General features: G+C 45.5%; 1 protein-coding gene across 1 annotated transcript; it reads right to left on the bottom strand.

Moving 5' to 3' along the window:
• Window positions 1–26,971: 26,971 nt before the first annotated feature.
• On the bottom strand, window positions 26,972–79,280 carry OXT (oxytocin/neurophysin I prepropeptide). The gene is made up of 3 exons (XM_085643351.1): window positions 79,120–79,280; window positions 35,780–35,984; window positions 26,972–27,171 (listed from the first exon to the last, which is right to left on the bottom strand). The coding sequence occupies exons 1-3, from the start codon at window positions 79,240–79,242 to the stop codon at window positions 27,122–27,124; spliced, it is 378 nt and encodes a 125-aa protein (XP_085499477.1). The 5' UTR covers window positions 79,243–79,280; the 3' UTR covers window positions 26,972–27,121.
• Between the last annotated feature and the right edge of the window lie 64,899 nt (window positions 79,281–144,179).

A 144,179-nucleotide genomic window follows, 5' to 3' on the forward strand; every position in this document is an offset into this window, starting at 1 on the left:
GGTGGTGAAATTGGTGGTGGTATTGGCAGTGGTGGTGGCATTGGTGGTATTGGAGGTGGTGGTGGTATTGGTGGTGGCAGTGGTATTGGTATTGGTGGTGGTATTGGTGGTGGTGGTGGTATTGGTGGTGTTGGTGGTGTTGGTTGTGGTGGTATTGGTGATGGTGGTGGAACTGGTATTGGTGGTGGTATTGGTGGTGTGGTGGTATTGGTGGTGGTAGTGTTATTGGTAGTAGTGGTACTGGTGGGGGTGTTTGTGGTGTTGGTATTGGTGGAGGTGGAGGTGGTGGTGGTATTGGTGGTGGTGCTATTGGTGGCATTGGTGGTGGTGGTGGTGGTAGTGGTATTGGTGGTGGTATTGGCAGTAGTATTGGTTGTGGTATCAGTGGTGGTGATATTGGTGGAGGTGCTGGTATTAGTGGTGGTGGTATAGGTGGTGGTATTGGTAATTGTACTGGTGGTGGAATTGGTGGTGGTATTGGTGGTGGTGGTATTGGTGGTTTTGGTATTGGTGATGATTTTGGTGGTGGTGGTATTGGTGGTGGTGGTGGTATTGGTAGTGGTGGTGTTGGTGGTGGTGGTAGTATTGGTGGTGGTGGTATAGGTGGTGGTGGTATTGGAGGTGGTATTGTGGTGGTGGAGGTGGTGGTATTGATGGTGGTGGTAGTATTAGTGGTGGTGGTATTGGTATTGGCGGTGGTGGTATTGGCAGTGGTGGTGGTATTGGTGGTAGTGGTTATATTGGTGGTGGTAGTATTGGTGGTGGTGGTATTGGTGGTGGTATTGGTGGTGGTGGTATTGGTGATGGAGGTATTGGTGGTGGTGACGGTGTTGGTGGTGATGGTGATATTGGTGGTGGCATTGGTGGTAGTATTGATTGTGGTGGTGGTATTGGTAGTGGTATTGGTGGTGGTGGTATTGGTGGGGGTGGTGGTATTGGTGGTGGTAGTGATATTGGCAGTGGTATTGGTGGTGTTGATGGTGGTGGTGTTGGTGGTGTTGGTGGTGGTGATGGTATTGGTGGTGGTATTGGCAGTGGTATTGGTGGTGGTGGTATTGGTGGTGGTGGTATTGATAGTAGTAGTGGTGGTATTGGTATTGGTGGTGGTATTGATGGTGTTGGTGGTATTGGTAGTGGTGGTATTGGTGGTGGTATTGTGGTGGTGGAGGTGGTGGTATTGATGGTGGTGGTGGCAGTGATATTGGTGGTGGTATTGGTGGTGTTGTTGGTGGTGGTGGCATTTGTGGTGGTATCGGTGATGGTGATATTGGTGGAGGTGGTGGTATTGTCAGTGGTGGTGGTATTAGTGGTGGTATTGGCAGTGGTATTGGTGGTGGTGGTATTGGTGGTGGTGGTATTGATAGTAGTAGTGGTGGTATTGGTATTGGTGGTGGTATTGATGGTGTTGGTGGTATTGGTAGTGGTGGTATTGGTGGTGGTATTGTTGTGGTGGAGGTGGTGGTATTGATGGTGGTGGTGGCAGTGATATTGGTGGTGATATTGGTGGTGTTGGTGGTGGTGATGGCATTTGTGGTGGTATCGGTGATGGTGATATTGGTGGAGGTGGTGGTATTGTCAGTGGTGGTGGTATTGGCAGTGGTGGTGGTATTGGCAGTGGCGGTGGTATTGGTGGTGGTATTGGCGGTGGTATTGGCGGTGGTGGTGGTATTGGTGGTGATATCGGTGGTGGTGATAATGGTGGTAGTATTGGTAGTGGTGGTATTGGTGGTGGTGGTATTGGTGGTGGTGGTATTGATGGTATTGGTATTGGTGGTGGTGTTGGTGGTGGTGGTATTGGTAGTGGTGGTATTGGTGGTGTTATTGGTGGTGGTGGTGGTATTTGTGGTAATGTTATTGGTGGTGGTGGAGGTGGAGGTGGTGGTGATATTGGTGGTGGTGGTATTGGTGGCATTGGTGGTGGTGGTATTGGTGGTGGTATTGGTACTGGTGGTGGTAGTATTGGTGGTGGTGGTATTGGTGGTGGTAGTATTGGTGATGGTGGTATTGGTGGTGTTGATGGTGTTGGTGGTGGCATTGGTGGTACTGATTGTGGTGGTGGTATTGGTGATGGTGGTGGTATTGGTGGCGGAGGTATTGGTAGTGGAATTGGTGGTGATGGTATTGGTGATGGTGGTATTGGTGGTGGTATTGGTGGTGATGGTATAGGTGGTGGTATTGGTGGTGGTATTGGTGGTGGTATTGGCAGTGGTGGTTGTATTGGTGGTGGTGGTCTTGGTGGTGGTGATGGTATTGATGGTGGTGGTATTGGTGGTGGTATTAGAGGTGGTGGTGGTATTGGTGGTGAGATTGGTATTGGCGGAGGTATTGGTGGTGGTGGTGGGCTTGGTGGTGGTGGGATTGGTGGTGGTGGGATTGGTGGTGGTATTTGTGGTATTGGCGGTGGTATTGGTGGTGGTGGTGGTATTGTACGTGGTGGTATTGGTGGTGGTGGTGGTACTGGTGTGGTGGTGATATTGGTGGTGGTGATATTGGTGGTGGTGATATTGGTGGTGGTGTTATTGGTGGTGATAGTATTGGTGGTGGTATTGGTGGTGGTGGAGGTAGTGGTATTGATTGTGGTGGTGGTGGTATTGGTTGTAGTGGTATTGGTGGTGGTGTTATTGGTGGTGGGTTATTGGTGGTCGTGGTGCTATTGGTGGTGCTATTGGTGGTGGTGGTGGTATTGGTAGTGATATTGGTGGTGGTGGTGGTGTTGGTGGTGGTGGTATTGGTGATGGTGGTATTGATGCTGGTGGGATTAGTGGTGGTGATATTGGTGGTGGTATTGGCAGTGGTGGTGGCATTGGTGGTGGTGGTGGTATTGGTGGTGGTAGTGGTATTTTTATTGGTGGTGGCATTGGTGGTGTTGGTGGTGTTGGTTGTGGTGGTATTGGTGATGGTGGTGGAACTGGTATTGGTGGGGTATTGCTGGTGGTATTGGTGGTGTGGTGGTATTGGTGGTGGTAGTGGTATTGGTGGTGGTGTTGGTGGTGTTGGTTGTGGTGGTATTGGTGATGGTGGTGGAATTGGTATTGGCGGTGGTATTGGTGGTGGTGATGGTATTTGTGGTAATGGTATTGGTGGTGCTGGAGGTGGTGGTGGTATTGGTGGTGTTGGTATTGGTGGCATTGGTGGTGGTGGTATTGGTGGTGGTAGTGGTATTGGTGGTGGTATTGGCGGTAGTATTGGTTGTGGTATCAGTGTTGGTAATATTGGTGGAGGTGGTGGTATTAGTGGTGGTGGTATTTGTGGTGGTATTGGTATTTCTACTGGTGGTGGTGGAATTGGTGGTGGTATTGGTGGTGGTGGTTGTATTGGTGGTGGTGATATTGGTGGTTTTGGTATTGGTGGTGATATTGGTGGTGGTGGTATTGGTGGTGATGGTGGTATTGGTGGTGGTGGTGGTAGTGGTAGTATTGGTGGTGGTATTGGTGGTGGTGGTATTGGAGATGGTATTGGTGGTGGTGGTGGTATTGGTGGTGGTATTGGTGGTGGTGGTATTGGTGATGGAGGTATTGGTGGTGGTGATGGTGGTATTGGTGGTGGCATTGGTGGTAGTATTGATTGTGGTGGTGGTATTGTTAGTGGTATTGGGGGTGGTGGTAGTGGTGGTAGTGATATTGGTGGTGGTATTGGCGGTGGTGATATTGGTGGAGGTGGTTGTATTGGCAGTGGTGGTGCTATTAGTGGTGGTATTGGCGGTGGTATTGATGGTGGTGGTATTGGTGGTGGTGGTATTGATAGTAGTAGTGGTGGTATTGGTATTGGTGGTGGTATTGGTGGTGGTATTGGTGGTGTTGGTGGTCGTGATGGCATTAGTGTTGGTATTGGTGGTGGTCTCGGAGGTGGTGGTATTGGTGGTGGTGATATTGGTGGAGGTGGTGGTATTGACAGTGGTGGTGGTATTGGCAGTAGTGGTGGTATTGGCGGTGGTATTGGCGGTGGTGGTGGTATTGGTGGTGGTATCTGTGGTGGTGATAATGGTGGTAGTATTGGTAGTGATGGTATTTTTGGTGGTGGTATTGGTGGTAGTGGTGGTGGTATTGATGGTGGTATTGGTGGTGTTGGTGGTATTGGTAGTGGTATCAGTGGTTGTGATATTGGTGGAGGTGGTGGTATAATTGGTGGTGGTATAGGTGGTGGTATTGGTATTTGTACTGGTGGTGGTGGAATTGGTGGTGGTATTGGTGGTGGTGGTTGTATTGGTGGTGGTATTGATGGTTTTGGTATTGATGGTGATATTAGTGGTGGTGGTATTGGTGCTGGTGGTGGTATTGGTGGTGGTGGTATTGGTGGTGGTGGTATTAGAGGTGGTATTGTGGTGGTGGAGGTGGTGGTATTGATGGTGGTGGTAGTATTAGTGGTGGTGGTATTGGTGGTGGTGGTATTGGTGGTGGTGGTATTGGCGGTTGTTGTGGTATTGGTGGTGGTGGTTATATTGGTAGTGGTATTGGTGGTGGTGGTGGTGGTGGTGGCATTGGTGGTGGTTGTGGTATTGATGGTGGTAGTATTGGTGGTGGTGGTATTGGTGGTGGTGATGGTGGTATTGGTGATGGTGTTGGTTGTGGCATTGGTGGTAGTATTGATTGTGGTGGTGGTTTTGGTAGTGGTATTGGTGGTGGTGGTATTAGTGGGGTGGTGGTATTGGTGGTGGTAGTGATATTGGTGGTGGTATTGGTGGTGTTGGTGGTGGTCTTGGTGGTGGTGATGGTATTGGTGGTGGTGGTGGTGATATTGGCGGAGGTGGTGGTATTGGCAGTGGTGGTGGTATTAGTGTTGGTATTGGCAGTGGTATTGGTGGTGGTATTGGTGGTGGTGGTGGTATTGATAGTAGTAGTGGTGGTGGTATTGGTATTGGTGGTGGTATTGGTGGTGGTGGTATTGGTAGTGGTGGTATTGGTGGTGGTATTGTGGTGGTGGAGGTGGTGGTATTGATGGTGGTGTGGCAGTGATTTTGGTGGTGGTATTGGTGGTGGTGATGGCATTGGTGGTGGTATTGGTGATGGTATCGGTGGCGGTGGTATTGGTGGTGGTGATATTGGTGGAGGTGCTGGTATTGTCAGTGGTGGTGGTATTGGCAGTGGTGGTGGTATTGGCAGTGGTGGTGGTATTGGTGGTGGTATTGGCTGTGGTATTGGTGGTGGTGGTGGTATTGATGGTGGTATCGGTGGTGGTGATAATGGTGGTAGTATTGGTAGTGGTGGTATTGGTGGTGGTGGTATTGGTGGTGGTGGTGGTGGTATTGGTGGTGGTATTGGTGGTGTTGGTGGTGGTGGTATTGGTAGTGGTGGTATTGGTGGTGTTATTGGTGGTGGTATTTGTGGTAATGGTATTGGTGGTCGTGGAGGTGATGTTGGTATTGGTGGTGGTGGTATTGGTGGCATTGGTGGTGGTGGTATTGGTGATGGTGGTGGTGGTATTGGTGGTGGTATTGGTACTGGTGGTGGTAGTATTGGTGGTGGTAGTATTGGTAATGGTGGTATTGGTGGTGTTGATGGTGTTGGTGGTGGCATTGGTGGTACTGATTGTGGTGGTGGTATTGGTGGTGGTATTGGTGGTGGTATTGGTGATGGTGGTATTGGTGGTGGTGATCTTAGTGGTATTGGTGGTGGTATTGATGGTGGTGGTATTAGTGGTGATGGTATTGGTGGTGGTATTGGTGGTGGTGGTGGTATTGGCAGTGGTATTGGCAGTGGTGGTTGTATTGGTGGTGGTGGTATTAGTGGAGGTGGTGGTATTGATGGTGGTGGTATTGGTTATGGTGGTGGTCTTGGTGGTGGTGATGGTATTGATGGTGGTGGTATTGGTGGTGGTATTAGTGGTGGTGGTGGTATTGGTGGTGGGATTGGTATTGGCGGAGGTATTGGTGGTGGTTGTGGGATTGGTGGTGGTATTTGTGGTATTGGCAGTGGTATTGGTGGTGGTGGTATTGTTCGTGATGGTATTTGTGGTGGTATTGGTGGTGGTGGTATTGGTGGTGGTGGTACTGGTGTGGTGGTGGTATTGGTGGTGTGATATTGTTGGTGGTATTGGTGGTGGTGTTATTGGTGGTGATAGTATTGGTGGTGGTATTGGTGGTGGTGGAGGTAGTGGTATTGATTGTGGTGGTTGTGGTATTGGTGGTAGTGGTATTGGTGGTAGTTTTATTTGTGGTGGTGTAATTGGTGGTGGGGGTATTGGTGGTCGTGGTGCTATTGGTGGTGCTGGTGTTGCTATTGGTGGTGGTGGTGCTATTGGTGGTGGTGGTGGTGGTATTGGTAGTGATATTGGTGGTGGTGGTATTGGTGATGGTGGTATTGATGCTGGTGGTATTAGTGGTGGTGGTATTGGCAGAGGTGGTGATATTGGTGGTGGTATTGGCAGTGGTGGTGGTATTGGTGGTGGTGGTGGTAGTGGTATTGGTGGTGGTGTTGGTGGTATTGGTGGTGTTGGTGGTGTTGGTTGTGGTGGTATTGGTGATGGTGGTGGAACTGGTATTGGTGGTGGTATTGGTGGTGGCAGTGGTATTGGTAGTAGTGGTATTGGTGGTGTTGTTGGTGGTGTTGGTTGTGGTGGTATTGGTGATGGTAGTGATATTGGTGGTGGTATTGGTAGTGTTGATGGTGGTGTTGGTGGTGGTGATGGTATTGGTTGTGGTATTGGTGGTTGTATTGGTGGTGGTGATATTGGTGGAGGTGGTGGTATTGGCAGTGGTGGTGGTATTAGTGGTGGTATTGGCGGTGGTATCGGTGGTGGTGGTATCGATAGTACTAGTGGTGGTATTGGTATTGGTGGTGGTATTGGTGGTGGTATTGTGGTGGTGGAGGTGGTGGTATTTATGGTGGTGGTGGCAGTGATATTGGTGGTGGTATTAGTGGTGTTGGTGGTGGGGATGGCATTGGTGGTGGATTTGGTGGTGGTATCGGTGGTGGTGATATTGGTGGAGGTGGTGGTATTGGCAGTGGTGGTGGTATTGGTGGTGGTATTGGCGGTGGTGGTGGTATTCGTGGTGGTATCGGTGGTGGTGATAATGGTGGTAGTATTGGTAGTGGTGGTATTGGTGGTGGTGGAATTGGTGGTGGTGGTGGTATTGATGGTATTGGTGGTGGTATTGGTGGTGTTGGTGGTGGTGGTATTGGTAGTGGTGGTATTGGTGGTAGTGGTATTGGTGGCATTGGTGGTGGTGGTATTGGTGATGGTGGTATTGGTGGTGGTGGTATTGGTGGTGGTAGTATTGGTGATGGTGGTATTGGTGGTATTGATGGTGTTGGTGGTGACATTGATGGTACTGATTGTGGTTGTGGTATTTGTGATGGTGGTGGTATTGGTGGTGGTATTGGTGGTGGAGGTATGAGTAGTGGAATTGGTGGTGGTGGTATTGGTGATGTGGTATTGGTGGTGGTGGTGTTAGTGGTATTGGTGGTGGTATTGATGGTGGTGGTGGTGGTATTGGTGGTGATGGTATTGGTGGTGGTATTGGTGGTGGTGGTGGTAGTGGTGGTGGTATTGGCAGTGGTGGTTGTATTGGTGGTGGTGGCATTGGTGGAGGTGGTGGTATTGATGGTGGTGGTCTTGGTGATGGTGATGGTATTGAAGGTGGAGGTATTGGTGGTGGTATTAGTGTTGGTGGTGGGATTGGTATTGGCGGAGGTATTGGTGTGGTGGTGGGATTGGTGGTGGGATTTGTGGTATTGGCGGTGGTATTGGTGGTGGTGGTGGTATTGGTATTGGTGGTGGTGGTATTGATAGTGGTGGTATTGGTGTGGTGGTGGTATTGGTGGTGGTGATATTGGTGGTGCTATTGGTGGTATTGGTTGTGGTGGTATTGGTGGTTGTGGAGGTAGTGGTATTGATATTGGTGGTGGTATTGGTGGTGTTGATGGTGGTGGTGTTGGTGGTGGTGTTGGTGGTGGTGATGGTATTGGTGGTGGTATTGGTGGTGGTATTGGTCATGGTGATATTGGTGGAGGTGGTGGTATTGGCAGTGGTGGTGGTATTAGTGGTGGTATTGGCGGTGGTATTGGGGGTGGTGGTATTGGTGGTGGTGGTATTGATAGTAGTAGTATTGGTATTGGTGGTGGTGGTATTGGTAGTCGTAGTATTGGTGGTGGTATTGTAGTGGTGGAGGTGGTGGTATTGATGGTGGTGGTGGTAGTGATATTGGTGGTGGTATTGGTGGTCTTGGTGGCGTTGGTGGTGGTGATGGAATTGGTGGTGGTATCGGTGGTGGTGGTATTGGTGGTATTGGCAGTGGTGATGGTATTGACAGTGGTGGTGGTATAGGCAGTGGTGGTGGTATTGGTGGTGGTGATAATGGTGGTAGTATTGGTTGTGGTGGTATTGGTGATGGTGGTATTGGTGGTGGTGGTGGTATTGATGGTGGTGGTGGTATTGGTGGTGTTGGTGGTATTGGTAGTGGTGGTATTGTGGTGGTGGAGGTGGTGGTATTGATGGTGGTGGTGGTATTGGTGGTGGTGGTATTGGTGGTGGTGGTGGTGCTATTGGTATTGGTGGTATTGGTGATGGTATTGATGGTGGTTGTGGTATTGGTGGTGGTATTGGTGGGGGTGGTGGTGGTATTGGTATTGGTGGTGGTGGTATTGGTGGTAGTATTGGTGGTGGAGGTGGTATTAGTGGTGGTATTGGTATTAGTGGTGGTATTGGTGGTGGTATTGGTGAAGGTGGTGGTATTGGTGGTGGTGTTGGTGGTGTTAATAAAACAGGCTTTTGAAAACAACCCAGCAGGGGGCTTTAATACAGATGACATGTAACACAGATGTGCTGTTGTCAGCTTCAGCCCATTAGCACACAATTATGTGCTACCTGGAATTCACATGACTTAATTCCCTAATCACTTCTAAATCCATTTTACGTGGGGTTTGGAACAGACACAAGACAATGCCCGGTTAAAGTGATGGTATTGGTGGTGGTATTGGCGGTGGAGGCGGTATTGGTGGTGGTGTCAGTGGTGGTGATATTGGTGGAGGTAGTGGTATTGGTGGTGGTGGTGGTATTGGTGGTATTGGTAGTGGTGGTGGTATTGATGGTGGTATTGGTGGTGATATTGGTATTTGTACTGGTGGTGGTGGTATTGGTAGTGGTGGTTTTGGTGGTAGTGTTAGTATTGTGGTGGTAGTATTGGTGGTGTTGGTATTGGTGGTGGTGGTAGTGGTATTGGTGGTGGTATTGGTGGAGGTGGAATTGGTGGTGGTGGTATTGGTGGTGGTTGTGGTATTGGTGGTGGTATTGGTGTTGGTATTGGTATTTGTACTGGTGGTGGTGGTATTGATAGTGTTGGTATTGGTGGTAGTGTTAGTATTGGTGGTGTTAGTATTAGTGGTGGTAGTATTGGTGGTGTTGGTATTGGTGGTGGTGGTATTGATGGTAGTGGTATTGATGGTAGTGGTGGTGGTATTGGTATTGGTGGTGGTATTGGTGGCAGTATTGTGGTGGTGGAGGTGGTGGTATTGATGGTGGTATTGGTGGTGGTGGTGGTATTGTTATGTTATGTTATGTTATGTTATGTTAACAGGGTATTTGTAGAGCGCACAGCTACTCGGAAGAGTGTCCCGGCACTAGGTGGGTGTGACAGATCAGGCTAACTAAAACGATGCAGAGGTTATTGCTGGAACAACCAAGTCTTTAAGGACTTCCTAAAAGAGTGAAGGTCATGCGTTTGTCTTAGAGTTAGCGGTATACGGTTCCAGAGTTTGGCAACCTGCACCTGAAAAGATTGCCCTCCGATTCTAGAGCGGAGGGACACAGGAGTGTGTGCCAGAGACATCGCCGAGGAGCGTAGTGTGTGCCGAGGATGGTAAAACTGGACTCTTTTCCTAAGAGAAGGGGCTCCGATGTCATGGAGGGCCTTAAAGGCCTAGACAAGAGCCTTAAAGTGGATCCTCTTGTGAATCGGGAGCCAGTGGAGGGATTTCAGATGCGGCGACATCCGCGTCCTTGGGCCGAGAGAAAGTATGGCCCTGGCTGCACCATTTTGGACCACTTGCAAACGGGTGAGTAAGTATTCTGGTAGACCCAGGGACAGGATATTAACGTAATCCAGTCTGGAGCCTATCAGGGCCTGAACCACATTTTTCCTTTGGTCAGAAGAAAGGGTCAGAAGAAAGGGTAGAATCTGTTTCAACATTTTTAGAAGGCCAAAACATTGACCAGCTACTGCTTGGATCTGTGGCTTCATATTTAGGGTGTCATCCATTTTCACCCCCGGATTTTTGACTAGGCTAACCGAGGTGGAAGGGGATGCATGCCCTGTGGCCACCAGTTGCGCCACAAGTTATTGGGGGGCAAGCCGAAAAATATAATTTCAGATTTTTTGGAGTTGCATTTCAATTGATTTAACTGGAGCTAGGCAAACACCTCCGTTACGAATGAGTTGATCGCATCGCCTCTGAAGTCGTATCCCTATCACAGGTAAAAAGCAGCTGAGTGTCGTCAGCATACGACACTATTTTTGCTCCATGAGTGCCAGCCAGGTTCGCTAAGGGAGACATATAGATATTAAACAGTGTAGGGCTGAGAATAGAACCCAGACTGTTTGTTGGCGGTCTTACGAGAAAGAAGAAAACCACTTCAATACCGTCTCCCCAAAGCCGGATTCCTGGAGCCTTGCCAGGAGCCGGTCGTGAGGGACAGTATCAAGGGCCGTCGATAAATCCAGTAAAATCAAAACAGCTTTACCGCCCCTGTCAAGGATGTCCTTGATGGACTCCGAGATTTCTAGGAGCGCAGTTTCAGTGCTGAAATTAGGCCTGAAACCGGATTGACTCTGATGCAATATGTGGTTAGGTTCCACAAAAGAGGAAGTGACCGAGTGAACACATTTTTCCAATGTTTCGGAGAAAAATGGCAGAAGAGATATAGGTCTATAATTTGATGCTATCTCAGGGTAGTGGTATTCGTGGTATTGGTGGTGGTATTGGTGGTAGTGGTATTGGTGGTGGTGGTGCTATTGGTGGTGGTGGTATTGATGATATTGATGGTGGTGGTGGTGGTATTTGTGGTGGTGGTGGTGTTGGTGGTGGTGGTGGTATTGGTGGTGGTATCGGCTGTGGTGGTGGTATTGTTGGTTGTGGTGGAGGTGGTGGTGGTGGTATTAGTGGTGGTAGTAGTGGTATTGGTGGTGGTGGTATTGGTGGAGGTGGTGGTATTGGTGGTGGTGTTAATAAAACAGGCTTTTGAAAACAACCCATCAGGTGGCTTTAATACAGATGACAAGTAACACAGATGTGCTGTTGTTAGCTTCAGCCCATTAGCACACGATTATATGCTACCTAGAATTCACATGACTTAATTTCCTAATCATTTCTAAATTCATTTTACTTGGGGGGTTGAAACAGACACAAGATAATGTCCGGTTAAAGTGATTGAAAGCAGGTGCCCGTGTTATGTGAGCGCCCGTGCCGCTTAAAGAAACACAAGCGGTTTCAGCTGAAGCAGCGCTTGTCCAGCCTGCAGTAAGAGAAACTCACTAAAGTAAATATTGCTTACAGACTAAATAACAGGTCCCGTGTAACAACTGAAGTAGAAGGGCTAGTCGCAATGGGGGGGTACTAATGAATGCAACACACACAAAATGAGAGGAGAGGGTCCAAGGGAAATAGTTTAAAGAACAGCAAGGATAATATCCCCTTTAGAATACAATTATAACAAAAAAATCCTCGGGTCTGTGCTAGCACAATGAAGCCTGCGAAATGACGTGCTGGTGTCTCACACAATCTCCACGGACGGACGGTACCGACAGACAGAGCGGGCCTCCTTCCCTGAGCTGTGCCAGGTTGAGGTGTGGCCGCATATCCAACACCTTTGGGTACATCCAGTAAATTCCGAAAAAGAAAGAATAGGATTACTGGTTTGGTATCACTATCATGTGTTCACTTCTTTTTAGCAGCAGAATTACCTTCTTTCTGGTTCCGACGAAACCTAGATACTTCTTTAGATCAACCAAGCTGAAACATGTAGACCGTCTTTTGATACTAAGCAGTTTAAATCCATACTGCTTTCTGCACTGCTTTGTAACCCTACCAGTGCGAGCAAGTTAATAAATAGTTTTGTTTTGCTCCAACTAGGTAGTTTTAACTTGACCACTTCTCTTGTCACTTTTTTATTTTGCGCTCCGTCCTCACCACACCATGATCCATCTGTGGGATTTAGCATCCTTGATAGTGTAGTAACATCTTAAAAACATCCCTGAGCCCTCAGTGGGACTAGGTTTTCCCACTAAGAAGAGTTAACCATATGATGAAGCATGCCACCTATGGTGGGTGAGGGTATTCGTCCTAAAAGGGATTTCTCCCAAATGGAGATTGTGTGAGACACCAGCACATCATTTCACTTCGCAGGCTTCATTGTGGCAGCACAGATCCAAGGATTTTTTTGTGTTATAAGGGTAAAATGAAGACAAGGCCGTACTAAGGAAGGACTGACAAGCCTATTAACGAATCCGAAGGAAGCATTTACGAAAGACAATGACACAAACCAATGAAAATATGGGAGGAGAGTGGGCGCGGCTGCTCTCCCATACTCTACTATAGCAGTCTCGCAGAGCGAGTAGGGCATGCACGCTGCCGCTAGGCTCGACCTAAAAGGTGGCCATCCAGATTTCAAGGGAAAAACATACCTCCTTAATGGAGAAGCAGCCTTGTTTGGAGTATTCAGCTTATACAGCATAACACCATTCCTAGCATTATGGGATGGGTAGGCTTTTGACATGACTGTCTAAACCTGAGTCTAGGGGGCATCCCTGGCTGTGGCAATATTCTCCACACCCAAGACAGCATTACTGCAGCCTCCTACAACTATTATGCTTCCCTTTACAAAGAGCCGGGGAGTGGCATGCAGGAGGAGGTAGCACATTTGGAGGGAATAGCCAAGAATTGAACTGGTAAGGATGAACGAAATGAAACAACCCATTGCCATCCCAGAAATTAGAAGTGTCTACTTTATTTGGCAGCTGAGAAAGACCCAGGTTTGGATGGACTCCTGCAGGATTTCTACAGGAAATTCTTTGACAAACTGGCTTCTTTATCAGAGGTGCTGTATGCCAATTGCCCCACATGATGAATGAGACACTGATAGTGTCCTTGTTATAACCAGGGAGAGATTGATTTGACATAATGTCTCTCGACAGTCCCAATGGGGTGGACGGGGCGGGGGAATTAAATAAATAAATAAAACCTCTTACCTTGCACTCGCCGCCCCGCCCTACCGTTCTTACCTGCACCGACTGTCTCTCGATCTTAAACTTTAATTACAAACTTTTAGGGAAAATCCTGGCTGCAGACTGCTACCACACATATAGACACTCATTAATCCAGACAAGAATGGGTTCATACCGAGTTGTAATAAATCACAAAATGTGGGGAGGCTTTTTAAAGTAATAGCTTATTCTGTATTATTGGGTTTAGATGTAGACAAAGCTTTTGACTCCTTGAGTTGGCAATATCTCTTTTAGTTCCTTAAGAAATTTGTCTTTGACTATGATTAAATGGATTACCCTAAACTATTCTAATCCAGTGGCAAGAGTCAAAACTGGAGCTATGATACTGGCTCACTACTAAATAGAATACGGGACCAGGATGCCCAAGTTTGCCTCTATTGTTTGTCCCCGCAATAGAACCTTTTGCCACCAAGATGAGCCCAAAAGGATGTGACTGGTATATTCCATTGAGTCACTAGTCAAATAATCTCTTTGTATGTCAATTACCTTTTAATGGCTATAAAACATATTAGGGCAGATTCAAATCCTACAGAGGATGCCCTACAAGAATTTGGGAAGATCTTGGGTCTCCATAAGAACTGGGGCAAATCTTGTTTTTACCCTGTACAACTGGACTTCTTGGGTTGCTTGGTGGGAGATGGGGGAGAGAAGATTAAGAGAGAACCTATTGCTTTATAATATTTCAGGATAAATATTTACCATTCTGATCTGCTGGAGGGAAACCTATGGTGCGATGAGTGTGTTGCACTCCCAGGTGACCTTTTAAAGAACGTTGCCATCGTCTGTCGCTGGGCGTGTAGCGTTGTCTACAATGATGATGCTCATGGTGGAGCAGATTATTATATGCATTGTAATTTGACTAACTGTATGTTAACTCCTGTGCTAAGGTTGTGTTTAAAATGATGTATTGAAGCTGCTCTTTGTATTACTGATTATAGTCATTGATTTCACAAATTATTCCCCTTTAACAAAATGTATTATCTTAAATTTTTCCTGAGTAAGGTAGAGCTTAGTGATTTTCCATGCTAAACTAAATGTTCCTCGCAATTTGTTTTTATGTTTTCCTTTTTGTTCCAGGACCAAGATAACATGTATGAGTTAGAAGTGTAGATCATTGTTTGTCTTTAGTGAAGGTCACAGTAGGCATGTTAATTAGGATGAGCTGGGATTCACATAATGCATGGGTATGAGAAGGAGCCTCCTGTACCATGATGTCCTGATTGATAATACATCCAAAGTCATGCAGCTGTGTGCGCCTTTGTCCAAACATGGGAACAAAGGAAGTTTACCACCTTTGGATCTGGTGAGAAGGGGTTTTGGGCAAAATTATGTTTTTTTATTGTGTGTTCTTAGAGTAGTGTGTGCCAAATGCAGATCTTCTTACCTTTCATGTTCATGATATTAGACCTATGCTTTTTTTTTTACCTTGAGTGAACCTTCATTCGGTTCAGCTTTAAAGATTACTTGACTGACACCTTCTGCAAGAATTTGCTTTAGTTAATTGGCATATTAGTTTAGTAATAGGAGGATCAATTTAAGGAAATGAAACTGTTTCTAATTTGCATTTTGACTGCTCAAAGGATTCATGTCTGCATTTGCACATTTATATTCTGTTTGGATTGATTAATTTTACTGAATTTTGAAGCTTATCTGACAAATGATTGACTGATCGAATACATTTGCAATCTCCCTAATCTGTTAATAAACCTTTATGATTTGATAATATTACTCTCTGTCGTTTCTGTAGAGCCTAATGGACTTCCCTTTAAGTTGAATTTATTTGATTGGTGTTAACTCCCAGTTTATACACCTCAGCTGAAAACGAATTGTAGGAAAGTAGGATCTGCTTCTTATGGTTACCCCCACTTTTTGCTGGCTGTAATGCTGTTTTTGACCAGTCTGACTGGGATCCTGCTAATCAGGCTCCCATCTATCTGCTTTCTCCTTAAACTGTTATATTTTGTACCTAGGTACACCCCAGGTTGGATATTGGGGTACCCTTGTCAGTCCCTAGTATATGGTACCCATGTACCCAGGGCATAGGTACCCCCGAGGTCTCCTGTGGCTGCAGCATGTATTATGCCACCCATGAGAGACCATTCAAAATGGAACTACAGGCCTGCCATTGCAGCCTATGTAAGTTGGTGCATGCACCACTTAATTAAGATATAGGTTTACTTTATCTAAGGGTCACTGCACTTAAAACCTATGTCACCCCTATAGCAGGCCGTTACAATCCTGAGGGCAGGGTGCTTGGTTCTATGTGAGAGGGTGCCCCTGCATGAGCAGGACACCCCTGCAGCCTACGGAGTCCATTCTACCGGGTTGTCAGTGAAGCAGCCATATACTAGTATAGAAGGGCATTACGCGACCGCGTGATAACCATCTTGAAAACAGCGGCATTAAACCCTATTGTGTTTGGTGTCAAACATGTTGGAATCATAGCCCCACACAGGTAACCGATTCCAACCCCCAGGAAGGCCCTTTGTGGGGTCCTCTGTGTTCCTCGTACCAGCCTTCTCGCTCCAGACAGCACAAAATGGTTGCTGCCGACCAGAGACACATTTCTACCCTCCTGCTGCTGATCCAAGCTTGAGCAGGGGAAGGCAGAACAATAGGCATCCTGTCACAGGGAGATGTGATCACCTTCCAGACAGGATTTAGTGTATTAGGGCTGGGTGGGTGCGCTTGCCAGTGCCTGAAAACCTGCAGCAGGGGCACATTTGATGTCCCTGTGCATAGTCGAGTTCAAACCAGTCCTGGGAGCCGTTGGCTCCCGCTCAGGTGCGAAACAGGACAAAGGACATAGGAGTAACCTCCCCCTGTCCAGACCCTTCCCTGGGAGGGTCCCCTGAATATTTCTAACCCTCTCCCATGGGTACTTAAGGGCTTAGCTGATTGCAGAACCTTAGATTCGTTGTTTAAAAGATTCAGAATTGAAACCACTGAACTTCTACCATCTGGGCACTCCGGACTTTGCTGGACTCCAGGAACTTTCCAAGGCCTGTGAAGCATCAAGGACAACCAAAGTAATCTCCCTTGGAGTGAAGGAGTCGCTCCCCTGCATTCAAAGGTACCGCAACAAAGACGAACAGTCTGCAGATCACAAGCTCCTCTGGACTCCGTGGGCTCTGCAACTCAGGTGGTGAGTTTCCTCAGCCCCGAGGCTTGTTCTCTCTTCTGAGCAAGTTTGAGGCCAGCAGCTTGAGGGGGGGTTGCAATAACTGAACCACTGGGTACTGTGTCACCTTTGCAGTTGCAAAGGCTTGTTGACATCTTTGCCAGAAGATCTCCGGGCTCCAAGTAGCCCCAGCCCAAGCACCTTCTGTGACCAGAATCTTTGGCCACACCACATCGTTTTGTTGAGCTGCTCGAGGTCCTCTCGTTACTCCTGTGCCGTTGGCCTGTGGGTCAATTTGAGGGTCACCTTTTATTTTGGTAGGTTCCCTTAATTGCTTGGGGCCAGCCCTGCTTGTGGCGAGTCTCCCGGACCTTGCTGGTCCGAACCGTAGACTTTCTGTGTTGGTTGCTGTTGCCAAGGCTTGTTGATGCTCCCGCCGGACACCAACCCCTCAGCTCTCGACATCCTTTGTGGGACAGGTCGTATCTGGCTCCTGGTTGTCCTCAGCTTTGCTTGGGCCCTACAGCTGCAGAGTCAAGGTCATCGATATCTATCCTGAAGCACCCGACATCGGTGGGCACTTGTCTAGCGAGCCCCTGGTCACTCCCAAGTGACACAGACTCTGTCCCCTCTGCTTTCAGGTACTCTCCATTAATAATCCTCGTTTGGATTCCTCTGGAACCTTTCTCCTCTTCCAGCAGCGACACTTTCCTTAAGTCCTCCATTGGGTTTGACGGCGGTTTCCGACGCCACTTCACAACTATGCACCCGGCTTCCCTGGGATAGGTAACTTGTGTACCACAGTATGCATGGGTGGGTTGGCTCTCCAACCTTCTGTCTTCCACAGGGTTTCTTCAGGGTCCACTGGGAAGGGTCCTAAATCTTTAAAATTCCAACCGCGACATGCACATAGACTTTTACAGAGCATGCGGTTGTGTTCACACATTGCACACGCACCCCGTGGGCACCCTGTCTACTCACATTGAGTAGTTCCTTGGGGTCCCAGCAATTCTACATCCTCTCGACATTGTCCTGACTCGAGTCGTGGTTCTTATACCACTTTGTTAGTATATGGTTTGGTTCCCCCCTGGGGCGCGCTGTGTATTAGTGCTATTTACTGTGATTTCTTTGCTAAAGTATTGTGTGCTTTGTGTCTATTTCTGTGTAGGAGATACAGTAACGTACCAGATAGTGTTATATAATAAACGTATATTTTTATAACTACTGTGTGGTTCTATTTTCATTTAATCTATACTATAAGATTGCATTCTGGTAAAACAAGCTGCTTTACACTCTTTCAAGACGAAGCCTGAGGCTGCTCTCCACAGCTACCACTTGTATAGCTTTCTAAGGTTGTCTGAGATCTCTTAAATCACCATAAGGGTTATCTGGGCTGGTGCAAGGTGCCTACTTACATTGGTGGACATCATATACCAGGTCAGCCTCTCACACTAACGATCCATTTGACCAGTAACGCAACTGATGTTTGAGATTGCACCTGAGACTTTTAGGTGCAGAATTTGTGCTCTATCACTCACAAGACTAGTGGATTGCTTATCGGCCAGACGGTTGTAATCTATTAGACATGAGTAAGGAACTCATGGCCAATGACTGAGCATTGTTACATGGACTGTTCCTATACACCGCAACACTCCAACAAAACCCGCTAAGATTGATAAGGGCTGCACAGCACTGTCACAATAGAGCTTTACAGAAGATACATACCATAATACCATATGTCCTAATGATCCCATTATGGAGTTGCTGGGAAACACAAGAATCCAATCCAGCAGCCAACAGCATTTCTGTGAAGAGTTGGGAATAGTGGCGATAGGCGATCAGTCCCACAATGTATGTTAAGCTCTTTGGAACCAGTAATGGAAGAATGTGGGTTGCCATAAGAATAGTTTCTTAAACACAGGATACTGGTTGCAGGAAGACCTAGGACTTTGAAATCTACTGCTTCGGAGCCTCAGGAAGCACCTTATATAGACGTTCTAATCAATTGTCCAGGAAAACGGTCACCCATGCACTCGTCAGCAGGAGACTGGACTACAGCAACGCATTCTACGCCGGTACCACCAAAAAACTCCTTAAGAAACTGCAAAACATCCAGAATGCCTCTGCCGGACTCATCCTGAACACTCCCGTCACTGCCACATCACCGGTCACCTGAGAGACCTTCACTGGCTACCTATCAACAAAAGAATCACCTTTAAGCTCATCACGCACTCCTACAAAGTCTTCCACAATGCCGGACCTGCGTACCTCAACCGTTGCCTCTGCTTTCACACACCCACCAGACATCTCCGATCCACCATTCCACGGATCCATAAGACTAAGTCTGGAGGAAGATCCTTCTCCTACCTCACTGTGAAGACCTGGAACTCTCTGCATCTACATCTCAGGCAGTTACCGTATCTGCCAAAATTCAGGAAGGACCTCAAGACCTGGCTCTTTGACTGAACCACAGATCCACCTCCCCTACCAGCACCTTGAGACCCTAACGGGTGAGTAGTCGCACTTTACAAGAAGCCTGATTGATTGATTGATTGATTGATTGATTGATTGATTGTAGGTGGCAGAAGGGAGGTTACCTGGTTATAAAGAGCTGTGTCGGGGTTAGCGGTGCTATCTTTCAGACACCTAAGGGATACATGGGATTCTGACCTGAGGACGGTTCTATATGGCACATGTCAGAATGCCCCTCTTCAAGTATCAAAACATACCAGAATGAAATGTATTCAATGTAACCACTTTCATAGGGCATATATTAATCACTATCACGAGAAAATCAGGGATTCGCCCTACTGTGGCACAATGGGTTGGAGCAGTCACTCATCGGGCTAATTGAGAAATCCGGGCCCTGCATAGAGAATAGCTCCACGGCCTCATAAAACATCCCACAGCACACATATGAGTGGAATTGTTGTCATCCTTCACACAGGCCATCAAGAATGACAATAGTCCTCCTTGATAGGTTTATTTCAGTAACTAAATCCTGCCTTGTGTACTTCACGTTTGTATATATGTAATGAAAACATACTGGGTCAGCAACCTTAGAACGTTGACTCCATTGCTTAATTTGTAAAATATTAAGTGCCAGGGCCCTTCTCAGGACGCTTCTGCAGTCTACCCCCTCCCCCCCCCCATTGCCCCTGCATGTGCTACCAATGACAGTACCAGCACAATTACTACCCATCGCACTGCTACAATGGTGACAATGCAGTCTATTTCAGTACACCTAAAGCTATAAGAATGGCATGGAACAGTTTGAATTGTAATTTTTTATGTATATTGAATTATTAAACACTGTTGTGTGCTCATCTCAAAATTTGACAGGCTGCACCTCCATGTGGTGGACTGTAGTTTGTGCCGGTGTTGAGAATTAAATGCTCTTGCCAAGCACGGGGAAACCATTGGCTAAAGTAAGCTCTGATTGACTGGCCATCTTTACCCCTGCCCCCCACCATCGACATTTACATGTGAGGCAGTTTGCAACATCCTTAGGTTGTTCCAAGTAGTTTAATGCTGTGTTGGGGAAGACCCCCTACACAACACATCCCTTTCCCCTTGACACCCCCCACCCCGCCATCTCACCACCATAGCGGTAAACACTGAGGGGAAGATTTACCAGATTATGCGAAGCTTTGCCTTACTTTCGAGTTATTTTCCAGCGTAATACTAGTTTTATGCTGGATAGTAAATAGGTGATTTTTTTTCTTTTGTGTGACAAACAAGGAATAAATCTTAGGGGGATAATCTCAAGAGCGTGTGAAAATCATTGCAAAATTAGCTTAACGCAACTCTTCACATCGCAGTCTATTGCGGGAAAATAACTCTGTGTTAACGTAGTATTCTCAACCCGGCGGTAGTCCCACAACGTGTCAAATGACCGCGTTAAAATCAACGCGATGCTGCAAAAATGCGAAACACGACCACGAGAAAAGTTGCGACGAGGCCAAGCGCGACACAAAGAAATCAGCGATAACCAACGACAGGCCTGCAATTCCCACGCGTCATGCGGGAAAATGCACTATAAAAGCAGAACAAGAAAAGCACACCAAAAACAAAATCAACTGCGTAGCAACATGGATGCACCCGGACCGAGTGCCCAGGTCAACGCGAACCGCACAAGCCCCACAGACCGCCAGCAAGGAACCCTGGGGTCAGGGAAGGCCAAGGAGAAGAGGAAGAGGAAGACGGGTTCAGTCCACAGGAAAACTGGATCGTCGTCACGGAGCTGGCAGAACGCTAACAACAACTGTCCGTCAACTCCACCGTGTCACTGGCAACACAGAGGGAAAAATGGCATTCCATCGTGATTGCAGTCAGAGTGTCAAGGAGGCCAAGACGCGCTGGCATGATGTGAAAAGCCAAACCAAGCACAAACCCCCTGCCAACTGGAAGGCAGCAACGGCGACAGGAGGTGGGAGTCCTGCGCCACAGGCGGAGCTGGAGGAAATGGAGGCCACAGTCATCAGTGTGGAGACGGCGCAAGGAGGTGGGAGTCTGGACACAGCTTGATAGGACCTGACACAACATCAACAGGGTGAGTAAAAAACAGGGACTGGAGGCGTGGGGGGAGATGGGCACAATGGCACACATGCACAATGATGTGTAGTACACTGCACACCCACAATGACCCTGGATCATGTCACTGCCTGAGCTTTCCACAGCACACAACACAATCAGACATGGACCATGAGCTGTGGTGCACTGAGTTAGTGGCACCTGAAGAGCTGAGCAGGGTATCAGGCAGATGATGGCATCCACGACAGGTGTGAGCAACTCTGTTAGTCTGCCAGTACGACTGTTTCGACGCTGGCAGTTGTCGTTTGGAGGTGGTCCTGGTGGCAATGGCGTGTGCCCCCTGTGGCGATGCAACATCCGGGCCGGTCAGGACTGGATTTGATGTGTGAGCCCTGGTGGACCGCATTTGAGGCCGGGGGCAGCGGACAGCAAAGGGCCACAGACACATGGCGTGGATGACCCCAAGGCCATCGACCCAAAGGCCATCCAATATCCTTTCAGACAGGGTCCCTGACTTTAGCTGCACAGAGCTAGTGGCTCCGGATGCACTGCGGAACGCACAGGCACACCGCCACGGGATGGAGACTTGCGCTGCACTGAGTTAGGGCCACGTGAACTGAGCGGGTCCTCGTCGATATCAAAGGTAAATGTAGCGGAGGGTTGCGGGGGACAGTGGAAGGTCTCCTCCAGCGCATGATGCAGAGTGCAGAAGCCGTCCGAAAGCGGCAAATTGAGGAGTTGAATGCTACAGCCTCGATTTTACCACCAAGTCGGTATCAGATAGATGAGAATGAAGACAACCCCAAGTCCATAGACTCAGATGCCACCAAAGTTCTACCAGAGAGTGTCCATGACTGTCGGGAAACAGACTTAGTGCCACCGGGGCTGGGAGGGGATGCAGTCTGCGATGAGGCCAGTACAATGATATAAACTCCGCCATGAATAAATCAAGACTCAGTCCCAAATGTGTGACTTACTTGTCTGCAGTGTAGGCCGGAGGCAGCAGTCAGCAGGGGCCCACAAGCACGTGTCGTCGGCTTACGATGCACAGAGTTAGTGACACCAGGGCAGTTGTTGGTAGTGTTCGATCACCTCCGTAACAATTATCCTTTTTTCCTCCTCACTGAGACACGTTTTCCTCTTACACCTCACCTTGCGTGCAATGATATGAACTCATCCATGAAGAAATCAGGACTCAGTTCCAAATGTGTGACCCACTCGAGCGCAGTGTGGGCCGAGGGTAGTAGTCCTCGAGGGCCCACAGACACTTATGGTTGGAATACTATACACAGAGTCGGTGGCACCTCATCAAAGGGAGTATAGTGACTTAAATCAGCCATCAATATGTACTCTGCCATTGTGTAATCAAGACTCAGTTCCAAGTGTGTGACCTACTTGTCCGCTGTGTATGCCGGTGAAGTAAGTCAACGAGAAAGGAGAACTGCGCGCCTTTCTTGAGGAGGCCGTGATGGTCTGAGCAGGCTGCCAAGGTCACGGGCCTCGGGCTTGGAGCTTGCGCCGGCACGTGTTGGGCCCTCTTTGACACACGCCAGTGTTGGCAGGTGAGCAGTGAGGCCTGGGTGCGCAGGGGCGGCCAAGACGGGTTTGGGCCCTGCAGCCCGGGGTACGGCAGGCGCACAGGATCGCAGGCAACTCCGCTCACGACAATGGCGTCAGCCTCGTGGCGGGGTGAGAGGCGCTGCTCTGGCAGAGACGTTGGGCATTCTGGAAGAGGACCACGCCCAGAGCTACGTGCTTTTTATTCACACTCCTACGCTGGTCTGGCGTACACTGGGCCAGCCCACTCCGCTCACGCTTCCAGGGGGGACGTCACAAGCCACATTTCCGTGAACTTCCCCACTGGCTGGGGTGATATGGTTGTGTCCACTGTCCACTACACTCCATACACCAGCGGTGTATGTCGACAATGTTATGTGTGTGATCTGCATACTGCAGTCTGGCCATCACATCCACGCCACACTTGGCATTGTGTACATACTCATTCATGGGTCACTTGCCTCTTTCGCACATGCCTGGTTCCCACCTATCCCCACAATCCGCTATTGTATGGCTGACGTGCCATGCCGTTGATGGCTTATGTACATGGCTGGCCCAGGTTGCCACGGTAAGTTGTGCTGTCGTGTCTGGTGGGTGGGCATGTTGTATGTGTGTTTGTAACGTGTGCATTCCCAGTGTTGTGAGTTGCATGATTGTGGAGTTGAGGTGTGTCGTGTGTTAATTTGGTACTTGCCAACGAGCAGTGCATTTCCATAGGTGCCATCCTGGTAGCGCTGGTTGATGATGGACTGCCGGTAGAAGTAGGAATCATGCACACTACCTGGGTAGTTGGCGACGACGCTGGTGGCAATTCCCAGGTGGTCCACTGTTGCCTTTAGAAATTTTCTCCCTGACAAAGGGCAAGACCATTGCCCGAAATGCATTGGGGTTTTTCATTCGAATGATGTATCTTAGAACAATCAATAACCCTTCTAACGGATGTATTCCAAAGGAATCCATATATCTCATGAATACAATGAGGATATGATATACACACAAGAATTATTTGAAAAAATCGGATTTTGAATTCATCTAAACTTTATTGGTTATTTTCAAAACTTTCTTGAACAATTGCACTATTGGCAGTGCGCATGGAGAGACATCTCCCGAGAAGGGATATGCTACCTTACTGATTCTTAGACGCCTTAGTTTAGAGGATGCCACCTTCCCGCACGCCCACCGAAATTAATACATTGGGAATTTTGTATTGAACTGTGTAAATTGGAGTGTGTGATTCAATACTACAGTCTTAATTTGGTACTTGCTAACGAGCAGTGCATTTCCATAGGTGCCATCCTGGTAGCGCTGGTTGATGATGGACTGCCGGTAGAAGTAGGAATCATGCACACTGCCTGGGTAGTTGGCGACGACGCTGGTGGCAATTCCCAGGTGGTCCACTGTTGCCTTTAGAAATTTTCTCCCTGACAAAGGGCAAGACCATTGCCCGAAATGCATTGGGGTTTTTCATTCGAATGATGTATCTTAGAACAATCAATAACCCTTCTAACGGATGTATTCCAAAGGAATCCATATATCTCATGAATACAATGAGGATATGATATACACACAAGAATTATTTGAAAAAATCGGATTTTGAATTCATCTAAACTTTATTGGTTATTTTCAAAACTTTCTTGAACAATTGCACTATTGGCAGTGCGCATGGAGAGACATCTCCCGAGAAGGGATATGCTACCTTACTGATTCTTAGACGCCTTAGTTTAGAGGATGCCACCTTCCCGCACGCCCACCGAAATTAATACATTGGGAATTTTGTATTGAACTGTGTAAATTGGAGTGTGTGATTCAATACTACAGTCTTAATTTGGTACTTGCTAACGAGCAGTGCATTTCCATAGGTGCCATCCTGGTAGCGCTGGTTGATGATGGACTGCCGGTAGAAGTAGGAATCATGCACACTGCCTGGGTAGTTGGCGACGACGTTGGTGGCAATTCCCAGGTGGTCCACTGTTGCCTCCGCATTGATGGAATGCGTTTGCTTTCTGTTGAGGTAATTGTGAGCAGTGTCACCAGGGGACACAAGTAGGACATGTGTGCAGTCAATTGCCCCCTAACTGGTGCGGGAAGCCAGCTATGGTGTAGACGCCTTGCTTGGTCTCCAGCTGTTCCTGCGCAGTTTGGGGGGAGTATAGGTACTGGGGTACCAAGCTGATGATGGCATCCAAGACAGTTGTGAGGAACTTTGATAGGGCTGGCTGTGAGTCTCCTCCGACTCTGGTGGTTGTTGGTTGGAATGTCCCAGAGGCCAACATGTGCAGCACAGCCAGCAGCTTTGTCTGCGGAGGGATGTTGATTGTCCGCTGTGTTGGTACTGTCAGCCTGTGGGCAATGACATTCTCTGGTGTTGGGTCTGTGAGGTTGGTGCGTTTTCTGAAGGTCTGCCCTGCCTCTGTGGTGGTCTAGGGGCGGGGGCGGGAGGAGTCCGGGGGGGTGGCGGTCCTGGGTATGGTGGCGGTGGGTGTTGTGGGGCTCCGAGCTGCATGATCAGTGGCTCCATGGCATCTGTTGATCTTCAGGTGTGGCTCTGGGCTGTGCTCCCTTGTCTGGTGCCAGTTGTCGTCTGACTTTACACCAGGTAGGAGCAGGTGTTAAAATCCTGCAGCTAACGTACCTTATCGCATGTTTTGGGATCTTATCGCCGATCTGGCTGGTCGTTGAGAATGTTGCGAAGTGATGTGTTCGCTGCTTTTTGCACGGGAACGCCTACTCTGCATATTATTAGCGTTAGTTGCCGGTGTAATCTGTGGCGATGGTTTTTGCGGCTGCTATCGCAGGTAAACTGGTTTTATGGGCTGTTAACACTGGCTTGTGAATGGGGTGATAAATTTATCGCCAATTTGGCTGTGATAAAGTGCCGATAACTCTGCAATACGTCCTTGAGAATATGCCCCTAAGTAAACAGACTAACAGTCCTCTGATGCAATGAAAATCATACATACACTTAGAATGCTCAGTTAGGCCCGCCCACTGGTTTTAATGCATAAAAAGTGTGTTGTGTTGGGTAGATCTTAGAGATGTGCATTTGACTTGATATGCATGTTTAATATGTACTTAATATGGAAACAGTACTTTCCGTTTCCCTTCCACCCCTTTGTGACTGAGTCGGGTTCACCCAGCAATAGCTATACAGGGCCATATTCACAGAACTAACTTACGACAAAATCCTAAACTTACTACCATTTTGGTATTAACAGAAGGCACTTACTCATTTCGTTATTCACAGTATTTAGGACTTCTAACTTTAGGACTCCTAAATGCCTTCTGTGAATACAGAATGTCTTAAAGTTAGGATTTTTCTCAGTTTAGGAGTAGTAAAGTTTGGACTTCTAACTTTAGGACTCCTAAATGCCTTCTGTAAATACCGAAAGTCTTAAATTTAAGATTTTTCTAAGTTTAGGAGTAGTAAAGTTATGACTGCTAACTTTAGGACTCCTAAATGCCTTCTGTGAATACCGAAAGTCTTAAAGTTAGGGTTTTTCTCAGTTTAGGAGTAGTAAAGTTAGGAGTCCTCACTTAATGACGCCTAAACTGAGAATAATCCTGGGTATTAGACTTTCAGTATTCACAGTAGGCATTTAGGAGTCCTAAAGTTAGGACTCCTAACTTCTGTGAATACCGAAATGAGTAAGTGCCTTCTGTGAATACCAAAATGAGTAAGTGCCTTCTGTGAATACCAAAATGAGTAAGTGCCTTCTGTGAATACCAAAATGAGTAAGTGCCTGCTGTGAATGGTTGTAAGTTTAGGATTTAGTCTTGAGTTAGTTCTGTGACTCGGGCCCACAGATAGCAGTGTGTAGCTGAGGATGTGTTTGTAGTCAACAGGCGGAGTCAAATTGGAAATACTATGAAAAGTTAATAATACAGACGAAGTCTGTTAGAATACATATATATTATATATAATTTTGGTTGTTATAGTGAAAGTAAATACCAATAAAAAGGTTTTATAATAAATAACTTCTCATCGCATTCCGACATTACTTTTGACTGAGTTCCTACAACCCCATTAACCATAGTTTAAAAATGCAAAAATGGACATATTGTTTCAAAAAATGCTTCTGGTTGTGAATTTGTTCAGGTCAGGCGTACAAAATATTTTAGCGCTGTGTCACCTAATGATGAGAAACTGGTATCCACACATGGAATTCATAAATCCTGATTCACGTGGAAGAGCTGTTATAGGGTCAGAAATGTAGAGAACTTAAAAAATATATGTTTTTTGCCTTTTTCTAATTTCTATGAAAAATGTTTTTATTTCTGGTACCCTGAGTTGAGACAAGGATTTTTTGCTGCACTTTCCTCCCCTTTCACCACCACATACAGCTGGGTTGTCCGCAGCGCTGCATTCAGTATCTTGCCTCCTTTGTCAACGCTTGCTCGACAGCCTCACCTCCGTGCTACTACTTTGGTGCCCACCAGAGGGCGCCAGTGGCTCTAAAAAGTAATCTCGCATTATCTTGCTTGATTGAAATGTCAAAGTACAAAATTCACTGAGAGAGCCTAGCTTGTTACAAGATGTTTTTATTGGTTTTACATGTTTAGGCATACTGCCTGGAAAGTATACAACTGCAAATCAATGTAAATGCAATCCAGATTTTCACATGGGTTGGCTTCGGCGACATCGTGAAATATCCCTTATTTTTTATTTCTTTAAAAAAAAAGAAACTGTGGCAATCGGTCTAGGAAAACGTGGATTCCTGGTCGCATGCTTGGTCCATCGTGCAGCTCTCTAAACAAAAACATACATAAATAAAAATATTATGTCATAGGTTTGCACTTAAAAATGCATGTTAATAAGCAATAGTGCATGACATATTTCTTTTCAGTTGCACATTGGCATGATTAAAATTGTCCCCAAAATTGTGCTGCGAGCCAATGGTTCTGATTTTAAAAGAACGTGTCTGTACTCATCTTTAGTAAAGTATATGATGAGGGGAGTATGCCATGCGTTATGCCCAATCCGAAAGGCCACTATTTCTACTCTAAAGGTGGCAGCAACTGGTAATTACCGCCAGTGGTAAACACGCAGGGGCAGATTTACTTCCCTTCCAGTACAAAACCTATGCTTCAGATGCTTGTACCATGGCGCAAGGGTGTGTGCGTTGGCGTGTGCCTGCCACAAGTGCCTGCCACAAGTGCACCAGCGCCGGGACGCTCTTTGGAGCAGCTGAGCGCTCTACAAAACAAACAGTAACATAACATAACATAACACCAGCGCACAGGCAGAGAACCAATGCACCCTATCTTAAGAGATAGGGTGCATTTGTTCTGTCGTCCTTTGATGCAAGACAGCGCGGGAGCTTCAGTGCAGCGTCGCCGTGCGTGAAACAATAGTGAACTTGGGTCTCAATCTCTCACACCTCACTCACCTGTCAATGTCTCTCACTCACTTTCACACACACCCATGCTCACATTTACACGTTCTCTTATCTCACATAAACCCACTCTCACCCGCAAGCGCACAAGCAACATAGACTTGGAAACATTTCTACTTACCACAGCTGCCATTGCAGATGAGTGTTCTTCATTATTTTATTACACTCGTAGTGAACAATCTGATATTATTCACTATTAGTATAAAGAAATATGTGCTGAAAATAGGGAATGCGAAGCAGCCCCTGTGTTCTTGGCACTGATCTTGCCACCTCTGAAGCCAGTTGCCGCAAAGGCAGTGCCAGGGGTCGCAAGGAGCATGCCAGGGTTCGCAATTACGACCCCTAGTGACCTCTAAATGATTTCCATGGCTGCCACATGAACATGGTGGTCTTCTGCTTGCAATCTTAATGTTACATTAAGAAAATAAATAACCATGGCATGTAATTTAAATAGATCAGTATGGGTACTTCCTAGCAGGCAGGTGTACTAAGAACAGGTATTGTTGTTTCAGGCACATTAAATGAGTCTTAATGGTGCAAAGAAATGGTACTATTGGCTTTGAATGATTATAACCTGAAGATACACTTTAAGCTACAGGGATGATAAAAAAAGAATAAAGTATACAAAGAAAAAGAATTCTCATAGCCAAGTATTAGCCCACCCGCCCTGGCACAAGAGTGTACTTCTTTTCAGGCACGTGTGATCAGGAAACACGCTGTCACTCGCAGTGCGAGACAGCCAATGGCTGAAGCGGGCTGGCCCATCGCTTAAAGCTGTGCACTTTGGATGGAGGGAGCAAAATGCAACTGACTGTACGGGAAGAGAGTGGACCTGAAGACCCTCTGTGTCTGTTTTATTTGAGTATGTTTTATGTTACATATGTTGGGTTACATGACGCTCGGCTACAGGACAATGTGTGTTTATGCCAGACCTAAAAAGGGACCCCACTCTCCTAACTGAGTAGTAAAAGACAGCCAGAATGTGAGTAAAGTTGGCCCTTCCCACCCCCACCCCTGCACATTACTGGCATCAATGCCACTATTCACTGTCATCGGTGGTAATGACCTACCATTCACAATCTCCATTACAGCAGAAAATATTGCCCCAAAATTTTGAAATTTACTGCCGAAAATAATCAAGTAGCTGAGATCTCAGATGTTATCAGTGATGCAGCAGGTGCAGTAAAGCCCTGGGGCCAAGGCCGTGTTGGGGCCATTGCATTCAGACTCAGACATTCTTTTTCTACCCAACTTTAGGACCAAGTGGGCCCAATTTCCTAGCTTGTATTAGTGCTCACAAGGTCATTCCTGTGCCCCTGAGGTTTTATGTCTTGCAATGATCTATCAGTCTACCTGAGGTTCAAATGGATTCTGCATAGCAAGTGCTTAATTTGTGCCAGTAGTTGCTTGTGATGGGTTTGGCCACAGCACTGTTTAGAACAGAAATGTATTTTTCTTCATCAGACTTTGACCCAGAAGAAGAGTAATAAAGGTAGAAAAGGGCAAAATAATGAGGAAGAGGAAGAGGAAGACAGGTAAAAAAGCAAAACATTGACAAATGGAGAAAGCAGGGATGAGAAAGAAGCAGACCTTATAGGATAAAGAGACAGCAAGTGTAGGGTGGTGGAAGAAGGAGGCATGAGGTGTAATCAGGATTAGGGAGTTTGGTATTTATCAACATCAGTGGTAGGCTCCCAGCAGTTATGTTATATTAATTTTTTTATAAATAAATCACTGTGCGTGTCTCCCATTCGTTACCTTTACCACTTCATAGCACAGAGTTCAGAAGCTCCTAGAGGGTCGTGTGTGCACTTCATTCAGCGGCCTGGCGGTGATATCTGGGATGAATCATTTGTTCTTGCTGTGCGGTCTTGTGTGCGGTAGCAAAATGTAACTCCCAAAAGTATTTGATTATTTGCTAAATACAAAGAGGTATGTGATTCTCTGACTGCATCTTTACCTCCGATGTAAATTAACCATATTGTATTTAGTAGTAAGACATTCCCACACTGCCAGACGTAAATCCTGGCAGAGCGCTAACTTGGCAGAGCGGTAATTTACATCTGGGTGTCATTTTTAGGTGTCGCCTACCAGGCAGTGCAGGCTGACTGGTAGCGAAAAGAGCTATTATCAGCTTACAGTGGGCTGAGCCCACCCATTGCTTACCATTGGTTGACTTATTGTCACTCATTTGCATGTTTTTTAATTCACTAGCTTGTGTTGTCGTTCCTTCCTCTTCTTATGTTTGCCTCCTCCCGTGGAGCATGGCCTCATTATTTGTGTCCTTCCACTGTTTACTTTTCAGGTACTATTTTTTTCTTGGTTAAGCGCTCTCTGAGAGTGCATTTGTTTTCCAGTTCTCTCCGTGTACTTCACTTCCCCCCTCTGCCGCACAGCTTGTTACTCTCTCTAACACAGGTGCCTCTCCCACGACCCGCTCTGTTTTGAGCTTGCCCTTGTGTGCCTCCCCCCCTTGCCCACCAGGTTGCTTTCTTGCTTGTGTGCTTCTCCCTCAAGTGCTGTTCCCCTCGTCCCACCAGCCCTATCCCTGTTGCTGCTCCCCATTGTATCTGTAGGTGTTGATCTGTGCATGTTCGTAATTATGTTTCCTCTGTGTGTCTACATAAACTGTTCTTCTTTGCGCTTAACCTATACAAAACCCAAGTGTAGGAAAGTGCCCCTTTTGACATGGTTACCCCCCTTTTTGCCTGGTATCTGGTGCAACTTTGACTGAAAGTCTGCTGGGTTCCTACTAACCAGGGCTCCAACACCAGTGTTCTTTCCCTAAACTGTATGGTTGTTCCACAATTGGCACCCCTATAGGATCCCTGTAAGTCCCTAGTAAGTGGTACCCCTGGTATCTAGGGCCTTGGAACTAAAGAGGGCCCCTAGGGGCTGCAGCACAAATTGTGCCACCCTAAGGGACCCCTCACACCAAGCTCATGCAAACTGCCATGGCAGCCTGCATATCTTGGTGCAGAGAAAAACAAAGGGTCTACATGGCACATATCCCTGTGTGCAATGCCTGCCAGCACTACATGTGTATAGGTAAGTCATCCCTAAGGCAGGGTGCACTATACACATGTAAGGGCATATCTTCGAGAGTGGATATGTTTCGGTGATATCTAAGTTCACCCCTAGATGCTGCCAGTGCACAAGGAAGCCATAACGGGTACATGGGCTGGCCACTCGTCATGATGAGTTCCCCAGCTACATGATGGCTTTACTGTACCCCAAGGTGTTTGATACTAAAGACCTCATCTTCATAAACCCACACAGGTGCCAGTGTGGGATTTATTAATAAATACATGCAGAGGGCACCTTAGAGGTGGCCCCTGAAAACCTACCGACTACTAGTGTGTTGACTGACTGGTCTCGACCTGACAACCACCAGAGACAGATGTCTGGCATCCTGAGATGAGGGCCGTCGCTCTCTGAGGTCAGGAACAACGCCTGCTCTGAGTGGAGGTGTTCCCACCTCTTTCAAGCAGGATGAACATTCGAGGGAGGGAGGCTTCAACTGCCCTGCCACTCTTGTTATGCGATCCTGTGCCTCTCCAGACAGTGGAGGTGCCCACCGTCCTGTCCTGACCACACTCTTTGGTGGCAAGAACAGTGGGAAAATCAGTAAGATTAGGAGGTGTGCCCATATTTATCCAGCACCCCCTCCTAGGGCGGGCTAGCTGATGTGGACCCCACTTTCCAGATTCCTCCATGTTGTTTTGGATGGAATTAGCCTTCTAGGGGCAGGGTTATGCCCACTTCCCACATGAAGTGGTAATATAGAGGATTTAGACACACTAAAGGAGGGCAGCCTATTGGTTACTACCTCTCACTCCCCATAACGCCCCTGCCTCTGTGAGCACAACAAATGCTTAGCACTACCCTCTGATAAGCCACTACTGAATATCTACTTTAGCATCTGTTAACCAATTGGGGACCCACTGGACTCGGCAGTTCGTTTTAGTAAACTATACAGGGAGCCAGCTTCCTACACCAAGCCAATTGACTTTGTCAATGCTTTTATTGTAAAGGAACCCGAGAAAAAGATGAGATTGATTATTTATGTCTGTCAGGTCAAACAGTGAAAGCCGCAGGTTGTGATGCTGAAGCCAGGCTACAAACGAGTTTAAATAAATAAAGATCCTTTTATTTTATCAGCCGCACCAAGGAAACCATAACAAGTCACAGAAGCAAAAGGGCGAGGGATAAACGCCCATTCCTGCCATATACCTGCGTGCCACTGTTGTTGCCGCAATCACAACGTCTACAGGTCAGAGTTACACCCCCTGTTCCTATATCTCCAGGCGAGTACCAGCATTCATTCATTCACACATCCGAGCCTAAGAAAGCACAGACGCAAAGCACGGCCCACTGACGCTGATGACTTGACCTTTAACACAGGGTTATTACTTAGGTGATGAAGTTCCCTTTCAGCACTCTGATTGGCTGGCAGAGTTCTACAATTGCCAGATGAAAAACTGCAATTAAGACAAAAACTGTAAACCCTTCAGCTCAGATTTTTTTTTTAATTGCCCTGTCATTTACCCTCTGCTCTTCCTTGCTTTGTTGTCATTCGGTTGATGACGTATGCGTGTTTTACTGCTCTCATGTGTCTGCAGTTGTTGACGACCCTCTGCCAAATACACATTACAGCTTGCAATTTTTATGAGGGAATTGACCTCTCGGCAGCTGTTCATCATTATTGACCAGTTTATTAAAGTTTAATCATTTTGTTTCCATTGTTGTGGATTGGTGCATCGAGAAACTGACAAACCAGGCATAGCAAGGTATGATGCAGGCATACTAGCCATTAAGACTTACATTTTATGAGCGTTCACCTTTAAGTCTCATTGGAACATTATTTATTTAAAATCAGCAGTTTTTCAGCCTGGCCTTTAATTAGTTGCACGTCACGTCTTACACTATCATATGAGGTTCAAGATAAGGTGACATCGCGTTAAACTATGTAGAAACAAGACTCACATGGTTTGTTCATGAACGGAAAAATGGCGGCAAAAAAGATGGGAAAAAAACATCCATTGTGAGTGTAACTGTATACCCCATTTCTGATTTGTGATTAAGGAATGGCTCAGTTTTATCCCCATAAATAAGATTTGTGTACATGGAATTCGGTCAGCACGATGAAATGAACTTGTTTGTGAAACTGGTAGCAGGGGCGAGTCTATGGGAGCTAGTGGGCGTGGCATCTATCAACAATTTGCATATAGCCTCCAGCCTGGCACGCGCTTGCAGTTTTACGTCTGTCTATGCACCAAGGAGCGTAAACGCCTTTGTGAATTGCGCCCAGGGTCGCTCCACCAAAAAGGAACCATTTTAAAAACGGTATTATGCTGAAGCGGTTTGTAAAGTTCACAAAGGTTTCTTTGTGTGTTTGACAGTCATGTAAATGGCTAGATTTACCAATGCAAACCCACGTTCTGTAGTCACAAATTATGAATTTACACTTGTAAATAAAGTTAGTCAGACTTATTATTCCAGGAAGGTGTAATACTGAATTGGAGTAAATCAGCTCCCATGGGAGGGAAGTGGATCTTCGATGGCAGGGAAAGCTTATGCACACCCCGAGCGAAGACCCACGTCAAAAATTCTGCAAAAGGTGCGCTTTCCTCACTAAAACACCTCAAGAAAATTAAACCTTTATTCCCCAGGATGATCTCAAGACAATAGTACGATCCCTACTCCATTACAAACTGGACTATGGGAACGCCATCCTAACAAGGACCCCAAAAGCTCACCTAGCCCCACTAAGGTCAGTCCTTAACATGGCCGCTCGACTCATAACTGGTGTAGAAAAATTCCAACACATCACACCAACCCTCAACCAGGGCCGGACTGGCCATAGCGGACACCGGGCAATCCCCCGGTGCGCCGCACGGGTGGGGGCCGGTTTTGGGCCCCTGGGGGCCGTTTTTGTTACAGGGCCGTTTTTGCAGCATAGCTGCAAAATCGACCCTGTAACAAAATCGGCTGAAAACCAGCCCTGGCAAAGAGCTCGGCGGCACCCCCAAGCCCCGTGGGGACCGGCCGAGCACTTTGCCTGGGCCGGTTTTGATTCCCAGTCCGGCCCTGCCCTCAACGTCCTAAACTGGCTTCCCATGGAAGAGAGATGTATTTACAAACTGGCCTGCATCACACACAAAACCCTTCACTCACCTTCCCCCAACTACCTAAACAGCAAACTGGTTAAAGCAGGAAAATCCAGAACTCTGAGAAGCTCCAACTCACTTCTTCTCATCCCTCCGAAAATGAAAAAAAAAACCACTCAGTGCCGATCCTTCTCTGGTAACGTACCCAGAATGTGGAACGCACTCCCTAGAGACCTGAGATGCAACCCCTCCTCCTGCTTCAAAAGGGAAATGAAACTCCATCTCCTCCACAAATACTTTACCGACCAATGTCATCTAACCTAGACTTCAATATCCTAGCGGACTCCCCTCTCACTTGACCATTAAGGATAGGTTTTACTTATATCTTCTCTGCTTCCTTAGGTCCTGCTATGTAATGCTTTTCTTTTTTTTTTCCTGTGTGTATGTAAAGCGCTCTGATACCCACTGGTCAAGCTAGCGCTATATAAAACTTTTAAAATAAATAAACGTGTGCGTTTGTGAGCATTCCCAGATCTTATCTTGGCCCGTATGACCCTAGAAATGGATGAAGACCCAACCCGTTTCAAGGGTGGGAATGGGTTGGGAACAACACCAAAACTAGCGGGGGCACAGGGAAAGGGCTTTTCCTACTGGGACTGCTAAGTTGCCCTCTACCATTACATGTGTAACTGCTGATGATTGTGAGTACTCCTGGCCAGGCGCCCCCTGCAATCTCAGTGGGGGGCCATTAGTCGCTCCCCGTGCTGAAGCCAAGGCAGAGGAGTCCCTCGTTCATTTCTCCTCAAAGGAGGGTCGCCTGTGACATCATCAGGTGACACCTAGAACTGCAGCATATAAGGCATCACTACCCCGGGATGCCTCGAGTTGAACATTTTGGGGGGTTTGCCTGGTGACAGGTACCCTGGGAGGGCCAGCGCGCTATGCAGTGCCCTGGAGCAGGTGTTGCTAAGGAATTGCGGGTATACCCACCCCTCTGAGTGATGAAGGGGATGTTGCCCCTAAGGTATGCCCTGGATGCTCTTGGTTGAGGGTGTGGGCAATGGATAAGGAACGGGACCTGCTGGTACTTTCACATTCTGAAGAGTTGCACTGTGATGGGAGGTGGAGACAAATGTATTGCTTGCACAATCTTTGGGCTGTGTTTGCCGATTTTATGTACTGTCTTCTCAAAACAATAATAATTACGTCTTTCGCTGCTTATGTCCTGTATTCTCATACCAATGATGTCTGCCTAGCTATGGTTATTATTTCACCGATATCACGTGAAGCTCTGAATGAAAGGCTACGTCCTTGGTTATACCACACTAATCACAGTAGTCTATCTTCTTGAGAGTTGTTTCAGTGGGGAGCAGTGAATTGCGCGTTGTGTGAGCACTACGCAAAGTTACAACTATCACAGGGGCATATTATCAAGCACGGCGTTAAAATTAACGCTGCTTTAGCGGCAGAAATCTGCTGCTAAAGCGGCGATAATGGGCTTGATAATATACCGCAGAGAATTCCAATAGAAGCCCATGTTCACACCAGAACATGGGCTTCTATGGGAATTCTCACGGGCATATTATCAAGCCCATTATCGGCGCTTTAGCGGCGAACATTTTAACACAGTTTCTTGACAATATGCCCCACAGTTTTCTATTAGTAATAGTGGAACGGAATTCCCATTCCAAAGTTTAGTAGTTCTAGTTTAAACATATGAGTAAACCAATTGGTGTAGACTCCCAAATTTTAACGTGAATTGCCTCAAAGCTTTTACATTTCGCTAGGTTCAGCGATAAGAAACATGGCTACTAAATAGATGCCGGAGTGTATCGAACGGGTTGGCGCTCACCGTTGTTGCAGCAGATGCCGGAGGCGGCGCAGCTCCCGCCATTGCTTCCACAAGATTTTCTTCCAGACTCACAAGGCGAGGGCAGGTAGTTTTCTTCTTGGCACCTCATTGTTTCTGATGTTCCAAAGTAGCACCCCAGTTCGTCACCGCAACAAATGTTGGGCCCAAAGCAGTGGCCTTTGTTCCTGGGTCCACAGGGGATGCACTGGGAAGACAGAATGTTGGGGGGAAATGTGAGCGGGATGGAAAGCAAAGCAGGGTAGAACATGCCCTGACATGACTTTGAGCATGCGTATCAATGTTTATGGCATTGCCCAAGAAGCACGCATTGCCCTAGTTTTCTAATGTGGAAGATAATCACAGGTTCAACATTTTGATACAGTGGAAAATAAAGTGAAAATTCTGATGCTTTTTAAAAGTGAGACTTCTGTCCTTGAGACATAGGCCCATATTCTCAAAGGTTTAGCGTCAGGTTAGCGTTAATTTTTCAACGCAAACCCGATGCTAAAACCAAGGCTAATTGGTATTACCATTGGTATGTCTTTAAAAGTAAAACAAAGCAGCGCGAAACACTGCTGTGCATTACTTTGCGTCGAGGGGATTTTACAGCGGTGGTACACGGGCATTCCCATGCAACCAGCCATGCTTTTTGACGCTAAACCCTATTCACTAACATTGATAGTGCCAAAAATAAACACCACTGAAAAGCAGGTGTGAAACGGAGAAATGTTTTCGTTTCTCCGTGCTTTTCACACTTTGCATGCGTGCTGCACTGTACAGCACACATACAAAGCAAGCCCAGCTTTTAAACTTGTCTAGGCATAGTATTTTGTACACAAAGGGCACCCTTCCTGTACAAAACCTATGGTATACTCAGGCAGGCACCCTAGCAGTATTGCACTAATGTGTGTGCGTGGCACATGGCAGCTGAAATCAGCCCCAGCGCTAGTGAGAGGAGAGAGCCACATCTCTGTGGATATGGCGTTCTCCTGCTCTCTCCCTGTCATGCAACGCAGCGCAGCATCTTTGGGTGCTGCGCTTCATTGCCTGAAACCTTACAGAATCTGGGCAATAGTGTTACTGGTAATAGTTTCACCATATAGTTGTAGACTACAAATAAAAACATCACTTGGGATTCTTTCCCTATTATTCTTTGTACCAGTTTCGTTTGAGCTGAAGCCGCACGACCTGAATCCACTCTCAATGTATCAATGCCACGAAGATATCGGTCACTTTGAAAACCCTTTCTATTGTGTGATAAATGGGCCAGAGATGAAGTGCCAGAAATGTCCAGAGTGGAGCTGCTAGAGTGTGGGAGTGCCAGATACAGGGTGGAAGTGTGAGAGAGTCGTGCACTGGCAACTCGAGGGGAGCAAAGGCTGGATTGAGAGAGGAGACAGATAGTGGCCTTGTTTGTTTCTGACAGTGGGAGTGATGTGTCCATGCATGTGTTTTTGTTCTAAATTGTGATGATGTAATGATAATATAAAATATAATACTTCATATCTCAGGCAAATTAGCCTTTTGCATTTCACTATTCAACACTACAATGTGCATCAGCCAAGAATGGGGCTCAAACTAGCAAATAGACTACACGTCACCCCATCACTGAAAACCCTACACTAAATATTAGAGAATGAATGAACCCAATTCAAGATGCTGACAGTATGCATGTCCAAAAGTCTCTTTGATGAATCTTGAGAATACATAAAAACACTATCACCAGTACATGTCCCTTCAAAGCCACTTGCGATAAGCCACGCGAACATAAAAAGCATTGGAGGTAGTTCAACGTAACTCTTGCACCTTTGAAATTATTCTCAAATAGCGATTAGCAAATTGCGATTCGCTATTTGAAAATTACTTCCCATTCATTACTATGGGTCTCCTGGCCCATAGAAATGAATGGGCAGGTATTCCTTAATTGCGATTTCGCAATTTGCTAATCGCAATTAAGGAATTTTAAGAAATCGCAAAAAGTTTGCAATTTTTTAAATACATCCCGTTTTGCAATTCTCAAATAGCGATTCTTTAAAAATCGCTATTTGAGAATCGCAAATGGTGATGTTGATACATATGCCCCCTAGTGACTAAAGAGGCATGAGTACTTAACACGTAGAGAGCCTGTCCACATTCAAGCACCGGCAGGCCCGAATAATGACTTGGGGACGCTCCAGAGGATTATCGCATTTTAAAAAAAGAGCCCTGTGTCCTTGTCAGCTCCTATCTAAGTTGCTGGACTTTGGGCTCTTGTGCACGCCCTGCTGTTTCTACTGCCGGGAGGTAATCACCGAGCCCCGGTTGCCGCCGCCATACCCTAGTGGGACTCGCAGTCCCAGGGTACATCACTGCGCCCTAATCCACAACTGCTGCCGCTGGGGGGAGGCGTGGTCATCGCGCTATAAAGCGCTGCCTCAACCCCCGCGGCGCAAAGCCCGGGCCAAGGGCGGGCCAGTCTGAGCCCATCCGAGACTGGTAGAGGCTGGGCTGGGCCATCCTATGAACATTTGCTTTTTTTGTACATTTTGTGTTTTGGTAAGGGTTCTTTGCAATCTCATTAGACCCAGGGTCATGCCTCCTGTGGGGAAAGGTCACTCTTGTAAGCGCAAGTTAAGGGTGGGAGGGAAGGTTGGGGGAACGCTTGATGCTTTCTTGACTAGGGCGGAATCCGCATTGATCCACGAGATTCAATTGACTGAACGTAGGCTATCCTTAGAACACTCATTGCCACCCCAAATGTTGGGGCGATTCCACACAATGAGCTAACACACCTAGATACCCCTCCTACCTCTTCTTTAACGGTCCTAAGCCAGCATACCTTGGGCTCAAATATTTAATCTAACTCTATAGCTTCCCCTGATACCAATCCATGTCCACCAATGGTTATAACCATGGGTAAGAAAGCAACGCAGGCTGGTAAAGGAGAGCCCCCCCCTGAAGAAATGGAAAGGTCGGGGCCCATCTAAGGCTATTTTCCAACCTACAGCTGGGGTTAAATGGAAGGCAGCACATAGGGGGCACGAAGGTTGTAGCCAGTCTATTTCGGCTAGTGCTGCAGTTATTAGTCCCCCCATATCGACTGAGGAATCCCTTTACACATGGATAATGCAGGGAATCTCTAACCTCCTTGACCCCCTGATCCATAAACTGAGCCTGATAGAGGGCAGACTAAACAAACTAGAACAGGTTCTAACACATTCCACCTCGACTCCGGCCACAGCCCAGATGGTCGGTGGGTGCTGTGCTTCACATGGGGGTGGTGGAGATCAGGTAGTAAAAGGGGTTGTTTCCAACATATCAAACTCTACTGAACCAGCTCCCGATGCTAGTCATTCAACTTTCACGTCACAGGAGGGCCTTACCTCATTGGGTTTGCAACCTGCTTTGGGAGTAATTCGGACATGTTCTCCCAATAGACCATGCCCGGCAGGTGCCCAGAATGGTCCTACTTTTTTACACCTTCCCCCGGAAGCTATCCCCTACATTATAGTCTAAGGCAATGTCCCTAGGTTAGCTCCGCAGGTATATGAGGATTGGCCAACACTGAGAAATAAGGCTTTACACTTATTGAGTCTAAGGACGGGGATTAAAAACCAATTGTTCAATGAATTCAAAATGGTACGTAGAGTATCATGGATAGGGAAGTCCCACAAGTCTCTTAGGGGTGATTGTGTGGTTGTAAGTTTTGGATCACCTGGTTTGGTTCAGCAAATCCTGGAGAGGGTGGGGGATCTTGCTGCTAGAGACAACATCTCTGTCCTTCCTCTGGGGTATTTTTATTGCCCTACGGCCACACCTAGTTATGCTGGAAGGAGATGGCCTCTTCAAACATACGGCTAACTTAACCACCCTGTCCCCCTTAATAATCGATTTAATGCCCTGACCTCACTTGAAGATATCGACTGACTCACAGCCTCTGATCGTATTGTCTCCTCTGGGTTTAGTATTCTTGGGGTCCCAGAGGTTTATGGTAACGTTTTCCCCTCTTGTATTACATCTGACCTCCTCAATAGAACCAGAGTGATTTCCACAGAGGGGAACGTATCATGTAACAAACCTGGTCACCTTGGGGGAGCTTACCCTATTCAAGTGAGACAGCGAAGGGAGGTGCAGAAAGATATGGCCAATGTACACCTACTGGGCCCTATTACACATCACTGCCCTCAGGGTCTTGACAGGCAGGGGGAGGAGATAGCCCCCCCTTGCTCTCCTCCAGGAAGCGTACCGCAAGGTGATCATAAGTCTGTCATGACAGTAGGTTCTTGGAACATCGCGGGTCTTTTACCCAAAATTGCTTCTGGTGACTGGGCAGTGTTTGTTAAACTTTTTGATCTCTTGGCATTCCAGGAGACCTGGTCTATTGATCAGGTCTACCATTCTGGGTTTTTTAACTTTTTTAAACCAGCACTAGGGGGGCGGAAAGGCAGACCCTCTGGCGGTCTCACTTGTTGGGTGAGACAGCAAATTGGTTTAAGGGTTGAGGAGGTCTTCATTGACAGCCCAGATATCATGGTATTACGGCTTCGGGCGAACCACGCCCCCGATACCTTGGTAATTATTGTTTATGCCAGAGGACAACCGGGCGGGAGGCGATCTGAGACTGTTGACCTCCTTGACAGTTTTTTAGACAACCAGAGGGATGGGTGCAATTTGCTAATCATGGGGTACTTCAACTGCACCTTTGAACCGTTGGACTCAGAGGTCGGTAACTTAAGTGCAGATGAGGATATGCAGTGGAACATTCCGACCCTAGATTTGTGCCCAATCAAAAAATGGACAGAAGCTGCCTTGCAACTCAAGGGGTTGTGTTTGGGAAGGGGTGTGCAAGCAGTGAATGGGAGGTCCCTCTAGGATAGGAAGGGTGTGCATAATTTTACCAATGGCATTCGCAGTGGCCGTATTGATTTTCTTCTTCTTAATGTTGAATCATGGCATTCCCTAATTGATATGAGGGTCCAGGAACGCATGGAAAGTGATCATGACCCGTTGATTTTGACAATTAAGGCCCTGACTTCACAGAATCATTCTAAAAAGGTGGTAGGTGAACCCCCTCCTGTAGTATTACTTTAAAACGACATGAGGAGAGTAAGATGGCCCAGGCTTATCGAGGATGAAGGGGATCTAGGTGCAATGAAGGCCCTGGTTACCCACTCAATATCCTGCCTTCAAAGCTGCGCCACACAGGCGGTTATTGATCTAATAGCCCCACAGGTCCACCGAGATCTGTTTTCTAATCTTAAAACCTTTATTATGAAGACTGTGTGCCAGCGGACTTATTTGCCCATGACAAGGCCAACTGGGTGGCTTATATCACCTATCTGGCCAATTCCATTGCCAGCGGTGCGTGTATCCCTGACACGTGGTCTGGTGCAGTCATTATACCGGTTTATAAAAAGGGGGATCGAGCACTACCTGGCAACTACAGGCCTATTAGCCTCATAGATTCTATTCAGAAAATAGTTGCCAGGTTAGTTCTAAGTCGAATACAACTGTGGACAGAGGATTATAAGATTTTAACACCCCTGCAGGCAGGTTTCCGCCCCCACACCAGCACAATTGACCAGGTGCTTAGGTTTGTGATGATTTACTGGAGGGTTGTTATCGTAGGTGGGGGCACGTTATATGCTGCTTTTATTGAATTAAAGTCTGCTTTTGACTTGGTTCCCCGAAACAAAATGTGGAGAGCTTTCTTAGAAGTGGGGATGCCTTTGGAGCTGCTAGCAATGTTAGTTAAACTGCATGACTCCAATCACGCTCAGGTTAGATGGGGTACACATGGAGAGGTCACAGATAAATTTCCGGTGACAAAGGGCGTGCGCCAAGGATGCGTTCTCGCGCCTACCTTGTTTTCCTTATTCATCGACAGGGTAGTTCAATATTATTCCACATGTCCCACTGATGCACCAACTCTTGGGGGCCTGAAATTTCCCCTACTCATGTTTGCGGATGACACCTTGATTTTATCTAAGACTCAATCCGGGCTACAGGTGGCTCTGTCCCGTTTCGAGGAGTTTTGCCATGATCATTAGTTGGCGGTCAATGTGGACAAGACAAAATTTAAGGTTCTCCACAAATCTAAAGTTACTAAGGGCAAAGTCTATATGAATGATGTTGTTTTAGAGCAGACTGACGTGTTCACCTACCTGGGGATAACCCTAAACAGGAAGCTGCATTGGAAGCCACAGATCGGCATGCTTGTTTTGAAGCATGTGCAGCTGGCTGGGGCCCTCCTAAAAGAAAATTGACTTTCACTCACCAAACCTATAGCCCCTGCCCTTAAAATATATAACAACAAAGTTGTAAGCGCTATTTTATATGGTGCGGAATTATGGGGCCACGAGGACACCACACCCCTGGTTACTGCCCAAAATAAATTTATGAGGGCTTTAATAGGTTTGCCGCAATCTACTCCACTGGTGCCCTTATTTTTGGATCTGGGATGTCATCATATTGAGGACCTAGTTCGATTTAGGCCTATAGCTCTTTGGAGACGGCTATGGGCCACCCCTGAACTTTTACTGTATGCTAAAGCCCTTTTGGATTTCAGGGGGGTTGGGACCCTAAGTAAGATCAGATGGCTTCAGTATATAAAAGAAACTTTGATAGAAATGGGGATGGGTAACTTGTGGGAGAATCCTGAATCGATCCCTTTCCCCTAAAAAAAAAAGCTTAAGACCGTCTATATGGATTTGGTGAAGATGAAGCGTTTCTCTTCCATTACAGGGCCTACCTTGACCAGGGACTTCCTATTGATAAAGCACAAGCCAGGGTTTGACCCCTACTGGGACTTCATTTCAAAAGCAATGGACAGGAAGCTCTATCACCAGTTTAGGGTAGGCTCTTTGCCGATTAGAGCTTTCACCAGTAGATGGCATAAGCCCACGACAGAACTGTGCCCCTCGTGCTTGGTACAGTCAGAATCCATCCCCCATATATTATTTGTTTGCCCGGCCTACAGTTCACCAAGGAGGAAATGGCTCAAACCCATCTGTACTAATCTTGGCACTAGAGTTGCCATCGAAGCCTTGAGGATTTTACAGACATGTACCCATGAATCTATTGTTATTGCTACTGCTAAATTCCTGAGTTGGGTATGGATGATTCAGGCTAATAAACTTAGGGCACACTGACCTGTCTTGTCTAATTGTATGTGGATGTGGGGTAGCCTGATTCCGTCATATTTTTGTATAATGGGGTAGATGCCGTACGGCTTATCCTATCTTAAATTTTAATTTTCTTCTTATAATAATTGTTTCATAATATAAAAGTCGCTGAATTGTGGTTTAATACTTATTTTAACTGTATTATCGCGTCTGTTACATTAACGCCATGACTCAATTATTCTTAGCAAAGTAACTTTTAACTAGTAACTTTTAATTGATTGTAGTGTCTATTATGGTTTCATAATCGAAATAAAGACTCTATGATGATGATGATGATAATGTGTGGGAATCGGTTTTCAGAGAAATTGCACATTACCAAGTAACTTGTCTTAATTTGTTTTGACCTAATAAAATCTTTGTTTCCATCTCACTTTAGAATTACAATAACATGTGCTTTATTTGTGCTTTCCTGAATGCTGATGTATTTTGAAACATTTGTAGAGTTATTTTACAGGTACGTGACTGTTGTGTGTTAGTATAAACAACTGACATCTCACAGCCTTTCTTTTCACACTCCCTGCACCCCAGCAAGATTGTCAGATGGGTCACTTTTGAAAATTCTCTAACTTTACAGTCAGAGAAAGAAAATTAAACATACATCTCCATGGATTAGAAATGGGGGTCTCTAGTTGGCAGTGGTTTTTACCCTGTCCAAGTAGGGACCCTTCCTTCTAGTCGGGATAAGGGCGAACCACACTTAGATAACCCCTTCTCACTCCGTTGATAGCTTGGCATGAGCAGACAGGCTTATCCAGGCAGCAATATTTGCACAAAACACATACAGTAATAAAGGGAAAACACTATAAATGGACAATACACCAGTTTAGAAAAAAAGAAAATCTATATCTGACCAAACAAGACCAAAATGACAAAAATCCAACATACACAATTAAAAATATGATTTTTAAAAGGTTTCAAGCAATTCTGTCCACAGGGAGCGTGATTTTTACACAAAGTACCTCAAATACGTTGAAATTCACGAGGCAAAACTCCTCAGAGGAGGGAAGCATCAGAAAACACAGCGATGCGCCAGTTCCTGAGTCCTTGGGGAAGTGATGAGACAGTTCTGATGCACACAGGAGAAGTAATGCGTGCTGATGAAGTCGGCGATGGTTTCGCTGAATTGTGTGCGTGGGCCCGGAGGTCTGTAGATGAGTGTTCCTCTAAGGGTGGTTTTGGGGTGAATCTGGAAGTGTAGGTGTTCTGCAGCGGAGAGTGTGTCTTCGGCGTTGGTTGTGACGTTGATGGTGTTCCTGTAGATGATGGCGATTCCTCCTCCCGTTTGGTTGATGCGGTCTTTCCGGGTGATTTTGTAGCCATCCGGGATGGCTATGGCGATGTCGGGGGCCGAGGAAGCATTCATCCAGGTTTCAGTGAGGAAGGCGACGTCTGGTGCTGTTGTGTCGAGGAGGTCCCAGAATTCAATGGCGTGCTTGTGGATGGAGCGTATGTTAAGGAGGATGCACTTGAGGTGGTTGTTGTTGCTCGGTTTGGCGTGCGAGGGGCAGGTTCGGAGGCAGGTGAATTTGCAGGCTTGACAGGTGAAGGGTCCGTGGGTGCGCTTCGGGGTGGCTCGGTAGCAGGCAGGCAGTCGTCCGGTGTTGAGTGCGTTGAGGGCGGCGGAGTCGTACTTCAGACGGGTGGCCTGGCTACGGCGGGGGCCAGGGGTTCTGGCGCTGGGCGCGGTACAGGCGCGGACGGGCACAGACGAGCTTGCCTTTGGCGCGCCAGCGGTGCGCCCGCTGCACGCGCCCGCTGTGCGGCCTCCATATGAGGGGTTGTGGGAGGGCGGAGCAGCTGGGAGGCGGGAGCGGGGTGGCGAATAGGAACAGGGGGGGGGGGGGGGGGGCGGGGCCGCAGGGACGCAGCGGCACAAGGGGATACAGAAGGGAAGAGCAGGGAGCGGGAAAAAAGGACACAATTTTAATACGGGGGGAAAAGAGGCACAGAAGGGTACAAAATTAGTCACAGGGGTACAAAAGAAAAGATAAATACAGTGACAAAATGCAGGCCACAAGCGGATGGAAAGTATTCACAAGGGAGCAAAAGAAACAATACGACAACAAAAGCAGGCAATAGGCGGTAGCACAACCTGACAGCGGCAGAGCAGGCGGCAAGAGCGGGGGCAGCGACACAAGGAGGACCGTGTGGCAGTTGGGGGGGGCGACCTACCTGGTTACAGGGTCAAGGGTCGCTCCCTTGTAAAATGTTACAAGGCATCTCCAATGATAGCCTATAGGAGAGCTTGTCCTTGTAATAATGGAACACAAAATAGACAGTATTTCACTTTCAGGACATGTAAAACACACCAGGACATGTCCTACTTTTCACGCACACAGCACCCTGCCTATGGGGGTTCCTTGGGCCTACCCTAGGGGTGCCTTACATGTAAGGAAAGGAAAGATTAAGGCCTGGCAAGTGGGTGCACTTGCCAAGTCGACATGGCAGTTTAAAACTGCACGCGCAGTCACTGCAGTATCAGGTCTGAGACACATTTGAAAGGCTGCTCATGTGGGTGGCACAATCAGTGCTGCAGGCCCACTAGTAGCATTTGATTTACAGGCCCTGGACACTCAGAGCACTTTACTAGGGACCTACCAGGAAATCAAAATTGCCAATCATGGAGAACCTGTCATATTCACAATTTACACAGAGAGCATATGCACTTTAGCACTGATCGGAAGTGGTAAAGTGCTCACAGTCCTAAAGTCAACAAAAACAGGTCAGTAAAAATTGGAGGAAGAAAGCAAAAAGTTTGGAGATAACCTTGAAGAAAGGGCCAGGTCCAACACCATGTTAAACGAATTTGCAGCAATTTGTAAAAAGACATAGGCTGACAATTGACCTCTGTCTTCAAATTTAAAGGCATCTTTACTGCTCATTTACTTTCTGAACTCCAGCATGGTTATTTTGGGGATGCTGCAGAGCCCCCTCCCCTCACACTTCAACTTCCAGGGCCTATGTGGTGAAAGGTTGTTCTGTGGTGTGTTAGGTGGAGAGAGTTGTGCATAGGCCTCGTCCCAGAGTTAGAGGAGGGAGGGTGCATGGCTGCCGTTCAGTTCTGTGTGCCTACTTGAAATGCGTCTTTGAATATGACAGTTTTCAGGTCTTCCCTGAATCTGTGATAGAGAGTTTGTGGGATCTTGTTCAAGGCTGTGTTCTTCTAGAAACAGGAGCAGAGGCTGATGATGGTTTTTCCTCATATCACTCACAGATGATCTTGCAAAGAAAAACGAATGTGGCCTTTTTCAATCTCAGGTTATTTGGTGTAACCTGGCATGATCTGGTATGGAGCCAAATTTTAAAACATACAAGGGCACTGTAGCTTAATTAAAGTGGTTTATTAAGCATAGGAGTAACAACCCCTGGCCTGTCTGTTCTCCTCAGCAAGTGCCTACAAGGTCCAGCTCTCAGAACTCCACAACCCGGATTCTGGAAGTAGAAGCCACAGTTGCCATGAGACAGAATCAGCACCAGGGAGGTTCAGAATATAACAGCAGTGAGGTTTCAAATGTCCTGGACAGGAAGACCAGGTTTTTTAAATGAATCTGTTGCTGTACTGGAAGCTAGAGGAGAGAGCAGGCAGGGCACATGTGGCTGAACCTGTAAGATTTCAGCCACATTTTTGCTACCTGCTTCCTGGTCCTTTGTAGTTTCTGTGTTTGGTCATTGGTCAGACTGGTGTTCACATATCTGCACTGATCAAACCTGGAGAGGATTAGCTGCCATATTAGTTCCATCTACTGGTCGGTCCTGAGTTGCTGGAAACTTTCCTTAGCATGTAAAGTGGATTCTTGACACTTTGACCACTGTGTCTAACAGGAACTTACAGAGCACCTCTGCAACCAAATTCAGTTCCCAGGCTTAAATGACAGAAGAGCTGTTTCCAGTTAATTGGATTTGATCCATCAATAATGGCTCCCCTTGGCCGTCAGTTGATATAACTCCCACCCTTACCCCACACCCGAGTCCAAACCCTTGCCGCCACATATACGACTACTCGCAATCCTTAACACTAATCCTTCCATGGGCCCACTTCCTCTTGAAACTCATGCTATTGTTCATATCGCTGAATCATTCCAGGCCACATTCTTGACACAGTGCCCAAGTCCTCCTCTGTGCCTGGTAACTTCCTTTCTTGGTTCATGCATGCCTACAATGGATGTTGGGACAGAAAAGTCCCCTGCATGGTAAAGGATCTGCATTTCTGGCATGTGTGCCCAACTGTACTTATGTCTGTGTCCATAATGGTGATGTCTTTTGTCATCGGCAAACACGGATCGCGTGTTGGTGGCAGCATACCATGTAGTGAACAGCTGACTGAAGATGTCCTTTTTAACCTGTGTCACTAAAGGCTCACTCATTGTAAAGGTCCACTGCTGTGCTTAACTCACCCTTGGCCTACATCAGTTTGTTGTGAAAAGCCGCTTTGGTCTGAAGTGGTGTACTGGTGAATGGTACAATACATGAAGGATGTAGTGCTGACCAACGTGTGCACAGTGAATGCATGTGCTGGGTATATGTCTGCCTGTGAGTGGTACAATACACAAAGGATACAGTGCTGGCCAATGCATGTATGTTAAATGTATGCGCTGGGTGTAGGTGTGCCTATGAGGGGTACAATACATAAATTATACAGTACTTTGCAGTGTGTGTATGCTGTATACATGCAATGGAGGTATGCATGCCTGTGAATGGTGCAATGCATGAAGAACCCTGGGTTCCCTTTTGGGAGACACAGGCCTGCATGGTGGAACATTGAAAGGAGGTAGAGCAGGTAGAGAGATCCCCCAGACAGATTTGTGCATTGCTACATTCCTTTAAGCTGGGCGGCACACACTGGAGAGGGGGGTGGCAGGCTTCCCCTGCACACTTCAAAGGGTGCTCTTTGATTCAGTGAGAGGTCACAAGGAAGGGGCCAGGACACATCTCAGGAAGGAGATGAGGCTGATAAGAGAATCATGAAGAGTAGTGCTGGGGCCTGGGCTAACCTATTGATACACATTGACTGACATCTAGATGTGAACTCCAGTCACTCCACTTTGTGAGACTAGCAGCTTTCAATAAATCCTGTTGTGACAGGCTGGATTTCAAGAGGAAGAGAGAGCAGAGGAAATGGACTATATGAAAAAGTTTGAGACCCCCAAAATTATTGTCTTCAGTCTGCTATGATTTCACTGTGCCGATTGGGCTGGAGCCTGTGTACTGTGAGATATGGTGACCCCGTATGCCAGAGGAGGTTACCGGGAGCATCAAGAACTGCAACCTGATGGGAGGGTGTGGCTAGCGCCCAAGGAAGATGGCGGCGCTCCCATGACTCGGCTGGTGACAGCAGGAGGACAAAAGGAATTCCTCACACATTTCGCGGACTGAAATGGTTATTACACAGCGAATGGATGTCGGAACCCCTCCTCCATAAGGTGAAGCAAATTTCAACTCTTTTCGTTGACTTTAAATTCCCTAATATCTGCATAACCGGTCCAGCGGCTGCCATCTTAACGCTGATCGCAACCTGAGCGTAATTGCTTTCACCACGCGCTCGCCTCAGAGCCCGTTTCAAGTTTTACTTTTGAAACGCAAAGCAAACCTTGCTAATTTCTAACAATTTCAAGACACGCACTTGTCTTGTACTTTATGACTCTTATGTGAATGATTTTATGGCTGCTATTCTATTGCTACAAGCGACCTGAGGGAAACGGATTACATAACGCAGCCCGCTTCAGAATGCACCTTAAACCTTCTCTCCACAACACATGTTAATCCTCAACCTTTCTCTTCATTTTAAGTCATGACACAGCACGTCTTTTTAGGTCTCGCCTGAGCCAGCGCTTGCGGTGCTCTGGTGAGACTTTTAGTAAATGGGCTTCAAAAAGCCGACCACAGCTCTTTGTGTGTCCTAGAGCGTGCGGTTACGCGCACAGTTATGAGCACAGGCACTATCTGGCTTTCCTGTCTCGTCATGGCTCATTAAGTGCATTGCTCATGGGCACCCTTACAGCCCGTGTCACTTTCACGGCCGCGCGGCCAATGCTTGTTTTTATTTCCTTTTAGCATGCACGCGCCTCCTTGCTCGCACCTCTTCCCATCATTGCTTCCGTCCTTCCAGCGCCTGTCACTCCGTCTGAGCACACTCGCTGAGAGTAATGGGCATCCGCTTTTAAGCAATGCTTGTTTTATTTGCCGATTGCTTTGGTGTTAAAATAAAAAAAGAACATTGTCATTGTATATGTGGCAACATGCTCCATAATTTGTGTTTTCTTGTCCCATAATTTTGCCATTCTTGCCACACAATATGTTTTTTAAATGCCGCAAACTTTGTGTGGGGCCCTTATCACACTTTTGGGCACACTCAAAAGGGGGATGTTATGGAGACAAGTTACTATCCCCAAACTAATTTCTGGACGAGGTCGCCTATCGCAACCTGCAGGCCAAAACTATAATTTGTGTGCTGTAATCATATGTAATCACCACAAGAAAGATCTGAATGGCGTCTGTTGATAGGGTTGAACGTGTGATTTTAAGGAGTTCTGCCCACAAAAGGTATTCCCTGTTCTTGTTTCCAAACATCCTCTCTTCATTCTTCCCTGGTTTATGTCACCCTTCCATGCTCCATTCCTTCGTTCCTTCTTACATGTTCGCTCCCTCGCTTTCTAACACTCTTCTCTGTCGCCACTGAGTTTCTTAATTTCCAGCCTGTCGTTCCCCTTTCTCATTTTCTATCCTGCTCTCTCAGTCACCATCTCTCTTCCCCCTTAGACCTACCATCCTACCTTCTCTGTTTCATCTCTTTCTTTATCGGGGTATCTGTTCTTTTTCTGTGATGCTCTCCCGAACTATTTTCTGTCCCTGTTGACCCAATCTACCGCTCTTTCACACACTCGCATGAAGCGCCTTTTCTCACCCTCTGAGCTTACGAATCCCACCTCTCTTTCATCTCTCTTCACACCTCGCCATGACACTTCTCTTCCACCTACTCAATCTTCAATGGCGTCACTTCATTTCAAGAACCTTTGATGTTCCTAAACACACCTTGCCCTCAGCCCTCTCCCTCACCCAACCCCCTCACTCTCTACACACTCTTACTTCACTTCCTGTCACTCTCTCCCTCCTGCTCCTTCTCGCCTTCCTCTGACTCTCCATCTGTCTTGTTCTCTGCCTGCCCCGCCCTCTCTAGCCTCTCTTCAACAGTCAAAGCCTTCTCTTTCTCCCCCCTCTCTCGCTCTTGAACCCCCACCCACCCAGCCCTTCTCACTCACACAGATATGTAAGCCTTAGAAATCCATTTCTGGGGAACCTTGGTAAATTGTAATTCCATTTATATAACACTTACTACCCCTGATGAGGTGCTGAAGCGCTTTACCCTGGGCAGCATGTTGCTACCGAACCCAAGGTTAGTGGCTAGTCATGTTATTGGTTATTGGGGTTAGTTTAGTGACTCAAGCAACTATTCCATGCATTCACTAGAATTTCCTTGGGGTAGATGAAATAAATAGCAGTTGGGTGTTAACATTAGTGGGGTGGGGGAGTGGTTGAGGTATGTGAGTTGATGCAGATGTTTATTGGGATTCTTCATGTTGATGTTTGGTGGGATTAATAAAATACAGATGAATGCAGATATTCTGAACCCTTTCCATGTTACAAGCAATAAGCAGTTCTCGGGCACGGCCTCCTTGTCCTAGCCTCACCGCAGCCCTGGGCCCTTTGTGCAGCAAACCACTCACTGGTGTTGTTTGAAGACCTAAACCTTTCCATCAAATAGAAAACAAGCATTGGCATAGCCAACAGGTCTCGCCTTTGGGACCTTATAAGTGTTTAGCCATACAACAGTTGATGTTGTTGCACCAAGGATATTGTGCTGCATAACTAAATACTTATAAGTTCCCAAAAGCGAGACCTATTGGCTATGCCAATGCTTGTTTGATTCTTTATGACTGGTTTGGTGATTGCTCTCTCATTATCCTTCGGGACCTGAGGAAAACTGTAGCTATATCTGACTCAATCCTATATTGTTATTCTGTTGTTTTATCTTATGACACGAGAAGATGCTATTTTTAAGTATACCGTATGTTATTCATTCTTTGATATTTGATATTTCTAGCACAATAGCGTTGCTCATTCTAGCAGCATAGTATTACCTTATGTGTCATTTTAAATGTTTAAATTGCTCTATATGGTGATTTCTCATTTTGCTAGTACGCCTCTGTTTTAATACTAAAGGAATGATTGAATGAGACTCTTTCTCTGTTCTTGATAGTTCTATGACTTTGTGATTATCAATTACATATTTGGTGTCATAGTATTTTAGTGCTAAGTGTCTCAGATATATTTTACTTCATTCTTCATATTGTCACTGACTTTTCATTCTCATATGGGCAGACTGAAAAAAGCCTTTTCCTTACAGGCTACTTCAAAGCGTACGCTCCTTATGCACTCAAAAGATCGAGCTCGCTTTGCCCAGATGGAAATTCCTTCGAATTCACCACCCAAGATGGCATCTTCATCTCTTACTACCGCTTCCTTGGCAGGTACCAAAGTAACAACCAAGCAGCTGAATCAAAACCCACCGTCTCCACCGAAGCAGTCCTCGTCGGTGTCTCTGGATCTTCTTTTGGAGGAGATTCACGCATTGAGACCATTTGTTGAAGAGACAAATTCCAAAATCCAACTTCTTTCAGATGGTTGGGAAGTACTAGAGGAGAGAGTTACAAAAGTCGAACATAGCGTTGAGACTCTAAACTCATCTCTTGCTAAATCTGAAGCTCTTCATTCTCGAGTTGCAACCCTACAAAAGCAGGTTGAAAATCTCGAAAACAGAAACAGGAGAAATAACCTTCGAATTTATGGTCTAGCAGAAGGATCAGAGGGGCCTGACCCCCTTTCTTTCAGAAGTCCCTTCCAACAGTGCTCAACTTGCCTGAAGGTGCTACTCTTAATATTCAGCGCGCTCATCGACTGGGCCCGATGCACTCAGTATCCTCAAGCACAAGGAAACCGAGAGGTTTCATATTGTACTTTCTGGAATATCCGTATCTCCTCAAAGTCTTACAAGCAGCCAGACGTATGAAACGGATTTCATTCTCAGGCAACCAACTTTTTTTCTCACAGGACTATGCTAAACCAACGGCGGATCGTAGCAGAGAATTCCTTACCACGTTCCATTGGAGCTAGGTTCGGTTTACTTTATCCTTGTTTGTTCAAGGTTACCTTCAACAACAATACCACGGCTTACGAGGACCCAACAAAGCTAAGAAGTTTCCTACACGCTCAATGCCCAGATCAGATGGACACTTCCAATACTCGCTTTAAATGAACTTATTTATGTTTTCCAATGCAACTTATTGTATTATCTCCTTTAGAGTCATAATGGTTCAATTTTGATTTTTACACAAAGTACCTCAAATACGTTGAAATTCACGAAGCAAAACTCCTCAGAGGAGGGAAGCATCAGAAAACACAGCGATGCGTCAGTTCCTGAGTCCTTGGGGAAGTGATGAGACAGTTCTGATGCACACAGGAGAAGTGATGCGTTGAATCTAGACTGTCTGGGGAAGTGATGCGTCGATTGCAGGATGGTTCTGGTGTGCGGGTGCTGCATCAGAGATGGTGGGGCACAGGCGCGATGCTTGGAATTCCAGCTGCACAGGCGCTGCATCGATTTCTTCAGCCGCAGTCCCACGATGCATTGTTTCTTTTAGCCACACAGCAGGGCCTGCGTCGGAGTCAGGGCGGTGGTCTCAGATTTCAGAGACCTGTGCGCGGGACTCGGGGTGTGGCGATTCTTAAAGCTACTGGCAGGCGCTGCGCAGATTTCTTCAACGTGTGGGGTTGTGTGTTGGGAATTTCTCCTGCATTGCAGAGCTGCATCTGAAAATTTGGCCGCAAGAAGGGCAAAGCGTCGATTTTGCAGGTTTGTTTGCAGTAGGAACAACCTCCAAGGGCCCAGAAGTGGGTTTTGCACCACAAGGCAGGTCAGAACTCCCAGCAGTGGAGTTCAATTAAGCTACAGGTGAAGTCTTTGTGTCCCTGAGACTTCTTAACAGGAGGCAAGCTCTACATCAACCCCTTGGAGATCTTATTTAAGCAGGATACCACAGCAGGGCAAAAGTTCAGTCCTTTCTACTGCCCACAGACAGAAGCAGCACCTGCAGGTCCACTTAGCAAAGCAACACACAGAGAAGGGAGGCAGCACACCTCCTGGCAGCTCTTCCACTCTTCTTCTTGGTAGGGTCCTCTTAGTGAAGAAGCAATCTAAAGTTCTGGGGATTTAGGTCTAACACTTATACCCCTTTTTCCCTTTGAAGTCTTTGTTCAGAGAGTATCTCTTGCTCAGCAAAACCAGTTTGTCCTCCCTGGTCCAGCCACACTAAAGGGGGTGGAGATAGCATTGTGCAGGTCAGCCACAGCCTATTCAGGTGCTAGTGACAACTCCTCGAACCACTCTAGCCCAGGATGGCTCATCAGCATATGCAGGGCACACCTCAACTCCATTTGTGTGAGTGTCTTGAGTGAATGCCTCTGTCAATCTAAAAACCAGGCATTGATTCCACAGGCAGTCAGAGGCATAGGGTGGTCAAACAAGAAAATGCAGACTTTGTAAAAGTCGTTTTTTCACACACACAATTTCAAAACCAAATTTACTAAAAGATACGTTATTAAATCCTGAACTCAGAGAGCCCAAACTCCAAATGTCTATCTGTTCCCAATTGAAAGTTACACTTGTAAAATGTTACAATTGTAATAATGGAACACGAAATAGACAGTATTTCACTTTCAGGACATGTAAAACACACCAGGACATGTCCTACTTTTCACACCCACAGCACCCTGCCCATGGGGGTTCCTTGGGCCTACGCAAGGGGTGCCTTACATGTAAGAAAAGGGACGATTAAGGCCTGGCAAGTGGGTGCACTTGCCAAGTCGACATGGCAGTTTAAAACTGCATGCGCAGTCACTGCAGTATCAGGTCTGAGACACATTTGAAAGGCTGCTCGTGTGGGTGGCACAGTCAGTGCTGCAGGCCCACTAGTAGCATTTGATTTACAGGCCCTGGACACTCAGAGCACTTTACTAGGGACCTACCAGGAAATCAAATATGCCAATCATGGAGAACCTATCATATTCACAATTTACACAGAGAGCATATACACTTTAGCACTGATCAGAAGTGGTAACGTTCCCACAGTCCTAAAGTCAACAAAAACAGGTCAGTAAAAATTGGAGGAAGAAAGCAAAAAGTTTGGAGATAACCTTGAAGAAAGGGCCAGGTCCAACACCATGTTAAACGAATTTGCAGCAATTTGTAAAAAGACATAGGCTGACAATTGACCTCTGTCTTCAAATTTAAAGGCATCTTTACTGCTCATTTACTTTCTGAACTCCAGCATGGTTATTTTGGGGATGCTGCAGAGCCCCCTCCCCTCACACTTCAACTTCCAGGGCCTATGTGGTGAAAGGTTGTTCTGTGGTGTGTTAGGTGGAGAGAGTTGTGCATAGGCCTCGTCCCAGAGTTAGAGGAGGGAGGGTGCATGGCTGCCGTTCAGTTCTGTGTGCCTACTTGAAATGCGTCTTTGAATATGACAGTTTTCAGGTCTTCCCTGAATCTGTGATAGAGAGTTTGTGGGATCTTGTTCAAGGCTGTGTTCTTCTAGAAACAGGAGCAGAGGCTGATGATGGTTTTTCCTCATATCACTCACAGATGATCTTGCAAAGAAAAACGAATGTGGCCTTTTTCAATCTCAGGTTATTTGGTGTAACCTGGCATGATCTGGTATGGAGCCAAATTTTAAAACATACAAGGGCACGGTAGCTTAATTAAAGTGGTTTATTAAGCATAGGAGTAACAACCCCTGGCCTGTCTGTTCTCCTCAGCAAGTGCCTACAAGGTCCAGCTCTCAGAACTCCACAACCCGGATTCTGGAAGTAGAAGCCACAGTTGCCATGAGACAGAATCAGCACCAGGGAGGTTCAGAATATAACAGCAGTGAGGTTTCAAATGTCCTGGACAGGAAGACCAGGTTTTTTAAATGAATCTGTTGCTGTACTGGAAGCTAGAGGAGAGAGCAGGCAGGGCACATGTGGCTGAACCTGTAAGATTTCAGCCACATTTTTGCTACCTGCTTCCTGGTCCTTTGTAGTTTCTGTGTTTGGTCATTGGTCAGACTGGTGTTCACATATCTGCACTGATCAAACCTGGAGAGGATTAGCTGCCATATTAGTTCCATCTACTGGTCGGTCCTGAGTTGCTGGAAACTTTCCTTAGCATGTAAAGTGGATTCTTGACACTTTGACCACTGTGTCTAACAGGAACTTACAGAGCACCTCTGCAACCAAATTCAGTTCCCAGGCTTAAATGACAGAAGAGCTGTTTCCAGTTAATTGGATTTGATCCATCAATAATGGCTCCCCTTGGCCGTCAGTTGATATAACTCCCACCCTTACCCCACACCCGAGTCCAAACCCTTGCCGCCACATATACGACTACTCCCAATCCTTAACACTAATCCTTCCATGGGCCCACTTCCTCTTGAAACTCATGCTATTGTTCATATCGCTGAATCATTCCAGGCCACATTCTTGACACAGTGCCCAAGTCCTCCTCTGTGCCTGGTAACTTCCTTTCTTGGTTCATGCATGCCTACAATGGATGTTGGGACAGAAAAGTCCCCTGCATGGTAAAGGATCTGCATTTCTGGCATGTGTGCCCAACTGTACTTATGTCTGTGTCCATAATGGTGATGTCTTTTGTCATCGGCAAACACGGATCGCGTGTTGGTGGCAGCATACCATGTAGTGAACAGCAGACTGAAGATGTCCTTTTTAACCTGTGTCACTAAAGGCTCACTCGTTATAAAGGTCCACTGCTGTGCTTAACTCACCCTTGGCCTACATCAGTTTGTTGTGAAAAGCTGCTTTGGTCTGAAGTGGTGTACTGGTGAATGGTACAATACATGAAGGATGTAGTGCTGACCAACGTGTGCACAGTGAATGCATGTGCTGGGTATATGTCTGCCTGTGAGTGGTACAATACACAAAGGATACAGTGCTGGCCAATGCATGTATGTTAAATGTATGCGCTGGGTGTAGATGTGCCTATGAGGGGTACAATACATAAATTATACAGTACTTTGCAGTGTGTGTATGCTGTATATATGCAATGGAGGTATGCATGCCTGTGAATGGTGCAATGCATGAAGAACCCTGGGTTCCCTTTTGGGAGACACAGGCCTGCATGGTGGAACATTGAAAGGAGGTAGAGCAGGTAGAGAGATCCCCCAGACAGATTTGTGCATTGCTACATTCCTGGGCGGCACACACTGGAGAGGGGGGTGGCAGGCTTCCCCTGCACACTTCAAAGGGTGCTCTTTGATTCAGTGAGAGGTCACAAGGAAGGGGCCAGGACACATCTCAGGAAGGAGATGAGGCTGATAAGAGAATCATGAAGAGTAGTGCTGGGGCCAGGCTAACCTATTGATACACATTGACTGACATCTAGATGTGAACTCCAGTCACTCCACTTTGTGAGACTAGCAGCTTTCAATAAATCCTGTTGTGACAGGCTGGATTTCAAGAGGAAGAGAGAGCAGAGGAAATGGACTATATGAAAAAGTTTGAGACCCCCAAAATTATTGTCTTCAGTCTGCTATGATTTCACTGTGCCGATTGGGCTGGAGCCTGTGTACTGTGAGATATGGTGACCCCGTATGCCAGAGGAGGTTACCGGGAGCATCAAGAACTGCAACCTGATGGGAGGGTGTGGCTAGCGCCCAAGGAAGATGGCGGCGCTCCCATGACTCGGCTGGTGACAGCAGGAGGACAAAAGGAATTCCTCACACATTTCGCGGACTGAAATGGTTATTACACAGCAAATGGATGTCGGAACCCCTCCTCCATAAGGTGAAGCAAATTTCAACTCTTTTCGTTGACTTTAAATTCCCTAATATCTGCATAACCGGTCCAGCGGCTGCCATCTTAACGCTGATCGCAACCTGAGCGTAATTGCTTTCACCACGCGCTCGCCTCAGAGCCCGTTTCAAGTTTTACTTTTGAAACGCAAAGCAAACCTTGCTAATTTCTAACAATTTCAAGACACGCACTTGTCTTGTACTTTATGACTCTTATGTGAATGATTTTATGGCTGCTATTCTATTGCTACAAGCGACCTGAGGGAAACGGATTACATAACGCAGCCCGCTTCAGAATGCACCTTAAACCTTCTCTCCACAACACATGTTAATCCTCAACCTTTCTCTTCATTTTAAGTCATGACACAGCATGTCTTTTTAGGTCTCGCCTGAGCCAGCGCATGCGGTGCTCTGGTGAGACTTTTAGTAAATGGGCTTCAAAAAGCCGACCACAGCTCTTTGTGTGTCCTAGAGCGTGCGGTTACGCGCACAGTTATGAGCACAGGCACTATCTGGCTTTCCTGTCTCGTCATGGCTCATTAAGTGCATTGCTCATGGGCACCCTTACAGCCCGTGTCACTTTCACGGCCGCGCGGCCAATGCTTGTTTTTATTTCCTTTTAGCATGCACGCGCCTCCTTGCTCGCACCTCTTCCCATCATTGCTTCCGTCCTTCCAGCGCCTGTCACTCCGTCTGAGCACACTCGCTGAGAGTAATGGGCATCCGCTTTTAAGCAATGCTTGTTTTATTTGCCGAGTGTAATTCCTTCAGAGCTCGCTTTGCCCAGATGGAAATTCCTTCGAATTCACCACCCAAGATGGCATCTTCATCTCTTACTACCGCTTCCTTGGCAGGTACCAAAGTAACAACCAAGCAGCTGAATCAAAACCCACCGTCTCCACCGAAGCAGTCCTCGTCGGTGTCTCTGGATCTTCTTTTGGAGGAGATTCACGCATTGAGACCATTTGTTGAAGAGACAAATTCCAAAATCCAACTTCTTACAGATGGTTGGGAAGTACTAGAGGAGAGAGTTACAAAAGTCGAACATAGCGTTGAGACTCTAAACTCATCTCTTGCTAAATCTGAAGCTCTTCATTCTCGAGTTGCAACTCTACAAAAGCAGGTTGAAAATCTCGAAAACAGAAACAGGAGAAATAACCTTCGAATTTATGGTCTAGCAGAAGGTTCAGAGGGGCCTGACCCCCTTTCTTTCAGAAGTCCCTTCCAACAGTGCTCAACTTGCCTGAAGGTACTACTCTTAATATTCAGCGCGCTCATCGACTGGGCCCGATGCACTCAGTATCCTCAAGCACAAGGAAACCGAGAGGTTTCATATTGTACTTTCTGGAATATCCGTATCTCCTCAAAGTCTTACAAGCAGCCAGACGTATGAAACGGATTTCATTCTCAGGCAACCAACTTTTTTTCTCACAGGACTATGCTAAACCAACGGCGGATCGTAGCAGAGAATTCCTTACCACGTTCCATTGGAGCTAGGTTCGGTTTACTTTATCCTTGTTTGTTCAAGGTTACCTTCAACAACAATACCACGGCTTACGAGGACCCAACAAAGCTAAGAAGTTTCCTACACGCTCAATGCCCAGATCAGATGGACACTTCCAATACTCGCTTTAAATGAACTTATTTATGTTTTCCAATGCAACTTATTGTATTATCTCCTTTAGAGTCATAATGGTTCAATTTTGATTTTTACACAAAGTACCTCAAATACGTTGAAATTCACGAAGCAAAACTCCTCAGAGGAGGGAAGCATCAGAAAACACAGCGATGCGTCAGTTCCTGAGTCCTTGGGGAAGTGATGAGACAGTTCTGATGCACACAGGAGAAGTGATGCGTTGAATCTAGACTGTCTGGGGAAGTGATGCGTCGATTGCAGGATGGTTCTGGTGTGCGGGTGCTGCATCAGAGATGGTGGGGCACAGGCGCGATGCTTGGAATTCCAGCTGCACAGGCGCTGCATCGATTTCTTCAGCCGCAGTCCCACGATGCATTGTTTCTTTTAGGCACACAGCAGGGCCTGCGTCGGAGTCAGGGCGGTGGTCTCAGATTTCAGAGACCTGTGCGCGGGACTCGGGGTGTGGCGATTCTTAAAGCTACTGGCAGGCGCTGCGCAGATTTCTTCAACGTGTGGGGTTGTGTGTTGGGAATTTCTCCTGCATTGCAGAGCTGCATCTGAAAATTCGGCCGCAAGAAGGGCAAAGCGTCGATTTTGCAGGTTTGTTTGCAGTAGGAACAACCTCCAAGGGCCCAGAAGTGGGTTTTGCACCACAAGGCAGGTCAGAACTCCCAGCAGTGGAGTTCAATTAAGCTACAGGTGAAGTCTTTGTGTCCCTGAGACTTCTTAACAGGAGGCAAGCTCTACATCAACCCCTTGGAGATCTTATTTAAGCAGGATACCACAGCAGGGCAAAAGTTCAGTCCTTTCTACTGCCCACAGACAGAAGCAGCACCTGCAGGTCCACTTAGCAAAGCAACACACAGAGAAGGGAGGCAGCACACCTCCTGGCAGCTCTTCCACTCTTCTTCTTGGTAGGGTCCTCTTAGTAAAGAAGCAATCTAAAGTTCTGGGGATTTAGGTCTAACACTTATACCCCTTTTTCCCTTTGAAGTCTTTGTTCAGAGAGTATCTCTTGCTCAGCAAAACCAGTTTGTCCTCCCTGGTCCAGCCACACTAAAGGGGGTGGAGATAGCATTGTGCAGGTCAGCCACAGCCTATTCAGGTGCTAGTGACAACTCCTCGAACCACTCTAGCCCAGGATGGCTCATCAGCATATGCAGGGCACACCTCAACTCCATTTGTGTGAGTGTCTTGAGTGAATGCCTCTGTCAATCTAAAAACCAGGCATTGATTCCACAGGCAGTCAGAGGCATAGGATGGTCAAACAAGAAAATGCAGACTTTGTAAAAGTCGTTTTTTCACACACACAATTTCAAAACCAAATTTACTAAAAGATACGTTATTAAATCCTGAACTCAGAGAGCCCAAACTCCAAATGTCTATCTGTTCCCAATTGAAAGTTACACTTGTAAAATGTTACAATTGTAATAATGGAACACGAAATAGACAGTATTTCACTTTCAGGACATGTAAAACACACCAGGACATGTCCTACTTTTCACACCCACAGCACCCTGCCCATGGGGGTTCCTTGGGCCTACGCAAGGGGTGCCTTACATGTAAGAAAAGGGATGATTAAGGCCTGGCAAGTGGGTGCACTTGCCAAGTCGACATGGCAGTTTAAAACTGCATGCGCAGTCACTGCAGTATCAGGTCTGAGACACATTTGAAAGGCTGCTCGTGTGGGTGGCACAGTCAGTGCTGCAGGCCCACTAGTAGCATTTGATTTACAGGCCCTGGACACTCAGAGCACTTTACTAGGGACCTACCAGGAAATCAAATATGCCAATCATGGAGAACCTATCATATTCACAATTTACACAGAGAGCATATGCACTTTAGCACTGATCAGAAGTGGTAACGTTCCCACAGTCCTAAAGTCAACAAAAACAGGTCAGTAAAAATTGGAGGAAGAAAGCAAAAAGTTTGGAGATAACCTTGAAGAAAGGGCCAGGTCCAACACCATGTTAAACGAATTTGCAGCAATTTGTAAAAAGACATAGGCTGACAATTGACCTCTGTCTTCAAATTTAAAGGCATCTTTACTGCTCATTTACTTTCTGAACTCCAGCATGGTTATTTTGGGGATGCTGCAGAGCCCCCTCCCCTCACACTTCAACTTCCAGGGCCTATGTGGTGAAAGGTTGTTCTGTGGTGTGTTAGGTGGAGAGAGTTGTGCATAGGCCTCGTCCCAGAGTTAGAGGAGGGAGGGTGCATGGCTGCCGTTCAGTTCTGTGTGCCTACTTGAAATGCGTCTTTGAATATGACAGTTTTCAGGTCTTCCCTGAATCTGTGATAGAGAGTTTGTGGGATCTTGTTCAAGGCTGTGTTCTTCTAGAAACAGGAGCAGAGGCTGATGATGGTTTTTCCTCATATCACTCACAGATGATCTTGCAAAGAAAAACGAATGTGGCCTTTTTCAATCTCAGGTTATTTGGTGTAACCTGGCATGATCTGGTATGGAGCCAAATTTTAAAACATACAAGGGCACGGTAGCTTAATTAAAGTGGTTTATTAAGCATAGGAGTAACAACCCCTGGCCTGTCTGTTCTCCTCAGCAAGTGCCTACAAGGTCCAGCTCTCAGAACTCCACAACCCGGATTCTGGAAGTAGAAGCCACAGTTGCCATGAGACAGAATCAGCACCAGGGAGGTTCAGAATATAACAGCAGTGAGGTTTCAAATGTCCTGGACAGGAAGACCAGGTTTTTTAAATGAATCTGTTGCTGTACTGGAAGCTAGAGGAGAGAGCAGGCAGGGCACATGTGGCTGAACCTGTAAGATTTCAGCCACATTTTTGCTACCTGCTTCCTGGTCCTTTGTAGTTTCTGTGTTTGGTCATTGGTCAGACTGGTGTTCACATATCTGCACTGATCAAACCTGGAGAGGATTAGCTGCCATATTAGTTCCATCTACTGGTCGGTCCTGAGTTGCTGGAAACTTTCCTTAGCATGTAAAGTGGATTCTTGACACTTTGACCACTGTGTCTAACAGGAACTTACAGAGCACCTCTGCAACCAAATTCAGTTCCCAGGCTTAAATGACAGAAGAGCTGTTTCCAGTTAATTGGATTTGATCCATCAATAATGGCTCCCCTTGGCCGTCAGTTGATATAACTCCCACCCTTACCCCACACCCGAGTCCAAACCCTTGCCGCCACATATACGACTACTCCCAATCCTTAACACTAATCCTTCCATGGGCCCACTTCCTCTTGAAACTCATGCTATTGTTCATATCGCTGAATCATTCCAGGCCACATTCTTGACACAGTGCCCAAGTCCTCCTCTGTGCCTGGTAACTTCCTTTCTTGGTTCATGCATGCCTACAATGGATGTTGGGACAGAAAAGTCCCCTGCATGGTAAAGGATCTGCATTTCTGGCATGTGTGCCCAACTGTACTTATGTCTGTGTCCATAATGGTGATGTCTTTTGTCATCGGCAAACACGGATCGCGTGTTGGTGGCAGCATACCATGTAGTGAACAGCAGACTGAAGATGTCCTTTTTAACCTGTGTCACTAAAGGCTCACTCGTTATAAAGGTCCACTGCTGTGCTTAACTCACCCTTGGCCTACATCAGTTTGTTGTGAAAAGCTGCTTTGGTCTGAAGTGGTGTACTGGTGAATGGTACAATACATGAAGGATGTAGTGCTGACCAACGTGTGCACAGTGAATGCATGTGCTGGGTATATGTCTGCCTGTGAGTGGCACAATACACAAAGGATACAGTGCTGGCCAATGCATGTATGTTAAATGTATGCGCTGGGTGTAGATGTGCCTATGAGGGGTACAATACATAAATTATACAGTACTTTGCAGTGTGTGTATGCTGTATATATGCAATGGAGGTATGCATGCCTGTGAATGGTGCAATGCATGAAGAACCCTGGGTTCCCTTTTGGGAGACACAGGCCTGCATGGTGGAACATTGAAAGGAGGTAGAGCAGGTAGAGAGATCCCCCAGACAGATTTGTGCATTGCTACATTCCTGGGCGGCACACACTGGAGAGGGGGGTGGCAGGCTTCCCCTGCACACTTCAAAGGGTGCTCTTTGATTCAGTGAGAGGTCACAAGGAAGGGGCCAGGACACATCTCAGGAAGGAGATGAGGCTGATAAGAGAATCATGAAGAGTAGTGCTGGGGCCAGGCTAACCTATTGATACACATTGACTGACATCTAGATGTGAACTCCAGTCACTCCACTTTGTGAGACTAGCAGCTTTCAATAAATCCTGTTGTGACAGGCTGGATTTCAAGAGGAAGAGAGAGCAGAGGAAATGGACTATATGAAAAAGTTTGAGACCCCCAAAATTATTGTCTTCAGTCTGCTATGATTTCACTGTGCCGATTGGGCTGGAGCCTGTGTACTGTGAGATATGGTGACCCCGTATGCCAGAGGAGGTTACCGGGAGCATCAAGAACTGCAACCTGATGGGAGGGTGTGGCTAGCGCCCAAGGAAGATGGCGGCGCTCCCATGACTCGGCTGGTGACAGCAGGAGGACAAAAGGAATTCCTCACACATTTCGCGGACTGAAATGGTTATTACACAGCAAATGGATGTCGGAACCCCTCCTCCATAAGGTGAAGCAAATTTCAACTCTTTTCGTTGACTTTAAATTCCCTAATATCTGCATAACCGGTCCAGCGGCTGCCATCTTAACGCTGATCGCAACCTGAGCGTAATTGCTTTCACCACGCGCTCGCCTCAGAGCCCGTTTCAAGTTTTACTTTTGAAACGCAAAGCAAACCTTGCTAATTTCTAACAATTTCAAGACACGCACTTGTCTTGTACTTTATGACTCTTATGTGAATGATTTTATGGCTGCTATTCTATTGCTACAAGCGACCTGAGGGAAACGGATTACATAACGCAGCCCGCTTCAGAATGCACCTTAAACCTTCTCTCCACAACACATGTTAATCCTCAACCTTTCTCTTCATTTTAAGTCATGACACAGCATGTCTTTTTAGGTCTCGCCTGAGCCAGCGCATGCGGTGCTCTGGTGAGACTTTTAGTAAATGGGCTTCAAAAAGCCGACCACAGCTCTTTGTGTGTCCTAGAGCGTGCGGTTACGCGCACAGTTATGAGCACAGGCACTATCTGGCTTTCCTGTCTCGTCATGGCTCATTAAGTGCATTGCTCATGGGCACCCTTACAGCCCGTGTCACTTTCACGGCCGCGCGGCCAATGCTTGTTTTTATTTCCTTTTAGCATGCACGCGCCTCCTTGCTCGCACCTCTTCCCATCATTGCTTCCATCCTTCCAGCGCCTGTCACTCCGTCTGAGCACACTCGCTGAGAGTAATGGGCATCCGCTTTTAAGCAATGCTTGTTTTATTTGCCGAGTGTAATTCCTTCAGAGCTCGCTTTGCCCAGATGGAAATTCCTTCGAATTCACCACCCAAGATGGCATCTTCATCTCTTACTACCGCTTCCTTGGCAGGTACCAAAGTAACAACCAAGCAGCTGAATCAAAACCCACCGTCTCCACCGAAGCAGTCCTCGTCGGTGTCTCTGGATCTTCTTTTGGAGGAGATTCACGCATTGAGACCATTTGTTGAAGAGACAAATTCCAAAATCCAACTTCTTACAGATGGTTGGGAAGTACTAGAGGAGAGAGTTACAAAAGTCGAACATAGCGTTGAGACTCTAAACTCATCTCTTGCTAAATCTGAAGCTCTTCATTCTCGAGTTGCAACTCTACAAAAGCAGGTTGAAAATCTCGAAAACAGAAACAGGAGAAATAACCTTCGAATTTATGGTCTAGCAGAAGGTTCAGAGGGGCCTGACCCCCTTTCTTTCAGAAGTCCCTTCCAACAGTGCTCAACTTGCCTGAAGGTACTACTCTTAATATTCAGCGCGCTCATCGACTGGGCCCGATGCACTCAGTATCCTCAAGCACAAGGAAACTGAGAGGTTTCATATTGTACTTTCTGGAATATCCGTATCTCCTCAAAGTCTTACAAGCAGCCAGACGTATGAAACGGATTTCATTCTCAGGCAACCAACTTTTTTTCTCACAGGACTATGCTAAACCAACGGCGGATCGTAGCAGAGAATTCCTTACCACGTTCCATTGGAGCTAGGTTCGGTTTACTTTATCCTTGTTTGTTCAAGGTTACCTTCAACAACAATACCACGGCTTACGAGGACCCAACAAAGCTAAGAAGTTTCCTACACGCTCAATGCCCAGATCAGATGGACACTTCCAATACTCGCTTTAAATGAACTTATTTATGTTTTCCAATGCAACTTATTGTATTATCTCCTTTAGAGTCATAATGGTTCAATTTTGAAGAAATCTTCATTTGTTTGTTTAACCAACATTTTGATTTCAGGTCGTTAATACGTCATTTAGGCTTTCATAATGCGTTTTTTCACTTCGTATTATATTTGATAGTACTAATCATTTTTTCTTTCCCCAGGTTCCATCTCAATGTTTCCAAATTGTCAGTTCTATATGTTTTGTCTTCATCCTGATGTCCCCCTGCCTCACCTCGTGGAGTCTGGACACGTCATCGTTCCATGTGACCTCATCTCCCCCACCCTTTCACTGTTTTTGAATTCTATTTCATGTAGGTATGATCTCTTTACTTCTATTGTTTCTTACAGTATTTAATTCCCATCTTGTACTACCTCTAACTCCCTTCCCTTGTTTATCACCTCCTCATTTATCTCTTTTTTCATATTCTTATTCTAATTCTCCCTCTTTTCTCAATTTCTCTCAAATGGTTTTTATGTTTCCCATCTTCGTACTTATTTTTAAGATTTTTTGAATGACTTTTACAGTTTTCATTGTTATGTATTCTACAGATGTTATCTTTCACAATTTGCAGACATTTAATGGTTCACTGTACCTTTCAATGCTTCCATTTTATATATGTTTCTGAAAATTGTCACTTGGAATGTTAGAGGCCTAAATTCCCCCATCAAAAGACAAAGAGTTTTATCCCACCTGTCTAAGCTTGACGCTGGTATTGCGTTAATACAAGAATCACATCTCACAGAAAGCGAATCACTAAAACTTAAAAGACAATGGGTGGGTGAAGTATTCTTCTCGCCAGAAGACAGTAAAAGGAATGGGGTTATAACTCTTTGTCACAAAGCATTAAATGCTAAATTAATTTCTCAAGAGGCTGACACTAGTGGCAGATGGTTTTCACTAACCTGATGTTGGGAAAACACCTTTGTCTTTACTTAACGTTTATGCTCCTACTAGCGGAGATGCCATGTTTTGGTCACATATCTCCCTACTACTGTTAAAATATCCTTGGGAAAATTTCCTTTTGGCAGGAGATTGTAATCAAGTGATGGATCCTTTTCTTGACAGGAACTCTAAATCTTCCTTCATTCCAAACACATCCCACAAAGCTTTTCTCTGAGCTATCAAACAAAGGAACCTGTTAGATGCATGGCGATTATGTAATCCGTCTGCACGAGAATACTCTTTTTTCTCCCACCCACAATCTAGAATAGACCATATTTTCATCTCACGAAATGTATCCCAATCCCAACGATCAGCTGATATTGGCCCTATTCTCATATCGGATCATGCTCCCTTTTCTATTCAATTAGATATTTTGCATAAATCCACACAACCAAAGAGATGGCGCTTTAACAATTCACTTCTTGACTCTAAATTTATACCTCTTTCACTTCCTTCTTCCATGAATACTTTTTTATCAACCAAACAGATGATGTCTCCTTTCATACAGTGTGGGATGCCTTCAAGGCTTCTGCTCGGGATTTCATCATTCGATTTATAGCAAATAAACGCAAAACATCACATATACTGAATAATGCTCTCCTAACTAAAATTAATAAACTTGAACATTCCTATTATACCTCCAAGTACTAAGAATGCCTTAAAGATCTTATCAATGCCAAGATTGCCTTTAATGAAAACTCCACCGAACAGGCCTCTCTATACTTATTAAAATTCTCTGCAAAATACTATGGCGTCCAAAATAAGGCAGGCAAGCTACTAGCTAATTATTTAAAGATCAAGCAACATAAACTTCATATTGACTCTATTACAGATGACAGTCAACAATCACATTACAAAGATCCTGAAATACTCCAAGAATTTGTCAACTTTTATAAATATCTATATACCCCCGTAAACGCACCTTCAAGTGAGGATATAGCCCAGTATTTTTCCACGATTCAAAAACAAACCAACCCCCAATTGAATTTTGATCTTTTAGAGAATGATATTGAAAAAAAAGAATTGCTAAATGCTCTACATGTTCTTAAAAAAGATAAAGCTCCAGGCCCAGATGGCTTTACAGTGGAATTTTATTAACATTTTGCCCAATTACTTCTTCCGCATTTATACACTCTTGTTTCTTCTTTCGTTACCTCCAGAAATTCCACAGGCTCCTTTTCTGAAGCTCTGATATGCTTGATACCCAAAGATGATAAAGACTTACGTTTCTGTAAGAATTATAGGCCTATATCCCTAGTAAATGTGGATTATAAAAAAATGTCAAAAGCTTTGGCCCTATGATTAGAACCGCATCTTCCCCACCTACTTGGCAAAGAACAATCAGACTTTGTCAAGGGTAGCAATATTACTGACAACACACGCTTATTCTATGACATTCTATCTAAGTCGTCTTATTTTCCGGACTCATTAGCAGCAATTGCTTTGGATGCGGAGAAGGCATTCGACAGGGTGTCTTGGTCATTTATGTTCCACGCCCTCAAAGGGTTCGGATTTGGACCGAAAATCACTTCTTTAATTGCTTTACTTTATTCTGAACCCAAAGCTGCAATCTCTACTTACTTTAGTCTCCAAAGTGGAGTACACCAGGGTTGCCCTTTATCCCCTTTTCTTTTCAATTTAGCTGTAGAAACTTTTTGTCTAGAAACCGACAGAATCAGGATATAACAGGGTTTGTTTTCGGGTCCCAGCAGATTAAATTAGCAGTTTATGCCGATGACATTTTAGTATTTCTCTCTCAGCCACAGTCTTCGCTCGTGGCTTTTTTGGTAGAAGTCGAATCCTATGGATTGGTATCGGGTTACAAACTGAGTAGTGGGAAATGTGAGATATTACCCTTGACCAAGAATACTTTTAAAGACAACTTTAAAATTTCTAATTTCACTTGGAATCCCAATCACATTAAATACCTTGGTATGTGGTTTTCTCCCTCTACAAAGTCATCTATTTCTCTAAATATAGACAAGTGTATTGATAAACTTAAAACATTAACTGCAAAATGACACCCTCTTTACCTTTCTTGGTGGTGTCATTTAGGCACAATTAAGATGCTCACTCCCATAATTTTATATATCTTATCCCAGCTAAGTTCTTTCATAAGATCAATACTATTTTGTTATCCTTTTTATGGAATGCTAAGAAACCGAGAATGGCATTGCAGAGGTTAACACGGTCAAAAACGGAAGGTGGTGTAAACTTTCCCCACTTCTCTAATTATCATAAAGCCTTTCAATTGAGACATTTATCGAATTGGATTACAGATCAATCAATGGACAAACTCTTATGGGTTGACCTTGAGACTTCATTTATAGACCCTTTTTCATTCCAAGAATATTTATCATTCTCTCGAAAGCCGCAAAAGCTCTCTACCCCAGTTATTAAACATTCCTGCAGACTATTAGTTGCCAAATCTCATTTACCTGTACATGACTTGGATACCTTTTTCCAATCTACAATCTGGCATAATAAACTAATCCTTATCAACAACAAACCTATATACTGGAAAGTTTGGAGAAGTAAGGGTCTACTTTGGGTTCATCAATTATTTGATCAAGGCTTACCTATCCAATTTACAAAACTACAGTCCTTATATCATTTACCTTCTTCTTTTCAACATACAATTTTAGCTTTAATAAAAGCAGTACTTGATGTATATACTAGACTTTGAAATACACCTTCTTCATCTTCCCAATCTTATTTTATGTGGCATACGCTCTTGCGCAGAAACCCTAGAGCTTCTACCATTTACTCTCGCTTAATGGACTCTCCAAAAAATCGGGACAAAACAAAACTGGAAATCTCCTGGGAAATGGATTTGGAGGTAGATTGGCCCATTTTCCTGTGGAACAAAATTCGGAGGAAAATAAGAAAATCATCTAGAGCGGCCAGTACAACACAGACCCTTTTTTTTCCTTCTATATAACAGATTATTTTTTACCCCTGCTCACCTACACATGATACACACCACAAGTCCTAGCACTTGTTGGACATGCTCTCAAAGCGGACCTGAAACATATGTTATTTACATGTCCACATGTTCTTCAATTTTGGAAACAAGTCTGGCTTCAAATCAATATAACTTGTAATACTACAGCACCCCTTTCCTTTACAAATCTTTTCTTAGGTAGTCTGTCACCAGACTGGGAGAAGGAACAATCCCAACTGCTAATTATGGATTTATTGCTAGCAGTAGCCTTTCAGCAGTTAACAAAAAATTGGAAGGATGCCTCCTAATTGTCCTACCTTGCCTGGTGGTATGCTGAATGACATAACCATCGATTAGATACAGCCCTTGTACACCCCATTTCTCTTGCTAACAAGCGTTTGCAACTCTGGTGTCCCATCACACAATCCTTAGACAATAGCATGAGAAGTTCTTATACACATTCACCCTCACTACAGGAAGTTACTAAGCCTCCTTGACTTCCTAAAGTTTGACTATAACCCTGTTTTAGTATAATGTATTTGTAACATGTTCTTGACTGCATATTTCTTCATAAACACAATTACTTTAAGGTTTTCGTGAACCAAGTTAATGTATTTTGATTGTATCATATTGTTTATTCAGCTTTTTCCATTGTTCAATTTCATTGCATACATTGTTTTTATTTTTTCTTTATATTTTACTTATATCCTTTATACTTGTGCAATGGTGAATGATTATTTGTATGAAGTATTGTTATTATTGCCTTATTGATTCTCTTAAATAATAAACCTATTTTTGAACTTAAAGAACTGCAACCTGATCTACAATCCACCAACTCCACCACCTCTTATGCGGATGATACCCAATTGATCTTGCCTCTTGACAAGAACTCTTTTAGTTCTGAACAAAATGTTAAGAATTATTTCATTTTTATTATTCGCTGGATAGAATGTAACCATCTCAAATGTAATGAAGATAAAACCAAGATACTTCTATATGGGAAAAATCTGTTTTCCCCACAGGATTGTTGGCCCAACATCCTTATACCCCCACTGCATATAGTGGAGATGGCCAGGAATTTAGGAGTTACATTTGATGGTGCTCTGTCCTTCCAACCTCAAATTCTATCAGTGTCTGGAATCTGCTGTTCTCTGATTCAATTTCTCACAATGTTTTTGGAATTCCTCCCTTTTGCAGTGAGGAAAATGGTAGCCCTTGCGCTAATTACCTCAAGGCTGGACTAAGTCACTACTGTGATAGGCTTTCCATACAAGAACACATGGGAACATTCACAAGCCCAGACCACTGCCAAATTTTCTTTCTCAGGCTGCGAGTAAGCACGTTCTGTTTGCTATAGACTTTTGCTGGCTTATGCCACAATATGTCTCTGAGCATTCAGCTGTCTGCTGTGTTGTGCCAGGATTGGGCCTAACCCGACAGTGCTAACGTCAACTACCACCTCTGAATGAAGTTTGCGATTAAAGTAAGCCATTTCAGTGGTATTTGCAATGGTTTTTGTGACTTTTTTTAAGCCCTAATCACATTAAAGTGATCAAAGAAAAGACACATTCTTTCTCATCAGTTCTCGTAAACGAGCACTGACCATTGCAAAGTCTTGTATGTATCTAGAGCATAACTGGCTATTCCAAGAAAAGATCATAACATAGAAATGTCCTGTGGGGGGCTGGCAGTAGACAATGCTTGCAGTTTAGCTGGATCAGGTTTCATACACCCATCGGAAAATACATGGCCAAAGAAGTTAAAGCTTTTCTTGTGGATTTCACATTTGTCAGCATTTACTGTTAAACCTGCATCATTTAGCAAACAAAATATTTGAGAAGAGCTCTGCCATGCTCTTTCTGTGTGGCTCCGAAAACTAATATGTTATTGCTATAGTTAAATGTATTTACTACAGCCTGTATGATACATCAAATTACATTTTGGAAAAGCTCTGCAGCAGAGAATACACCAAAATGTAATCACTTGTAGCAAGACAGACCAATATGCGTAGAAAAGGTTGTAATGTACGTGGGTTTTTCTTCAAGTTTTAATTGTTGATATCCTTTATTTAAGTTACGTCGAGATAAGAACTTAGCACCATTCAGTTGAGTTATCATATCAGCAATGTGTGAACCTTGATATCTCTCTTGCTCAATCGCCTTGTTGGCCTGATGCATGTCAAAGCATATGCGTACAGATTCTTTACTGTCTCTTTTAGGCACTATTACAATGGGAGCAACCCATGGTATTGGACCAGTGGAGCGTTCAATGATGTCATGTTTAAACAATGAATGAAGTTCCTTTTCAACAGCCTCTTGCAAGTGAAATGCAATTTGTTTATGTCTTTGTGCAACAGGATGAACATCTTATTTATATGTAACCTTACTTTCAGTGTTCTTAATCCGTGAAATAATGAAAGAAATTTATTTCCAATTTTATGATGGACATTCATATTGAAGTTCAATGATATCCGCCCCCTATCAACAGCATTGTTGAAACTCAGCAAACAGGCTCTTGAGGTGTTCCTTGAGGTACATGAATAGGTGCTTGTACCACAGTTTGTTTTATATTTCATCGTAGCTACAAAGGAATCTTGACTCTTTAAGGGCGTTGAGGCACTCCATTTGAATACTTTAGTCTTGGACTTTGTAGGTTGAGGTAATGGAAAAAAATCTTGATACTTCTCCACAGGCATGATTTTTATTGATGCATCACTGTCAATTATGAATGAAATCAAACAACCATTTATATTCAGATTGATTTTCAGACAATGTTGGAATGTTTGTGGTGCCTTTTCTTGTCGATTTTTCTTCACTTTGAATTTTTGCTCACATCCTACTAGTCCCACAAGTGCATGCCTTTCTGAAGTAAACACTGACATTGCACAATTGGTATTGTCACTTTTACAAGAGACTGATTCTGAGGAACTCTTTGTCGATGATTTAGACCATGATCGACTCCGTTTGGTGTTGATTTGCCTCAGTTGGTGTGACCACTTGGCATTGTGGCAACGTGTCAAACATCACTGAGGTAGCTTTTAGTTGGCCATTTTGTCTTCATGCTGTGACAAACTTGCTTTTGTCTTCGCCTTGCAAGTCGGCACGAAATGGTTTGCTTTACCACAGCCAATGCATATTTGTTTGATTGTGGGACATTTTCCTTCGTGTGAAAATGAGAGTGCATATCTGTAACACATTTTCTTCTTTTGTGGAGACATCACCTTGTGTCCCTCAGCCTTATACTTTGGCTTACTCTTCATGCTCATGACTGGCGCACTTTGGGCACCTCTGGCCTCCATGTCAGTCGCTTGACGATCAGTACACTCTTCAGCACCCTCAGCCTTGAGGACTTGTTCTACAGTCAAAGTTTCCTTCAACATTTGTCGTTGAAAGGAATCTGACAGATATCCATTGATTACTCTAAGGCGGGTAGCATCCTCATCGTCAAACTCATTGAATCCACAGTGCTTCACCAGAAACTCCAGTCTCTCAATAAACTCATCTATGATTTTATCTGGTCTCTGGTGTTCTTGATTGAATATGTATATTTCCTAATCCACATTTGGCACTGGATTAAATTTGACTTTCAAGGCTGTTTGAATTTGATCATACGTCTCTTCACCTTCTTGTGGTATCTTTTTCATGACTTCGTTGACTCCACTGGCCATGTTATTCAGATACTTTAGGATCTTTTCATCATCTTTTTCATCTATTGCATCTATGAAATCTTCCAAAGTGTCTATCCATGCAGTCCATCTATTGCCAATATTGTGATTGCTGGTAGTATCAAATGCAGATGGCGGTTTTAATAATGCAGCAGCAGTATACACCTTGGTGGACAGCAGTGGTGCAGCATTCCAGGAATAAATAAACTGATTCTTGGGACCATTGATGTTTTTTCAAAGTAGGTTCATTCCAGTAAAGGACCCACGACTGCTCACCCGAATGGTAGCACAGCCAGGGAATCAAAACCATCCCAACAATCTAGAACACCCCACATATATGACTCAGGCACATTTGAAGCACAAAAGAAACATGCAGTAAGGTATTAAACACATGTATGGGTACACAACACTACACCAATACTACACCATCCTGTCTTTTAAAACAAATGAAAGTAAAATCAATGAGATACTTAATCTCTAAACCTGACAGGAGCTGTTCTGATCCTACAACTCCTGAGCAAATTACTTCCCTCTCCATCCCGAGCATTTCTACCACCTATATTGTGCATAACAAGTCTGGAAGAAACAAAGCAACTATCTCCCCTGTCACCACTAGTAGTAGGAGATACTGTGGGCCCGATTCACAGAACTAACTTAAGACAAAATCCTAAATTTACTACCATTTTGGTATTCACAGAAGGCACTTGCTCATTTCGGTATTCACAGAAGTTAGGAGTTCTCAGTTTAGGAGTAGTAAAGTTAGGACTCCTAACTTTAGGACTCCTAAATGCCTTCTGCAAATACCAAAAGTCTTAAAATTAGGATGTTTCTCAGTTTAGGAGTAGTAAAGTTAGGACAAGTCCATTAGCAGAAGGACTATACAAGGGCACCTTAAAATGCTTGATGTCCTGCTTCCTAAGAAATCTGGCCATTTCCTCGAAAACAAAATGCAATCTATTATCTGTCACAATCTCCTTTGTGGTGCCCTCAATAGGAAACAAATGTTCCAAAAATGTCACCACACTGCTGGTATCAGCAACTTTGGCAAAAGCAAAGAAAAACCATTTTGAAGAGTAGTCAATGGCCAAAATGAGAAATCTCTTATCATACCCAAAAATATTAAAAGGACCAGCACAATATAGACCTATTTTCCCCCAAGCACCCTTTGCTATTCCCCAGGACACAAAGGTGCCATGGTAGTCTTCCAATGTTTGTTGGAACACAAACACTCAGCACACTTCTCAACAACTTTTCTGACCTGACCATCAATACCTGGCCACAGTAACTGTGTTGATCCTTCTGACAGTAGCCATAATCCCTAGATGTCCTTCATGAGCAAGAATAATAATCTTACTTCGCAATACTACAGGTGGCACAAACATGTCATGTCTAACTATTATGTCATTAACAAGGGAAAACTCGGAGTCTACATGGCAAAAGATTTCATCTCCATGGTAAACTTCTGTCACTTGGTCACCCATCTACCAAAAATTTCTTAAAGCTGTTCAAACACTCATCCTTAGTACAGCAATCATCTCACTCATTTTCAGTTATTCTGAACTGCTCCGTATTCTTCTTGGCAGTATCAAATGCAGATGGCGGTTTTAAGAATGCAACAGCAGTATTCAGGTTGGTGGACATTGGTGGTCTCTCATGCTCTTGTGCCATCGGAGCTCCTTGCTTGAGGGCAGTGTAGTGAGTTGTTCTGGGCCCCATGCAGCAGCTTTAGTGTTGGTATGGCCAGCTGTTAAACACTACCCCTGTGACCCTCCTTCTGGGAGCCACTCCACAGCACATCATGGAACGATGATTCATTAATGGTCTCGGTAAGTAGATAAACTTTGTATACCACTAGTCCATGAAAGCAGATAACTTTATGATATTTGGTCCACTTTGTTCTTTAAATGTTTCTTCAAAAACACCTGGGTAATCTCTGCTTTGTAGCACATGCATTTCAGTTTAATCTGTACTGAACTATTGTTGTGGGCTGCTTTCATAACCTGGTTGCATCCGCCTGTGCGTTCTTACTCCCCTTAGCATATGGCATTAATTCGCATAATGGTGCAGTACCTTTTACTTGTGGCCATTTCATTCAATTCTTGCCCACTGACATGTAGACTTCCAATGCCACTTTTTTTTATCTTCAAGCATTGACACAGGCTGGCGTTGCACTTGGATTCCACCAATGCCAGCATCATTTCTGAATTTAACTGCGGCACACGTGGCACGCATGAACAGTTTGCTGGACCACTGCAAATTCTCCGGAAAAGTGCTTTCAGTGTACAAGCTTTCTATCCCCTATCTCGTCGCCAGTTGTTGTGTCCTGCCAGCCCCGGATACTTGTCAATAACCATGACATGTACATGTCTTTATCCTGCTGCATGTAAGTCAGAACTCCACATACCTGTCTTTAACTCATCCCTCCAACGCTTACATCACAGGCCTGTGGTGTAGAGTGTAAATCAAAGGAGTTCCAGTGTTTCTTTATTTGCAAGACACAATACCACTTCAAGCACCGACTGACGAGGCATGCTCAGGAACTCCAGACACTTCACGCCTGTTAGTGCGGATAAGACCGATTTAGGGCCTGTCTGCCCTAGGGCAACTTTCTGTTAGATAGAGTGGTGGAGCTGGAACACTTTTGACTTTAAATTAAAGTCAAAGTGGACCCTTGAGACTCGGACTCCTAGTTGAGCTCACCCTGAATGTTACCAATAATGAATGGGGAATAACCACTGTAGCCAACTTGAGGAGTGAGTGGGTCAGGGAATTACCAAAGAGGCACTAGAGCCCTGGCCTCTGGTGGGACGGTGTAATTGTTTGTGAATGTTGTATTTCTCCTTTGTGCTGCTAGCGGTAGAAAATAAAATACTTCTCGTTTTTAATAGAAGTGAGTATTTGGCTGGGCAATGATGCATTGCTGTTGCTGCACACAATCTGAGTTGGGAGCCCGTTTCCACTCCATGTACCTACCCCTCTGCCTCACCGAGGGAGCCTTGGACTGCTCGACCACGTTACTGCTGAGAGTCAAGTGCAGAAGGAGTACATCGCCCAATTCCACAGAATCCATAGTGGGTCGGGTCCTGGGGCATCAGGAGTAAAAGACTACAACCCCCACAGATGGGCCCAGTAACCCCTGCTTGCCCCGTGGCCCTCTGAAAGGGGCCGGGACAATGCACTTCTATGAAATGAAGCTGTACCTTTTTCAAACAAACTCTGTTTAATGAATACACAGTTTTTTTTACAAAAAAAGACAAGCAGGGATAGCTTGGCTGTCCATTACAAAATCTCAATATACGCCCTCTGCAACTTCAGTCACATTTGTGAACCTTGACCTCTCCTTCTCATTTATGCTTACACATGAAAGCAACCGCACAGGATTTGATTATATTTGCATTCATTCAGAGCTTCCAAGTCTATTCCAAACTTAGAAAATAATGTATCTAATAATAAAGAGCCTTCCATCAAATGAACGAACAGGTGCTGTGCCGAACATGAGCAGATACCAACCAGATGAGTCTCCTGGGTGGTACTAGAGAGAGGTGTACGCTTATTGCAGTGCTTACAGCTGTATACCAGGGGTGCCCAACACTGGTCCACAGCCATGACAGAGTTTCTAGCTGGTTAATCATTCTTAATTGGATGCATTGGGGCATATTTATGAGAGTCTTACATCACATTTGCACCATGTAAAAGTAGTACATGCATGACGCAAGGCTCTGAGTCATATTTATAAGCCATGCAAAGCCACATTGTGTGGCTTTGAGTGGCCTCAAAAATCTTGAGTATGGCAATGTAGCGCAAATTGCTGAGTCACCTTACTCTGCACAAGGGAGGCATTCCTTGAGCATTGCTTGGGTGTTCCCACGCAACTCCCAAGGACTTATAAACCTGGGAATGTGTCAAAACCTTACGCCTCCGCATGGGAGGCGTAACGAGGAGAAATATCTTTATCCTAGTTGTTTTGCTCTTTCTATGTGTGCTGCATTTTGCATGATTGTTTTTGTGCTGGAAGGTGCGCCTTCCTCTACAAAAATAACCCTTTCAACAGTACAGGCACACTTGCATTAGGGTGCAAGAGGGCCTGTGTTGGCGCTAGCTTGCTCAAGCGGCACCAGCGCAGGGGGAAAGGACAGGGATGTGTCGTATTGAATAAATACGGTGCATTCCTGCCCTTGATTTGATTTGATTTATCGATTTTTATAGCGCAACGTATGCCCGAAGGCGTCCTTTCCCTGGGCACAGGGCAGAGTAGCACAGTTACGTGTTGCACTGCACCACTAATCCCATAAATTAGCCCCATTGTATGTACATATTCTCATGTGGATATCCAGAAAATGTAAGATGGCTCTGGCCCTCGTGGACCAATGGTGGACACCCTGCTAAGTGTACTCCCCTGTTTCCTAAAGCTGCAATAAAGGTCTGTCTTTCAAAGCAGAGATGTTGTAACTGTGGCTTCCCTCTAAGGGACAAGCCATATCTCACACTATTGTATGTTCAGAAAAGGGAGTCCTTCTCCCGGGTTTTGATACTCCCAGCTTCTCCTCACATGGATTTCACCATCAGGAGGCCACGGTAGTGTGAAACATCAACATAAAACCGAAATCAAAATTAATATTTTTTGTAATGGAAGTAGATCCAGGTTCCAAAATGGCAGATATTAACATTTGCATAAAAATACAGAAGTACCAAATTTTGTGGCAGATACACGAAGGCTCTGTTCAGCTACCCTGCTCCGCGTTTGATCTAGCAGCGTCAGCGCATAATTTGTAAAAAAAAAAAAAAAAAAAAAACGAAAGATATATAAGTGTAAGATCACCAGGTCTTTCTTAAGAGCCCGAGGCTGGACCTGTAAAATACAGAGGTCACCAAATACCAAGACCGCCTAGCCTTGACTCTTACTAGTCCTCTTTCTTCTTCCACTTCCTGTCTCTTTACTTCCCTCTTGCAGTTTTATTTCATCCCTGCTCTCTCTCTGTGCCACTAGTGTCCTATCCTTTTCATCTTCCATCTTTCTCCTTTTGCTGTCTTTCCTTCTCTTACTGTGTGTCGAAATCTCACAAATAAGTCATGTTCTTCAAACATTAGTGCCAGTTCCCACCACACCACCTACAAACCCCGTCTCAAATTAAGCACTGAGCAGTTTCAGCTCGAAACTGAAAATAGCTACAGGTACAGGATAGCTTCCCCACCCATGCGACTTCTGTTACCATCGCAGAACTGTGTTATTTATTTACCAGATCGGTAATTGAACATATCGTGCATGAAAAGGTATGCACTCCTCAGACCAACTGACACAATGCAGCACTAAAACATCCTATGGGACAGGAAAATATGTACAGGAAGCCTGTGCGATATGTGTCTGATAACTTCGCATAAAACTCTAGGGTGAATGAGAGACTGATAAGGGCTTTCTTACTGGTTGATACCATATCTCAATGTCTTATTACGGTTGTTATAAAAAGTTTACTACAGGAACTGTTACAATAGTCTTGTAACACAGTCCTGTAAGAACACTGACACATACATGCGCTACTTTTCACCTATTGGATTCCTAGGAATCCTGTAAAAAACTGACAGGCGTCCACCACAAATCATGTAAGAAAAACAATATACATTGGTCACTACAAATAAAGACATCGTTATGTAGCAGATGACATTTGTCTCCAATTAATTATTAATCAACGGTTTTGCTTCCACTTCAGCTTTAAAACAGTATTTTGCATAATAATTTATATTTGCACATGATTAGACTTGCTGTGTCAGCGACGGGATGTTCCCATTGAAGAGTGTGACGCTGGACCCCACAGACCAGGGAAACGTGGATAACAACAGAAAGAATCGCTGGAAGAACCATATTACACTTTGGGCAAAACAACTTTTTACATGTACAGACTGTAAAGAGTCACCATCAACCATAAATGGGCGTTCATATACATTCGTTAGTTTGGCGCATCAACTGATGGGGTAGATTACGTTTTCAGACAAACCACCTTCTTGTAAAGATCAGAGAGCGCCCCCTCAAGGAAGGATGACACTGAAAAGAGTGGCCTCACAGCTCACTAAAAGGAACATGTTCCATGCAGCACTAGCAGAAAGGAACCTACTTATGTGATGGCCACATCTGTAAAGAAGGGACCCTCTAGGCCTACCGAAAACCAATATGTCCCAGTCAGAGTCTGGGTCAAATCAGAAATCCTCTACCTGACCTGCATGTGCCCAGAACCATCAACAGATCAGGTGGTATGAAATTCCCATGCCGCCATGATCCGCCACTGACCACCTCCCGCTTGCCACGGCGTGAGGCATCAGAAGATTGTCTACGCACGCGCCCTCACTGCGAAACAATACCCCCCCCCCCTTCATTCACTGCTAACCATCATTCATCAGCCCCAGGACAGCCCTGGTGGCCCAACTCTTACCCACAGGGCAATGCAATAACTTCCCACATGCTTGCCAGAATCCTGAACCCCACCACCCAGACTGCAATGTTCTGGGCCCTGATGAGGCACAAAAATCAAACAGATAAGGCTGTGTCAAAGATGTGTCCACGGTTCATTGGCAAGACATGGAAAGATTTAAAATGAGCATGTCTTTCTGAAAACCTGAATGGCTCTTTAGCAGCACTGCAGCACAGGTGTCCTTACTTACTGAATCTACTCTTAATAGTTGTCAAACATCAGTGAATGTGGCTCATTGAATCCATCTTAGAGGGAAGAAGACCTTTGACAAGTCTTAGAAAGTGATGTTGAATTTGATCACATATTCAGTGCCAGTTCTATGAATCCCCAAACATCCTCCCCCCAAAAAAGCCTCTCACCTTCCGGATGTCCATCACATCCAGGACTGACCGCTTGCCACCAATGGGGCAGTTTTGGATGTAGCAGGCTGAAGACAAGGCCAAGAGGCAGAAGACGCAGAAGACGACGCTGCTGTAGACCATGGTTGCTTCTGCGCCGCGCTCTTAGTTCAGAATGTGGCGTCTCTCAGGAATCAGCGTCCACACTCTGAGGCTACCTCTGCATTTATATGTCCTTGGGCAAGGCTGCTCAACGCCCCCACCACCACCCCCGTCAATCATTGGCGTCATTCAGTTCCTTTAAGGAACAAGGTAAAAAAAAAAACGACTTCTTCTCACTTGAAATATATCAATTAAAAAGGTCAGATATGTGAGGTCACTTGAGAAGAAGCAATTTTCCTGCTAGATGTTTCAAACGTGGTAAGAAATAATGCCTCCAAGATAAAGGAGTCCTCTTAATTCTTCAAGCCGCAAGGGTCGCCGCGGAGTCGCACCGCGTATTACGCTCAGCCTTAACCTCTCTTTGGAATGTTAACGAAGACCCTTTCATCATCTGAAACGGTTCTATTAGCACCTGAATGCAATGGGCATGATTTTATGCAACACACATTCTCCGACAGGGATTGAATTCCTTTCGCGTCTTGGAGGGGGACACTGTGAACTCAGTAGGCTGTGAAAGAATAAGACAAAAGACACCGCAGGAAGAGAACCAAGTCTGGGTAACAGACCAGGCGTGAAAGAACAGACAGAAGCAAAAAGAATGGATCATTTGAGGCAAATGGTATCTACCTCTCTCAATAGGAACATCTACAATATATATTATTGACTTTGTTTATAATTTTAAAATAATATCCCTGTCAATGCAGATTGTGTCATGTTTTTTAACTTGGATCATGATATACATTCCTAGCGCTGCTTCTTTGAAACAACACTCTTGAATGTTTATATAACATCACAACTGTGATTTATCAAGAAGACCAAATTAAAATATGACGTCAGACGTTCTCATTTATGCACCAAGGATATGGAACTCTTTCCCCCTCGAAACCTGCCAGGCACCTTCTCTGTGCCCCTGAAACAGAAGGCCACTCTTCAAAGAGCACCTTTTTTGCTGCATAATGTCCCAACCGGACTGATGCCAAACAGCACCGGAATACCCTCCTGCACCTTCTCCCGCACCTCTCTTCCATCCTTCCAGACCTCTCCCACCCCACTCGGACCCCTGCTATGTCAGCACCTCTCTGCACTAACCCCCCACCCCCCCCCCCCCGGTCCGTCTCCCCTCTTGATTGTACAGTACTCTGTTACTTTGTGCCTAGCCTCACTCTGTATACCAGGCACATGGATTCCTATGGGGCCATATGTAGGTAAAACGTGTTTTGCGAATCTCTAATTGCAATTTTTAGGGAATCGCAATTAGAGAATTGCAAAACGGAATGTAGGTAGGATTAGCAAAATATTTTGCGATTCCCACCTATTCCTTATTTGCGAATCCCAAATTGAGATTCGCAAATAAGGAATACCTTGCCATTCATTCCTATGGGCTAGAAGGCCCATAGGAATGAATAGGAAGACATTCTCAAATTGCGATTCTCAATTAGAGAATCGCAAATTGAGAATGCAATTTCAAGGTTGCAAGGGTGTCAATAGGACACCCTTTTGCACCCCTGAAATAGACATGTGTGCACATGTGGCGCACATACATGCGCTAAGGGCATGTATGTGCGCCACATGGCACTTTGAAAAATGCAAAAAAGTGCATTTTTCAAGCAATTCGCAAATTACCACCAACCTGAGGTTGGTGGTAATATGCGATTCTTTAAGCCAAAATTGCACAACTTGGGTGCTTCCTACATTGCATTTAAGGAATCGCAATTTGGGATTCCTTAAATGCATTTGCAAAATAAGGAATCGCAAATTTTGCGATTCCTTATTTTGCGTGTGGGTTTTCGTGTGCTACATAGCACACTGCCCAAATTGCGATCGCAAACGCCGAAATTCGGCGAATTTCAGCATTTGCGATCGCAATTTGGCTTCCTATATATGGCCCCATAAACCTACAGTGTGAAATGTAGTTGAGGCTCAGAACTTGGCATTATAGGTTTTTTCACATTTTCGAAAATCTGTAGATTTCACTGGAATAAGTGATTCATGAGTTGACTAAGGGGCAGATTTACAAGCCCCTTGTGCCACGTTTGCGTCACTTTTAACATGGGAAAAGTGACGCAAAAGTGGTGCAAGGGGCTTGTCGCATAGACTCTTTGGGGGTCAAGCATTTATCTGCGCCTGAGACCAGAGTTAATTGCAGTTTCACTGGGGAGGACGGCGCAGTAGATTCACCAGGAACCGGAAGAGCATAGAGTCGCGTAGACTCTTTGGGGGTCAAGCATTTATCTGCGCCTGAGACCAGAGGTCATTGCAGTTTCACTGGGGAGGACGGCGCAGTAGATTCACCAGGAACCGGAAGAGCATAGAGTCGCGTAGGCTCTTTGGGGGTCAAGCATTTATCTGCGCCTGAGACCAGAGGTAATTGCAGTTTCACTGGGAAGGACGGCGCAGTAGATTGACCAGGAACAAGTGAAGGCAGAGCAGATTCTCGCTATACCAGAGCATTGTGGATGAATCTGGAACCAAGGTGTTGTAGGTGCAACCTAATCGAGAATATTGTAGGTTCACCTGGAACCGGACGAGCATAGAGTCGCGTAGACTCTTTGGGGGTCAAGCATTTATCTGCGCCTGAGACCAGAGGTAATTGCAGTTTCACTGGGGAGGACGGCGCAGTAGATTCACCAGGAACCAGAGGAGCATAGAGTCGCATAGACTCTTTGGGTGTCAAGCATTTATTTGCGCCTGAGACCACAGGTAATTGTAGTTTCACTGGGGAGGACGGCGCAGTAGATTCACCAGGAACCGGAAGAGCATAGAGTCGCGTAGACTCTTTGGGGGTCAAGCATTTATCTGCGCCTGAGACCAGAGGTCATTGCAGTTTCACCAGGAAGGACAGTGCAGTAGATTCATCAGGAACAAGTGAAGGGCAGAGCAGATTCTCGCTATACCAGAGCATTGTGGATGAATCTGGAACCAAGGTGTTGTAGGTGCAACCTAATCAAGAATATTGTAGATTCACCTGGAACCGGAGCACTGTAGATATAGAGCAACCGGGGAGAATGGGGCTCACCAAACCAGGGTTTGTGGGCTCGCATGAAACAAGGAACCTAATCACCCTCAAAGCAGAAGCCTTTGTAGTTTCCTCTGGGAGAAGGTCATTGTAGATTCGTCCAGAAAAAGTAGGGTTCAGAATCATCTAACTGACCATTGAGCAATCATCTGGGACCAGGGTATTGCAGGTTTATACACAGGTCAGGAAATGTAGGTGCTCTGGAAACATTGTTGACCCGGGGCACAGTACAATAAGCCTCTTCTAGGTTCCCTAAACCTTGACTAGGCAACTTCATATGCAACCAGGCAACTATAGTTTGACAAAGAAAAAGAAAGATTTGTGTAACACACTCTGAACACACTCTGGCAATTTTACTTTCCTCTGAATTGCATTGTATGCTTGCATTATTTGTTCATCTGGAAAAGGGGGAACTGGGTTGTGTAGCTCTGGTTCAAATGACTACACTCTAGATTTCAAGGGAGTTATGCATCTTTCAGTAATCAGGTCATTCTAGGGTTTGAAACTGAGATTGAAAGTACATTATATCAGCCTGACCCAGAACAAGAACATTGTCTATCCACCTGGAACCAGAGTGTTGTGTGTTCGCCTTGAACAAGAGTATTTCAGTTCAGCTTAGCACCGCTTCATCATACAAGCACACTGCAACTTCATCTGCAACCTAACTATTGCAATTTCCTATTCAACCAGGCGTTGTTGCTTTGTGTGAAACCAGGATATTCTACGTAACCTGAAACCAGAAAATTGTATGTGCACATGGAAGCAGGGAACTGGACCACTACTCAGAACCTGAGGCCTCATTTACACGTCATTGCGCCACCGGTGTGTCACTTTTTTAGACGCACCGGCGGCGCAGTGAGCCTGCTCATATTTCCATGGCCGTGCTAAGTCACCGTGCGTGGCTTTTCACAGGCTTGTAAATATAGGTCCCTTTCACGCTCAACTCTGCGTTAAAGGTGCGTTACATGGGTGTCGCTCTGGGTGTTCCGAAACGCAACATCTATGGAACCGGCCACATTCTCAGATTTACAAAGTTTGGTAAACCAGGGAATGCATCAGAATCCTACGCCTCCCCAGGGGAGGAGTAGGAGTGGTACAACAAGGAGGAATACTGTTATTTTTCCTCGTTTTTTCTCTCTGTGTGCTGCACACAGACAAGGAGCAAATCGTCTTTAGTGGTTGTTTATGTACATGAGGTGTCCCTTCCTGCACATAAACAACCATCCATGCACCACAGCCTGGAAACGACATCAACTCAGCAGGGACCCCTGAACGGAATACAGTAGCTGCAAAAGTAACACATCAGACCGTCAATAGAGCAAAGCAAATAACTGAGAAAATGCAAGCCCTTAGGAACACAATGAACGAAGATTTAGAAGCCCCACATCGAGAAAGGTCTAGCATGATCCCTCAATCAACCGAAGAGAAAAAAATATCTCTCAAGCTTGATCAGAAGCAATCACAAAAGAGCAATACCATGACTCATTTTATTGTCAATCGAACAACAAACGGCGAATACACTTCAGCAATAATACACGAGAAAGATAACGAACAATGTGCACAGATTAAGATGCCAGGAGAAACAACAAGGTGCGATCTTACAGAGATAAATGACAGTCAAATGGCCTCCGTCACTCAAGCAACTCCATCTATACGTATAAGGGCCCCTTGGCATGAAGAGGGAGGCAAATTGTTTAAATCATGTCAACAAAAAATTCGTCAAAAGAGAGAGATGAGGTAGAAACTTCCAACATTCAGGTATCACCATCAGAAACACGAGGATATCAGCATACATTATTGAGCCAAAACAACAAAGGGACCAGGAGCTCAGAGGAAATAAGGAACGAAACAAGTTCTATATAGTTCAGTCCGGATTATAGCTCGAAAGGAAAGCATGATATCCTGAACAGAGGTAATATTCTACGGCTGTTATCTCCTATTCCCTCTCTGAAAGAAGTGACAACTTTAGATCTGGCTTCAATCGATTTCATTGTCAAGGATGGAACAGACGGTGAAAACACGAAAGCAACATGGACAACGTCATCTATTGCACAAAAAATACTAGTAGAGGCTCACACATTCAAAAATTGGGGAGTAACAATAACTCCATATATAAAGCCAAGATACCCGGATTTACTAATTCCGGCAACAATGGTGGGACCTCAGGCAACTGTAAACAGATCTGGAATATCGGTACTGAGAGGAGCGGTGGGGAAATGTGGAACAAGTAATGAGCAACATCCTAGTAACATCAGAAGCATCCAAGATGGGGCAACATCACCAACTGGGCTAACAGATCTAAGATGGATCGCTAGAACAATAAACAACCAAACAAATTGACAAAAAACCGGCTCACATTTAAGATCGCGAAAGCATAATCATCTACGAATATGTTCACGGAACGTTAATGGGCTAGCAACCAAAATGATTGAGTCAGATTTTCTTAACTATATAAGATCATTTGACATTGTGGCACTACAAGAAACATGGCAAACAGGCACCTTCAGGGATTTTTGCGTTTCTTTACTTGTGCACTAAGGAGGGCAAAATACGGTCACCTCCAAGGCGGTCTAGTAACCTACGTTTGTCACAAGTACCCATATGGTTAAGAAAGTCGGACCAACTTCTCCAGAGTCAATGGAGGTAAACCTTCTCACCTCGCAACTAAAACCAGGCAAAGGGGGCATTGATCTTACCTAGATCCATGCCTATGTCCATCCAAAAAGGAAATCAAAGGCAGCAAAAGAACTGTGCAACTTTTTGGAGGAATGCATAAGGGAAAAACTTACAACAGATCTTCTGCTCACCGGGGACTTTAACCTTATTCTAATGGTAGCCTCGTCAGATGACGAGATTCTAACTCAAAATTCAGCTTGGGATATACCATTACAAGGGGAGCCACAATTATCCACACAAACCAAAATAGGAAAGCAGATATTAGAAGACCTCTAGCATTTTAACATCAAGGCATTCAATGAAAGATTTATTGGAGATAACCCCCCGGCTACAACATTTCACTCAACAAGAATAATACTATACTGGATTACACTTTTATTTCATTACCTTTATTGCAACATATGATTTCATTTCAGATAGGCGAAAAAGCTGACGGCGACCACTGTCCCCAAGAAATTGTCCTCAAAGTTAGCAAGCCTAAATTTGAGCTATCCTTGGTGCCGAAAGAGTCAGTTTATACTATCAATTATAAAAGGATTAAGTACTCAGCAGTAACCGATGTAATTATGTTGGGAAAGACTAAGCAGCACTTTGATGCCAGAACTGGATCTAGCAAAGTCGAGAAATGGGAGCAATTTACAACATCTATGGCAGCTTACGCTACAAGATCTAAGCCACAAGTCCAACTGGGTCGCAGTAGCATGAAACACTTCACACGAGAGTATATAGAGAAGATCATGTGCACAAAAAAATCAATTTATCACACGATGAGACAACTTCGGCATAACCCTATAGATACAGCGAAACTTGATCTTTTACGGAAACTAAAGGCTAGGCTGAAAAAAATTAAATGGGAAGCCAACAAATCTGTGGAGGACAATATTTGGGCAAAACTACACGCTGACACCAAACGAAGCGATGGTGCAAGATTTGGGAAAACCATAAACCACTTCTTAAGACCTATGCATGACAGAGTTTCCTCTAATATTACAGAAGAAGTATGGGCAAGCCACCTCCGGAATCATTTCAATCAGGATATGAATTTCAATTTGGGGACAAATCCTGACAATGTGACAAGAAGCTTTATCAAAAACAAAGCACAGACATTCCAAAGGAGCCCCAGCAAACCTGAAGGTCACACATTAACTATAAATGATGGCCTGACAAGCACATGAAACATCATTAAGCGCCAAATTAAAAAAGGAATATGTCAGTATATAAATATCTAGGTGTAAAAATCCATATAAGCGGCCAGTTCACTGTACAGAAAATGAGCATTAGAGGTAAAGGTCTTGCCTTAGCAATCTCCTTAAAGCACTAAACAGTAAACTCACTGGCCCATCTCTCCTACCTCTGGTACAAGTAATACAAGCTAAACTCCTGCCAACAATCACTTATGGGAGTGAAGTACAGAGAGGCAGAGACGCAAAGACTCTTGATAATACAGTCATAGCTGCATTCAGGATTATTTTTAGCCTGCCTAAACATACCTCACCGGCTCAAATTAGGCTAGAGTTTGGCGTCCAGAAACAGCTCCTGGCAAGACAGGGGGCGTCTATAACTACCTGGGACAAAGTGCGAAAATCCAAACAAGGAACACTACATTTTTTCTATGGAAGGAGTTAGAGCAACACTCAGCCACACCAGCTGCCAAGTACCTCAAAAGCAGGTTGGCGAATACTGGCTTAAATAAGCTTTGGGATACTCCCACAAATAATTTAAAGCTTAAAATACTAGTCAGGAAAGCAATGAAACATCTTTCGTGGGTTAAAGATAAGGCATCCCTCACGAAAAGGTCACACGGCTGGATGTCCCTTAACTCGTTTTCCACACCAGCACCACAGAACTACCTTGAATTGGGTTATGCAAAAACTGCTAAAATGAAGTTCTTAAAGTACAGGTTGGGCCTGTTACCCTGTATTCGGCATTTTCTGCACTGGCTAAAGGACAAGGCGGGCTCCTCCTGTCGTTTATGTGGCTCAGCACCAGAGGATATGCTGCATTTGTTATGCTCCTGTGACGAACTTTTGGAAGAATTAAAGCATCAGCTAAAATGCCATTTTAATCAGCGAGGGATACACTCATGAAGACAAGCAGTTCTTGCCTGCTTTGCACGTCATGATCCACAGCTGAACTGTAGCCTTGTGAAGTTTATGAAGGTGGTGGAAAGGAAACTGCCAGGACTTGATTCCTAATTGCCTATAACATAGTATTATTACACAAAACTGTACTCATTTCCACTTAAGGTCACCCAAAAGTCGGTATTAGATAATGCCTTATCTGATGCCTGGCATATTATCCACCCAGATGAGTATGGCTTTACTTTTTTTTCTGCTCCGCATAGGAAATTTGTTCGTATTGATTACTTCTTTTTATCTCAGTTTTTTTGGGATAAAATTGGGCTAGAAGTTTTACCTAAACTACTATCTGATCATAATCCTCTCTGTTTAAAGCTTAGTCTTCCATTAGTTGGACAGGGCAATAAATCAACCTGGACGTTCCAGCGGAATTTACTTTTACAACCGGATTATATTCAGTTTATGTCTAATGTTATCCAGGAGTTTTTCGAGATTAACAATGAGTCGGCTTCAGTTCCAGTAGTCTGGGACACGTTTAAATCAGTTGTACGGGGAGAGACATTAAAATATGCTAACTTCCAATTAAAAGATAAGCGGAACAAATTTAAAAAGGACTGTGATATGGTTCTACATGCAGAGAATCGGCTCGCGGAAAGCATTAAATTGAATAGTGACATAGAGGAATCCCAACTCGATCTATCGATTAAACGCAGCTCGGTTTATGCGCATATAGCCGACCAGGTAGCTCTACACCATAATCAACATCGGACTGAAAGCTATGAACTGAGCGAACAAACCGGTAAAGCTTTAGCACAAAGATTACGCCAAAGAGCTACGACCAATGAGATTCTCAAAATTCAAGATCTTAATGGGGGCTCTAAAACTTCTAAAGTAGATATACTGGCAGCATTTAATGAATTTTATCAACTGCTGTATCATCAACCGGACAATGTATCTGATCTCGCTATAAAACATTATCTTGATAAGATTAACACTTTGGATATGCCACCAGAATATGTGGAGTGTCTTAGTGCCCCAGTTACTTGGGATGAGATCGAACTAGCTATCACCGGTCTTGCGGTCGGCAAAGCCATGGGCCCGGATTCCATTCCTCTAGAATTCTATCGAGTATTTAGAGGAATTTTAAAGTCAGAACTAATGAAGATCTTTTGCTCTGCTTTCGCCGGTAACCCACCTGAGTCATGGTCTCACGCTATTATAGTAATTTTTAAAAAGAAAGGTAAAAACAGTGAAGAACTAGGCTCATATCGACCCATCTCTCTGATTCCTACTGATAGTAAAATTTACTCGAAAATTCTTGCCAATAGATTGAATCCACTGATGCCGACCCTCGTGTTCATCAGACAACATGGATTTATACTGAAAAGAGACACCACAGACCATGTTAAAAAAATAATAGCACTATTAGACTGGGCCCAGACCGCTGAATCCCCAGTTACGGTGGCCCTGTTGGACGCAGAAAAAGCGTTCGACGGGGTCTCCTGGGAGTTCTTATGGTCTGTCCTGTTCTGGATGGGTTTTCCTATTGCTTATATTAATGCAGTTAAAGCCCTCTATACCCAACCTAAAGCTGCTATAAGAATAACCAATTCTCTCTCTAAGGGCTTTGCGATAACAAGGGGGACTAGACAAGGTTGTCCTTGTTCCCCCTTGTTGTTCGCATTATATCTAGAACCATATCTACGTAATGTATCCTCTGCGGCAGATATTAGTCCTGTAATAATTAATAACAACTCATTTAAAATTTTCGCCTATGCGGATGATGTTGCCGTAACTACCATAGACATTAGACGTGCACTACCAAAAATTATTCTCCTGGCGGAAGAATTTGGCCTGTTATCTGGCTATAAATTAAATGTAGCCAAAACTCAACTAATTCATTCTGATTTTGGCCGACCTAATGAATTCGTTTTTGATTCTGAAGCCCAATATCTGGGGATAACGATTTCATCTAAGGTCGATGAGATTGTACGCTTAAATATTGAGCCTGTCTTGGACTCTTCTAATAAAACTCTGGAGAGATTAAATAATTTGCACTTCTCTTTGTATGGCCGAGTCAATATAATTAAAATGTTAATCTTTCCAAAGTTTTTATATTTATTACGAACCATACCACTCTTGTTCCCGGCATATTACTTTACCAAAATTGATAGAATGATCTCCAGATTCCTGTGGGGGTATCATCGCACTCGTCGAGCGTTGAAATGGTGCTTTTTACCCAGGTTGAAAGGGGGGTGGGGGGTTCCTAATTTTCGGTTGTATTATTGGCTTATTTCTTTAAGATTTATGGGTATACTCCTTTTTTCGGATACTGTCACTGAAGAATCCGTTTATCCCTCAATCTATGAATTACTGCTAGGCAAAGCGGCTCCTCAATGCTTAGTCAAAATCATTGAACCCAGTTATTATAAAAAAACAAATTTAAGATTATTTTAGCCTGTGCTACAATTTGGCGACAATTCAAGAAAAAAATTCTTGGTCTGGGTGAAATTAGCTGTTACTCCCCAATGTTTAACAATCCTGCTTTACCTCCCGCCTTTCATGACCAAATCATAAGAAAATGGCTTCTCTCAAGAATACAGATTTTGGGAGACTTATATGAAGATGCTCAATTCTCTTCATTTTCAGCTCTTCAAACTAAATATGGTCTATCTCAGCATCATTTTTTTAAGTATCTTCAGATCCGGAGTTTTTTTAGAATCGAAAGGTCTTCTCACTCATTCCTGTATGAACCCTAACAAGATATTAGAAACTATGAGGAAAGTAAAGAAAATAGGCCCAGTCTACCAAATGATTATTAAACAATTTGAAGACGACTTATCTTCTGTGGAGAATAATTGGCAAAGGAAGCTAGATTTAGTAAATATCGACATAGGAAGATCAATCGAGTTATCCATTAAGGTACTCTTTAACGGATCCCTTCAAAGCCAACACTTTATGTCTATCTTCGATCTTTAGTATTCTCCCGTTAAGATAGCTAAGTGGAAGGCTGGCGGTGTATCAAGATGTAATCGCTGCAATGAGGTGGATGCGGACTCCATTCATATGTTTTCTAAATGTGAGAAACTTTCTTGTTTTATTATTGCTATTGAATCTTTTATTAATAATAATTTAGGGATTGCTGTGAAATTTTCTCCTGATTTGATAATTGTTGTTATTCAAGCAGACCAGTCTGGGATAAGATCCTCGGCTGAAGAAGCATTTTTGTTTATCTGTATGTCTGTTTTCCGTTTCTGCATCACTTCTCGCTGGATTGATAATGAACCCCCAACCTTTCATCAATGGCAATGTAAGCTACTTTCTATTTATCATTTAGAATTGGCTATGTATAGGCTTAAGGGGATAAGGAAAAAAAGGCAAGGATTAAAAATCTGGGATCCAGTCACTAAATGGATTTAAGATACTTCCCTTATCTGTTTTTTGTCGCTGTCTATTCTTTATGTATATTATTTCTGTTCCTTCTTACATTGCTCAATGTATGACTGTTTGTTGAAGTAAAACAATAAATTAATTTATAAAAAAAAAAGGTCACCCAAAAGTATACATTTTGATGACTTTAAAAAAAATATTGTTTTTAACAATTTACGTAGATCTGTTTTTAAGTCTTGATGTTTTGTATTGCAATAGTTTTAATTAACTATGCAAACAAAAATTACTTACTTACTTACCATGCACCACAGGCACCCTTGTACCATGGCGCAAGGGTGTTTGCAGCGGCACAGTAGAGAAGGATAGGAATTTGCTGTATCATGTAGATACAGTGCATTCCTGCCCTTTTAATTTGACGCCCATGGTAGCGCAGCAGGAAAGCTTGCTGGGCTGCCGTGCGTCAAAATATAGTAAACAAATGAATGATATAATTAATTAAATAATTTATAAAGCGTGACAATACCCCTGGGTTTCTAGGAGCTAGCTGAAACACACGTTTATTGGGAAGAAGTGAATACAGTTATATTCTGAAGAGCCAAGTTTTTTGGTTCCTCCTGAATTTTAGTAAAATTGTCTCTCTCTTGTTGGGAGAGTGTTCCAGAGTTTTGCAATGGTACAGGCAAAACACTTTCCGCCCCACTTGATCTTTTTTATCCTAGGTACAATCCGATTCCTAAGTTCTGCTGATCTTAGAGACCTAGCCGGGACATATGGTTTTAAAAAGTCTGCTAGTTGAATTGGGCCTGTTTGATTCAATGTTTTGAATCCAACGCAAAGGGATTTGAATTGGATTTGTTTTGCTACTGTCAGCCAATGCAGCTGCAGAAGGGCGGAGGTCACAGACTCAGATTTAGGAATACCCATGAGAACTCGGGCTGCAGTATTTTGGAATATCTGCAATTTTTGGATACTACGTTTTGTTGCGCTGGTGAGCAGGGCGTTGCAGTAATCCAGTCTTGATAGGATTAAGACTGAGATCACAGTTTTCCTGAGTTCTACTGGGATTGAGGGTAGGATCTTCCTCAAAATGATTAGTATGAAGTGGCAACTTGAAGTGGTTGAATTTATTTGGGTCTCAAAGGATAATTTATTATCCATGATTACTCCCAGATTCTTTGCTTTTTTAAGATAGGCGTGGGTTGTGGTCCTAACTGGGCTGGCCACCAATGGGTGGTCCAGAATTGAGGGTTATTAGCCAAAAAGTAGGACCTCTTTTTTGGACGAGTTGAGTTTCAAGTAATTTTCTGACATCAATATCCCAATGTGGCTCATGCTGTCCTGAAGATTGCTGACAGTGGACTTGCAGGAATCAGTTACCGAGAGGATAATGTATGTATCGTCGGCGTACGATACCAGGGAAAACCCGTGACTGTTTATTAATCTGGCCAGTGGGGTGACATACAGGTTGAAAAGTGTGGGGCTCAGGGAGGAACCCTAAGGAACCCCACATGGTAGTGAGAAAGGGAGGGAGACAAAGTCGCCTAATGCGGCCCACTGAGAACGGTCGGATAGGAGGGAGCCTAACCGGTAGAGCGTCTTGTCCCTGATCCCAATGGTTGCTAAACGTTTCAGTTGATCCTCAGCACTCAAAGTGTATTTTTTTTAATAGTGGCAGTATAGATGCTTTTTTCCATTCCACTGGATAACTCCTCAAAGTGATCATGACATTAAAGATCACAGTTAAAGGGGGGGCAAATGTCTCAGAATAAAATGTTTTGGGGGCAGGGGTCTTCTGGGGAGCCTGATTTGATGGTTTTAATTACTTGTAAGTTTTTTTTCTGTAGTTAGGGCTGTAAATGAGGACAAAGTGGTAGATGGTCTCTCTAAATTGGGGGTACTTTCATGATGCCTGCCAGGGTTTTTTTGGCTGTTGGACGATTGTAGAAAAGAATCGTACACTGCTTTGACTTTGTTTTGAAAAGTATCCGCAAAAATGTTGATTAATTCTTGACTGGCTGTGGTGTTTTCAGGAATTGGCAGTTTAGATAGCTTTTTAGGTCTCGGCTAGCGAAGGCTGCGCTTGCGCAGTCTCGCTCGCGAGATTTAACGTTTTATAGTACGGGGCTTGAACCCGCCCCTCTTCTCCATTGGCTGGCTTCCTAAACGGAGGCCAGCCATTGGAGGAGAGGGGCGTCTGTCCGTTTAAGCCCCGTCTTTTTCGGATTCGGGGACGTGTTTTTTACTTTCTTTCTCTCCTCTGGAATGTAAACATTCCAGCCAATGGGAAGAGGAGAGAAAGAAAAATACGCCCCCCAATCCGAAAATGCCGCTGCCTTTCTCCGAGGCATTTCTGCTTGACCTCGGAGAAAGGAGGTGGTGTTCATGGCGTCATCCCCGTCCACACGGCCCGGCTGGTGCTCGTCCCCTCCCAATGCTCTCAGATGGCAGAGAGAGGAGACTGCAAGCAGAGGTAAGCAGGGGCGCTGCTGAAAGCGCCTTGCTATGGGATTTTCAAGCCTAATAGCCCAGACATTAGTTAGTCCAAGGATCACCCCACAAATATTCGGCAGGGATTTCAATGTTTGTCGTTCAACGAGTACAGCTGCAAACTGCACGAAGGAAGGAGCGAACCCTGCCTCTTCGAGGTGTAGCCCGGGGATTTACGCGAGCGCTGCAGATCAGCGTGAGGCAATTAGTGCCTCAGCGACAAAGCCGTTAATTGGCTTAGACACACTGTGGCCTGTCTGAGATGCTTGTTTGTTCATACCTCGACTGGAGGGTTCAAGGCACAGGGTCGTAAAGGTCGACCGGCCCTTTAATGCCTTGCTCGTGACGCACTAGTTACTGCACGCCTTAAAGTGATAGGGGCCAGCAGCACGCCGCTATTCGTGTCTTAAGCGCGAGATGCTGTTTAGAAACCGAGCCGAGAGCGGGGATTGTGCGCTGCGAGGCGGCGCCGCGCTCTCTTTGCTAATTTTTAATGCATCGCCTCGAGTGGAATCACAGAAAGACGGGCTTTTATTTCTGGAAAATACCAGGCCCTCCAAGCCGGGAACGGAGTCCGACAAAAGCGAGGGGGAGATTACAAAAGAAACCGAGCCGAGAGCGGGGATTGTGCACTGCGAGGCGGCGCCGCGCTCTCACGGCGCTTTTGTGCCGGCTGCGGGTGATTTAAATCCGGAGCCGGTGAGATAGATTCGGCTGCACCTTCCCGGGGCGAGGCCGGGAGCGGCGGTAATCAGCGCTGGCAGACTGAGCCCCCCAAGCCCTCACCCCCCTCTCTTCCATCACTCCTCCCGCGGACGCACATCTCTCCCTGGCGAGCACTTCACGGAACTGCTCGCCGTCCAAACCAAATTCATTTACAGCTGAGAGACGAGACGAGCCGAGGAGGGAGAGGGGGCCCTCTTTCACAGGCCACTTCCAGGCCTGGCAGAGAAGTGGGCAGGTGCGGAGGGTGTAGAGGAACGCCTGCCTGACAACCTCAAAGAAAAGACGAAGCAGCAATTGAACTGTGCAATAAAAAGGATATTTGTGCTCACCAGAACAGCGCACAGACAGTGCTCACCTCTGACCTCCAGAAGTTTGTAGGGTCGGGGAGGGGACGTGGAATTGTGTAGAATTAACCCCAAAGCAAGAGTCAAACGTTCTCAGGGACCTCTTAGGAAGATGTACGGGCGAGGAACCCTCCATGGGTGCCAATATGACGTAATGGTAGATCGGTCGGACTACAAGTCCCACAATGCAGTGTGTTGTCAAAATAAAGCTTGGACGCTTTTTGTGTCCAGTCTTACACAGAACGTGTCAGCCGCAGGACAGGCTAGCCCATCCTGCCTGGGGTTGGCCTTGGTTTGACCTTGGGTTGTCTTCACACCACCCCCTAAGCCGTGCTTCCAAACTTAGATCTGGGGGCTAGAGTGGTTCTAGGGGACCCAGGCCATGAGGTCCAGGAATGTATGGATGCTGCAGTGGTCCTTGGCAGGTGAGAGATTTCAGTCTTCCATGCACGGGGTTACAGTGGGCGCAGGGGAAACCTTGAGCGGGTGCGCTCACTCTCACCTAGCGCCTAGACATTCAGAGTGGGGAACCCCGTCCCTGGGGAGCAGAATGGAACACGCAACTCCCCCCTCATCCGTCTTCCTCCTCGTCCCACTCCTTCCTAGAGAGGCTTTTGCCTCACCGTTACCCCATGATAACTCCCTAAAAGTAATACAATGCTGGTCTAGGCATTGGCTCCACAGAACTCCTGCCCGGGTCATAGAAACAAACGAGGGACTATCCCTCCTCCCACTCCGGGTTATCTCTGGCAAGACCTGGCTCCCAAATCTGGTATGTCTTTAGTTTTTATCTGTAAACATATATACTTGAAAAGTTATTCTATGTACGCATTTTAATGTTTAGGAATGCGTTGACGAGGCTGTAAGAGCTGCCCGGCTTTTGGAAACGTGTCTGCCAGTGTTTTTTTTTAATGGAGGCGCGGCTCATCTGGGTCAGGGCACGTCTCTCGCAAAGTGTTTGGCGGACGCAAGAATATATCCTCCGTCAGTATCCGAGAGACGGTGCTGTGAAGAGGCAGGACTTCTCCCTCAGAAGAGAGAACACAAGAATGCACCCCCTCTCGGTTTATGCACCTCCTCTCGGTTTATGAACCCACCCCTGAGTGTATGCACCCCCTCTCGGTGTATGCACCCCCTGAGAGTGTATGCACCCCCTCTCGGTTTATGCACCCCCTCTGAGTGTATGCACTCGGCTCAGTAGGTAATGTGTTTGCTGCAGAGGTCTCTATGTGTGTGTGTGTGTGTGTGTGTGTATATGTGTGTGTCTCTGTGTGTGTGCCTCTGTGTGGGTGGCTTTTTTTGTAGGTGGCTCTATGCGTGGGTGGCTCTGTCTGTGTGTGGGTAACTCTGTGTGTGTGTGTGTAGGTGGCTCCGTGTGGGTGGCTCTATTTGTGTGTGGGTTGCTCTATGTGAATAGCTCTGTGTAGGTGGCTCTGTGTGTGTGGGTGGCTTTGTGTGTGTGGCTCTGTGTGGGTGCAAATGCAATAGGTCTCGCATTTGAGAGAGATTAAGCTATTAACATTGTAAATAACAATGCCGTTTCTTTAAATGTTTTAAAAACAAAAACATAAACAAAAATAATGTCATGAGCAATGCCAATAGCTCTAACTTTAACAATGCCGAGACCACTGCATTGTAAATGCTTGTTTATGATGGTAAACAGCGTTTTGGGGCATTTATTAGATGCTCTGATTTGCTCTGTAAAACAGGCGGCTTTCTCTGTGACAATAAGGTTTTTATATATTTGGAGAGATTCTTTATATTTCTTTTTAGAATCTATGTTGTTATTCAATCTCCAGTTTCTTTCTAATCTACGACAGCGTTGTTTTTGAAGTTTAAGCTTATCGCTGAACCAAGGTACGGATGGGGTGCGCGTAATCCAACAGCTTTTCTTTTCTGGGGCCAGTTCTTTCACAGCTGCCCCATGCCAAGTGTGATAGTTCGTGACAGCCTAATTAAGGTCCATGGACAGATTCTGATGAGATATAGAAAGTGGGGAGGTTAATTGATTGGCCTCAATTTTGTTCAAAGGCCGACTAATAAAGAACTCTGCTGTCTGTTTGCGATATGTCCTTTGAGGGGGCCTAATTTTAAAAAGAACTACAAAGTAGTCTGACCATGTTAATGGAAGAGAGTCTGTCCAGCTTATGTGTGAGTTGTCCGTAAAGAAGCCGTCCAGACAATGGCCAGGTGTGCGCATTGCACCTTTGACCAGTTGCTGAAGATCTAAACTGTACATTTGATAGAGTAAAGTTCTTGTGTCCAGGTCCACAATTTTTTCAAAGTGAAAATTAAAATCACCTAGAAAAATAAAATCCAGGTGATCTGCTTTGAGCAATATAAGATGCTCAAGAGACCCTTGGACATGATATGTCCTCATGGAACTAGCTATTGTTCAATTATACTGTATCTCAAGTGGGACCAGACAATTTCATATTCTTATGATAATGGTTCTAGGAAATTGAGTATTAACTTAATACCAGGGCATTTAAGATGTACATGGAATTAGAACATTGTATCTTCATTTGACACCAGGCTATTATAGGTTTATCTGAAACCATGGCAATAAATTCTCACACAGAACCCTGGCACTGCAGGAGCCCCTTCAGTCAGGACATTGAAGGGTCTTCCAGAACCAATGATTTGTGTGCATGAGACCAGATACTCGCAGTTTGACATGGAGCCATGACAATGATGTATTTTTTAGGAACTGGGGCACGTCAGGTTCATCCTGCTGTAGAGCACTATAGGTCCACCTAGAACCATATTGTTTTATGTGTGCCCAGAACCATGGATTTCTAAGTTTATCTAGACCAAGTATCACATGTTCACCTGCAATGTGAACTGAAAATCAGATATTAACCCAGAAATAACGGAATGTACTTAATCCTAAAATCAGGGTGTCTAGGTTCAATCAAGGAAAATAAATTATATGATCTTGTCTCTCCCCAGTCAGACTCAACCCGCTTCTACATTTTGCCTGCATTTCTCCTTTCATGCAGTTTCTGATGCATTCTGTATGCAAAGATCTTCACAAAGGCTACGTTTCTGCTCCATCTTTCCTCTTCACAGCAGTTGAAATAAATGTTGTATTTTATGCATTCAAGTTTCTTACGTATAGCGCTTCTAACCATAGCACCTGTGTCAAGTGCTACGAGTCTCTGAGCAGTGGAATGTACTAGGTGGCCTGGTTGTGATGTACAAAAACCCTGGCAGTTTATGGTCAGTGGTACCCAGTAAATGGAATAAGAGGATACTTGCCAAGGTAAGATTCCGAAGAAGGCTAAAACTTTAAAGGTGCAAGAAAGTTTGAGGTCAGATGGGAAGTGTGGCAGTCTTAGGCGTTTGACTGACGCAGTAGGGTTATTTTTTATGGGGTGGTGGTGCGGCATGGGGAGCGGCAGGGTGAGCAGTCACCGATCATTAAATGCTGTAGAAAAGCGTGGGGATTGGACAGGGAGTCTGTAACGTAGCCCCAGTGTCTGCTGGGACAAGGAAGAACCAACACGGAGGCGGGAGGCGGCGGCAGCAGGTAAGTTTAACTTAACTTTTTTTATTATTATTAAACTCCACCCCCTCCCCCCCCCCCTCCCGCGCTCCCTCCGCCCACCACTTTTTCTATGTGGTGGTGGCGGCGGCCGCTGGTCTTTTGTTAGAACATCTGTGGTTCTTGGACGGAAGGACATTTTTGCAAGGTAGTTGCAGTGCTTAATTTGAGCCGGTGGTTTCAGGTGCTCAACACCAGCACTTAAATTTCAACAACAAAACTTATGACAGTTTGCCACATGGTAGTGAGGTTTGTTTAATTTAGGGATGAGCACAGCAACAGTTGTTTGTTAATGTAATATACATTAAAAACTACTAATACCTGCGCCCCAAGCATTCTTACAGCTTTGGGTGCCTGTAAGAGTCTAAATTGCCACCCTTGTAGGAGTGTGGTGGTCAGTTGCTGAATTGGTTGGCAGCTCTGGCAGGGGAATGGGTGGTGCAACCTGCAGTGGTCTCTTGACGAGAGCCCCGGTGCTTATTTATTTTTAAACATTGAGCACTGGGTAGTTGGGAGCACTGTACACCCTGCAGAGAGTCCTTAGGCAAATCTCTCTTTTACTGAGAGCCAAAAGAGATAGTTTAGGACAGGTGTAATGTGGTGTTACCTAATCAGACCAGGTAACAGGCAGGTTGAAGTTTCAACGTGGTCACATTAGGAATTGTTACACAAGTTAAACTGCCTCTTCTCAGGTACTCAGTAGAGCTATCGCTTTGCCTTCAAGTACTTGTGTTTTCACTTAACCAGGACAGAGAGTGACGGAAAGAAAAGGGATGTGAGACAAGGACGCAGAGCTGGTTTATCACATAGGAATCCTCCCACCACATTGTCCATTTTGTTTATTGCTTCCAAACACAATTGTTAAAAAAAAACACAAACCTGTAGATGAAGAGAAACAAACGTATATGTAGTTACACAATGGAGATTATCTCAGTAGAGGGCACAGGAGTAAAGAAACTTTAGCACGGGTCAGGGTGTGCAGCCAGCTGCACGAGAGGGCTGTGTGGCGTGGGTTCAAGATGTGAACGCATGGGCAGGGGTGCGAGAGGGAAGCCAGAGTATGTGAAGAATGCAAATGCAAATGCCATGAGAAGGATGCAAAGACCTCTGAACGCCAATATTTGGAGACACGAAGAGGGAGGCTTCACTTTGCCCATTCACCTGCATTAGAGACAGGGGGCCTCCTTTACAAGCCCATTGCGCCGCCGCGGCGTCACTTTTTTCGAGGCACCTACAGTGCAATGGGCTTGCTCATAGTTACAAGGCCACGTAAATATCTTTTAGATACGGTGCATTCTTGCCCTTTTGTTTTGACGCACAGCAGTGCAACAAGAAGGCGTGCTGCGCTGCCAGGCGTCAAAATATTGTAAATAATGGGGCCCAGGATTACTTCTGGAGGCCACAAGGGACAACTGGCATGCATGGGTCGCTGTGCCAGGGCTCTACAGGGGCAAACACTGGCTCCTGCTTATGCAGAACAGCTGTGGAGAGAGTGCCAGAGAGCTCTCGTCAATGACGAGATAAAACTGAATAAAAAGGACTCGCCCGTGGCTGATGATCTGCAGCGCTTCGACAACGGCTTTGACATGACTAAAAGGGCCCAAGAATAAGTTGAGCGGTGACAAAATATTGAGATAAAATAAAAGTTTCTAATTCATCAGAGGTTTCAGTTTATGGGGAGTTTCTGCTACAAGCTTTCAGATTTTCATTGGCATTACAGAGGAGAAAGGGGAAGGATTGAGGTTTTAGGAGTCAATAAATCTTCACAGAAGGATCTAAGCATTATAGAATCATTGCGGGTAATGGGCGCAGATCAGACTTTCTCAAAAGATCCGACAGACTTCACTGCTTCTCCATATAATGTAATAACCTGGAAAATTTATGAATGTGGCATTTAAAGAAACATCCCTACATATTTTAGCCATCCAAATTTACTATATGTAAAGATGTGTTGGGCATCTATCTAGATTTGTATAGTGCAGCTGTGAGCAAGTCAGAGGGAGGCAGAGCGCAGGTGTCCGAAGTGGATGTTCAGTCGGTGGCTGATGTATGCTGGTCCCGGGTTGCAGAGGTCTTTAAAGGTCTGGATCAGCATCTTGAACTGGTATCGCTTCTGAATGGGGAGCCAGTGGAGCTTCTTGAGGTAGGGTGTGATGGTCTGTTTAGTGAGGTCGAGGATGAGTCTGCCTGCAGAGTTCTTAATTGTTTGCAGTCTTTTGAGGAGGTGTGAGGTGATTCCTAAGTAGAATGCTTTGCCGTAGTACAGTGGGCTGGTGACGAGGGCTTGTGTGACAGTGTGGCTGTTGTCGATAGTGAGCCACTTGAAAATCTTGTGGAGCAAGAGAAGGGTGAGAAGGCAGGCAGATAAGATTGCATTGATCTGTCTTTTCACGGTAAGCCTACTGTCCAGGATGATACAAAGGTTATGGGTGTAGTGGGTTGGAGTGGGTGAAAATCCAATTTCAGGGGGCCACCAGGCGTCATTCCATGGAGAGCTGTTGTTCCAGAAGAAAAGAACTTCTGGCTTGTCGGTGTTGAGTGGTAGGCAGTTGTCCCTCATCCAGTCGGCGATTGTCATCATGCATCTGCGGAAATTGGCCAGCGTAGTGGAGGGGACTTCTGATAGTGAGAGGATGAGCTGGGTATCGTCGGCGTATGATATGATGTTCAGTCCATGCGATCTGATGTCACTGGCCAAGGGAGTCATGTAGGTGTTGAACAGGGTAGGACTGAGGGACGAACCTTGAGGGACTCCACAGATGGTGTTCTCGGGTTCCGAGGTGAAGGGCGGAAGGCAGATTCTCTGGATTCTACCCATGAGGAAGGAGGCGATCCACTTGAGGGAGTCTTCTTGGGTTCCAATGTTGTGAATCCGTTTGATAAGGGTGTGGTGTGATACTGTGTCAAATGCTGCCAAGAGATCAAGGAGGATCAGGGCAGTTGTTTTTCCTTGGTCGGAGAGGGATCTGGCTTTGTCTGTGGCTGCCATCAAGGCAGTTCAGGTGCTGTGATTAGGGCTGGTGAGGAATCCAGATTGGGAATTGTTGGACGATTGTTGTTCTCCACGTTTTCAGTAAATTGGCAGTTGATGGCCTTCTTGAGTACTTTGGCAGGAAAGGGGTGCAGAGAGATGGGGCGGTAGTTCTTGAGTTTGTTGGGGTCAACAAATGGTTTCTTGAGTAGATCTATCTATCTATCTATCTATCTATCTATCTATCTATCTATCTATCTATCTATCTATCTATCTATCTATCTATCTATCTATCTATCTATCTATCTATCATGGAGGTCGAATGGGCGAGAGTCTCCAGAGACAGTAGCTGCTTCACATGCCTTTCTCTTTGGTGCTCCTGATGCTACCTTTGTTACCTCTGTTTCGCAATCATAATGCCACCAGGAAGGGAAAGTATGTTTCTACAGTGCCCCCATACACCTCCTCAGGCATAAAACGGGCAGTGATGACCTTGTGTAAGTGATGTTCTGGGAACTGCAATCCCTTACCCCCCCCCCCCCATCTCCACTTCCCGAAGCTCTCAGTGATGTAAGATAACTTTAGTTAATTTGAAATCAACTTCCCTTTCTGCAGCTCATAAACTTTGCTGATTCTTTTGAGATAAGTCAGCTCAAGAGCTTGCAGCATTATGTTACTTCTGGTCTGACTCTAAGTGTTCTGCTATTGGACATCCCTGGGCGCCATGGGCTGCAGACACTGTTTCCTTGGCATCATAATCTTTGGACCGGGGAAGTTACAGTGATTCCCTGGCATGTGAGACACAGTAGGTCTTTCTTCTTGAGTATTATTGGACGTTTTGGGCTCTCCGCAGGTAGCTGGTCTTGGTGGCTCCTAGGCCAGCATAGGGGGAGCTGCAACAACCCAATGAGCAACTTATTACAGCACCCACTGCCAAGGTTTAAGTGTAGTGAAGAGTAGTGGCACAATGGCTCTGAGTTTAGCCAATAGCCATTGGAACTGTGCCTACATCCCTACTGCAAAACATGTCTAGCATCCTTGATCTGTGATGAAGCTGCTGTTTTATGCCCACAGATATCCAGTTTGGTCTACCCATAGCACCAAAGGTCATAATTTAAGTGAGAGTAATGATTACCAGTAACTTCTAGCTTCATCCTCACAGCTTGTGCACAGATATGCTACATAGTGGAGGGAGTCTATTTTTAGGTCTCTCTGTGACCGACATATGTTTTATACAGACCTCTGTTTATCTGCAATAGGCACCGAGTGCTTAGAAACATGAGTGAGGCTAATGCATTATTAATGTTTGGTAAACTATAGTAGCACCTACATTTGCACACTAATCCCAACCCAACTAAACTACATTTACACACCAATTACAACTAAAATAGTCTACATTTACACACTCATTACAACTAGACTACATTTGCACACCAATCACAACTAAACTACATTTACATACCAATTACAACTAAACTAAACTACATTTACAAACGAATTACAAATAAACTAATCTAAACTACATTTACATACCAATTACAATTAAACTAAACTACGTTTACAAACTAATTTCAAATAAATTAAACAAAACTACATTTACACACCAATTAGAACTAAACGAAACTAAATTTACAAACCAATTACAACTAAACTAAACTACATTTATGCACCAATTACAACTAAACTAAATCCACACACTAATTACAACTAAACTAAGCTACATGTACACACCAATTACAACTAAACAACTAAACTAAGTTTACATACCAAATACAACTAAACTAAACTACATTTACAAACTACTTACAAAATAAAATAAATTAAACTACATTTACACACCAATTACAACTAAACTAAACTACATTTACAGACCAATTACAACTAAATTACATTTACACACGGATTACATCTAAACTAAACTACATTTACACACCAATTACAACTAAACTAAACAACATTGACACACTATTTACAACTAAACTAAACTACATTTACACGCTAATTACAAGTAAACTAAACTACATTTACACACTGATTGTAACTAAACTATACTACATTTACACACCAATTACAACTAAACTACATTTACACACTGATTGTAACTAAACTAAACTACATGTACACACCAATTACAACTAAATAAACTACATTTACACATTATTTACAACTAAACTAAACTACATTTGCGCACTAATTGTACCTAACCTACATTTACTCACTAATTACAACTAAACTGAACTACACTACATTTGCACACTAATTGTACCTAACCTACATTTACACACTAATTACAACTAAACTGAACTAAACTACATTTGCACACTAATTGCAACTAAACTACATTTACACACTAATTACAACTAAACTGAACTAAACTACATTTGCACACTAATTGCAACTAAACTACATTTACACACTAATTACAACTAAACTGAACTAAACTACATTTACACACTAATTGTACCTAACCTACATTTACACACTAATTACAACTAAACTGAACTAAACTACATTTGCACACTAATTGCAACTAAACTACATTTACACACTAATTACAACTAAAATCAACTACATCTACACACCAATATTGGCAAAGTTTCATTTTGAACAGTGTTGTAAATGTGACAAGCTTACAAATTACTTGTCCTTCATAAAATGTAAGTTGTGCTAGCTTCTGACTCCTACAGTGTTTTAAACATAGTGCCTAAGGGCAATAGCTCATGGCTTCTGGGAACTCTACTGAAAGTTTCTGAAGAATAAGTTGTCAAATTCTCTCATTGATGTATAGTTTAGGGCATCAAAGCTACTGAGCATTCTAAGTGAGGGCTTCCAGGTGCCTTCTCTCCAGAAGCAGTTCAGGCCCGTACATCACAGTAGTGAAGCAGAGGGGTACTTTTGATTCATGGAACCCCCAGGTCTTTTTTCAGAGTACCAAGACGCAAGATGTGTTTAGTTGGCACTGGGGCTGGAATCCAATAAATGCTCAGTAAGGTTGCCCAGACCTTTCTATGATAAAGGAAATTTCTATTACAAATAATGTCCTCTTTAAAATCCCCCATTGATCTTCTAGAGATACAGTAATGGAAAAACACAGAGAATTTGATTTTACTCGTTCCCCAAATATCAGATTGTATTCTCTGCTTAAAATGCATTCATTTTTAATATTAGAAAGTTTCTTATAAAAGTTTCTCTCCAAGTCTTTGCTTTTCTGTTTAGGACAACAGAGGTTCATGTGTACCAGGAGATGAAAACCGCGGGCCCTCTTCACAAAAAGGTGTAAAAGGATGTTTAGAGATTTCACCTACTCTTCAACTTATTTTTACACGTTTTATTAATAAAAAACAGTCAAGTAACATACTGGGAAGCCGCGCCAGTCTATATTTCCAGACCTGCTCTCCAAAAAGCCATGTGAATTTCACAGAGATTATAGTTTCCACACCCCACACCAACAGACCTGCCATCATACCAATGCACTTCATTGCAGCTTCAGAGTCACAATTACAGCTTTACGTACAGTAAACAAACACAAACACACTCTCAGTAAGATATACACACAAACACACACCATCACACAAAATCCAAACTTGCACTAAAGATGTGTTGAAACAGTTGTGTGTCTGCAAGTGAAGTTTGCACTGCCCTGCGCATGCTCTGTGGGTGTAAGGAAGCGTGCACCTTGCTGCCTGGGTTGTACCTCCTCTGTGTGTCCGAGGAAGCGTCACATTGCTGCTGCACTTGCCCTGGGCTGTTCGTTGCCATGCAGGACTCCTGTGGTGTTTTAGTCAAACTTTGAAAGATTGACTCCAATGACAAATCGCTTTTGTAAAAATCAATCTGCATTCAATGTCAGCGAGGCGTTTCCTTTTGACAACATATTTCTCTTTTCCAACTTTGTCAGAGCAATGTAGCTATCCGTCTGCATGGATGAGTGAGTGCATGGATGAGTGAGTGTATGAATGAGTGAGTACATGGATGGCCGAAGAGAGTGCAGGGATTGATGGCTGCATGGACAGATAAATGGGCCAATGCGAGCATGAGTGATTCACCCGCTCACCAACTCACCCATCCATTGAAACACACACACTGCTCAGTAATTGGAGAAGCACTCCCGCTAAACATCAAGCATTGGCAAAGCCAATAGGTCTGGCTTATGCAAGAACTATTGGCTTTGCTAGTGTCTTTCAGCCATGTTGTGCAGCAGTGTGACTACTGTGCAGCATTGTTAAAAAAAGTCAAATAAAATAGTGCTATGATGCAGCCAGAGCTGGCTGCGTCATAGCACGTTTATTCCTATGGAGGGTGGGCAACAGGGACAACAGGAGACAGTGGGAGGGAAGGGGCAACATGAACAACAGGAGGAATGCTTCAACACAGTTTTTTTGTGGCCCCAGACAAGTTGGAGCCAGAACAGGGAAGAAGGGGATGCCTGACACCTCAGAAGGGTGGAAACCTCAAGAAGCTTCCTCTACATCAAAGTGGGCACCAGATCTAAATATTGGAACTCAAGATCCCCGACTCTTCAGTACACATCTGGACCTCTGCCAGGAAGAAGAACTGCTGTGCTACTGATAGGACTGCCACTCTGATGGACTGATGCTCTGAACGACAGCTGCCCTGCTGACCTGCTGCCTGCTGCACTCATGCCTGGGTGAGAAGGACTGGACCTACATCTGTTGAACCTAGGACTCCAGAGTGACTCCAAGGGCTAGTTGGCTGGCCTCCTGGCTAGGGCTTCAGGGACAGAAGGGTCCAACAACCTTGAACCCAGCATCTGGATTCTGCCATCTGTGAGTCCCACCCTGTCAAGGAGTGACACCTCATCCGTGGACCTTTGGAACTGGGCTTGAACTAGCCCTGCTAGCCCATCTGAGATTCCACCAGATCCGGCGCATCTATTCTACTCATTAACTTCATTATAGACATAATTAAAAACATCAATGCAATAGGTCTCGCCTTTGGGAGCGTTTGAGCTATTAGCACTGTAAATGGCAACACCTTTTATTTATGTGTTTTGAAAACCTGCAAGCGATGCCTAAACACGCACTTAGTACTTATAGTCCTTGCTTACGAGAAGCAAGGCTGGCAGTAAAAGTGGCGCAAGGCAACATACACTCACAGCACTGCATGCACACCAAGCATTGTGTGCACACCAAACATACCAGTCCCACACAGATATGAGTGACACACCATGAACACCCACAACAGCAATCAAAGCAGCACACAGATAACATCACACTCAGGAAGTGAAGCAGTACCTCAGCAAACACACATACACTTAACCCAACACCCACAAATGCACAAGTCTGGGACCCCAAAGTGGAAACAACATGACCAGAGGACTGTGCAGCACAAACAGTTGAACTGCATATGAGCAACCATGACTGCTAAACAGTACAAGAAAATCACATATAACCAATTGGGAAAATGTCCTGAGGGGCACATTGGTCCTGTGCACAGATCTGCACCACAAAGCACAGTGTTACAAATGAAGTGATGGGGAGGCACACACAAAGGCAACCCAAGGGGACAGCTGACATGAAAGTGAAGTGTGACATGGCAGGAGTGTACCATACACAAATAGATGGAGTGCAGACTCACAATGGGTAGGCATCTGAAGCACAGATAGGGGATGGTATGACACCACACACCACATGCCATACTGGCGGCAATAAAGCCCCATGTGACAGCAATGCATGAGAAAACACACCCACAATGTCAGTGTGGCTAAGCAGGTATGCACAGTGACCACAAACAGTATCAAGACACATGGCCGATCAACAAAGCACAGATAGGCACCAATATTAGACAAGAGCAAGGCCAGTGACCAGTCCAATGTGCAGAGTAGTTACATGAGAAGCTGCACAGGCAAGGGGCAAACAGCAGTGATCAACAAGGCCAGTGGCAAGCACAAAGTGCAGAGTAGTTAAATGAGAAGCTGCACAGGCAAAGTACAAACAGCAGTGAACAAAAAGGCCAGTGGCCAGTCCAATGTGCAGAGTAGTTACATGAGAAGCTGCACAGGCAAAGTGCAAACAGCAGTGAACAACAAGGCCAGTGGCCAGCACAAAGTGCAGAGTAGTCAAATGAGAAGCTGCACAGGCAAGGGGCAAACAGCAGTGAACAACAAGGCCAGTGGCCAGTCCAAAGTGCAGAGTGGTTAAATAAGAAGCTGCACAGGCAAGGGACAAACAGAAGTTAACAACAAGGCCAGTGGCCAGTCCAATGTGCAGAGTAGTTACATGAGAAGCTGCACAGGCAAAGTGCAAGCAGCAGTGAACAACAAGGCCAGTGGCTAGCACAAAGTGCAGAGTAGTTACATGAGAAGCTGCACATGCAAGGGGCAAACAGCAGTGAACAACAAGGCAAGTGGCCAGTCCAATGTGCAGAGTAAGTCCATGAGAAGCTGCACAGGCAAGGGGCTAACAGCAGTGAACAACAAGGCCAGTGACCAGCACGAAGTGCAGAGTAAGTCCATGAGAAGCTGCACAGGCAAGGGGCAAACAGCAGTGAACTACAAGGCCAGGGGCCAGTCTAATGTGCAGAGTAATTGCATGAAAGGCTGCACAGGCAAGGTGCAAACAGCAGTAAACAACAAGGCCAGTGGGTAGCACAAAGTGCAGAGTAGTTGCAAGGGGCAAACAGCAGTGTACAACAAGGCCAGTGGACAGTCCAATGTGCAGAGTAGTTATATGAGAAGCTGCACAGGCAAGGGGCAAACAGCAATGAACAACAAGGCCAGTGGCCAGTACAATGTGCAGAGTAAGTCCATGAGAAGCTGCACAGGCAAGGGGATAACACCAGTGAACAACAAGGCCAGTGGCCAGCAGGAAGTTCAGAGTAAGTCCATGAGAAGCTGCACAGGCAAGGGGCAAACAGCAGTGAACAACAAGGCCAGTGGCCAGTCCAATGTGCAGAGTAAGTCCATGAGAAGCTGCACAGGCAAGTGGCTAACAGCAGTGAACAACAAGGCCAGTGGCCAGTACAATGTGCAGAGTGAGTCCATGAGAAGCTGCACAGGGAATGTGTGTGACTGTACCCTGCCATGGTCAGCAACACAGTCAGGGGGTAAAAAGGGGCAGTACAGGCACTGCTGTGGGTGAAACAGGTGTGTGAGGGTGACTACCGCTCAGACTTGGCTGTCAGTTGGACTGGGAGCTGGCTGTGTGTCGGGGACAGTTGGAGGATGTTAGAACTGAGGTCCCAGGGACCACCGACTCAGTAGCTTGGCGCGAGGCAGGTAGGCACACCCGAGGCTATGTGTGAAGTAGTTGTGCAGCACACTCACACTCTGACACAGTAAAGCACATGCAATAAGGGGACACCAGTCTAATTTCATTTACAAAAACAAGTATCTTTATCTACTTCTTGTTAGGGCAGGTAAAATAGGATTCTCACAGTATGCAGGGTAAATGGCTGGTAACCTCAGGTCAATACAAGTAACATTTCTTATGCAGATATTCACTGCAGGTAAACACATTTAAACCACTAGCCAATATGGGTGAACATTCTCAAGCCTCCATTCAGTGCAGGTAATCAGGCTCAATCAGATAGGTAAAGCAGGGAACACTGCGCATTCAAGTAGAATATTTCGGTAGTTATACCAATGCAGATGTACTTTCATTACAGGTAGCAATCCTTAGACAGATCTTCAATGCATGCAGTATTTCCTAGGCAGAGATTCACTACATGGCATATTTCTTAGGCATCTATTCCGTACAGGTGATATGTCTTAGCCATCTATTCAATACAGGCAATGGGTGTTATGCCGTCAGGTATTCAAGGTAGCTGACACTTTTACAGGCTAAAGTTTGCTACAGGTGGCAGTTTTCCCAGGCAGGGGCTCATTACCGATGCCACAAGGACATTCCAGCAAGGGCGGTTCACTGACAGGGGTTGCTTGCGCCTGGGCTTCTGGGATTAAGTGTTCGGGCCCCAGGTTCCCCTTGCTAACCCTGCTGGCAGTGGAAGGGGCCTTCGCATGAGCATAGGCCCCCAGACCTCCTGGACTCACCAGTCAGCCCTCGTGGGGGAAGTCTGTCACAGAGGCAGAGCCGGCTCTGGTAGGCGCCGGCCGCCTACTCCCCAGTCAGCCCGCTCTCTCCTACGCTCAGAACCTGGCCTGTGGGAGGTGGAATAACTCTTTGGCTCCCACCGACCCCTCCGCTCTAGGAACTCGGTCTGGGGTGATCAGGGGCTCCCGCTCTCCTCGGAGCCCTCTCTCCAATGCCGGCTTGCCTCCGGGCCCGGAAGCCAATCCGAGCGCGGCTTCCTGGGGGCGCGGCCGATGACGTGGCCGGCGCCCCGGTTGCCGGGTGACGCTCGTCTCTTTGCGCGCTCTAGCCCAGCGCGGCCTTGGCTGAAACCGCGGCACCCCTCACCTCACTTCAAGGCTCAGCGTCTCTCCCTTTAGCGGCACCTGGGCCGCGGCGGTGATCTCGGCCACAGCGCTTCTCATGGTCAAAGCGCTTGCATGCAGATACCCGGCCAGCGGCGGTGAGTCCCCCATGCCAGCGCTTCTCCTCTCCACTGCGCGGGGGGGAATTGGTAATCTTGGACACAGGGTGCGTTCTGATACAGCGACGGGCGGCACGCTCATTTTCTGGGCCCACAGCGTTTCAGAGCTCGCAGCACTTCCAGCTCCCAGCGCATTCAGGTCACAGCGCCTCTCAGTCACAGCACATTTAAGGCCCAGTGCATTGAAGTCACAGTGCGAGGATCGTACCTCTGGGGCCACCAGGTGGCGGTAGTACTCCCAGGCTCACAGCTCATTTAAGTCACAGCGCTTAGCTGGCATTGCGCCTCACAGTACCTCAGAGCTGGTATTAGTTGCAGGTATTAATTGCAGGGGAAGAGTGGGTGGTAGTCCTGGGCAGGCACACGGGAGCTGGTGTCCCTGGCTCCCCTCACACAGGGCAAGGTCAGCAGGCAGGTTAACTCATCTGACTTGGGGCAGCAGATCCTAGGATTAGTCAGCCTCAGTAGTGTAGCATCCCCCTAGCTCAGCAGCCTTTACTCCAGCGGAGGGTCCCCAGGTCCAGTGGTGTACCTGACTGTCAGCTTTCCCTCCTTTACTTTAATACTCCTCAATCAGGTGACCCTACAAAAAGGCGGCAAGTTCTGGCACCAACCTCGGGGGGTTGGAAGATTCTAGAGGAATCTGGGGACTCTGTGGTGTCTGTCTATGGTGACAAGAGCCGGGACGGTCAAGGTTACAATATCATTAAGTCCCAGCCTTATCCCAACTATTAGTGCGCAGATAGAACAGTGGCCACTCCGCAGTAGCAGGGGCCTGTGGTAACCATGTTGTTAGGAGAGAGTACCTGCACCTCACCACTGTTCAGCAGCGGTAAGGCGCCCAGAGACCACTGTTCAGCAGCGGTAAAAATGGCGGTCAAGATTGAGGCAAAAAGGGAAAAAAATGCAGGGGAAGACCACCCTAGGGCTGATGGGTCTAACAGAGGACTTGACCGGGGAGAGAAAGGCCCAGCTGAGGTGGAGGCATCAGTGGCTTGGGAAGCCGGAGGGCTGCTTGGACCAGGTGGTGTAGTAGCACGTGGAGTCATGCTGCCATTAGACACAGCGTGGGTGGGAGATGGTGGAGGGGGTGCCTTTCCACTTCTTGGGGACTCTAAATGGCTTCCCTGTCTTGGGATTAATGGCAAGTGGTGTTGACACAACAGGCACAGTCACCACCAAAGCTGCATCAGGTGCAGACGGTGGCCCTCCCTCTGGGGACATGCTGGATCCAGCGGTTTGCTTGGCCTGGCCTTGCCTTTGCCCCTCCGTCCCCTGTTTACCAGGTTTACCCCCTACAGTGGCCTCCTTTCTCTGCTTCACAGGGCTTTGGATGGGAGTTGAGGTTGTGGGTGAATCTGCCTTGGAGCTCTTCTTATGTGTACTCTTAGCAGGCACCACCTTCTCAGCGGGCACGGAAACTGTCTGCTTGTCTTTGTGAGACGCTTTTGGGACAGGAGAGTCCTTGGTTGGGGATGCCTCTGAGACATGTGACCCTGAGGTCTGCTTCTTGGCATTGTGGCCCTTGCCGTGGCCTGACGGGCTTTTGTCTTTGCGCTCTGGGGTGGCTTTAGTTTTCTGTGGGAATGGTGTCTGCGCCCTGGACCGCTTGGGCTGCTGCTGCTGTGTGCCGCGTGTGCTGTATCTTGCCCTTGATGTCTGAGGTGCGTGGTCACTATTGTCAGATGTGGCTACTGGCAAGGGGGTGGACAAAGGGACTGGAGCTGGACTCCGAGATTCTGCCAGTTGAATGGCTGCCATCACTGCGGAGGACAAAGACTGGACAGTCTGGTATAGCCCACCCACGTCTGAATGTATGCCCTCCATGAAAGCAACCACCTGTGCCAAATTTTTGTCGTGGTCTAGGAAGGCATTGAGGAGAGCTTTCTTGCCCACACACAGCTGGCTCAAAAGGTCCACAGACATAGAACTGATGGCAGCAGGGAGGACAGGGGCAGGGACAGCGGTGCCTGGGGTGAAGGACACTCTTCACTTTTTACTGTTGCGAACACGGGCAGCACTAGTGGAAGTAGCTGGGAGGGTGGGCACTGGATGCTGTGTGGTGGAAGAGGATGCAGAGTCCCCGTTCCCTGTGCCCGCCAACATGGATGCGTCACCACTGGCGTCAGATGATGTAGAGGTTTGCGGCTCTGGCTGTGATTCCTCAAGCAGACTCCTGTCCCCCTCCAAGGCGCTGGTCACATCTACGTCACTGTGCTCATGTCCAGCTGTTGTGCTTGATGCCTCACCACTGGTGCCCATCCCCTGTCCTCCCGTGCCCACAGGAGATGCTGCATGAGAGAGAGAGATGTAGGGTCAGTTCATTGGCATCAACAGAACAATCATATGCACACAAAGCATCACTGAAGATGATGAAATCCACATGTTGCACACCACCCTGTGCAATAACATTGTGCAACCTCAATTTTTAACTCGAATTTTGTGTGTCAACAAGCAAACCAGGCATAAGTGAGCCATGTGATGACCACACAGCACAATATCCTGCCGGTGGCTCCGTTCAACCAGACACACAAATAGCTCTGAGCACACCTAGGGCCCTGATGGGGGCAAAGATGAACCCCACGACATGTTGCCACTGTCATATCTGGATGGACAGAAGGGGACAACACAGATACAGACTACAACATAACAGTCCACAATGGCTATGAGCTCATGCCATCCACCATGTTGTACTTTGGGGCACAACTACTGTTGCACATTGGCATCATATGTCTACGCCTCAAAAATCTGAGGTCAGGCAATGCACGCATAGATGAAAGCACACTCAGAATATGCTCACTGCCGTTCCCTTCCATGTGATTTCCCAGACTACCCCAATGCAGACGATAACTGAAGCCCACAACTCAGAATTTAATGTCAATGCCCATTACTCTAATTACATTAGGAAGTACAGGTAGGAGAAATGCATGATAGCTGCACCCAACACAGAGGCCACTTACAAGCCACTGCATCACACTACCAAAATCACATAGCCCAGCGCTGGCCCCGACTGTGAACACATGCAGCCACTCATAGCCAAAGTCACCCTTCCAAGAATACTCTCCCCTAACTTGCTGCTGATGCTCCTTCAAACGTGCATCCAGCTTAGGCTGTGTCACGGCCAAGATGCGGGCCATTAGTGGTGTCATGCTCCGCCGCGCCAACCTGCCAGTCTGAGGGAGCAGCCCCAGAGTCATCTCCGCCACGTTCTTGCTCAGCCAGCAGATGTCATCCCACCTCTTGTGACAGTGGGTGCGCCGTCAGTTTGAGACACCCAAAGCCCGCACCTTGCATGGAATGGCCCTCCACACGGCCTTACTCTGGTGTACTTTGAGCTGCAGGCATGGGAGACAGGAGGGGGAAAACATCAGTGACACAGTGTTATGTACCAATATCTCTCAGTACAGGAGCATGATACTAACTCATCCCAAACCCACAGATATGTCTAACAGAGACAAAAATGCATCTCACATGGAATATCAGCATGGGAGAACAACACGTAAATGCATGCAGGTGTGAGGGTGGACACAGTATCTGCCCATCTCATACACATGCAGGATGCCAGCACAGAAAGCCATGTGTAGTCTGCCCACATCTACTGTCCATTGTTAGGTAGAGCAAGACATACATTACATATCAATATATGTTTGGGGGTAGACTCACTGTGTCCAACTCTGCACAGCCCTCAATGTCCTTGCCCTGTGAATGGCTCACTGTGTCATGGATGTCACATTAAGGTACATGATCTCTCAAACCCACACAATTCTCACAAGGCCTGTCATGTGCAATCTGCAGGGCTGAGATGGCTCATTGATGGAGAGTAAGGAAAATAAGACACATGTAACACTCTGTACATTCAGTGATGTGTCCTTGTCAGATTTGGCGGTGACTGTGCAGGCCAGGTGGGCTCACACTGAGAAGGACAACAGGGACCCACACAGCCATTCACACAAGCAATCACTGTCCTGACTCCTGCATTACCAACTTGCTGTGTCACTGTATGGCTGAAAAGACAATACATGTCCCTCAAATCTTGATGTGCAGGCAGAGAAATGTGTGAAATAGGCTACACACCCCTTTTCCCTGGAGAAACCATGCTAGGCAGTTCATGACAAAACCCCACACTCAGGCACATACTGCAGCAGCTCAACTTCATGTGTGCCCCCCCTGCACTCTCACTCCCACTGTTGAAGACTTACCATGACATTTGGAGCCCCATTTAGCCTTGGATACTGTGTGAGCACCTCATCCACCAGGACCTCCAGCTCTTCTCTGGTGAAGGGATTGGTCCGGATCTTCTCAGTCCTCGACATCACTGTGGCCAGGAGACAGCAACAGCAGCAGTTGGTGTTGAGGGGTGGCAGGCAGCAGTCCCTGGAGACAGCAGCAGTTGGTATTGAGGGGTGGCAGGCAGCAGTCCCTGGAGTCAGCAGCAGCAGCAGTTGGTGTTGAGGGGTGGAAGGCAGCAGTACCTGGAGACAGCAGCAGCTGCAGTTGGTGTTGAGGGGTGGCAGGCAGCAGGCTCTGTGAGCTGTGGAAATGTGAGGCTCTTTCCCACACATATATAGCCCCCTGGGCTAGTTTCAGTGGTTCTAAGCTGCTGCAATTGGTGTTCCAGGTCAGCCTTTTTCAAATGCATCCAATGACCGGCTATGCGGTGGCGGAGCACGCCTGCCGCAATTTTCAAAATTGCATTAGGCTACTGCGATTGCGGTTCCCATTGGCTGTAAGGGCATGGTCCGTGGTGGTGACACACCGCTGGTGCCAGGCGGTAGCTACCGCGATTTGGGTACCATACATTGACATGAGTGACCGTGATTTGGGTGGCGGACCATACCAACTGCCATTTGGCAATACTCAAATGCCTATCACTACCGCGATTGTGTTTTAGGCTTTGGTGGTGACACACCACTGGGGCCAGGAGGTAGCTGCCGTGATTTGGGTGCCATACATTGACATGAGTGACCGTGATTTGGGTGGCGGAGCATGCCAACCGCCATTTGGCAATACTCAAATCCCTATCACTACCACAATTGTGTTTTGGGCATTGATGGTGACACACTGCTGGTGCCAGGCGGTAGCTACCGCGATTTGGGTGCCATACATTGACGTGAGTGACCGTGATTTGGGTGGCGGAGCATGCCAACCGCCATTTGGCAATACTCAAATGCCTATCACTACCGTGATTGTGTTTTAGGCATTGGTGGTGACACACCGCTGGGGCCAGACGGTAGCTACTGCGATTTGGGCGCCATACATTGATATGAGTGACCGTGATCTGGGTGGCGGAGCACTTTGACAGCACCTATGGACACATCATGCTGTGTCAATGGCCAATGGGCAGTTATCAACAGTGCACAGTGGCCACATGATTAATGTCACATCATTGTGCACACAATGCCAATGTAACATTTACCCCACTGCTGACTACACATGCCATATTTGTGTATGTGACTTTGGACATTGGCATGTACTCCCTCACAAGTCTCTTGTGATATTGATGGGCATGAACACTGAACAGTGTTGTGATGGACTCTCCAATGTGTACACATGTCAATGTGTGAAAGTGCTGGGAAAATCACAGTGATGTATGTCTTAATGAACAATGTGCAGATTTGATGGTCTACTTTTCTTGGCTCATGCACACACTTGTTGTTTACACACAGCCTGTGGTCTTTGTGTTGTTGATGTTTGCCATGTTCAACTTACGCCTGAAGGTGTGGCAGGTACAGCAGCTAGGTATGAGACAGTAGTGTTGCAGTTTTCACACATATGCTGTCTGAAATACTCTCAGGCCTACTAATGCTAGATGTGGCCATATCCGTTTGTGCATTCTCATAGTCAGATGTTGTTATGGAGGTACTTGCTGTGTGAAAGGGAACCAGTGTACGAGTAGTGTAGCTGAAGGTGTCCCTACTTGTAAGCTGGTCTGTAACTCAAATGTGATGACAGTCATTGTTGGTGTTGTGTCAGTCAAAACATAAGATGTTGTACACATCTCATGGTGTATTGCATTGACATGTGTCCACTTTCATCTCAACAAGGAGGAGACCAAATCTGCATCGTCCCTTCACAGTGCTGGCAGACATGGAGAATGAGGAGGTCATCCGGAAATTCCGTCTGGATAGAGCCACCCTACAAATCCTATGTGCTATATTGGAGCCCCACCTGCAGCCTCGCAGAACATATACAACTGCTTTCACCCCAACGTCTAAGGTGATGGCGGCCCTGCATTTTTTGCCACTGGGTCATTCCAGCACACTGTGTCCAGCACAGGTGGGATGTCGCAACCTATGTTCAGCATGGTGCTGTGTGATGTCCTGTCCGCTATGATGATCTACAAGGACAGATGTATCCATTTCCCCATGGGATGTGAATTGGCGGCTGTTAAGGGAGATTTTTAAGCCCTTGGACACATCCCCCATGCTGTTGGTGTCATTGATTGCACACATGTGGGCTTGTTCCACCACAGGCACATGAGCACATCTGCAGGAATCGTAAACATTTCCACTCCATAAATGTGCAGGTGGTGTGCCAGGCGGATATGATCATCTCTCACGTGTGTGCCATATTTCCAGGCTCAGCCCATGACTCATACATCATGCGTAACAGCATTGTACCACAGCTGATGGCTAATCTGCTTCCTGAGCGCGCATGGATTGTGGGTGAGTATGCATAGTCAAATAGCGTGCTGTGCTTGTGACATGCTGTCCTCTGCCACAGTAACATTACAAGGTTTCTCTATGTTTCTCACACCTAGGTGACACTGCATATCCCAACCGTCCTTGGTTGCTGAGCCCACTGCGGAATCCCAGCACACCAGCTGAAGTTCGCTACAATGATGCCCATGGGAGGACACGTCCTGTGGTGGAGCATACTTTTGGTCTCCTGAAGTCACGATTTTGCTGCCTGGACAAGACTGGAGGTGCATTGATGTACTCGCCCAGGAAGGTGTGTCAGATTGTGGTGGCATGCTGCATGCTCCACAACCTAGCCATTCGCAAGGAGATCCCCCTACTCCTGGATACTGATGAGCAGCCAAGGCCCCCGCCTGCAAACCAACCCATGTCCAGTGACGAGGATAATGGAGAGGAGGAGGGTGTCGACCTGCGTCAACAGCTCATCAACCGCTACTTCACTTGAAGGTGAGTGACGATGTACAAAGGACCCATTGTCTGATGATGTTGCTGTTGATGTCAAGGTGTATGTGAGCTTTGTGACTGCAGCCGGTTGTTGACTCAGTGGTGGCTGGCAATGTTTCTGGGACAGGGTAGTTTGGTACATCTACAGGATGTGTATGTTGGCACTGTTGCTCATTGTGATGTGTGCATGATGGATTAGCTTGATGGTAAGTGTTGTGTGATGTCTGTGATGCCACACCCAGACTAGTGAATATTGTTCTATTGTGTTTTCCTAGGTCCCTTCAGCCTCTCCTTGCCTACATACATTCAATACTCCTGGTACATTGTAATTGTGGTGAAGACTGCACATCCTGGAATAAACACGGAGCAGAAACAACGACGTGTGTAATGAGTATTTATTTACAATGGTGACGTGAGTGGGGGTGAACATTTACATTGAGTTGATTAGTGAAGCAGTGAGTTGACAGTTATGATAAATGAGAGAATTGAGTAGTCACCACATTGATGTGGTGACCCAGTCCCACAGACAGATGCCATTCACAAGGCAGTGTGGGGAAGGACAGTCCAAAAAGTCAATGCAGTAGTGAAGAAGGTTCCCATCATGGCTGGCTCCGTGACTGATGTTTGGCAGGTGCTTTGCCAAGGGATACTCCCAGGGATTTCTTGGGATGGTCACTTGGCAGGGGAGGCTTCTGCTGTAGGGCAAGTGGGGTCTGAGGACTCACCCCTCTCTCTGGCCACAGGGGAGGATGTTTAACTGTCATCCTGCGGCCCACCAGTGGGAGGTGGAGGTGTTGTTTGTGGCGCAGGCCTGTCGCTCAGTACCGCCACTAGCTGGCCCAAGAGGTCCACAATTTGGCCCATGCGGGTGTCCATTGACCTCATCAGCAGGAGGAGCTCACGGGAATCTTCTTCTGACTGACCAGTTCGTCCCTGGGCCCGATCATAGGCCCCAAGGACTCTGTTTATGTTGGCCAGGGCTTCGGTCCCAGGCTCTGGTTGTCTGTGACTGACCCTGCCCCTCCCACCTGCCCTGCTGCCACGGACCTGTTGCCTCACCAGTGTGGGCCCCCACATTCTCTTCCTGCCCTCCTCAGTTGGTGGTGTGGGGTGGTCATCCTCTGGGACAGGGAGAGTGTTGCAAGCAGCACTTGTGGTGGTGGAGGACGCACAGGCCATAACAACAGGGGTCTGCAGAGAGGTTGGTGTTGCAGCAGATGTGGTGGGGGGACGATGGGGTCCTGGGACCTGTGGTGCCCTGGCACACTAGATGGGCTGGCTCCGAGCTCCTGGTCCTCTGAATCCCAGGAGTCAACATCCGAGAGTCCATGTTCCAGGGGGGGAGACTGGCTCTGCAGGTTGCTGGTGTTGTACTCAGCAGTCAGTTCTTGGTCACCTCTGGGTCAGATCAGAAATGGTCATTATAGTGCACCCCGCAAGCTTTGTCTTAGCTGTGTACTATTCACTGTTTGTACACCACACAGTTGACTAATCATCACATTGTGTGTATGTGCACTACTGTGCCTCCTGACATGATGTTGAGGTACATGCATTACTTGTCCATGGTGTGAGGTGTCAAAACATGCCATGCGCCACGTGTATATTTTGTGATTACAGGGACATGTTGCCATCTAGGGTCTAGCGCAACAAAGAATTTCTGTGATGCCTCATTGTTGATTACTCTGCCCTGGCAGACGTTACATCTCAGCATGAACTGGCCATTGTCACCTCATGCATACCTTTGTCATGTCATGTGCATATCTGAATTTGTACCACCAACCATGCTTTCTTTGTTTTAATATGGTCCTTGCTGCTCTGGCCCCATGGCACTTACACATGGCATTCAGTGCTGTGCATGATTGTGCACAGACTTTCTTCTACATGTGAATTTGTGTGTCACACTTTGGTTGCTGTGACAGTTTCATTTGCTTAGCTGTCTGCACACTGTGAGTGGCAATAGGATCGGTGTGTATATTTGTGCAATGAGAGGGCTGGTGTTGTCATATGGCACTATGCTTTTTTAGAGGAATGGCTGGGTGCATGTACTGGCTACTTACCTGTTATGTTGTCACATTTATCTTGGATTTGTGACACATCTGTGTGTGTGTGTGTGTGTGTGTGTGTGTGGTGGGGGCTTCCATCCTGCTCAGGGGTGGGACAAGAAAGCATAATATGTCTACCTACCTGTTAGTTTGAAGTGGACAGTGCAATGAATGACACATGCATTTGGGTGGGAGGGAGTTCTCCGTCTTGATAATCTGGGGAACAAGGGGGCATGGTGGGAGTAGTAGTGCAGTCTTCCCACCCCCAAACAGCCCTCCCTGTGAAGATGGCTACCTACCTGTAAGTTTGTTTGTAGTGATACAATTGCTTGCAACTGCTTCTGGGTGGGGTAGTGCTCCATCCTGCTCAGGTGTGGGACAGGGGACCTGGTGGGAGTTGTTGTGCAGGCCTCCCACCACCAAACCCCCCTCCCTGTGAAGATGGCTACCTACCTGTAAGTTTGTTTGTAGTGATACAATGGCTTCCAACTGCTTCTGGGTGGGGGAGTGCTCCATCCAGCTCAGGTGTGGGACAGGGGGCCTGGTGGGAGTTGTTGTGCAGGTCTCCCACCCCCAAACAGCCCTCCCTGTGACGATGGCTACCTACTTGTACGTTTGTTTGTAGTGATACAATTGCTTGCAACTGCTTCTGGGTGGGGGAGTGCTCCATCCAGCTCAGGTGTGGGACAGGGGGCCTGGTGGGAGTTGTTGTGCAGGTCTCCCACCACCAAACAGCCCTCCCTGTGAAGATGGCTACCTACATGTTATTTGTAAGTGTACAATGCAATGGTGTGTGATGTGCAGAGGGGTTAGAGGTGCAGGTGTGGAAGTGGGGTGGTGCTGTGTGTGGTGTGAATCGTGATGGTGTGTTGCTTTGCCTCACCTTGGTGCTCTAGTGTTGGGCCCTTCAGTTGTGGAGTATTGAAAAGGATTCTGCTCAGGGAAGGGGCTGGTTTCATACTCAGCTATGTGGGTTTGTCCAAATGGGATATTGCTGTCAGGTGTGTTGTGTGGGTTGTCCTGGGATTTGTATTTTTGTAGTTGCCATGTGGTTGTGTCATTGGGGTGTGTTCTGTGTTTTAGGGCGCATGGCTAATTTGCTGTGTGCACTTTGTGGCCTTGTTGTGAGTTTTTTCTGTCGACCGCCATATTTGTCACGGAGCGTCCGCAGCGGTGGCTATGCTACAGCTCTCCTGCCGGCTCACCAATTCATCACTGTTGGCGATCGCGACATTCGGAAACAGCGGAACGTACCGCGGTCACATCAGGGATATCCTAATTTTCCGTGCGGTATCTCCTCTGTCATGGCAGTTGTTTGGTGATTTTCTGCCTGCTACGGGAGGTTTTTCATTGCCTCGTTCCGCCACTGTTGAATTTTTTGTGCGATTGATCCTAATCGTACCGCCGTTTTTTCCGCGGTACCGGTGAGCGGTTGATTTCCGCTACCATGGCCGTCGGGGTGGTTTTCCGACCGCCATCCTGATAGGGCCCTAAATGTTTGGAATTACGCCTTTGCCAGTTAAAAGGGTTTGGGTAGGTACAGTCGGAGGGGTGTTGCTTTATTTTAAGAAAATGTAAATCTTGTTCAGATTTTCACATGGTTTCAAAGAGTTCAGGTGAATTTGCCTCAGACACCAGGCAGCGTGAGATTCTCTTCTGTTTACTCCTCACATCGTCCCCACTGGTAAAACTGAAATGCTTTGCCTGTCTCTTGCACACGATTAAAATTGAAGCAGGTGCTCTTGCCCTTACAGCGACTGAGGGAATTAAACAAGTGCTGCAGCTGCAAAAATTAGTTATCTTGATAAACAGACATAATTCAGGAATTGGAATGTTGAGTAATCTCTTAATCCTTTCCTTATGCCTTAAACAACCTCGAGATTTGTTATGGGTAACCTAAAAAAAACAACAAAAACATAATTGTTGGAAACTGTAATGTTTCATTTCATTCGCCGCATGTCTCCTGGGTAACCTGATGTACAAACACTGCAGCCACATGAATTAATTTGTAGATTTTCGTCCCATGAACCTACTACTGCGCACAACCATGCCTCTGGGCAGGTGCACATTACAACAATGACTGCAAAGCAATAGGGTGCGTTAAGGGGCCTGATGACAGGGCCCCGTTGCAAGTGTCTGCAAAAATCATGCAAAAACATCTGGGCAAATACCGCTAGCATTCAGCATTGGGTCGGGTTTTGTGCCGGATTGCAAGATTTGCCCTGTGCAGTAACGAATATACAACAAAAACAGTATTTTACTACCAGTAGTTTTGCTCTTACTGCACTGTTCCGCCACTACAATGTGGTCCATGGAGGTAATAGTGCGTGCTTAAACCAGGGTCTGAGCGCAATTTGCGTGACCTTTCTAGGAGGCGCTATGTATACACCCGGGAGCAAAGGAGATTCCGCCACACTCGCGATGAGGCTATTAATAGGAAACATTTAATGTTACTGAGAACAAGGACTCTAGTCTCGAGAAGCTGCAGCTGGCGGTCTTTGTAATAAAAGTATCGGTGCCTAAGGTGAAGAAGTGCGACCTGCCTCACACAACAGGCCGATGGGGAATACGGAAAGTAGACACAATAAAAGAAAACGCACAATCTGTAAAACAGTTCCCTGTGTGTAAAGAGGCAGGTGTTGGCATGGCGTCGCTCGCGTGCGGCTAGGCCTAACTTAGTGAGCCCCCGCAGTTCCCCCAGAGATGAACCGCGCCGCAGCAGGCAGGCCTGTCCTGGAAGGGCCGAGCGCTTCATTCAGGTTGACAGCTATGGTCTCATTCCTGAGAGCGCTGACAAGCTCCTTAGTCCTGCTTTTCAAGAACCAAGCGTTTAAATGCAATAGGACTCGCATTTACGAGAGACCTATTGCATTGCAAACGGGAGTGCGGGCGGGCGAGGGGCAGGAGGGCGAGAAGGCACGCACAACAGGAGTGCGGGGGAGGGGGAAGAAGGCACGGCCAACGGGAGTGAGGGCGGGAGTGGGGGCGAGAAGGCACGGACAATGGTAGTGCGGCTGGGGGAGGGGGAGAAGGCAAGGACAACAGGAATACGGGAGGGTTAGGGGGAAAAATAGTGCTCTAAATAACACCTACTGTACAGTGTAGCACTCGAAGTAAAAGAGCCAATGGCCATGGGAGGGTGCAAATGATGACATGGCCATAATAAGGCGCGACTAACAAGCCTCATAATCAATAAGAAGACAGAATTTACGGAGGGCAAAGACAGAAGGCAATGAAAAATATGGGCAGAGATTGAGGGCAGCTTGTCTCCCGTCATCTACTACTGCATGCCTCACAGAGCAAGCAGCGCATGCACACTGCCGCATTAGCTCGACCTAAAAAGGCCTTGTCTACCAGGTATACAGCCCTGTCTCTCACTTGGGCATGACGCTCCAATCCCAAGTTAGCCATGAGTCTAAGGTAATTAAAGCAATGACAACAATTTATCACATGTCCCATCCCCCAGTATAAATAAACAATCAGAAGGCACTGTGAACGACAAACAATAGGGTATGGAAGCTAGCCGCAGCCAGCGGCCACTCTTGCAGCCTGACTTTACGTGATAAAGTCTGCTCTCATGGGGATGCCCACCAGTCACCCCACACTGATGGTTGTTCATCTGAGTCTTCTCGGTCACGTGATGCAGGCCCATTTATTTTACTTGTCCTTAAAAATTTCCTGGTGCTCCTCGTGGCTTTATCTGCTGTTTTTGTATGTTCTACACCTGTTGATTGTGCTACAAACAAATTTCTGTTGTGAAATGTGGCACACACAACAGTGGAGTTGACATGGTTTCAATGGACAACAGCTTTGCAGACGAAGTTGCAAATTTCTGTACTCTTTTGTCTGGTAGATTAGAATAGAACGAGAATTCTGAAACAGAAGTGAAAATGTAAATAGCGTTGCGTCAATGTCAGTTCAAGACCTCGATGAACTCAGGAGGAAAAGAATGGTTGAGAAAAAGCAGGATGTTTCCAATAGAAAAACTAACTGTGGAGGTCAGCAGATGAAAGATTTGTGCCACTAGATTCAATGCTATTGAAGGTGGCAAAATACATGCTCAGACCAACACTTGTGGGACCTGATGGAATGTTAGTGACTTTACAAAAATATTGGTTGAACCCTCCTGTCAGAATGATTGCTGAAAGCCTGTGTCAAAGATGTGTAATTTGTCAACAGGTAAATATTGGTAGAAGGGCACGTGTGACCTTGAGTCACGTGGGAAAATCAGAAGGTCATTTCACCAGATTACAAGTAGGTTTTGTAGGAATGCCAACTCTTTAGAGGGCATCTGTTTGTTCAATAGATAGACTAGGACGTTCCCAACCAGACACTGTGACACACTCATTCTGGCAAAGCTATTACAGAGTTGATCCCGCAGTGATACATTGACCGGCAACTTTTTTGTAATCAGATATGGGAACTCATTGTACATATTTTCGGGAATGTTTTGAATTTTCTAGAAGCATTTGTATGCCAGCTAACCCTGGGCGTAGTTTGCGAAGTAGCAAGTCGCACTACGCGAGCTACGCGTAGCTTCGCAAACTGCGCAGTGCACTGGGCAAGATGCTGTTCGCACTGATTGCACAGTGTCGGATGCTTGTCCGCACTGTGCAATCAGTGCAAACTGCATCTTGCACAGTGCAAGCGGTCATTTTCTGCCCCTCGAGTAGATTTCTACTCGAGCGGCAGCTTTCTCGATGCGGACAGGTAGTTTCTCATCGCGAGCGGTCGTGAGCATACGCGACCACTCGCAATGAGAAACCTGACCACCCCGCGTTACGAAGCTCGCCAGGAGGTTTATTTTCAACGCTCGCGATCGGCAACTTGATGTTGCTGATTGCAAACGAGGAAAAAGTCTCTCCGTGATGTCATTTTGCTTGCTCGCAGTCGCACACTTGACTTTGAGGACCGCGAGCAAGCAAAAAATGACCACTGCACTACGCTACGCTACACGTGTTTGCACTGTGCTACGTGCAATTTGCGTAGTGCGAAGTAGCGCAAACTTCACAAACTACGCGAGCGTAGCGTAGTGCTTTGCCCAGGCTTAGTGCCAGCATAACTCTCTTAGAATAGAATTTTAAGTTTTTCTAATGGAAACTATTTTTTATAACTACTTAGATTCAAAGCTGAGAATAAGGTTTCTATGCTGCACAGTTTGGTGTGAACATTTGAATTGAACTCTATGCTACATGAATTGTGTTTTTCTTTGCCCGCATAATTCAGGTGAATAGCTTAACTGATTGGATTATCTGCTCATACTTATATTTGTGTGCCTGATCAAGCCATATTAATAATACACAACAAAATAACATTACTAGAAATAGTAGATCAGATCATAGTGATCGTTTCAATGGAAACTTTGAGTAAAATGAATGTCGTACTGGGTAGTTTAAAGAAAGTTTGAAATGTGATTGATGATCTCAAAGCGTTGATGTATGATGAACTGCAGGCCTTATAGAAGATGTCATTTAAAGCGCCGACTGTGAATACTGAAGTGCTGGAGTGTAGTGCAGCGTAGTAATTTAGTGGTGATTTCAGAATTGCAGGAGTGTTTTAATCATTCTAAATTAATTCCTAATTCAGATGTCTTTAAGTTTGCACTACTAGCCTGCACTGACATTCATTCATGTTTGCAGAAAGAAATGTGCACTTTTATGTCACGTGATTGAGTCTTTCCACAGGCCTCTCTCTGTGTGCTTTTCCATTTCAGTAGAAAAAGCAAAATAGAAACTCTACACTGTGCCTGTTTGTTGATAAGTTCCAATTCTAATAATGTGCTTCCTCGCGAGGAAGCCATGCCTGTGATGTTCCTGTGTGCTGCCACATTCAAGACCCTTTGCCTAGGCTCAAACGAGAGACGTTCAGGCTCTCAAAGGTTATTGTTTGTGAAATGATATGAAAGCACAGACATGTCTTTCATTTCCTATGTATGTAAACCATATTAAAATGTAGGTGTGTAATAGATGTAACTTATTTGATGTATCTTGTGTATTTGATTAGTCATTGCTAAATTCACATGTTTCTGTGTTATTGCAGCCCTATTATACCATTTCACACTATGTGGTGTGTGGCTTTTCTGCCTAAAACCCAATAAAAGATTATGTTTTTCGGAGATGTGCAGACTTTTGTGTGCTTGCTTGAAGAGCAGACTCTGCGCTAATCTGTAATTTGATTTATACTTAGAAACCGATTACTTTTGGAAAGCCTCTTACCACTAGTCGGAAGCTTTCCGACCGCAGTTGGAGGCTTTCCGACTGACATGGTTGGTTTGCGGTCTGACCGCCGAATTACGATGTCGACAGTTGGAGTGTGAACCGATCAGTCATTCTGGCATGGTTCCGACCAGCTCTCAGAGTCTTCCAGTGGTCAGAACTGCACCGTAATCCCCTAGAAACGGCGTTTCCGCCATCGGGATTATGCTGTCAGTTTCCCACAGCCTTTCCATTTCGGCTTGTCCGACACTGAAATACTGTCGGGAAGCGACTTTGGGGGTCCGGAGCAGGGCCCCCTTGCCTCCATAGCCTACGATTGGTGGCGGAAGGGGTACCTAGGGTGTCCCTTGTAAATCCATGCAATGTGTGGCAGGCACCATATGGTGCCTGCCACAGGGTGCAGGGTTTTACACACACACCCATTTCTTCATGGAAGCCTGTATTACGGCCGATTTACAGCCATAATACAAGCTCCCATAGAGAAATGGATGTATCTGACCGAACAGTGTTCGGTCGCATCATACTCAGGTGGTCGGAACTGCCGACCAGAGGTCTGTTGGTCCCGAGTCCGAGACGGGGTAGGCTGGGGGCAACTCCGACCAACATCGTAATAAGCCCCTTAGTGTTTTGCACATGCTATTGAGGCAGCCTCTGTGTCAGTCCTCTTGCTGAGCTATACCGTGGTTCTGGTTGGCTGCTTACTTTAGAGATAGATCTTATGTTGATCCACTTGCCTTATTCGATTTTGGCTTAATTTAAATGCTAACTTCCCACTGATTGACTAATATTTTTTTGCCTTCTGTAATGATCCTAATTTTGAATAAACCTTTATGGTTCTGACTTGGATTCTTGTTTCATGAAGGTTTTATCAATTGGCACTGGGGCTTACTCTTACAAAGACAACCTAGCTCTTATGAAGATTCAGACAGTCCCAGAACTGTTCATCAATCCTCCAATTATTTAACTAGAGCATCAGGCAGTGCTATGTGACTCAACAATTTGTGATGTTAAGCTACTGCAAAAAAGGAAGTGGTCATTTCTGGCATATGGGAGTTGGGCTGAAGAGTAGTAAGAGTGATGTATATTGTCTAGGTGTTGCACCCACCAGGTATTTATCAGCTCCTTGGTGGTTAACAATTCCCTGAACTGTAACAAAGCCACCCCTGACCCCTGTAGTGTTGTGATGTGCAGTCTTTTTTGCTTTATATAACAAGGTTTAGGACTCTCCCCCACACCTTGCTATCTTGAAGTGCTCTGAGATGTCATGAAAAATTCCTAATTTGTGTTGGCCAGTAGAGAGAAATAACCGTCTTTTCTCAGAAAACAGAGTGAACAGTACTGGCAGGGACTGTCTAAGTCATCTGGTATGACACACTTAACCTCCTCCTTTAAGTGTTTCATACAGAGCATCACCACACCCGCTTGAGGAGAACTTTTGTCTAGGTAAACATCTAGATTTCAGTCCACAATTACTTTTTTAGGTGGAGCATCTCCTGGTGATCTCAGTGATCCAAGGAGGTTAATCATTACCAGACAGTTGGCTGAGCATTGACCTCTTTGATGTTCAGGCTACCTACCTTCAACTCAATGAGTTGACATCTGCTTTGGAAGGGGGTGTGGCATGGAACTACAGTCTCCAAATGTTGTGGTCACTGTGGTGCGTTGCAGGCTATGATAAGCTGATGTTACAATGCCTGGCATGCTTGGGCCCTGGACTCCCATCCTCTCCTGACATGCTTCATTGTAACTTTGGTACATCCAAGTACAAAAACACCTCACATTGAAAATTTGTTTAGGTTCCATATATGGATTTCCTCACAAACATTTGTGTGGAGTAGCATTGATCAACAGGTGTTCCTAGATGTCCCCGAGGCTTCCACTCCCCACCATATTGAAACTCCCCAGACCTCCTTGGGATGCCAGGCTTTGAACAACTGTGAGTGTTGTTACTGTCATGCCAGTTCTGAAGTTTTGTTTTTTTGCGCCAGCCCTACCTTTGTCCTCTGATTGTATGCCTCATGTAAGGCGTCAGTCTTGCTCCACTGGAGTCAAGTTCTTAGCCTTGCTGCTGGTCTTGGCAAGTCTAAAATGGAAAGTGCTTCACCCAGTGTTCCTACAAAGTGTTTGTTGTTATTCCAAACAAAGATGAGGTGGAACAGATGACCCCGTTGGTAAGGAGTTTGATGTACATACATGTGTTCAGTGTTTGTCGGTAGTTCCTCCTCCTTTTTAAAGTGGCTGCCGAAAGATCGTGAAACAGCTGGAGATTATGGTTTATGGAGGAGAGAGCCCCCATTGATTGCACCAATGTCATAATGTATTCTTTTTCTTCAGAGAAGTAGAAACATGGCAGGGTATCTAGGGGCGCTTCTCATCGCAAGACACTTGCAGCCACTATGTGCATCATGGCCAAGTAGATGGGGGGTCCTGAAATCAGTTCCTGGTGTGCTATTGCAAACGTTGTAAGAATGCCCATATAGCTTGACCTTCTGCTTTCCTGTGCAGGCTGCTGATCCTAATATTATTGGTTTGGGACGTATTTTCTAGGTCATTGTGTTTTATCATCAGTACATAGTATTGAGACCCCAGTGTCTCCAATGCTAAGTTCTGTGGGCCCAGCATGACCTAACCCTTATGACCGATTGAGGAGAGGTCTTCTTTGGAACCTCCACTCCTCATCAGGCAAGGTGGAGGCAGCGGCCACCGCTGTAGGCCTTATTCAGTCAGCACCACACCTCATGGGTGTTCAGGTCACGTGATAAGAGGTTCAACCTAGGTGCTTGGGTGAGGATGTGTTCTGGTATCTCAATTGCTGTCTCCTTGGTCCCTGGGGCTGCCTTCACTGGCAGAACAGCCTGGGCCGAAGAAGGCAGATGCCAGTCGTCGTCATCCCACCCTGAGGATCATGATGCTATGTGCATCCAGGAAGGGTGCTGGAGCTCTGCGACTGTAGCTCCTCTCAGGGCACGTCCCTTCCCCGGTCAGTGCACTCGGGGACGACTGAGTATGCCAATCGAAGCACTTGCTTGCAGGGCTGGAATGGAGCTCATAAGACGTGCATCTGCTCCATTCTCCTACAGGCCACACCCTCCAAAATGATTTAATAATGAACAAATTCATTTATTTATTCAACTATCACTATCGCTTCCTACCCTCAGTTACCTGGAACACATACAGAAGAGCTCTGCAAGGCAACCAACCTACTGGCCTTTTGATAAACTCAAGCTTACCTAAGCCAGTAATATTGTACCACAAGTGGTCCTGTCACTCCAGGATTTGAACAGACCCCTCCCATCTTGACACAGGTTAGGGTGTGGTGTTAGCCTGGCTGACTGAGGGAGGGCCCCCATACCACCCAACTTTAGTTCCTCTCACTTGCCTGGTGCAATACAGTGTTTTTATTTAGGTCTAGCTGATTCTGGGTTGATAAGCTTCCTATGCACTTGGAACTCTCCCAGGATGCATCTGTGGCAAGGAGAAAGTTACTAGGGGTAACTGTAGAGGGCACTGACCCAAAATGGGGACACCTACAGCAGATTTCAATAAAATAAATACTGTGAATTTAATTTCCTCATTAACTTGCATTTCAGGAAGAAGACTCTTTAAGAAGGAGAAAGACACAAAAGCATGTTTTTCGGTTTAAAAACCCAGGTGTCTCTTGCCTTATTCAGGAGTGTTGGCCTGGATGCTCTCATTGCAGCCATTGGCTGTGGGGAGGCAACAGTAATGCAGGGAAGGTGTCAAATGGGCATTGCGATGCTGATGTTACCAAGATGCGCGTTTGGTCACTCCACATACGACTGATACATAGCAAGTTGTGTCCGTTTCGTACAATACCCTGTGCATCAGAAGATAGCTTGGCTGGCCATTGCACTTGATGCAAATATATTCCTGTGGAAATGGAACTCTACTTTTATACCCAATTGGGGCCACTCAAACGTTTCTACTTTGGAAGCTTATATAACGATTCCTCTTGAGACGCTTCATAGAAATAGCCAATGGCCTATTCTTAAAGGTTTTGCATGTGCTCGTGTAACTTACTTATGTAAAGGGTTACATCTGTGCCCCAGTGTGGCAAATCCAGATGCCAGTGGCGGCTGGTAAGTACAACTTAGAGGGGGGCACACAAACACATGCACACTCACTTACACCCATGCATTCATGGAGAGCATCCTTGGCTTAGATAGCGCCCTAGGAAAAACCAGTTTGTGCGCTCTGTCTCTCACTCATCTTAAATTATCTATATGTTAAAAACTTTGGAGGGGTAAGAGGTGGCGGGGAAGGTTAATGGACTCTATGAGCAGAAAAACAAACCAAATGAGGACACGGTAACCAGAAGCCTTTCGAAAAACTGTTTAAGCACACGTTTCTTTGAGCAAGTAAGGCAGGCAGCTCCTGTGCCCCTCTGAAGGGCAGCGCCCTGGGCATGGGTCAAGCTCGCCCATGCTCAAGGCTAGCCCTGCATTCACATGCAGACATGACACACACACCCATTCACAACATTTACTCACACATACACATACATACACGCACGGACCAACCAGTCAATAAAAACACAACACTTCGGAACACAGTCCCCTTGAAGCCCAGGTCATGATGGGTGACCTCGGAAAGGGTGGAGACTCACGCATATACCGTTCCTTAACAAACAATGGTTCTACTTCCCTTGACCAATTGAGAAATAGATGGGAGACATGGCTGGGCCTGTTGGAGGAGGATGATTGGAGGGTTCACTGATGGCTGCTAAAACTATCACTGTCTCAGCCAGACGTCGCCTGGTCCATCTCTACTATCTGCACACCTCCTATCTTGGCCCTAGCTGCCTACACAGACCAGGACTAATCCTGCGACCAACATGCACAAGATGCGGTACCGAACCTGCAGATAACCCCTTACCGGGCCGCACTAGAAGCAGAGCGCACAGAGGTGCTGGGATGGGAGATCCCACACAACCCCCGGATCATATTATTGGGTATCACTGACAGGTTAGATGGATCCAGAGCAGATATGGCATTCCTGGGAACTGCTCTGGTAGTAGCCAAGCACAACATAGCGAAAGCATGGAAAACCCCACCCCGCCCACTATAACTAAGTGGCGCCGAGGAGTGGACTGGTGCGCTACACAGGAACTACCATTATATGAAGCCAGAGGTTGCCCGACCAAACACCGGAAGGTCTGGGGCAAATGGTTGGGAATGTTGGATTGATTGACTCCCTCGTCTCCCTGGGTCTCATTCTATGTGCCCCCTGGAAGAGGAAGAACAACAATGTATTCTGCTGCAAATTGTATTATTCACCGAAAGCCTCATGTTGAGGTGCTGCTCATCATGCTGTGCTGTTTGTAATCAAGTTTTTATCACTCTCTTTTTGCAAAATCAATAAAGTTGATTATTTAAAAAAAAAAAACACAACACTTACCTGCTGCAGCTCTCGGTGAGGGAAGCCTCAGAGGTGCCAGGAGGATTGGGACTGCTGCCTCCCCTCATTGGCTGACCTTCGTTGACCTGTACACATATTGCAAGTCTGTATGTTATTGACATGACCAGGCCGGATAAATGGCCTTGTGGCAGGAGCGCTATTGGTCCTTATGAATGGTATTTCACAGGCCTGCAGCAAAGTGTATGACATGTTCATAACTTTGTCCTCAGATTGTAACTGTCTATTCAGTGCTGGTATCAATCCGCACCAATTATTGGTTTGCATTGACTAACAAGTGAGCAATAAAATGTTCTCCTCATAAACACATGGCAAAGCATTACCTGCTCCAGGCTAGAAAACTAGATTTAAAAGGGTTTACAAATAGCAATCATGATCTGCTTGTAAAAAAACAAAATTTACAAAAATGTATGTTTCATTACTTCTAAGTCTTCTAAGTTAAAGGGCAGGTAGTAGAAAATATAGCTTCTGATCAATGTGTTTTGATTTAAAAATATTTGCTGTTTTAATGGATGCCCTTTGTGTGTACTCTACATGCCCCTTTAAATTACATGAAAGTCTTTAATCCTTATAGAAATCCTGTCTGTAATTCTCTTATCACAGTCTTGTTGTTACAATTCTCACTTGCAATATGAAAATAGTATCACTCCTACAATAAGTTACTACATTTGAATGGGTGCTGCTGTGGCAATCAGACAGTGTTATTATAATCAGCTTTCTGAGCAGACCGTCGACTGCAGCAGCCACGGAAATAACTAAAAGGGGGAGAAGCTTTCCCATCCATTCCTATTTTTTTGTATTTATGTTGCTATTTACTACAGGATAACAAGCATCTATCTGCATGTTCCAGTCCACATAGCCAGAATTGTTAGTGGCTTAAGGTATGCCGATAACAAATTACGAACAACATATTAGTCATGCCTTTTCACAGTACAGGGGGTGTATGCAATGCATGCATCTTACTAACAGCATCAAAATAGCATCAGGCCGCCCTACACCTGCACCAGGTGCACTTCACTGGAGGGGCAATCGGATTGCTAAACAGAAAGCGATATTAAACTCCGACACATTCATATAGAATGATTGCTATGACATTGGCCAACTACTCAATAGTTACCAGAGGAAAGAGAACATTAAGGCCAGAATGTTTTCAGCTCTGAGTGCCCCACGGTGGTAATGTCCAATTCCTAATGAAGCTGAGCCACAAAAATATATTTTATGTATTTTTTATTCAGATTTTTTCTTTTTATGTTATTTTGTTTTTGAAATACAAAGCCTGGGGATAGCATATTTAAGATAGCGGACCGCGTGTCAATTTGCCCCAGATTCTGTTGAAATTCATAAAAGTACTTAGCTGATCCTCCTGGTTCCTGGTGCCTATAAATGATCTTCAGCTGCTGTGTTGAAGGTTTCGGGGTAATCCATCAAGTGGGGGCCGAGAAAAAAGGGGGTCCCAAAACGCGTTTTCCCCAGGTTATGTCTATGGGGATTTTCAATTTTTTTAACACAACTACAGCCCGAACCGCTGAACGGAAGTACACCAAATTTGGCAGAAAGCTAGATGCTGTTCCAGAAAGCGTGCTTTTTGTAATTTGATGTAAATCGGTTCAGTGGTTACAGAGATATTTAAGTTAAAAAACATATAGCTATCTGGTAGCCCAAAATCCTACTGAAAAGCTACTGAAATTTGATTGGCTGCCAACACTTCAACCAGGAAGTGTTGGCAACCATCTGGGGTCTCAGTTGAACCGACTCACAGAAAATGTAAATAAAAAAAAGAAAAGGAGGCAGGATAGAAATAACCTGATCCGCTAGGCCTCTTAGCAGGGTCCCACTGGGCCTTTGCAAGGCCAAAAAAATATATTTTTTTCTTAATTTTCGGTGGGATTTGCGGCTTCATTTGGAACATATATATATATATATATATATATATATATATATATATATATGTGTGTGCACTATGAAAATATCAATAGAGGGTCCAGGTTCTGAGTGGAGGAAATCTGATTTCTGTTGTTGGGGACATTTATAGACTTGATTCTGGAAAACACACTTACCACCTATATTTTATACTTTGGATTCTCAGGACGATAAAAACCTTGAATCGTAGGGAGCAATGTGGCGAAATATTTATCGTCTTTGTCTCAAAGTAAGGGTCACTTGCATTTTGTGCCCCTGAAAACCGGGGAGAGCTCAAGCACTTTTCCGATGGTTTTCAAGTTTGATGGCACTGCAGCACTCTCTGTGGGGTTTGTGGAGAAGACTTTTAAAAAGTACAAGTGTTACAAAATAGTGTTCTCAGCCCTGTTTCAGGTATTGCAAGACATCAACCCAGGAGGTTTATGGTGAATAGGATGCACTGCTTGTGGAAATATGGATTTTTCTGATCAGTTATGTCCCCTATCTTGGACCCCAACGGTTCCATGTATGAATCACAAGTACATGTATGTTCCCTCCAGTTCCAGTTATGAAGACGCAAACACATGTGCGTCCACCGTCAACATGTCCTCTTTCAGATCCGCCATGAATATGCCGGATATTCCATTCCTAAGTATGAAAGGCCACCGGCTTTATATGGTTCACTTATGCCATTTTACAGTCCAGGCAAGTAGGCCCTGATTCTGTCATCAAGCTTTTCTTGCCTTCTGCCTCTGAAAACTCCAGTCTGAGCCTGCATCTGTGACCATGAACTTTGTCTCATTCCCTGCGCGGCTCACGAAGTCTGACATCAGCCTGTTGCCTGCCAAAAACTGTATTTCACCTTCGAAATTATCTGCTCCGCTCCCTGCCCAATGCATTCCTGTCTAATAGTTTAAGTAAACATTCTTCCAGCTACCGAGCAAAGGCCTGGCTTCTCTGTCTTTATGCAAGTAATTCATAGCCCTATTACTATGGAAGACTTCTGCCCTCGCATCTAGTGTAGACACTTAGACGCTTGTACACGCACTAACAGTCAGTATAGTCAGTATAGAATAAGATTCTACTCTAAGAAGACCTCTCTTTTGGATAACATAGTTCTTTAAACATAGGATGTTAGATATGATTTGGGATTAGGTTGACTTGACCCTCCAGACTTCTGTCGCCACATGTAGAGCTAAATGTCAAGTCCCCTTCACCCCCTAGTTGCACGTCAATCACACGTCATGTTGCTGCGCGCGCATTTCTGCCAAGTATTTCTGCTGACATTGCGAAATTCTTTCATGGAACCACCCTATTATGACATCACATCTGATGACGTTCTTTAGTCACACCCAGTTACGCCTACTTTTGCTACGCACGTATATTTTATCCACACTATCAATTGTTACGCCTCTTGCATTTGCTTCACTGTAATGCCTATTGTATAAAAGTGATTAATTATCAATAAAGTATGTACTTCACTTCCTGAACCTTCGTGGTGATGGAACTTGGAGCAACCGATTCGAATCGTCCATTGGAATAAAGCCCATTCCGAACCTCTAATACCACGGATTCTGCCTCTTATTTACTGAGCTATTTTTATTATGTTTCTGTATCAAATTAAGTCCCGGTAATTAAATTATTTACCACATGAATGGCGCCCGAATAGGGACACTTTCTCATCTCACGCGCCGGCGGTGCGTTGCAGGCCCGGTCTCCTGCCACAGCTGGACGGACAATAACGCGTACCAGCAGGATTTCCTGTATCTCCCTCCGGTCAAGCGGGGGCGACTGAGGCTGCGATCAACACCCAGACGAGGCGGTGAGAAGTGCGAAGTATACCGACCAGAGCCTAGCTGAGAGAGCAAGATCCGAGGTATACAGAGGCCCACCAAGTTTCCGAAGTGTCCGAAGTTTTCGAGTCGAGTCCAGTCCGGTCCAGTTCAGTTCCGTTCCGAGGCCTTCCGTTCCGAGCTACCCGGTGAGTACCATTACTGGGGAGGCGTTCTGACGTGCACATAGGTTGTGCCGGTCGAGACGGGTTTGGGTACACAAATCCGGTCTGCACTGTTTTAGCAGTGTATCTGTACTGTTTAGCAGTATATCTAGTATATCAAGTATATAAATTCAGAATAATTCAGTTAATGTCGAGTATTATGTTTAATGATTACGTTTTCCTTAGATCGTCATCATCATTGTTGCTCAGTTAAATGTTACATGTTAAATGTTTTTGAATACGTTCTGCATATTGTGGTATGAATGACTGTTCATTACTGTGTTTATTGTATTAAGTTTGTTCAAAATCAGGTATCAGATCAGTTCTCAATATGCCGCTCTTTTCGAAATTAAGACAGATCACAACTAGAAAAGGGGTACTCGAAGAAGCCGTTCCTATTCCTCCTAGGGACACTCCAGGGTACTTCATGTATCACAAACACGGCTTAGACGCTATATTGTTTCTTGATTTATGGGTAGACTACACCAAGGAATTACCAGAAAGTCAGAGGTGGCCCGCAGCTGGGACCTGGGATGCAGAGTGCATCATGAAAGTAGAGGAAGAGTTATGGAAAAGGAAAGTCAGACAGTCACAGAAAGACGCCGTTGAGTTGTGGCGTAAAGAATCTCATAGACGTACAGAAAAAGCACTCCGACAGGAGGAGAAAAATAAGGAGAGTTCAAATAAAGTCCGAGAAAATCTATTAATTGAAGAAGGTACACGAGTGAAATCAGAACAAATAGACAGACAAAGAAATGCCCTTATGAATGGTATGTATCCCCTCCTGGCCGAGGGATTACCTAAGGCTACTCCGGAAATACCAAAAGACTTGCCAACCCCATTATTCCCAATAAAAATGCATCCTAAGGGGCATCCTAGAACAGCAGAAGATGTTTTTCTCTCCTCATACTTAGATGACGCAGCTCCCGAGTATGCTAACCCCGCCCCACATAGACCGTCTGCTGGGGTGGTTCAACGCCAAGATCCTGTATCTGTATCTCTACAGCAACAAATCCTGACACAAGTTCCGGCAAGCACATCTGTTTCCACATCTGTTCCTACAGCTACTTCTATAGCTGTGTCCACACCTATAGTTGCTGTATCGCGTTCAACGAATCCTTTCACGCCCGATACCCCAGACGGGGCTACCGGAGGTGCTACCAACATTTTTTCTACGCCACCCAGAGTAAATAAACTTACCTTTCAAGAATCAGCACATTCACGTACCCCCAAACTCATAAATGCCCGCACGCTTAAGGAACTTCTTATAGATTGTAGATATGACCCTGTGCCCGGCAAAGAGGACGAAATGATCATGGCATCATTACGTATCAGACGAGCCGCGGTGTATCTAGGGAAGATACCAGGAATGACTGTGCATCTAGATAATATATACCATTTTGTCCAAACAGGGCGAGATTCTGAATGTATTAACAGAGCTATGGAATACCAGAAAGTGGAGATACAGGGGGAACTGTTACGTTTCCTCGTAAATTGTGTGATCAGAAATCAAGACCGACCGGGGGTAGATCCGGAAGCAATGCAAACACTTACCAGATGGAGCCAGAATATATCAGAAGGGAGACATGATAAGCAAAATTGTATAATAGCCATGTGCCGAAAGATCCGTAAAGAAATAGAACGCCTACACGAAGAGAGATTAGCAGTAGACCAGTTCGAACAAAACGAGGAGGAAGGATCAGGACTGCCCACAGGACAGTCAGATACCATAGCCTATGTAGGTAGAGGAAGATCTTGTAATAGTACTAAATGTTTTATTGACCCGATACGTCCGATATGTTCAGATAATAACAGGAATTTCCAAACACCTATAATAAATATAAGGTCCCCCGAGCATTCGTTCCAAGCCGCTGACAAATTACTCCGAGAACGAAGGGGTTATCATTTTCTCGATTCTATGGATGAACAAGAATTAGCCAGGTCAGCCGTTCATTGGGTTGACAGTCCCGGAAAGTATGGTGATGATACAGTAGCACACACATTTTTGAATCTCACCCCAGATGAACAGCGTTTAGCTGGGATTTATATGATTCAACAACTCCTTATACTATATAAGAGTCAACACTCAGATCCTGGTCCCTTACCAGATATATTGACTGAATTACTCACGAATAGATGGAGAGGTTCAGGTACTAAGTTAATTAAAGAAATACTAGAATCAAGAAAGCAGTACATTCTTTTTGTATGCCCAGAACATGTCTCATTGCCCATCAAGGAAAGAACTACGTATTACATGGACAGACAGAATCCTTTACGAGAGGTACACCCAATAAAAGGCGAGGACAATGAGTTTAAACGTGTATTTGTATATACGCCCATATCGAAAATAGAATTGTTACAAATGAAGAAAGTAGTACCCAGTCATGACAAAGACCCAGCGGGTTTCCACCGAGAAATTAAAGACATGTTACTCATGGGAGAGTATACCTATCCCGACATTATGACAATATTAAAGGTATTGATGCCTGCTGGCATTTATGAAAAACTCAAGGAAAAAGAGTGGGAGGTGGGAGACCAAAAGATAGACTGGTCAGCATTAGAAGCAGAAGAAAAGGCCCGAACTGCAGGAGCAGGGCTTGGGGATAAAACTAAAGCACTACCAGGTTTACTAGTACAGGTACTGCCACGTTTATTAACTACGAAAAAGGAAGACTGGGGTACAATTTCAGCCTGTAAACAAAAGCAAGATGAAGACACTAGTGATTTCTATGCCCGATTTGAAAAATGTTTTGGTATAAATAGTGGCATAAAAGCAAGTAGCGAATCATACCCACATCTGTTTGTGACAAAATTAGTTGAAAATTCCTTACCCCAAGTGAAGAATAGAGTATTAAAATTCGAGAGTACCTGGCAAGGTAACACCCCATCACAAATGTTACAAATGTTACAGTATCATCACAATAGAATTAGAGAGGAACAAGAACATGAACAAAGACGCATGAAAGACACGAAAATGAAAATGCTAGTCTCCCAGACAGTTCCAGCTGAAGGACATAAAAAGGGTACGACACATTCCGGTGATTCAGCAGGACCTGTAAAAGGGACATGCAACTATTGTAAACAGCCAGGTCATTACGTACACGATTGTCCAGTTTTAAAACATAATATCGCCATAGGTAATACAAAAGAAAGACCACGGCCACTTAGACAGGATCAGAATGAACAAGGAGCCCCGCAGCATGCACAGTCCATGCCAGCTCCACCACAGTCTATACAGTTTGTGCCAGCTGCACCAGCGCTGCCTGTTGCTGCCACACAAACCACGACACGACAGCTGTACCAGACCGCACAGTACGACTATCCTGATTATCAACGATACGCATGAACCAGCCTAGAGAGGGAAGTTGACTTACCCCTTATCGAGGTCCCTGTAGACCAAGAAGGACCTTATGTACATAGTGAATTATTAGGCCAAGATAGAAAATTTTTACTCGATACAGGGGCAAGTCGAACAACCATAAAACGTAGTGAAGTTCCAGGGGCACCCCTCTCAGGCTCACAGAATATTTCCCTTGGTTTTTCAGGAAAACCTATTGTTAATGAAGTATCACAGCCTCTTCCACTTACGATAGGACCTTTGACCCGAACTACAGATTTATTGCTTACTAAATCATGTCCAGAAAACTTGTTAGGTATAAAAACACTGAAAGCTCTAGGAGCTATAATATGTTGTTCTCCGGAAGGAGTAAGATTGTTTTTACGTGATTTTAAAGGTCACTATGTGTCTAGAGACATGGATCCCCGACTGCAGACTTTACCTACACATCTATGGGCACAAGGCCCTACTGATGTTGGTTGCATGAATATTACACCATATCGAGTTACACTAAAGGCAGGAGTGGTACTACCACGAATGCGACAATACAAGTTACCACCAGATGCTGTAGTGGCTTTACTGCAAATCATTGACGAGCTCATTGCCCAAGGAGTGGTTGTGGAAACAGACTCCAATGTATGTAATTCACCGATAATTCCGATTCTTAAACGAACAGATCCAAAGGCCCCGCCAGTATATCGATTGGTTATTGATCTGCGCGAATTAAACAAGTGCATTGTGCCACAATTCCCTGTGGTCCCAGATATCTCGTCGTTACTGACAGCTATTGATTCCGAAGCAACATTCTTTACTGTAATTGATCTCAAGAATGCCTTTTTCAGCGTCCCAATAGATCCGGAAAGCCAATACTTGTTCGGATTTAGTTTAAATGGACGTAGCTTTAAATTCTCACGCGCACCTCAAGGATTTACAGAAAGCCCCAGCATCTATAGCCAAGCACTGAAACGAGAACTCGACAGTATCCACATGCCAGTTAACACTGCCTTGCTTCAATATGTCGATGATCTGCTGATCACCGCTAGAAGCGAACCCGAATGTGAGAAAGCATCACTGACAGTTTTACAATTTCTAGCCGAAAAGGGGCAGAAGGTGTCCCCTTCTAAGCTGCAATTCTGTGTCCAGCGAGTTGTTTATCTTGGACACTCGCTGTCCAAGGAGGGAAGGCAGCTTACACCCGACCGCATTCAGTTAATAGCTAACATGCCAATACCCAAGACACAAAAGGAGGTGCGGGCTTTCATAGGCCTCACTTCATATTGTAGGCAGTGGATCCCTCAGTATGCATTTCTAGCAAAACCACTCATTCAATTGACAACACAGGAGGCAGCCACATCGACTGTTCTCCCTTGGACTCAGGAACATACACAAGCTTTTGAAAGCCTAAAGAAAGCCTTATGCCAAGCACCTGTTTTAGCAACACCATGTTACAATAAACAGTTTACACTCTTTGTTACAGAACGCGAAGGTACTGCCTTGTCAGTACTCACACAGGAACAAGCAGGATCACATAAACCATGTGCTTATTTTTCTAGTACATTAGATCCCGTAGCTCAGGCTTTGCCTGCATGCCTAAAATCAGTGGCAGCAACAGCTTTAGCAATCAGACAAAGCGATGCCATAGTGTTAGGACATCCATTGACAGTTCAAGTACCACATGCAGTAGAGGTTCTTGTGAATCGAACGCAAACACAACACTTGACTATAGCGCGACTTACAGGGTATGAATTAACATTGTTTCAGCCACATATAGAAATCAGACGTTGTAACACATTGAATCCTGCCACACTTTTACCTGTAATCGGAACAGACCCACTAGCTCATGACTGTATTGAAGTTATTACAATCACGACGAAACCCAGACAAGACTTGACAGATGTCCCATTGTCAGACCCAGACCTGACGTTGTATGTAGATGGTTCATGTATGAGAACAAGTACAGGAGAGTTAGTGGCCGCTTACGCAGTCACAACAGATACTGAAATCATTGAAACAAATTGCATAAATACCTTGTCAGCTCAAGCCGCAGAGCTCATCGCTCTGACACAAGCCTGTATTCAAGCCATAAATAAAAAAGTCAACATATACACTGATTCACGTTATGCATTCGGAGTTGTACATGACTTCGGCGTGCTGTGGCGAGAGAGAGGTTATTTAACTTCTCACGGTGCCCACATTCAGCACGGACCCCTCATCCATGCCTTATTAGAGGCAATACATCTACCCACTGCAATATCAATTATGAAATGTAAAGCTCATACGAAAGTTACTGATATCATTTCCCAAGGCAATGATCTAGCTGACAGAACAGCTAAACAGACTGCTCAAACTCAAACATCCGACATGACAAAGACAATAGTCCTGACGCCAACACATTGTATGACGATTAAAGATCCTACTCTTGACGTAATTGACATACAGACACATGCTACACCAGATGAAATAAGGAAATGGACTGAATTAGGAGGGATCCAAACGGATCAAGGATGGATGACGAAGGAAAAATCTGTGTGGTTCCTTCCTGATTCAATGGTCCAAGTTATAATTAACACTATACATAGTCCAGCGCATCTAGGAGAAAAAGCTATGCTAGACAGCATTCAACACATTTGGTTCAATAAATATTTACGAGCAGCAGCTAAACAAAAAGTTCGTACCTGTATGATCTGTTGTCAGTTCAACCCAGGAAAAAGCGTTCCCGTAGAACAGGGTGGATTTCAGCCTCCTGATCACCCTTTTGAAGTCCTCCAGATGGATTATATCCAGATGGAACGATGTCGAGGATTCAAATATGTTCTCGTAGTTGTCTGTGCTCTTTCCCGTTGGACAGAGGCATACCCGGTTTCAGATTACACTGCCCCGACTACTGCCAAACAGTTGGTTCGAGAATTCTTCCCACGATACGGTTTACCACGTGTTGTCTACTCAGATAACGGCCAGCCGTTCTCATCCGAATTAATGAAATACGTTTCACTTTTGTTAGGCTATCAGTGGAAATTCCACTGTGTCCGACACCCCGAGGCAGCAGGTCTCGTAGAAAGACATAATCAGATCCTGAAAATCAGACTGTCCAAAATATGCAGAGAGAAAGGTGTCGACTGGGTAGTAGCGTTACCAGTTGCACTCTTTTACATGAGAATGGTAGCACACTCTCGAACAGGGCTATCCCCGTATGAGGTGATCTTTGGCAGACCACCAAATATGTGGGGGACGCCTATACCACGCAAAATAACTGATATTGACTGTAATATGCTGACAGATTACTTGGCTTCCTTGATGTCTGCACTACAATCTTGTCGTTCACAGGTAGCTGCAGCCTTTCCCGACAACACTGAGGTGAAACCCCATGACGTAATTCCGGGGGACCTGGTCCTGGTGAGGAACTTTGATCGAAAGACTCAGCTGGATCCTAGGTGGAAGTCGCCGCAACTGGTCTTGCTCACCACAAGGACAGCCGTGAAGATCGAGGGCAGAAAAGGCTGGATTCATTCAAGTCATATCAAGAAATTTCATGGACTACCATCGGATGTAAATACCACACCTCGTGTGTCTTCACCTATTGACTCAAAACTTCCTTTGGTTGAAACGAGTAATCACGAACATTATAAACTAAAACTCAGGTCTAATCAGTCAAGCAATTTGATTGTTTAAGTCCTCTCCAAGGTGAAGCGGTTGAATTGTCTCTGACATGTATCCCTTAGACCTGAATAGAGAACAACCCCGAAAAATGTTGAAACGACATGCGTACTGTAAATCACTGCGTAGTCATTGCACAGTGACGTTATTAATTTTGTTCTTCTTAAGTCTTTTAATAATTACTGCAAGTATATTGTTGCACATATATTATCCTATTTCTAGACATGTTTATAATATTACTGCTGAACATTCTTTTAGTGAATTACCTCCGCTTGAGTTGTCTTATAGATTTGCGCTGCGCAATAACACGTTTATTAGTATGTTACATCATTCCCATCAGGTTAGCAATGCTACAAATTGTTGGATATGTGGCCGACTCCCTCCCTATCAGAATTATAAAGGAATTCTACCTCTCTTTCCATACCCGTTCACACACAACGGCTCCTGTGGAGCATGGTTTAGTTTAATTAATTCCCTAGATTCGAATTCTGCAGTTTATCAAGATAACTGGGTATGGGGAAATTTGAACTTAGTTTTACTTAAAGTCTGCTACCCTAACAAGGAGGGACTTCCCAGGAGAACAGGAACTGATCTAGAAAATGAAGTGTATGGATTAGGTAATTTTACGCTTAATCTTATGATCCTAAATGTCGAATCCGAAGCTACTCCAATTTTGCCCGCTATGTCAATATTTCCAGTAAAAGGTGAATTATGTGTAAGAAAGAATGGTTCCATACATATGGGCCATAGTAGATGCACCACTGTAGTAGAATTTAGTGATCAAGGCAAGTCTACATTTAGAGCTTCCCGCCATTCCTATTTCATATGTGGTCAGACGGCATATGTACGTTTGCCTCTAGATTGGGATGGTACCTGCTACATTGGATTTCTTTTGCCACCTGTTTTCCTAGCTCCTCCTGATTATCACAGAAATACTCATTTAGTATATAATAGAGTAAGGAGAGATCTCCCAATAGTCGATTACACTGAAACAGCATGGGAAAAATACACAGATTTCAATAAAGGTCTCTTTCCCTATATAGGTACCGTTACTAATAGTAAGCTGATACGTAGATTAACTAGAACCCTTGAAGCAGTAGTGAACGAAACTATTTCCGCCTTAGGCAATTTAACAGAAGAGCAGTCTGCTATGCGGATTGTTGTGCTTCAAAATCGTCTTGTCCTTGACGTCATCCTGGCCGATAGGGGCGGAGCTTGTAGGGTCATCGGATCAAGTTGTTGCATTTTCATACCAGAAAATTCGCCATCTGTATATAAAGCCATAACTCGCCTTCATAAGATTGTAAGCCAGATACACCAGAACCCAGGCACCTGGACTTGGTCCGGTTGGTTTTGGAGTGTATTATCTACCTTTGGATGGAAGGTCCTATCCTTCCTAGGTATTGGCCTTCTCATACTATTCAGTTGCTGTCTATGTCTACAATGTGGACCAGCGATCTGTGGTCTGTGTGCCACATCGTGTATTCCACCATCCAGATTTCATTCATCCCAGAAGAAAAAAGAAAAACAAATGATGCTATATGAACAGATCAACGGATTGATGAAGATTGATATCTCTTAACGGGCAAGTAGGGGACAAGGAGGGAATGTGGAAATATGGATTTTTCTGATCAGTTATGTCCCCTATCTTGGACCCCAACGGTTCCATGTATGAATCACAAGTACATGTATGTTCCCTCCAGTTCCAGTTATGAAGACGCAAACACATGTGCGTCCACCGTCAACATGTCCTCTTTCAGATCCGCCATGAATATGCCGGATATTCCATTCCTAAGTATGAAAGGCCACCGGCTTTATATGGTTCACTTATGCCATTTTACAGTCCAGGCAAGTAGGCCCTGATTCTGTCATCAAGCTTTTCTTGCCTTCTGCCTCTGAAAACTCCAGTCTGAGCCTGCATCTGTGACCATGAACTTTGTCTCATTCCCTGCGCGGCTCACGAAGTCTGACATCAGCCTGTTGCCTGCCAAAAACTGTATTTCACCTTCGAAATTATCTGCTCCGCTCCCTGCCCAATGCATTCCTGTCTAATAGTTTAAGTAAACATTCTTCCAGCTACCGAGCAAAGGCCTGGCTTCTCTGTCTTTATGCAAGTAATTCATAGCCCTATTACTATGGAAGACTTCTGCCCTCGCATCTAGTGTAGACACTTAGACGCTTGTACACGCACTAACAGTCAGTATAGTCAGTATAGAATAAGATTCTACTCTAAGAAGACCTCTCTTTTGGATAACATAGTTCTTTAAACATAGGATGTTAGATATGATTTGGGATTAGGTTGACTTGACCCTCCAGACTTCTGTCGCCACATGTAGAGCTAAATGTCAAGTCCCCTTCACCCCCTAGTTGCACGTCAATCACACGTCATGTTGCTGCGCGCGCATTTCTGCCAAGTATTTCTGCTGACATTGCGAAATTCTTTCATGGAACCACCCTATTATGACATCACATCTGATGACGTTCTTTAGTCACACCCAGTTACGCCTACTTTTGCTACGCACGTATATTTTATCCACACTATCAATTGTTACGCCTCTTGCATTTGCTTCACTGTAATGCCTATTGTATAAAAGTGATTAATTATCAATAAAGTATGTACTTCACTTCCTGAACCTTCGTGGTGATGGAACTTGGAGCAACCGATTCGAATCGTCCATTGGAATAAAGCCCATTCCGAACCTCTAATACCACGGATTCTGCCTCTTATTTACTGAGCTATTTTTATTATGTTTCTGTATCAAATTAAGTCCCGGTAATTAAATTATTTACCACATTTGAGTGAAGTATGTTTAGCTGTAGGTGGCCTGTAGACATGGAAGTCCTAATGAAACTGAGATCTGACTGTGAGAAGACCAGGTCCCAGCTGCTCTTCATCGCTAATATGGAGACTAGAAGCAAGAAGCTCCAGTGTGTCTGGGAGGGTTGACACTGATCTGTTGGATAAGTGTGGGCAGGATTTTTAAAAACTCCCTTCCAAGGCACCTAGAGGCAGGCATAAGACCTATTACTCTGTGGAAAAATCACCTTGGAACTTCTCATGGTAAGGTTCCAATCAGGACAGCCCATGGGTGGTTCACCTGGAGCCCATACCCAGGAACTATTTCAAATTTCTCCCAGAGGACGGAAAACTGGCCCCTGCGTCATTGGCTGATAGGCCCTTCTTGTTCGGACTGAACCTGCCTTACAGTCCACTTAATTTTTCCCGGACTTGGTCCTGTGAATTACTCTTGTTGCAGATTTATATCCAGAGTGTGGAGCCTGTATGATCAGGGCCGGAATGGGAACCAAAACCGTCCCTGGCAAAGTGCTCGGGCAGCTCCCCCCGGGGGGTTGGGGTTGACGCAGAGTTCTTTGCCAGGACCGGTTTTCGGCCGATTTTGTTACAGGGCCGATTTTGCAGCTACGCTGCAAAAACGGCCCTGTAACAA

The sequence above is a fragment of the Triturus cristatus genome, chromosome 2_2 (genome assembly GCF_964204655.1).
Source record: "Triturus cristatus chromosome 2_2, aTriCri1.1, whole genome shotgun sequence".
Taxonomy (NCBI): Eukaryota; Metazoa; Chordata; class Amphibia; order Caudata; family Salamandridae; genus Triturus; species Triturus cristatus.

Bases quoted from the DNA above. Each gene is read 5' to 3' on its own strand.
- OXT (XM_085643351.1), bottom strand. From the start codon at position 79,242: ATGGTCTACAGCAGCGTCGTCTTCTGCGTCTTCTGCCTCTTGGCCTTG. The intron at 35,985-79,119 runs GTGAGAGGCTTT...CTGTCTTCCCAG, and splicing joins ATGTGATGGACATCCGGAAG to TGCATCCCCTGTGGACCCAG. The intron at 27,172-35,779 runs GTGAGCGCCAAC...GTTTTTGTTTAG, and splicing joins CGGCATCTGCTGCAACAACG to AGAGCTGCACGATGGACCAA.